The sequence below is a fragment of the Cryptomeria japonica genome, chromosome 9 (assembly GCF_030272615.1).
Source record: "Cryptomeria japonica chromosome 9, Sugi_1.0, whole genome shotgun sequence".
NCBI classification, from domain to species: domain Eukaryota; kingdom Viridiplantae; phylum Streptophyta; class Pinopsida; order Cupressales; family Cupressaceae; genus Cryptomeria; species Cryptomeria japonica.
Genome location: NC_081413.1, coordinates 725,621,233 through 725,765,411, shown reverse-complemented (window position 1 = coordinate 725,765,411; position 144,179 = coordinate 725,621,233). Strand labels below are relative to the sequence as shown.

Sequence of the window (144,179 nt, the reverse complement as noted above, 5' to 3'; positions counted from 1 at the left end):
TGTTCCCAAAACTGCTAAATCTTGGAAATCCCTTCCTCTTAGTGACCTTTTAGCTAGAAGTTTCCCTGTCTCTATTGCGGGCTCATCAGTGTTCAAGTCAATTTGGAGGGCGTGGGAGAGCATTAGGCACAATATAGCTAACAATTGGGCCAGTAGGGATGGTCTCATATGTGGGGAAAGGTCAGTTTGGTGGAATTTATTCAATGGAAAACCCCTAGCCCTTACTCAAGGTTGCTCGACCATAAATTGGGCTAATCGAAGCATTTGCTATTTCAAGGATTTTTTTTGAATAATGATCTCATCTCATGGGATGACCTCTCTGGTAAGTATCACCTCCCCGCATCCAATAAGAGAACTTATAAAATCATGTATAACACGTGTTGCTTTGCAACTTCCCAAAAGATGTGTAACTATTGATAACAAGTTTGTAAATTTCTCTTGGTTTGACGACACTAAGCTATGCAAATTGAAATCCATCTATGTTTATAACTCTCTTATGTACAATGATAGCATTCTTAAGCACATTAACTCTTACTGGTATTCTAATTTAACACCCATGCAATGGGGTAAGTTGTTTAAAATATTTTGGAGCATTCCATTGGCTCTCAAAAAGAAGATATTGAGATGGCTGCTAATGCTTGATAAGATTCCTATCAAACCTGATCATAATAGAGATGTTATTTGTACCATGGATATGTAAAGTTAATGAAACTACTAGACATATATTCTTTGATTGTATCATTGCTAAGGAAATCTAGTTAATGTTTGGATTTTCAATTCCATTGCATGTTAGCCCTCTTGATATTGTTACTGGTTACATTAAAGGCATTAAAAAAGACAACAATTTATTTTGGAATTTGTTATCTTGCGGAATTCTTTGGTATATATGGAAAATCAGAAATGAAGAAAAGTTTTAAAGTAAAGGGAGGCTCCTTATTGAGTCTTGTCATAGACTCACACACTACTTTGTCTCTTCACAAGTGGATTTAGTGATCAAGCTGAACAAGGAGAAATTTCAAAGGTTTTTGAATGACGGCCACACCAGGGTCTTCATCGATGAGCTCTCTCACGGATACACGTGGCATAGACTAAACGTTGAGGGTAATCCTTTTGTCAATGCCTTGGACGCCCTTCTCGAGGAAATCAGGGGCAATAGAGCCTTGATTCGTCAACAGATGATATACTAAGCCAGGATGAGGGATGATCAGAGGTTGGTCTAGATGGAAGGCCCCCGGGATGGGTCGCATGGATCTAAATGTATCTAGACAGTCATTGTACATGTTGTGCACAATTATGTATCTAGTCAGATATATATTATTAGTTAGTCCTTCTTAGTTAGGAGTCTAGTATGATTAGCATACAAAAGTCTGATATGTTAGCATGATTTTTTGAGGCCTTTCAGTCTGTGATGTACTCAGATATGTAATCTTGATTTTTGCTTATAATTAATATAAAAAAAAGTGTCCCAAAATTTAAACTTTGCATTATTGTCCTTTTCATATTACCCTAGATATGAAAACAATTAAATATTAAATACCATAAGACATCAAGGGAAACTACTTTATATGCATATCAATGATCTTGTGAAAACCCATTTCTCCGTTTGTGAGATTTAAACCACCCTCTATTATAAAAAAAGGGTCAAAATATTGTTCTCAAGTCTTCATCATACAAAAATACTTTTGAGTTCTCATTGTTGTATCCCTCTTTGCCACCAGTGAAAATTTCAGCCCAACTTTTTCATGAACTTTTCACTAACCTTAAATTCGTGCAATTTTTAATCCAAACTCTAAATTTTGCATTTCAAGAAACCCAAACCTTAACTTTTTGCACGGAATGTCCCCAAATCCCCACTTTTGCATTTGAAAGTTAAAATTTCTAACTTTCAAATCTCTATTTCAAGAACTTGTAACTGTTTTTAAAGAATCTTCGAAGGGTTGGAAAGTGAGCACAGTGTAGAGGCATCCATTGGGGTATACCGCCATAAACGAATGATACTGGGTTTGGAATTGTACATGCATAGCAATGCATGTATGAAAATCACAAGCTTTTGCAGTAGAAGTACCAGAGAGATATTATCTCACATAGTGCAGTGATATGAAAACACATGCAAATATACAGGGCACATGAACAGGTGTACAGAATGTCCAACAGAAATGTCCTCTCATGGAATGCATTAGCTGCGGGTTGCACAATATAGACGTGGAAAAATCTTAATAAACTTTCAAATAGATGCAATTCGCAAGTTCAAAGCGAAATTCCACAATTTTGCTGGCATCGGTTTCGCCTATGCGTAAACGAGATCTTTGGAATAGCGAACGGATATCCATCAAAGCATAATGGTAAGTGCGAATTGTGGAAATCATAGAGAAAGGCACATGAGCCGTCTACCAACATACCCCAAAGAGATATCATCACATAAAATGCGATGCTTATCAAGGCGTGGATAGATTTGTTGAAGAGCCTTTTGAAACCTTTAAGAAAATGCAATGGGAAGTTGAAGAATGAAACTTCACGACTTATGCCAGCGTATGGGCAGTTTGACAGAAGTCTTGAAACAAATGTGGAGTCCAATCAAGGCGTGAATTGTTTGGAAGGAGTATTTTCAAAATTCTTCTGAATGCAATGATTGTAGAAATGGCGTACTACATTGATACATCTATACAAACACTTAGACCAAGGGAAAATGGTTACAAACATTCTTCAAAGCATATTGGTATGGAGCTTTTTGCCACAAATTAAAGTTAGAAATTCTCTGGTTGGAATGCATACCAAATGTCAAGACATTATCAAGGCATGTGAAATATTTGACGGAATGCCTCTCGAAGTGACCGGAGGATATGAACACAATTTATTTGTTGAAAAAGCTTGAGAAACTTCCAAGCAAACGCAATCGGCAGGGTATAAATCTGAGTTCTAAATTGTTTAATAGACTGCCTCAATGAAGACGTCACGTTGTGGATGTGAATCACAACATGTTGGGGAAGAGAGGTTTTCGTCAGAAAATTTCGAGGAAGTGAAGTTAGCTAGTTTAAAGCCAAATTCCATCTTTTCTTGGCACGGCTCAAAATAAATCAACAGCATCAAAAGAAGAGTGGTCTCGCTGCAACATGCTATGATTACAGGATCTGCACAAAATGGATTATACATCAAGGCATATCGGTGAGGAAACTTTTGTCAGATATCATACTTGAAAATGCTCCAGTAGACATGACTGTGAAATGTGTGCAAGGAAAGAAATGAAATGACTAAGAATTCACAAAATGGATTTTTTAAGAAAGATATGCACGCGAAAGGTAGTATCACAGGCAGGGCGTGTCAATTGTTTGTCAGAATGTCTCAAAGAGACATCGTCCCATGAAATGTAATGATTGCAGGAATTGGGACCTTGAAATAAGTCAATTACGAAATGGAGATTTTGTGAAATGTTTGATGGTTTTCTCTGACTGACAAGCATTTAAAATGTGGAGTTATGGACAAAGCACTTGAATCGCTTGACATAATATCTCAAACAAGACGTCATTTATGAAAATGTAATCATGGTTTACAATGACAGGTTAGCGGATTTGTGGACTGCTTGATAGAATACGTATGTCACATAATGGAATACAATGATCGCAGAATCTGTGCAAATAGAATTATTAAGCTGGCTTTAGAAACTTCAAATCATATTGAATTTTGTAACTATAAAGCCGTCATTTTTGTTTTTGCACCAAAATGGCTACCTTGGTGGTCGTGTACGTGAATGTAGAAGCATAGATAAGACGCATGAATAGTCTGGAAAAAAAACCCTCAAAGCTCCGAAGATGCAAAACGTGGAATCATAGATTTAGTGCCTAAATCGTTTGTCAGAATGAATGTCTCACGGGCATAGCATCTCCAGAAATGCGTTTAGGAATTTTTCAAGCAAATGGGTTTGGCAAGGCAATGCAAAATTCTACAACATTTGTCGCTATAGTGCATGCTCTGCGCACAATGGGAGCTTATCAACAGGTTATAGATATCCGTCAGAGCAAAATGATGGAAAGATATTTAGCAAATATTATAGTTTGAGATGCTCCGGTGAATGGGAATGCAAAATGTGGAATTGTGAATTGTTTCGCAAAGTGCCTTCAAGCATATGTTATCTCACGGTATACCATTGTTGCAGGATTTACACATAATCCATTTGTTGAAAATGCTTTAGAAATTCCAAGCAAAGGTAATGTGGAAACAGAGACAAGGCATTTGATCTGTTTTGACCGAATGTCCCAAAGAAATGGCACCATTTTAGATGTAATGATTTGTTGAATACGCTGCAAAGTAATGGCGCCACGATAATCCATATCAAGGTGATAATTTTGGAGAGCTTGGTGAGGATGAAGAAGGAAATCGAGTTGATTGGTTGGTTTTCGATACTCAAAAACATGATCTACTTAAATGCATTGGAAAAAGAAGAGAAACTACATCATCGAACGAAATTGATGAAGACAGCGATCAAAATTTAGAGCTAGCTTAAGGAGAGGAAAAGCACCTAAGATGTATGTCCTTGAAGGCCAATTTATTATTCAATAATCTGTATGCCAATGATTGATGCCTCAATGTATGAGTAGAGTGCAACACTTGAAATCTTTCAGGATCATGGTTAGCCTCGTGAATTATCTATTTGATTCAAATAGAAAGATGTAAATTTTGTGTTGTTAAATAGTGAAATGGTGTAGAGATGCAGGTTCAAACTAAGCAAACAAAGACAGATAATGCTCACTATCAACAACATTTTTGAGAGGTGTCATAGATGAAGCAGATGGAGAGATGAATAGCTTAGCAAACCAAACTTGACATTTCTTTCAAGTTGCCTTTTGATAAAAGTGACTTAAATGTCACATATTTGTAATAAAGTTAGAAAATAAGTTTTATTTGTTCAAAAGTTGAGAAAAGTCGAACTAAAATAAAGCTTATTTTTTATTTTTTTCAAAATTCAAAGGTAAGTTACGAGGTGGTTAAGAGTTACTTATTTGTGAAGCCTAGAAATGCAAGACTTTTTGCAATGTAAAAGGGGAGACTTTTACAAAGGGGAAACTCTGCAGAATTTTGTAGAGGAACTATGTGATAACTTTTGATGTTTATACCTTTGTACTTAAGGGTTTTTGAACTCGTATATTTTCAAAAGAATGACGAAGAATACATTGAGTTCGTATATCTTGAATGTATTTGTGAGTTTTTGTTACTAATTTCTCGTATGTTGAATTAGTAATCCCTTTATGCATTGGTATAATCCATTGGTTTTCAATTCCATGATCTATGTAATCGATTTGATGAAACCCATCATTTCCAGGTAAGATTGACTTGCATGTGCTAGTGCAACCCATCTCTTTGTATGTTGAGGTTTATTGTACTTCTTTCATCATCATTGCATGTTTCAACCTATTTGGTAATAACCCCTTTTGTAATCGTTATTAGTTGTGGAATCTCAATTGGTTTTTGTATGTCTACTGTTGGGGTTTCTATTAGTTATCTTTCCTTAGTTTTATGTTTTCTCCTTTATGTACTTTCAGGTTAAAAGTACACAAAAATACCAAAAACCCCCATCATACAAGGGAGCTACCCCTCTCAAATGCAAATCACCACAATCTCTCCAACTATTGGAATGTTTGTCACTGCTCTTTAGGCAAACAAGGCCAGTTTCAGAGAAACAACTGTGGTGACAAGTCTATTTACCAACAAGCACAAAATCTACAATATTTTACCTTTATACTTTTCAATCCAATAACTTCTCACAATGTACAATTCAATCTTTAAAGATAGTATGATAGAAATGACATAAGCACACTCTCACATACTACAAAGTGCTTCCAAGGCAAAGATTGCAGAACAACTCCATTTCTTTATTGAAAGAATTTTTAGATTTTCACTACAAGTACAAAGTCTATGATAGTTCTCCAACCCGACAAAATTTTGATGCATTAGCCAAAAGAAAAATGATTATTTACAATGCGGTCTCTCCTTTATATAAAGAAGAGCCATGAGAAAAAATAGGAAATCTACAACTAACTCGACTTATTCAAAGTACAGTGTTATTTGACTTAGGACTTGTACTTTCTTTACATGGAAACTACATATATACAAGTAGGCCTGTAAATTGTCAAAAACAGAATGCAAACCGCAACACTAAAACTAATACAAAAGAAATGCTAAGTGTTGGGTGACACTTCTTCATCTTCATCAAAATTCTTCTTCAAGAACTACTCAAACTTGTTGAGGGCTTCTTACATTGGTGATTCATTAGATCCATTGATGCAATTAGCAATAGCATGGGATCTAGTGACTGAATCGTCAATGCTGACACACCCTTCTTGTGTTTCTTCAGAAGAGATTCCAAATTATCCAAGATTATTTGAAAGTCTATAAGTTTATCAATATAAATAACTAATTCTCCTTATCCATTTCAGTGCTAACCAAAAAATTGAATTCTTAGATAATGGTGTCAATAGGTAGAAGCTTTTGGTCTTCATCAACTAGCTTGCATGGAAAGTCAGAGACTTTATTAATAATATCAAGCCTTTTCTCTTTGCAATCTTTCTGAGATTTCCGAAGATCTTTGACCAATTGTTTAAATGAAAACAAAATGCAAATTGCAACACTAAAACTAATACAAAAGAAATGCTAAGTGTTGGGTGACACTTCTTCATCTTCATCAGAATTCTTCTTCAAGAACTGCTCAAACTTGCTGAGGGCTTCTTACATTGGTGATTAATAAAATCCATTGATGTGACTAGCAATAGCATGAGATCTAGTGACTGAATCGTCAATGATGACACACCCTTTCTTGTGTTTCTTCAGGAGAGATTCCAAATTATCCAAGATTATCTAAAAGTCTATTAGTTCATCAATATAAATAATTGAAAAATTCTCCTTATCCATTTCAGTGCTAACCAATAAACTGAATTCTTAGCTAATGGTGTCAATAGGTAGAAGCTTTTGGTCTTCATCAACTAGCTTGCATGGAAACTCAAAGAATTTATTAATAATTCTGTTTGCAATCAATCTGAGATTTCTGAAGATCTTTGACCAGTTGTTCAAATGAAAACAAAATGCAAATTGCAACACTAAAACTAATACAAAAGGAATGCTAAGTGTTGGGTGACACTTCTTCATCTTCATCAGAATTCTTCTTCAAGAAGTGCTCAAACTTGCTGAGGGCTTCTTACATTGGTGATTAATCAGATCCATTGATGCGACTAGCAATAGCAGGAGATCTAGTGACCGAATCGTCAATGATGACACACCCTTTCTTGTGTTTCTTCAGAAGAGATTCCAAATTATCCAAGATTATCTGAAAGTCTATTAGTTTATCAATATAAATAATTGGAAAATTCTCCTTATCCATTTCAATGCTAACCAATAAACAGAATTCTTAGGTAATGGTGTCAATAGGTAGAAGCTTTTGGTCTTCATCAACTAGCTTGCATGGAAACTCAAAGACTTTATTAATAATATCAAGCCTTTTCTCTTTACAATCTTTATGAGATTTCTGAAGATCTTTGACCAGTTGTTCAAATGCACCCATTTTTTATTCTAGAGATTTCCATTGTTCAATATACATTTTCCAAGTGGGAATGACTTTATTGTCAACAAGAACCTCTAGATCAAAATCCTCAAGCTTAAGCCGAGAATCAAGGTCCTTTTCTTGCACCTGTATTTCTTGTGACAAGTGATCAAGTGTTTGATCCAAATGAGATCTCACACTATCCAAGCTATTTAACAATTTGACTGTAGAACTCAAAACAAGAGTTCCTTTAGATAACATTATGCTTGCCAATTCAACCATAACTTTCTCATGTACCATAGTTTGCTTTGCCCTTTTCACAACTTCTTCATCAATGGAGGTTCCAACAGGCTCAACCACTTGGGTGGACTGAGTGATTTTGTATAACACAATAAGTAAGTTGTTCCACCTGTAGTTTGAGCTTATCTTTGATCTCCTAATCTCTATCATACCTCATGATAAAATGTTCAATTTTTGATTGGACATCCTCCTTGGCACTCCCATGGGTTTGCTTCTCAATATCAATCCTTCTTATCTCATAATTTGTATCTTGTATCCCATCTCTTGATTTTCCTTGAGGTGGAATTGCCACTTCTGCATATTTATTTCTTGATTCATCCACTCTAATTCTTCAAAGGATTTTTTTCTTTCTTGACACCTTTTAGCTTAGGAGGTGCCAATTGCCTAAAATAAAATTCATTAGGAGAGATAACTTGCTTCTTCCTTTTTGGGGCCATTGACTGTAACCAAGGAGGAAGGGTAGATATTGCTCTTGTGCAATCTACTTCAATTTGCATTGGCATAGTTTTTTGTGGGACATAGGAAGCTACAATGGGCTTTGTGTGGGTCATAAATGCGGGAGGAACTTCTGTAATTGAGATGCTTGGAAGGGCATCAGACATAAACTTATCAAAGTCAATGTAAGCCTCATCAAACATAGTGGTAGTAACTTCTAAAAGACATGGAAAAGAAGAGAGGTAGCCAAAAATATTTGTTACATTGTCTTGAGGTGTATCCAAGACTGACTCAATTGAAGTGGATGAATGAAAATGAGTAGAGCAACATTGGAAATAGTAGTGACCAAAGGTGTAGACACTATAGTAGAACTTTCAGGAGAGAGGAAACAACAAGAGTAGAAGCAGTATATTGCACTCTTGTAGTGGCCTAAGGAATTGAAGCCTCGACAACTATCTCAAAATTATATGCTTGTCATGTTTCCATAGCAGGTTCTGAATGATCTTCCTCATGTATATCCCACATGCTCTTGTTCTTCATCAAGTTCCACAACATCAACTTGTTTCTGCACCTAAGGAGGTATTTCATCTTTATCTTTCTTGTCTTTTCCCACCATGAACTTGAGCTCTGGACCCTTCTTGGGAGTAGAAGGATCTTCTCTATTTTTGGTCCTCAGCTTTGACCTTTTCCCAGGAGGCCCTACAATGTCTTCCTCATATCCTATTTTGAAAGGTTTCAATAGAATTTGTTTTGTTTGCAACCAAACATTTGTATTGGCAAGAACATACTGAAACCTTTCCTTGATGGAAGTGGATTCCTTTTGTGACCACTAGATCTTGGGGAGTGGATTTTTTACAATTTTATCTTGTACATATTTTGGATCCACTATATCATCAAAATATTTCATGGTATCAAGGATATCCGATAGGTTGAGATTCTCAATTTGCTCAAATGTGAGTTGACTATAATCCAACTTCCTTACATCTTTATCAGTTCTACATTTTGGCCAGATGTCTTCGATCCTGTGTACAGGATTGTAGTTCTTCTTAAGTTTGTCTTTCATGCCACAATAATCAAAGTCTTCTCTCCTATTGAATCTTTTCATTGTTACCCATTGCATCTCATTTTCCATCTATTTTGCTTTGTATGAGGTAACCTCTGAGTAACGACCTATTTCAAGAGGAAACTTGAAACCTACCTTGTGTGCTTCTGATTGCTAACCATGGACAATTATAATTTTCTTTCTCAACTCCATTAGAATGATCTTGTTGCTAGGGTATCTAGGCAATATGGAGGGTTCACCTCTATAGCATCCAATTCTAATGTATGTGAATCTCGGAAATTAGAGGAAAAGACAACCATACTTTCTCACTACATTCCAAGCCTCCTCAAAAACTCTTCTCTTTTCCAAAGTTGAATCAAGTGAGCACATTGGTGCTCCAAAGAAAGCATCATTGACCCTCCAGAAGTGATTGAAATTTTGTTTGTAGGTCAATTGTGGATAGTACTTGTATATAGGGACAATATTTCTATCTCCCTTTGTGGTAAGTCCTGGAAAGTGTTTCATTGATGTAGTTGCATACACTAGATATGATGTCATGTAGAATTTCAGAGTTGTGTTTACCTGTGACACTGCTCATAAATTGAGTCACTGCTTATCTCTCCCCAATAGATCACGTCTTTGCCTTTTCTGATTATCTAGATGAAGTGATACAATCATTCTTGAAATACATTAGATGTTGGCAAACCCTTTATCCTGCTTAGGAGAGTTATCATATCTCCTATTTCTTCCCTAAAATCAACATTGTTTAGAAACTTGGGCCATTTGGTTGTTGTAGCCTTGAATGCTTCCAACAACATGGTATTAATACCCTTTTTACACTTATCAATGTTTTTATCATAGTAATCCTAGGCCATCTCAAAGGACACATCTTCATACTCTTTTGCATCATGACACCTGAAAATCCTATCAAAGAATTCTATGTCCAACCTAATTACCACTTTTCCATCTAGACCTTTGATGGCTCTTGTTTCCTTTTCAAAGTGTGTTCTTTCAGCTAAGACAAACTCTGGGTCATGAGATGCTACAAGGAATGATGCCACCAAATTCAATCCTCTTGATGAGCACATGCATGTTGTAAGTTTGTGGCAGTCTCTCTATCTGTTGCAAGAATTCGACCATATCTACATGCCTGATTTTAGTATCCTTAATGTCCTTGACATTTGAGGAGATTGAATTGTCTAGAAACATGTTCAGGTACTTTTGGTATTTGTACAAGTTGGGTAAAAGTACAAAGTTGTGTCACACTTTTATAAAGGAAATGGTCAATGTTGATTCAACTTTTTAAATTAAATCAATAGAAAGTGAAATATATGTTTTGAATTTTGAAATGATGTAAACTAATAAAATTTATATTCTTCTGTCTATTTTATGTTTGTAATTTTAACAAAAAATTAAAAACTCATTTGAATGTAGTTTTTCATAAAGTAAACAATATAATTTAATTGCTGAAAAAATGCTGAAATTAAAGTTACGCAAGCCACCACACTTTATTTAGTAAATTTTACCCTTTTTCTTGAAGTTTTTTTGGTATATTGATAACTTGAAACTTTAGTGCATGGATATATTTTTTACTATTTTTTATAAATATATATTTTTCAATAAATTTGAAATGTTGTGTGTGCTGAAATATAACTCTTTCCAATTCCCACCACCTTTTTCTTAACTATTTATCAATATTAGAAAAGAATTATATCATCTTGACATAGATTCTTTTCTCTACTACATCATATTTTTTTCAAATTTTTTTAATAAATTTTAGTATTTTTCCTTGACAAGACAATCAACCTTATATTTTAATACTAATGACCTACTTTCAATAAAAAGATAATATAAAATATAAAATATAAAAACTAATTAAAATATTAAAAGATATTTATTTTGAAAAATTCACTTATAGATCTATAAAAGGGTATTTTTACATTTCAAAAAAATATTATTTATAAGAGTAGGAATTGTTGAAACATCGAGTTATATTTTTTTTTGTAATTAGACCAAAGCAGTATAAAATATACATTTAGTAGACACTTCCAATTGGAAAAGTTGTGGCCCATATATAACTTAGCTATAATGAATGTTTATAGACCATATGTTTGACTAAAATTAATTTTTAGTTAGAATTACTTAAATTCACATGTGTTGATAAGTTAGCCTGAAACGTGACATAGTTTTGTGCTTTTACCCACTTCATATTTTTGTTGGGTGATGGCTCTAACATTTGGTGCTGAGTATCTCCCTGGTGAAAACTGACATGCGTTAGAAAACTTAATTTTATGGAAAGGCTTGTAAGTCAGGTTTTAAAACCCCATTTACAACATGGTACTGCTGAGAACTTGCAAATCAAGTTTTAAAACTTGATTTACAAGTGCTAATATAGGTTAAAACACAAAAAAGGTTGCAAATTGGGTTTCAAAACCCGATTTGCAAGTGTGGGAGCTTGACCTACAAATTGGGTTTTGAAACCTAATTTGCAAGTTATTAAAAGACTTGTAAATCTTTTAGAAAGTGTTCATCGAGTTTTAAAACTTGATGAACAAACTACTTGAGAGGATCAAGTTGTTCATCGGGTTCTAAAACTTGATTAACAATTTCAATTTTGGGTAGTTCATGTTATTGCTAGTTGGGGTTTGAAACCTAACCAACATATTATACATGTTGGTTAGGTTTTAAACCATGACCAACATTTTCAATGCTTGGTTTCGATCAAGGAAAGAATTTTGTTGTTGGTCGAGGTTTGAAACATGACCAACAATGGTGAGTTCGTTTATTTGCTAATGTGGGGGAATGAGATTCAAACCTCATCCAACACACAATATGTGTTACTCGAGTTTTGAATCCTAGTCTACACGAAGCTTCAAGGGGAAAAATGTCTAGAAGGGATGTGTTGTCAAAAATTGTCTCTCGATCAACACATTCAATGTGTTGATCAAAAATCAATCTTCGTCAACACATCAAGGTCATGCAGGAAAGTAAACAATAAAAAACAATCAAGAAACATAGACTCGAAGTAAACACAAAGAGAAAACATACCTTGCAAGAGGACAGCTAAAACTCGGCGAATGGACCAAAAATATCCAAGGATCTTTAAAATAAAGTTGCAAATGAAGTCACAATTCAGGAAAAGAGGGCAGAAAATGAATAATGATAAAAGAGAATGAAAGGGGATGTAAATATAAATGCAAAAAAAAAAAAAAAAGTTTGAAAAGAACTCAAAAACCCAAACATTTAATGTGAATCATGCATCACTAATATGATGCACTTTGGGTCTTAAGACCTTATGTGCATCTAATTGCACATTGGGTCTTAAGACCTAATGTGCATCTAATTTCATGTTGGGTTTTAAAACCCAAAGTGCAATTTGTAATGCAACAAATAATAAACAGACTTGTAATTTGGGTTTTAAAACCCGAATTACATGTTTTGGCAAAAAGACCAGCTTGTAACCTTAAAACAACACAAATATCTAGAACTCGTATTCATGAATTACGAGGCAATACTCCAAGAGGCCAAAACTCACCTCAAAAAACACCTTAGAGGAATAAGTCGTGAATAGACAAAACAATTACAAAGGGGATCCTTACTTTTAAAGAAATTCAAAACTGAGGACAACAAAGTGAAAGAGGCCTTGATGTGAAAGGTTGTCTCAGTACTATGCATCATCCCCAAAATACAAGAAACAACACATAGAGGAATCCTAAAAAGAAGAGAAGAATGTAATGATTGATTGCTTCAAGGAAGAATGCACCCAAAAGATAATGAAGTAGCCAATTTTGAAGATATATTATGACACAAACACTAGCCTAATCTATCGCTAACAGTCATGCAAATGATAATGATTAAAAAGTTAGATCATAGTCTAACAAGTTGTGTTATGTCAGGTGATCACAAATTAGTAGCACCAACCTTGTTGTGAAGGAAAGCCACTATCGAATAAAAAGATAGATCACAATCTAGCAATTTGTGTTATGCTATGTGATCAAAGATTAGTAGCACCAACCTCATTGCGAAGGAAAGCCACTGCTAAATAAGATGCTCAATAGAACCAACTTTGCTATGGAATAGGGCCACTATCAATAGAGATAATAGATAGTAGGTAGGACTAACCTCTCTATGGAGGAAAATCACTACAGACAAGATTGATTTTGATAAGCACCACAAAGGGCAAAATAGATAATCGCCACATCAAGTGACAAATAGATAGTCACCGCAGTGGGTGAGAAGTAGACATGCACCACTGCAAGTGAAAATGAGATAGGCACCAACATGGGTGAATAATAGATATGGTAAGAATGAACAAATCAGTGGAATATGTATGCTAGTTATTAACATATTTACTATGTTGAAATATTAAGGAGAATAAGAGACGAAGAAAGAAATGAATCCTCAAGAGGTATGCACACCTCCCAAAACAAGTTGCCACTTTCCCCCAATATATAGTGGAGATAAAATATAGTTGTAATTATTATGTTGCTACCATAGAGAGTATGGTTGCACACAACATTATACCACCATGAATGGAAATGAAGCAAGGAAGCTAAAATTCCACATAGTGTGGAGCAACATAATAGAAGAAAGACGATGTAAGAACCCCACGAGAGAGTTCTTATCATGTAGAAAGAATAGAATGGAGGTGAATCTCAATATCACTTGTTATGCAAAGAACAAGAAGGCGACACATCAATAGATGAAGGATTGATGACAATTAATTGGTGAAGTTGTTGTATCTTGTCCTTCAAGGCCTTACACTCACTAGTGGAATGACTAAAGACTTGATGATATTCACAAAAAAAAAGCTTTTCTTTATCATTATTATCAAATTTATTATGTGTAGGAGGAAGAGTAACTAAGTGGGCTTTGAGAAGCCACAAAAAAATATGCTCTTGGTTAGATAAAGTATGAGGAGCACGAAACAACCCTTTCTCTTGTGGAGAAAAGTTTGACTACTCACAAGAAGAAGAAGACATAGAGACATTAGATAATGGAGGGGATGAAGATAGAGGAGAAGGTTCGCAACCTAAACCCATTGTAAAAGAGATCAATTTCGATTCCAAAGGGGCCTTAACTCCTTGTTGCATATGTCCAACACCATTTCCTTTATATCCATGCTTAAAAATAATATTGGACTCTAGATCATATCTTGATTGCAACTCCTCAAGGGGGGGAAGATCACCATTAATTGTATAGTCAATAGTGTTCACATGGTCCCGCAATATAGAAGAATAATCATCCTTTATAGTGGATGTTAATGATACTTTTGGAAGGTTAAGGTGGATAGGGTTGACTTTGTAGTCTACAATAAAGGAGATTGTAAAGTTTATGGAACCCCAATCATCACCAAGAAATGCATTTGAATGAAAACAAGAAGAATATGAAGAAGATGGAGTAGGAGTAGACTCCAAACTTTCTACTTTAGGAGGATCTTGTTTCTTGGTTGAATCTTCTTTAGGGAGAACCCTCTCATGGAATTCCATTTTAAGGGAAACCACATGAATAGATGTCAACAAATTATAAGATAACGATGGAATATAGTTCTAAAAGGTAGGTGTAACTGAGGCATGACTAGCTGCTACCTTTTGACATAAGTGGATAGCATCATGTTCAACCTTGATTGTAACTACTTCATTGTTAGCAACAAATATAATAAAACCATGGAGGGTAGGATAAATTATTACTAGAGAATGAATCCAAGGTCTACCCAAGAGAAGATTGTATGGTAAAGGCCCTGACATATAATAACTAACCCAATCTTTGTAGGCAAAATAACAATATCCAAAGTAGTTTTACCAGTATTATTCAAACCACAAATGAAAAAAGAAGATGCAACAAGAGAATTTGAATCCACTTCGATTTTGGGCAATACATCTAGACTACAAACATTGAGTGTTAAGATTGTATCAATGAGAGTCCATCTAATTCTGACACCATTAACATAGATTTGCTTGATTCCTTACTTCTAGAGGTGGGAGTTCATGTGGATAGAATGTAATATTTGGTGAAACTGCATGAATATGATCCATCAATGCATTCACCTTTAAAGGCCTAGCAGAAGAAGGTAATAAGATCTTCTAAAGAGATTCTTGAAACATACCCCAATAAATAGGAGCAGTCTGAAGCAAATCCCAAAGTGAGATCTTAGTGAGAGTAATACGAAGTTTATCTATAAGATCATAATCACTTGATTTCTTAACTAAGGTTTAGGTGCTTGAGGAAGGTTTGGTTGAGAAGGTGGTAAATAGGTATTAGATTGATCAAATTTTTGTTTATTTCTATGAGTGCTATAAGTATGAGATTGTTTTTATTTTGTGAAAAGATCTGATGAATGACTTTTAAAAGCAACACCATGGATAGAAATTACCTTATTTGGAGAAGGACTAGCTACAGTCATGAAAACGATTTGTCTCTTAGGCTTTCTAGGGGAAACAAGGACAACAATAACATTTATAGACAACTTATAAAAGAATTTGTTGAAGGAACTTGCTCAACATCGACCTGTGGGAGATTAGATGTGATATCAGATTCATCATTCATTAATGCATCAACTCTAGAAGAGAGTGCATAGGAATGAAGAGAAGGTGCAGTAATATTTTAAAAAGTATCAATGATTTCATGGTCTTGCAACAAAATATTCTTTGAGGTAGAAGAATATTTACAAGGGGGATCAAAGACATAGAGTGACATAGGCAAAGCCAAGTCACCATCACATGCATCAAAAGGAACATCGTTAGTATTTTGAATAAAATTAGACATTGAATTAATAAAAGAAGATAACAAATGCATTTTGAAAGAAACCAAATTAAAGAAACAATACATAAAGAATTATGTTGAAGGTTGACGCATCATTTAAAAATTGATGAAATGAAATGGGAAGTGTCCCTTTTTTAGGGGTATATTGAATTCTTGAAAGAATGATAAAGAATGCTTTGAAAATAATCCAAAAGTGTTCAGGTCAGGTTCATCAAAATGTAATGGTGTAAATTTGACCCTTCCAAAAGGATACTATGTTCCTTTGAGAGATAGTTTCACAACATACATTTGTATATCTCCAACTAGTTAAATTGGTGAAGATATCTAATTATTGGTAAATAAAATAAGGATTATGATTACAGAATCAGAAAGTGTAGACGACAAATTTTTTTTTATCCAAGTTTGAGTGTCTCGACCAAGGACGTCATTGTAGCATGCACATGTCTACACGACGCATTGTAATCTCGTACAGACCACAAATAGATAGCCCAACTCTATGTTTCAGAGAACTTGCAAAATCCATAATCGTAAATATACCAACAAATATTGTATAATAGAGATACAAAGAAGTAGAATAAAGATTTAAATAAAAGAAATGAATAACAAATAAATATAGCAAAGCTTTGTGCAGTTGAATTCCTTCAACAAACCTACACACGCACAAAAAGAGGGCAAGTGTTTGTGACTGTTTGGAGACGTGACTTAGTCAAGTCACTGTTTTGGTGTTCACACCTCCAGAGCAGTTAGATAGATAGATAAAAATGTAAATAGAAAAGATAAATAATTTGGAAGATAAGGAAAGTGATAAATCCCCAAGGTTCTCAAAGACACAATAAATAGATTGATATTACCAACAAGGCTTGAGAAAACCAAGAGAGATGCAAAAGAGTGTTGTAGCAAGCTAGATATTGTTGTAGAAAATGAGAGCAAGAGAGAGTTGAGAGAACCAAGAGAATACAAGAGATTTGTTGAGAGAACCAAGAGAGTTTGCATGAATGAAAGAGATAGATTTAAATGAGAGAATAGGAGGGAAAAGAGGGTTGTCAAACCGTTTCAAAAGATTACAAGTTGTTTTCACTGATCTGACTAGGTGATAAGTGTCAAAACGCACTGAGCTGGCATTTGAACTTTAATATGTTGTTGGACGTTTGCATACGTGGTGTGCTAGTGTCCAAACAAATCATGCTAAAAAATGGTGGGTGACAAGAGGAACATGTAGTTAATGCAAAACTCAAGCTGAAAGGTAGCTGCTAAAAAATATGTCTTGAACATCTTGAGAGGGAAAAGGCTGATGCAAGGGCTAAAATGAGCCTAGTTAGATGCTAGGGGAATCAACACTATAGTGGCTGCAAAAATGTAGGTCAACTTGCAAAGGGGCATGCAATTTTTCACTCTACAAAAATTAAAAAATCCTATGGCTCAATTTGGATGAGTGTGTCCCATTTTGGTTTCAACTGGGGAAGGTGTTAGATACATTCAAACACATAAGACACGCCAATAAGCCTACTCAAGTGGGCTAATCAATCCTTGTATGCACAATGCACCACAAGGAAAGATGGCTAAAATGTCTCAACTAGGCTTCACAAGCTCAAATAGGGGGTGTCCTCTAAATATGCAAGGTATATGAGGTCCAAATCCATAGATGAAAAAGAATAATTCCAAACAATCAGAAGGAGACAATAACCCAATCTCCACCTTCACTTTCCAAATATATAAAGTTCTTTGGGGCTTAGGCAAGATTGACAATATTCTGCATCCAAGAGGGGTGTCTTTTGATTCACCCCTCACTCTTTATACTCCGTCAAAACATGAGAGTTAAGGTCATCCCTTGGGGTGATCAAATCCTCAAGCAAGCCTCCTAAAAAAAAGGAAACAAGACCACTTATTTATGGTGCACTCAGTTCAACCTAAGGCATGAGAGGGTAGCATACAAAAGTGGGTCTTGGGTTAAAAGACAATTGTTCATTTTAGATCCAAATCCAAATGTGAGGGGTTAATTTTAAGCCCAATTTTCAAATGTGAGAAAAACATACCAAAAATATTGTATAAAGAAAAAACTAAGTGAAAAAATAGATTTCTTATGTCTTTCTAATATTTTTCTTAGAAAAGTACTAAAAAAATGATCTCATATGACAAAGGTATGTGCATTTTAAGATTGTCAAAAAAAGGGTTGAATTTGAATGCATTCACTTTATTTTTAAAGAAAGATATGGAAAAATGGTTTAAATCCATTGTAGATCTCTAAGACCTCTTTCCAACATATTTTTAATTTTGAAAATCTGATAATCAAGCGAAAAGTTATTTTTGTTTTCATAAAACTATTTTTTCAGGAAGCGCAAGTGCCAATCCATAGTCAATTGCCAAAATCTACAAGATAACTTGTTATTTTGATCAAATGTCAAGTTAGAAGCACAAAAATTAGGCAAACATTGAATAGGGTTATCCCTACAAGTTGATTAGATAATAAATATAAAAAAACCCTGCAACCAAAAATGTTGAAATTCAACTAAAGTGAAGGCGTTGATCCAGAAGCACATGTGCTGAAAAGATCATGCACTAAAATGTAGTCACCAAAAATTGTAGATGTCAATCCACTTCTGGAAAGTGAAGTCTTAAAAAAAACTCAAATTCAAGATTAGATTCGAAGGGACATGGGTCCCAACTAGTGTGTCAAAATGAAGATGATGAAAGTATGATGGATGAATGCATAAAAGAATAAGATATAAAGCACAATAACCATTTCACCACCTCTTCTTCCTTGATCCAAAATAAAGGCACCCTTCTCTACGTGATTTGATCTTTTAGATTGTTGTTGATGGGCGGAATATGGTTGCTCAAACCAGCAACATGATGGTATGATAAGGGTGATTGAGTGATGAAATGGGCAACATAAGGATAACATATGAAGAGATGGTTAAAATGAGAGAAGAGACCTCAATTAATAGATTTTTCATGAGGAAAACCAATAGCCAAGATTCAATGTCAAATGGAGGGTTAAGATTAAATGGGAGTGTGGTCCTAGATTGGAGGCTTATCCTTGTGACAAGTGTCACGAGAAGAAGTGATGTGTAAGGGCTAAGAGTGTTCACACATGGGAAAGCTCATGAAAGAGACATGTTTATGACATGCGTAGGAGGTAGGTTGACTTGTGAAACCGACATGTCTATGGTATGTGTAAGAGATAAGGGGCTTGTGAAAGTGATAAGAGGTAGGGTGGGTGGCTACAAAGTGAACTTTCATTCTCACACGTGTGAGCAAGAGGAGGGTAGGGAAACTTATCACATGATACAAAGTTTATCTTGATTCATGTGGGGATGGATTTAAGGGCTAGGACTAAGTGGGCAAGGATTTAGGGTTATGTGGAATTTAATAATAGGGAAAAAGGTAATGTGTTTATGTATTAATTAATTAGTTTAGTGGGATAAGGTTAAAGATAATTAAATAAATGTAAATTTATTTAATTGATGGTGAAGGATAAAAGATGAAGGTTAAACTTAATTAAATAAATATAAATTTATTTAATTAAAGGTTAAGAGGGTAAAGTTAAATGATTAATTAAATAAATAATAATTTTTTATTTAATTGGCTAGAATGGGATAAGGTAAAGTGTGGTCAAGCATGGACAAATTTATGTGTCTACCCTTCCAAGAAGTTGAACTTTGTCAAGTGGCCTAACACAACATCATCCAAGCCATTGAATGTGGCAAACAACTAGAATTGATATGTCAAATGATATTGAGTTCATAGAGTCATTGAAGACAATAGGGTCATAAATAAAGAGAAAATAGGAAATGCTCAATAATCACCACAATATGAAGAATTTGATTTTTCCTTTCCCATATTGGCATTTAATGTTTTTGATATTGATAAAAGTGGGATTGAAAGGGTGTGAACCCTTACACAATGAAGCAACCGAAAGGTGTATACATCAAGTAACATGAGATATGGGACAAGCTAAACAACCCAACAAAATGAATCAAAGTGATACACAACTACAACCAACAACCATACACAATAAAAATCAAAGAAAAAATAAAATGGGACCTCAAGGCACAAATTAAGAAATGTCGAACCCAACCATGTTCAATCTCACACCCTTCACTCTAGTATGAGATTGGGAGATAGATGAGGCTAAAGTTGAAGTGAATTCCAAGGCACAACAAACTGAGTGACCAAAGCATGACATGGTTGGGACTCTCTAATAGGAACCAATGGAGTAGTAAGGGTAGGATCTACCTAAGTTGTGTCATGCACTTGAGAACCAACACCTTGAGAAGACATGTCCCAAGTGGGTTCATTAACCAAAGAGTTGAAGCCATGAGTAGTGAAGTGATCCACATTATCATGCCCTTGCACCAAAAGAGTGGGAAATCAACAACTAGGTGACCAATGGCAAAGCATTTTATGCATCAAAAGAAGATACCATCATAGTTAAATGATTGTGTCCAAGGCTTATCCCCCACCATCAAAACCACATCCTCATGAAGAAGCTTGAAGATGTCAATGTCCACTAAAATATAAGCGAAGGTAGAGAGACTCATGCAAGAAGTGGTAGAGTCAACCTTCAAGAAACATCCAATAGAGTTGCCCATGGCCTCATGGTACGAATCTTCCCAAATCTGGAGAGGAAAATTCAACAAGTGAATCTAAGTGCTTTCCCCACAACCACAACTCACCATCAATCACAAAATCCTTATCCTTTGAAGAATCGGAAGATGCAATGGAGAAGCCACTACAAAAGGGAAGAGCTCAATTTTTCCTTGAACAATAAGCCTCCAAGAGCAAGACATAATTGTGAAGATTAAGAAATGAAGTTAAAAAATTCTCAAACACTTCAATCACAAGCCACCAAAGAGGATGACTATGCATAGAGAATGGACCCAATTTATCTCATTGGGGAGGAGGAACCTTAGAACCAATCATGTTAGCATATGAATGTTGGCAATTAGACCCTAAAGAAATATCCTTCTTACCAACAATGTTAGAATTTGTGAAATGTGAATCCCACAAGCTCAGTTATCTTCTGCAAGAATACCCACCACACATAAAGAGAGAACTGAACAACAAAATGGTTGAAGACAATAACAATGAAATTGATTGAATCGCTTTGAAATTGCTTGAGTTACAACGAATGATATGACATCCTTATAAATAAATATAACTCTAAAGATAGAAACTCTAAATGGTGGAATTTTCAAGATAGGTTGAGAGTTGAAACAGAATGCATGAATCAATCATGTAGGCACAAATAGCATAATAGACTAATTAAATGCATGGAACTCTCAAAACCTAAACATAGTTTGCTTTTCCTAGTTTGCATTATGTATGGAGATAAATATTAATTAATTATCCCTAATTAATTAATTAACTAAATAATAAATGTCAATAATTAATTACTAATTAAGGCATAGATTATTTAGTGAATTAATGCAATTAAGTGAATAATTAATGTATGAATTATTTACTCCAACAAACAACAATACGACAACTAGGAGAACCAACTCTCACCTAAGCTAAAAATTGTAAGGCCCTAGCTAAATCTATGAAATCCCAACATTAGCACCAAAAGATTTAGAAGGTAATTCATGAAAGGCCCCATCACATGGATAGAATCTAAATCCATTTGACTAGAGGTTGAAACGATAGACTTTGCAACACTAGTAGCTAACAAAATACCTGGTGAAATAGCAAGAGTACCATCACAACCAAATCTTAGGCCCATAACATTCGTAGGAGAAAGACCAAGAGCAAGACAACTAGCATCAACAAATATTGAAGAACTCCATGCAATCAAACAAGGTGACAAAAGAGATTTAGCATCCCAAGTCAAAACAAAAATGCATCTAGAGTAAACAAAGGAGGGCATGCTAGAGGAATGCCAATGCCCCCAAATGCATGGAGCAACACAAGGTGAATCCCCTTTTATATAAGGCATACAAAAGATGCCCTCACACACACTAATAGATGAAACAATGGGTGGTTGGAAGGAAAGATTTGAAAGAAATCCTAATGCACACAAAAAAACGAGTGCCATAATTAACATGGGAAAATTATTGATGTTAATGTGCATGTATGGCAAATTAATTAATGCCAAGAAAAAGAACTAAAAATCATTAATACTTCTAGGATAGTAAAATTAGCAAGGTTAGGAACCAAATATTGAACTATTGATGATAATATAGAAAGGAACCAAAAATTATTATTGCTTCCATTGGAGTGAAATTAACAAGATTGGGAATCAATGGTGAAATGTAGAGAACTCTTAGTTTATTTGATGCAAAATGGTTGGAGCTGATTTTCAAATTCCACTACTCAATGAAAGTAAGAGTTGGGGGCATCTAACTTCAAGATAACTAGGCAAGCGTACCACAAAAACCCAAAAGGGTAGGTCTCTAGAGGAAGATGGATGTTGATGAGTGCAATTGTAGGAAACTTGAGGAAGGTCAATAGATGGACATTTGATCACATTTGAGCATGTCCACAATTTTATTAAGTTATGTAACCTTCTATCCAAGTAGTAGAAACTAATGACTAGTATTCATTGCATTCAACTATCTACAAGAACCGGTAGGTGGTATGGTACCATGAGGGATTCCATAGTAAAGCTGTAATAATTGCCAAGGATAAATTCTAGGCATCTTTAGACCACTTGCAAATTTTGAGATCAAGTTGATTAATTAAGATATAGTTTCATTGGACTTAAGAATAAAAAGATCTTGAAATACTAAGTACATTGTCATGCTAATTTGTGTAATCAATCGAAAGTTTAATCGATGTTGGTTGAATCTATTTGAAGATATAGAGAACAAGTTTTCCATGAAATGAAAGGAAGCAAGGTACAAAGAAATGCTTCCTACACCAATCTGATGAGAGGAAATAGTGCAATTTTTTCTTAAAACCCTTAACAATTATAGTAGTGAGATGTATATACAATAATAAAATAAAATGCAATGAAGCAATTATACCATTACATAAGATGTATGTGGGGAAAACCATTTTGAGAGAAAAGCCCCTACTCCAAAGCATGTTGAATTTATTATGATAAACAAGTTTTCCAATCACTTGCAGAGGAAGTCTTCTTCATAGGATTTTACAATGTCACTATTTGGAGCTATTCCAACAACATAACATTACCTACAAAGTATAACATTCCAAATACTCTCCAAGACATTCAATATAGAGAAAACAAAAGAGGAAGTTTCTAGACCAAGCCAAAAGAGATGGGTGTCTAAATCCACGTGGCACATTTTTCAACCACCTGTAGGCACGCAAATGACACTTGTACAAGCTTCTTTGACCCTTCACACATACCTCCAAACTGGGCACCCAATTTTTTCCATAAATAGGTATGACAGATGCTCTTACACACCTTACAACTTTCATAGAATCTATCATTATTGACAACAAAACTGTAAGAGAAATCATCATAACTAACTATTAATAGCTGATTCTCTTACAGCCTATCATTACCCAACTTGGGTGCCCACCTTCTCCATGCAAAGATGACTCATGGTACTTGTCCAATCTGTCATAGAATTTGGTTCTTGTGCATCATAACTTCTCATAGGAATCTATCATTCATCAAAAACTCTTATACATTGCTCAAGATGCCGACACATGACAAAGAAACTCTACCACAAAGTGGGACGCCTACCTTCTCATGTGAGGGCAAAAACATTCTTGTCACCTCACTGTGTCATGTTACACGAAGAAAAAATAAGATGTGCAAGAAAATACAAAGTAGGCATTAAAAAAATGCATTAATTAATTAAATAAATGCTAAGGAATACTGAGGTTGAGACACCTTAATTCCCAACATGTAAGAGTTTAGCAACTCTCCATGACTGCTAATCAACTTTTCTGATAATACAACATTAATATGATGTGCCTTGTCTTCATTTGAGATTAAGACAATATTTAAGTTCAAATACTATAACAGTGTTTACAGTTTTGGCTTGGATTTTTTATTTTCAGTAGAAAATTTAGTAAGAATAATTCCCATTTTTTGTGCATTGATTGCCTAGGTAGTGATTCTAACATTGTGGTATCAATCAAACCCATAAGATTTCCACAATCCATTCAAATCTTGTATGCAGTTTCTGGATTTGATTGTGTTGAAAAGTTTTGACCATCATACAAGAAACTGTCATACAAGATTGTGGTATCATTCATCAGAATAAGAGAGACCAATTTTAATTCATACTGATTATAAATTACAAATCATCATGAATGTTGGAATTTTCAAAGAATGGCCAAGGGCTGTTCGCTAAAAATAATTGAAGAGAGTTATTACAAGATTACAAGAATAAAAGCTCTGAGGTATGCAAAATAGAAAAACTACCATTCCCTGATAGGTGAGTTTATTTGAATACAAGTTTCATACCAAAAACCTGTTTCCATGAATCTTTCTTACCCATAATCAGTTTACCCTCGATCCTGAATCCCTCCACAAATCATTCAGGATATCCAAAACCAAAATAAACACACTTTCCATGCATATCATTCACAGCATAATCAATCCGTATGGGTCCAGCTGCAGATTCTGCTTGAATACCGACTCCATACCCAAAACCAGTCCCTCTTCTTCCACGTATACCAGCAGGATCTCCTGCATATAAATATATGAATTCAAAATAGGATGTAAAGATTTAAGTCCATAAGTAACTTAAGCTTCTCAAATAAGAATTACACACAGCCTACCAAGGACTGAACGCCCAGAACCACAGTCTGTTCCAAGATCTGCAAATACAGTGCCTTGCAATCCACAAATCTGTAGAAATGATCAAAAAGTAGGTACCAACTTAAAACAAAACTAAAAAAAGGATGCACACACCATGTTTGTGCTTTCTTCCAAGTCCACATCCTAAATACCATAATGAGTGTTACTGTTAAAAGATAATACTTCATTTAGTCAAGTAGTTTCCTTGAATTCTGTGGTCTCTTCTAAAAATGATGTTCCATATGGTCTAAATTCATGATCAAATTTTGTGGTAAATTGCATACGCATATCAACTAGACTTCCTGATACTCCACTGCAAAGTATGGAAGTTGCCTTCTACCTTACATGAACAGAACCAGAAAAGACAACCTCATGCTCCTGCAAATACTTATATTCTCAACCCAATAACTGTTGAAAACTTATGGTATCATATCGATTTTGGTTTAGAGACTGTTGAAAACAAATCCTACGAAAAAAAGGGTACAGGGAGTAGACAAAGTAATAATATTTTAGATAATATGGTATGAGACACAAAAGAATGTGCCTCTCAACATGTCCGAACCCAAGAAAAGAGACTTCAATTTAGTTGTGTGTCTAACATGACTTGTGGATGGGAAAATTGGAGATCAATCATGTCACATGGAGAAGCAGCGATCTTCTGCACTAATATTAAAAACTTAAGGAAACAATATATAGCACTAAATTGCACATTATCTATCAATCTGAAGTTCATTTCAAGCAGGACAGTAAGTCATCTATAAATTTCCAACAAGAATAAGAAAGTTGAGAGATTACATATCAGAAGTGTGCTAACACATTTCTTTGAGCAGGAAAAAATCAAGATAGTTGAGGATAGCCAACAAGGTTGGCTCCATGGATCAGTTACGTTTGTTGCTTGAGAAAGGATGCAAATTCTCAAACGTCCTGAAACTTTGACATAGATGAAATATGCCCTACTTAACTTACAAAGGATAACGATATAGTATAATCAGGTAAAATTTCCATTTGCCAGCTTCTATAAAATTATTTCCATTAAATTAATGCATACATACATACTTGTTTAAACAGCATAATATTAACATTAAATATAAATATAATTATAAACAATTAATTTTTTAAATCTGTAAAATTAAAATGCCAAAAAAAATCCTACAGTTGTGTTGGAAGAAAACCTGTAAAAATGGGTTGCTGAAATAGAACATTTATTTGTCTTTCTCAATCAGTGGAGGCTTTGTTTATACAAAAAAATATTTGCATGATTAAAGTTTTTTTAAATCAACTTTAGGAAGATTCACATCAGATTTTTTTAAAAATCAAATCACAAATACCGATGCATATCCACAGCGTATTGACCTGTATTTGTAGCAATTACGGTAGTATGCATGCCTAGGGAGATGCATGGACATATTCAGCTATGCTGACATATAGAGATACATAGATTGGCATTACACTATGGAAAAACATAAAATCAGCTAAATTAGGCACTAAACTCCACTTTGATGAGCAACATGTACACACCTACCACTCACTATGTTCCCACATTTCACCCTTCCGTTGTTGTGTTTTTTAGACACTTCTAACATAGAATAAAATACCAAAGTATTTTAGCCTCTTGATCAAAATCCTCCCAGATGCTAAACTATGTGATCAAATGGGATGACTCCAAAGTTCCTAATGGTAACTCAATGGCTAATGTGATTTGATGTATGCGCAAAGGGACTTACACAATTGTTCTCAAACCTTCATGAATAGAGGTAGGTTTGCCACGGTTTTCAAACCAATTATGATTTTGCAAGATGGGCACTTGATCTATCTATAACAAAGATTTTTAAAAAAATGCAAAAGGAAAGAATTTAGGAGTTCTATCCTAATTCTATTCCAATCCTAGAATGCAAGAGATAGTGAATGACTCAATGAAATTCAACTAGGCTCAGTTTTGTCATACAATGAACAACTCTGCACAAGCTTAGTGTAATCTTCTATGGTAATCAATAGATATTCAAATTCATACTCACAACACTAACACCATCCATTCGATCAATATCAATGTGCAAGTAAAAATCGAAGTTAAGGGAAGATTAAATTCCAGTTGATCACACAAGGCAAATTTACAATCAGCAAATGGCTAGTGGTATGGATTAACGAATTTCATATAGATCCATTCAACAATTTCTTCATTCAACTAAAAATACATGAAACAAAATTCTAAAACTATGAGGATTGAAGAACCACACAATACTCCAAGATCTCATAAAAATCACCAAGTTAAATGATTCAATTCAATTTTGGCAACATCTAAGTGACAATTCTCAAAATCTCTCCCTTACAAATGAGAGGAGGAGTTTAAATAGAGTCTCAAAATGAAATGAAGGGCCAGGATTCATTTAGAATCAAGGGCCAAGATCATGCCAACACAACCCTAATTAGGTTTTAAATCAAAAAGTTGAATCTTATCCACATCACAAAACTCAAGGAATGAGGTCCAATGAGATGACGCCTAGTCATCAAGCAAGTTGTCTCCTAGAAGATTCCTTCCTCCATCCCTCTCTGGCTGCATATTCAACAAATCTAGACATAACTGAATTAAGCTCCTCCATTGTGACACTTGGCAAACTATCTTGCTGCAATTCGATCATATCCAAGGCATCCGAGCAAGCATTGAAGATGTTTTCCAATCTGATGTATGCTTTTGCAAGTTGCTGATGAAGATCATAAGGGAAACCAAGTTGCTCTTTGAAGTAAATGAACTTCATCTTTTCTTTCAATCTTTCCAAGTTCAAGGTGCTAGAAGTGTGGAAATCTTGTCCCAATAATTCTTCAATTGATGTGAGGATCTTAGATTGTATCTCTTGGATCAATCCTTCCATCTCCATGCACTCATCTTTTGCATGATCAAATACTGACTTCTTCATTGCTAAAGAATAATACCATCCATGGAAATCGTACACATTTCCCTCCTAAATTACTATGTAGACCAACAAAATGGACTGGCTTCAGCAGATAGGAAGGATAGACAATCACTATGTAGACATTAGCTTCCATATGAATAATCCACCTTTTCCTCCTCTTCAAGATATATATTCCATCTGTGTAAGATTCCAAGAGTATGTTCGGGCAGAGCGAGCTGCAGGCCGAGATATTTGGAAAAAGTAATTAAAAGGTGAAGATGAGTTTTTTTTGTAAAAAGGGAAAATATTTACTTTGGGATAACAAAAGTGCAGTCCCCAAATTTAGTTATTTCTCCCCAACTACCTGTTGATGTGTTTTTTATGCACATGCGAGCACAAAATAAAATACCTGTTGATGTATATATCTGCGGGAGTCTCATTGGGAGACCGATTCTGCCAAATATGCAATTGACCTTCGGCCTTGCATATTTTTATATTGTCGATAAATACCTAAAATATGTGATCCCTTGATTACGTGCAAATAATATAATAAATATGTTTATTAAGGGGGCCGACTTTTGGGAAAGTCCGCCACCCTTAATGAAAGGACACATTGCTTTAAATGGAGTTAATCCAAGAGAGCCGACTCTTCATGGAGAGTCACCTTGCACGGTTATAAAGGAAGATAGATTGACTTCTCCTTGGGCATCGAATTATTCTTATATATAGCAGATAGAAGAATACTTGCCCCAGCGATTTGTATATCAACCTTTAGCAGATCAAATAAACATATATCAGCAGTTCGTATTCATCTACAACAGATTGAGAATTTATCAAGGAAGATCGAGTTCATTGCAAATCATACATCCTATATAGCAGATCATATTTTTCTCTATAGCAAACTATTGTCATACATATATAGCTTCAAGTGTGAAGCAAATTCCTTGTAAAGTCTCTTGACATAACTGAGATAATAAAGACATATTTCATTGTTGGGTTTTTTGTTGAATATTGGCAGCATCGGTCATCACTTACAGCCTAAGGAAGACAAATATGTAAGTGGCCTAATCGACCTAGTCGACTACGATGGAGTGTTGATGCTATGGTCGGATTCCTTCAAGCTGACATAGACAACATTAAGGTTGTGATAATATAAAATTATACTATATTTATTGTGATAATATTATTATTGAGAGATAATAAAATTATATTATTATATGATAATATAATATAAATATAATTATTATATTATTATTATGAGATAATATAATTATATAATTATATTATAAATATATTGTATAATAATTATATTGCATAATAATATAATAATTATTGGAGACCAACTTGGAAGAGTGGTAACCCTTGGTGAAGGGGCACCATCGATATGTATAAAGGAAGAATAAATATTCCTCTCTAAAGCAATAGATAACAAAATAAAATATACATAATGCATATACATCAATTCAACATGGTATCAGAGCCAAGTCCAGGCTAGGAGCCCCAGGCACACAAGAGGTGTGGCTTAAGGGGGGGTGTTGGTGTTGGAAATAAGCCACACCCGGACCGACAATGGACTGGTCCAAGAGGGGCTAGTAGCTCAATGGTAGAGCACTCCAGCAGCGTATGGAAGGTCCTAGGTTCGAGTCCTAGCTGGTCCATGTCTCAACATTTTTCACCTTCAAGAGGAAGATTTTCTCAAGGTAAATTATGTGCATTTGTGTTTGATTTATTGTCTACCTAATCTAATCAAAAAAATTTAACATGGTATCAGAGCCATGGTGAAAGAAGATCGTGATCAGATTCTCTACAACTTCTAAGTATTCTCTCCTCTCTCTCCGTCGACCAGTATATCTAAGTCTCGAAAATGGTCAACGGTTTTAAAGTTGAAGATAGGCTTGAAGGCGCATCTAACTTCACCTCATGGAAGTTTAGAGTGCTCATTGCACTTGAAGAAAATGATATTTTTCAATTCGTGGAGGAAAAGGATTTATCCGAACCTGAAGATCATGAGGAGAAGCTTCAATTCAAGGAAAATGCCATCAAAGCAAAGAAGATATTAATCGACTCCGTGAGGGATGACTTGGTGCCTCTCATCTCCAAGATGACAACTGCGAGAGATATGTTCAAAACCTTGGAAGATTTATATGAGATTAACAACGTAAGTAGGGCTCTTGCCTTGAGCTAGCAACTCCACCAAGTGAAGATGGCAAAAGGAGATTTAGTCATCACCTACTTCATGAAAATTTCATAATTGAGAGATCAACTAAGCGCAATTGGGGATCAAGTGATTGATAAAGACCTTGTCATCCTAGCCTTGAATGGTCTGCCTCATTCATGGGAGCCATTTATCCAAAGCATAAGTGGAAGATCCAAATTAGCTAAATTTGATCGACTCCGTGCAGATTGTATTCAAGAAGAATCAAGATTGTCCGCTAGAGAAATTATCAAGAGTTCTCAAAATGAAGATACACATTTTCTTGCCACTCAATCTACCTAGAAACGTAAGTATTGGAAGAAGGGAAACTTCAAAAGGAATAGAGATTTCAAATCAGATTCTGCACCTGATTCTAGGAAGAGGAAGAAAGATCTCTCTCACATCCAGTGTTTTACGTGTGACAAGTTTGGTCACTTTGCAAAGGATTGTTTGACAAGACCTAATCATCAAGGAGCAAACATCAATGAAGTCTCATCTCAGAAGGAGGTTGAAGATAACTCCAATGGTTTTCTTTCATATCAGCATTATCAAGCAATGTTCCTATGGACAGTGATACCTAGTTAATTGATAGTGGAGCCTCTCGACATATCACTGGTTATCGAGAGCGCCTTTCTGATCTAGTGGAGAAAGAGTCACATCTCCAAGTTATTATTGGGGATGATGCACGCTATTCTATAAGAGAATTTGGTGCCACATATCTAAACCTTGAATCTGGAGTTTCTCTACACCTAAGTGATGTGTTCCAATATTAGATCTTGTACATTTAGATTTATGTGGTCCAATGTCAATTCCATCCCATGTCAATTCAGATTTATGTGGTCCAATGTCAATTCAATAATAACTTGGAGATGTGACTCTTTCTCCATCAATTCCAACGTCACTAACTAAAGGTTTAAAGAAATACTAGATCTTGTACATTCAGATTTATGTGGTCCAATGTCAATTCCATCCCTAAGTGGATGTTTGTATTATGTAACTTTTATAGATGACTACTCTAGGAAGACTTGGATTTATTTCTTAAGGTCTAAAGAGTCTGATGAAGTCCTAGGTAGGTTTAAAGAGTTTAAAGCTCTTGTAGAAAATTTATCTGGAAAGAAAATTAAAATTTTAAGGTCTGATAATGGAGGGGAGTACATCTCGAGTAGCTTTCGTGATTTTTGTATTGAGGCAGGGATCAAGAGGGAGTTCTGTGTTCCTTACAACCCTCAATAAAATGGGGTCGCTGAAAGGAAGAACAGATCTATTGTTGGAGCTGCAAAAGCTATGATTCATGATCAAGACCTTCAGATTTTTCTATGGGCAGAAGCCTCTAGAATAGCAGTGTATGTTCAAAATAGATGTCCTCATCGGATATTACAAAATATGACTCTTGAAGAAGCCTTTTCAGGTATCAACCACCTGAGAATATTTTGTTGTCCTGTGTATGTTCATATTCCCAAGGACAAGAGAACCAAGTTGGAACCTTCTGGCAAGAGAGGAATATTTGTGGGTTACAATGAAACCTCCAAAGCCTACCGTATTTACATTCCTGATCAGAAGCAAATAGAAGTTAGCATGGATGTCACATTTGAGGAAGATGTTGCATTCAAGAAATCAAAGGGCTCATGCATGGAGATAGATGATGAGACTCCTCAAGACATGGATGTTGATCATGCTCCTGAGATTCAGAGGGAGACTACAGAACCTAATATGAGTAATGATCCAATTGAACCTTTGGATCCCCCTAATGGGCCTAGAGATATTGTTGTGTCTCGAAAGAGGACTCTTTGGGCGAGAAACACTATGCAGAAAGTAGAACAGTTTGCTGCTCCTAGAGGCACATTCAGAGAAAGCAAAAGACCACAGATATTTTTTAGTTATGTTGCATTAATGTGTAATCTTATTGAGTCCGAACGTTCTAGTATAGAGGAAGCCTCAAAACAACAAGTTTGGAAAGATGCAATGGATGAGGAGTATCAATCCATTCTCAAGAATAATGTGTGGGATATTGTGCCTAGACCGAAAGGGAAGCCTGTTGTATCTTCCAAGTGGTTGTACAAGATAAAACATGCAACTGATGGTAGCATTGAAAAGTACAAGGCTATATTTGTGACTCGTGGCTTCTCTCAACAAGAGGGAATATACTACAAAGAAACATTTGCTCATGTTGCTCGCTATACTTCCATTATAACCATCATTGCCATTGCAGCAACTAAGGGATGGAAGTTGCATCAGATGGATGTGAAGACTGCTTTTCTAAATGGTGTGATTGAAGAAGAGGTCTACATCGAGCAACCTAAGGGGTTCGTGATTCATGGGAAAGAGTTGCATGTGTGTAGATTAAAGAAAGCCCTATATGGTCTTAAAAAGGCTCCTCGGGCTTGGTATGAAATAATTGACAGATACTTAGTAGGTTTGGGTTTTTGCAAGAATGATGCTGATCCAAACCTTTACTTCAAGGTATTCAATGGTGATATGTTGATCTTGGTACTTTATGTTGATGACCTATTTGTTACCGGAGAAGATCATCTCATTGATAGATGTAAGGAGTTGACTTCTGAATTCGAGATGGACTTAGGACTCATGCACTTCTTTCTAGGTTTGGAAGTTTGGCAGAGGCCCAATGAGATTATCCTAAGTCAAGGAAAATACACCATCGATATCTTGAAGAGATTTGGAATGACAGATTGTAAATCTGTCCACACCACTGAAAACTAACTTGAAGAAATTGAGGGAAGCTACATCTAGTTCAGATCTTGTGGACCCTACTATGTACAGGCAGTTGATTGGGTCCTTGATGTATCTAGTTAACACTAGACTAGATATTTGCTATGCGGTGAGTGCACTTAACCAATTCATGAGTGAACCTAGACAGATACATCTAGTTGCAGCCAAGCATATCTTGAGATACTTGCATGGCACAGTTGGATATGGTTTGAAATACTCTTCCAATGTGGACTTGATTCTTGAAGGTGTAGCGTCCTAAAATTGCAACACTTGCAATTTCGACTGCATTTCGGTCTTCACGATGGCGACGCAACACGCAACCTGAATGGAGACCCCAAAACTTGCTCACGACACTGAAAACTGCATTTTTCAAGCACCATTGGCTTGAACCTCTTTGCACCCCGCTGTCCCGAAGGTGGGACCAGAGCGCCCAGCGCCCTGGTCCCTCAGGACCAGGGCGCCCAGTGCCCTGGTCCCTGGGTCCTATTTTGGGCCCGGTTTCCTAAGTGATATCGGGTCTTTTTGATTGCAATTTGGAAATATACTTCCCTGGTCGGCCTAAGGTCGGGAAAATCAGTCTATCAGCCCTAATTGACAAGTATATAAACTACATTTTTCTCTCTCATTTGGTAAGGAGGATGATGAGAAGGACATATGTGAAAAGCGTGGAAACTATACTCAAGCATTCAAGCATTCAAGCAATTGATCATTCCAAGTCTCCATTCAAGGCTAAGTGTTGCATTCAAGTCAAGGATTCAACCATTGAAGAGGAGATCACTTATTACATGCTACATACTACAACATACAACATCTAAACCTTTGCACATAAGGATACAAACATCCTTAGAACAAAGTATTAGTACTTGTTTTACATTACAGTCATTTACATTTACAGCACTTGCTCATTTCTTGGTTAATTCCAAAACCGGGGTTTGACCTAAAGGCAAACCCCTAATCCCTAACCCCCCAATCATCTTCGCTTTTCTGTGTGTAGGTTGCAGGTACGCGGCTGAAATTGAAGATCTGGAATCCTTGTGCAGAGACGAACAGATCCCCCTTCGTTTCGCGGATTTTTCGGAGGACCGTGGCACCGGGCGCCATCGTCCCGACAACTTTTTCTCAAATTTGCAGGACAGCGCCGTATCGACATTCTACTGCTAATTCCAGGTCCGTAGCTTCATCCTATAACCTAAACTCAGTTTATAAGCGAATCTTTATGACTTTCTATGCATCCTTAGCTTAATTTCCTTAATCAACATTCTTTACAAAAGAGGGTAGCCTTGCTTTCCTAACCCTTGAAATTCATTTAGCATCCAACCTTACATTGTGTGGGATTGGATCTTATGAGTTTCAACCCCTCTTTTGAATGTAAAGTCTCTCCCCTAAGTGAAAAACCCATCGAATCCTAGCGAACCTCCCTTCTCTCTCCTCGGAGTTAGAAGAGGGGAGACCAACTAGGGTTCGACCGCGATTTTCCGCTTTACATTTTGGTGAACCCGACATGAACATCCTTTCTGATTATTCATGATTAGATCTGAAAATTGATTCCTTGATTACATTTCCATGTTTGATCTTTTGCAAAATTTTAGAGGTGATTGCATAAAAACCCTAAATTTTCTTTTTTTGAACATTGAACTTGCGAAATGTTTAATTATTAATGCTTGCTTCAGATCTGCTTATCTATTATAAATTATCAATTCATATCTGTACTTTAATTTTGAAAATTAAGTGGTTAAATGTCAAAACCCTAATTTTTGAAACCCTCTTAATTCAACCTTTGTTTGACAATTTGACCGATCAAAACATCTCCAAATCAGCTGTAACTTTGGATTCTGTAATAAAATCACAATATCTTGCATCCCTGAAAATTTGGGAAAAAGTTGAGAGGACCGTGTTGCACTCCGAGCGCCATCGTCCCCGACATTTTTTCCAAAATTTCGGGAGCAAGATCTTGCTGTATTTTCCTGCTAAAATCCAGAATTTTGGCTGATTTTGTCAATTATAACACTTTCAAAATTACAGTCAAAGTTGGTCTTGTGATTGCTTGGTTTAAGGCTCCTAATCATTCAAAAATTGTTGAAATTGAAATTTTGTGTCAAAATTGTGTTCTTACTGTCCTAAATCTGAAAATTGTGTTTGCATTCATTCAAAATTTCAGTGCTTTATTCAAATTCTTGCATTTTTGTGACTTTTGAAATTAAGTGCTTAATTACAACAACTTTGATTTCCGCTTTCAAAATTGAATTTTGCGTGAAATTGAATCAATTTTTAAATTTCAAAACTTGCACTGCTTTTGACATTCCCTCTAAAATCATAAAATTCAAAATTTCAGTTTCCCTCTCTTTTTCAAAATTCAAATTTTGCATTTTTCGACAATCTTGATAGGGTTCAATTTTGAGATTGCAACTTTAATTTGGCCTATCTACAGATCGTAAAATCCCTCAATTTTTTCAGATTAGCTCTAAAATCATCATACCTTTCATCCCTGCAAATTTCGAAAAAAGTTGCAAGGACCGTGTTGCACTCCGAGTGCCACGGTCCCGGACATTTTTTCCGAAATTTCGGGAGACTGTTGTGATTGCATTTAACAGCTTAAATCTGGAAGATTGGCTGTTTTTACTGAAAATTGCTACCTCTAAAATCAAAATCTTCTCTCTCTCTCTAGTGCATGAGTTTCACAACAAAAAGCCCTACTTACACTATTCCCGTTAGACGAAGCCGTAGAATTAAGTCTTTCCGAGGTTTAACTACTGAGGAGATGGAACCTAATTTGAGTAGCCTTTTTAACGAGGACATGGGTAATTCCTCTAATCCTCCGAATGATGAAGAAGCTCTCCATGAAGTTTCCGTTGAACAACTTTCCAAATTGGATAACCAATTTGACGATTTTCACCAATGGATGTCTCATGAATACCCCGATAGTCAAGCTCTTCCTTTAATTGAGGGTCTAAAACGCATGCTTCAAAGTGATAAGAATGGAATTGATGTTTTGCGTGGTATTTCACACATTGTGAATTCGAATGTGATGCCTATGAAGAGTTGTGCTGAATCTTTAGGTTATACACAACCTCCTACACAAGTCAATCATTCTATTCCTTTGACCACTCCTATTGCTAACATACCTACCTTTACATCAAACATCATGGCTACTTCGATACAAGACATTCCTCCTGTGATCACTAGTCATGGGGGCAATCCTCCTTCTTCAATTAACCCTATTCCTTCATTCAATCCGACTTCTTCATTCATTCCTTCAATAAGTGTTCCTATTACATCTTCACAAATGAACATGACGCAAGGGGGCAATTCATTTAACCATTCCATTCCTCCTTGTAATGTTCCTCCTATCCAATCATCCCCTATGGTTGACTATCATAGGGTCCCACCACCTTACTCTTTACCTTCTTTCAATAACATCACACCTCCATCTCAATCTAACACACCTAATATGAACTCTTCGACTGAAGCTACCATTAATAATCTTGCACAAACTGTCTCTTCTTTACAGCAACAAATTGCCTCTATGAATCAATCTAAGTTTAGTGTGCCCACATTTGATGTTGCGAGTCCACTTTCTCTTGATATTGTTCGAGCTATTCCTCCTAAACATGTTGAAATCCCGCATTTGGAGCTTTATAATGGTAAAGGAGATCCTCTAACACATGTTAAGACTTTTCAAACAATTTGTACTGATTTTGCTTATGACCAAAGGTTACTCGCAAAACTATTCACCAGAACATTAAGAGACAAAGCCCTACAATGGTATTGCTCGTTGCCTTCTTATTCTATTACTTCTTTCGAACAACTTGCAAATGCTTTCATTCAACAATTTCAAAACAATATAAGTCCTAAAGTTACTTTGATTGATTTAATGCATTGTAAACAAGGTGTTAAAGAAAAAGTGACTGATTTCATTGGTAGATATAAGCATTTGTATGCTCAAATTTCTTTTCCAGTGCCTGATAATGATATTCAAAGAATCTTTATTTCTAATTTGCAAAAAGATATTCGAGACAAACTTCTGTTTTCTGAGTTTACTTCTTTCCAACAGTTGTGTGCCACTCTTCACAATTATCAACTGACTGTGAGTCAAATGGAACAATCACATCCTATGGCTCTGAGTGATAAGGGTGATAGCAGTCAACAACCATTTGGGAAGTTTAAACCGAACAGAGATTCCATCAAATTCAATGAAAACATCATCAACAACAATGTGAATGCAGCATCAGGTGTGCCTCCTATTTCTAAATTTTTCAGGAAAGAAAGAAAGTATACTCCTTTGAATGAATCATTGCATGGTATTATGAATAAATTATTGGAACAAAATGTGCTTACTCTTCCTCCTATAAGACAAATTGATCCTGCAAAGATTACTTCACCTTATTTTGATCATAAAGCTTTTTGTCACTTTCATTGTCAGCCTGGTCATGATACTGAAAAATGTTTTTCTTTAAAGGGTAAAATTCAAGATTTGATTGATAATAATACTATTTCTGTTTCTGGAGTGAATGATAAAGGCAACACATCTGTAGCTCCTCCTAACCAAAATCTTTAGATTTTTACTGATCCATTACCTTCTCATACCTCTCATACCTCTAATGCGATTGAGGCTAATGATTCCTCTTTCTCATCTGATGGTCTTGTGTCTATGACTCCGAATGTGATTAACTTTGTAGAGCAGCAAGAAATCCCTAAAGAACCTTCCATCACATTTGATTCTAGTGAAACCATTAGAGCACCTGATGGTCCTTTATACGTAGTTGCAAAAGTCAAAAATACACCTTGCCGTGGAGTGCTTATTGATCCTTCGTGCATGGTTAATGTTATTACTGAAGAATTTCTTTTTACTTTGCAATTGAATCAAGTGATCTATGACAAAACAGATGTGATTGTGAAACTATTTGATGCATTTTCTTCTCCTGCAATTGGTTCTATTACATTGCCTATTGAGGTCCATAATAAATCTCTTGATGTGAACTTTGCTATTATTCCATCTTCCGAACAATTTCGTGTGAAGCTTGGCTATCCTTGGCTATCTTCCATGAAAGCTATTGCTTCTCCTATTCATAAGTGTTTGAAATTTCCCCATAATGGTGAAGTTGTTACTGTCAATCATAGTCTCTTTAAACCAGCTGAAAGAACTTCTAGTGTTCCTATAGACTACTTTTGGCCCAAACAATTCCAATCTCTTCCTCCGCGAAGTGATCATCTTTTTAAATCTTATCAAAAGTGGAAAACAGATATGATCCTATCTCTAAGTGAACCTAGAACACCTAAACTTGACATTCCTATCATTCTTGAGAAGGAAATTCTTCCTTTGAAAGACAAAACTAATGTCTTTCCTCAAGAAGATTCCCAACCCGTCCCCATGGATGTGACTATGTCTATGCCTAATAAATCTTCTAAAAGTAGACCTATACCTCCTCGTCATGATGGACTTGGTCTTCTTCCTAAACCAAAAATTCTTCCTTTATATGGAGCAGTTCCTCCTCCTGCCTTTTATAGAGAGAAGAGACCTTCTTCTTCTCCTATTATCCAGCCTAAGAGACCACAACCTAAACACCCAAGTGATAAGGATGAGAACATTCCTCCTCCTCTATCTTCTACACTTCCTACTAAGACTAGACGTAATCGTTCTGCACGGGAACGCCGACGAAAGCGTCGTCTTAGGGCTCAAGCAACTGCTTCTCAAACTTCACAATCTCCAAAAACACCTTCAACAAGCATTATTCCATTTTCTCCTCAGCCGGATATTGAGCCTAAATCTCCTAAACATAAGATGCATGATGGTCTTGATCCTGTGCGAGTTAAAGATCCTATTTTTATAAATCTTGATGATGATATAGATGAAAATGTTATGCATGATGAAAATGTTACTCCTCTTGCTTCTGATAACGAATATGAACTTGTTGATGTTGATAACCATTTATCTAATGAATTTTCTAAAGCACTTATCTTAGCTCCTAGACAAGAACAATGTGGCTTGGAACATGAACATAGCCCTTGTTTGGATCTTGTGATAGCTCCATCTGCTGTGTTGGATGTTCCTCCTCTAGCGTGTTCCCTGCCTTCCCGAAACATTGATCAGCAAGATCGGGGGGTAGATGACGTGCTAGACTAGTTACATTAGCATGGCAGATTCTCTCCTCCTCTCTTGTGTTACTTCTTCTATATGTTATTCTCATTCTTCTATTTGTTGTCCTTAGTGTTGTCTACTTGAGGACGATGCAAAGCATTGAGATCTCTTCGGTCTCTCTCATGTTGACTCAAAAGACACATGTGTTCCCTTCTTCTAGGTGACCTTCCTTGATTGGGGAATGAAGAACAATTATGCATACATACATATGATACATATACATGAATTATCATACAGCATACTGACCCCGAGGAAAGCGAAGTCACCTCGTGCTTTGTGTTTTGTGTCTATTATCCTTGGGTTTATCTCACACTTGGGGGCTAAATCTTTGCGATAACGTGCTCCTTTTCCTTTCTCATTTCTTATGTGTATCACTACGTTAAAACAATCACCCCCGTTGAGGCGTGTGCGATCGCTTTAACGTAGGGGGGCATACACCCTGTCTATCCTTTCAAAGATACTTGAAAATTTCTTGGCAAACTTAGCTTTGTCTTGAAGATTTTTGGTATTTCTTTTGCATGACTCATAGTGAGGGAACCTTACTACTGACAGTCATGGTTCTCCCTCGTGATCTTCCCTTTTACTTTGTCAATCGAAGTCGTAAGATCCTTAGTCCACTGGGGGCTTGGTGTATCTTGCCTCCTTGACGTGGTGAAAGTCTTTCAACGTTGTTTCCTTGTACTTTACCGGAAGTATGAGCATACATACTCCCGCTAAAGTGGGGGCTAAATGTAGCGTCCTAAAATTGCGACACTTGCAATTTCGACTGCATTTCGGTCTTCACGATGGCGACGCAACACGCAACCTGAATGGAGACCCCAAAACTTGCTCACGACACTGAAAACTGCATTTTTCAAGCACCATTGGCCTGAACCTCCTTGCACCCCGTTGTCCCGGAGGTGGGACCAGAGCGCCCAGCGCCCTGGTCCCTCAAGACCAGGGCGCCCAGCGCCCTGGTCCTCCAGGACCATGGCGCCCAGCGCCCTGGTCCCTGGGTCCTATTTTGGGCCCGGTTTCCTAAGTGATATCGGGTCTTTTTGATTGCAATTTGGAAATATACTTCCCTGGTCGGCCTAAGGTCGGGAAAATCAGTCTATCAACCCTAATTGACAAATATATAAACTACATTTTTCTCTCTCATTTGGTAAGGAGGATGATGAGAAGGACATATGTGAAAAGCGTGGAAACTATACTCAAGCATTCAAGCATTCAAGCAATTGATCATTCCAAGTCTCCATTCAAGGCTAAGTGTTGCATTCAAGTCAAGGATTCAACCATTGAAGAGGAGATCACTTATTACATGCTACATACTACAACATACAACATCTAAACCTTTGCACATAAGGATACAAACATCCTTAGAACAAGGTATTAGTACTTGTTTTACATTACAGTCATTTACATTTACAGCACTTGCTCATTTCTTGGTTAATTCCAAAACCGGGGTTTGACCTAAAGGCAAACCCCTAATCCCTAACCCCCCAATCGTCTTCGCTTTTCTGTGTGTAGGTTGTAGGTACGCGGCTGAAATTGAAGATCTGGAATCCTTGTGCAGAGACGAACAGATCCCCCTTCATTTCGCGGATTTTTCGGAGGACCGTGGCGCCGGGCGCCATCGTCCCGACAACTTTTTCTCAAATTTGCAGGACAGCGCCGTATCGACATTCTACTGCTAATTCCAGGTCCGCAGCTTCATCCTATAACCTAAACTCAGTTTATAAGCGAATCTTTATGACTTTCTATGCATCCTTAGCTTAATTTCCTTAATCAACATTCTTTACAAAAGAGGGTAGCCTTGCTTTCCTAACCCTTGAAATTCATTTAGCATCCAACCTTACATTGTGTGGGATTGGATCTTATGAGTTTCAACCCATCGAATCCTAGCGAACCTCCCTTCTCTCTCCTCAGAGTTAGAAGAGGGGAGACCAACTAGGGTTCGACCGCGATTTTCCGCTTTACAGAAGGATATTCTGATTCTGATTGGGCAGGGAGTGTTAATGATCAAAAGAGCACCTCTGGTTGTTGCTTTAGCTTGGGATCTGCTATGATTTCCTGGTGTAGCAGGAAGCAGTCTTCAATAGCTCTGGGCACTGCAGAGGTAGAATACATTGCAGCATGTGTGGCAACTCGCGAAGCAGTGTGGCTTCATAAGCTCCTTGCAGGATTGTTTGGACAATCATTGGAGCCTACTACCATTCATTGTGATAACCAAAGTTGTGTGAAGCTTTTAGTCAATCCAGTATTCCATGACAGAACAAAGCATGTTGAGATTCAGTACCACTATATCAAAGATATAGTACAAAAGAATGTTGTTCAATTGAGATACATTTGTACAAAGGAACAGATGGCTGACATTTTCACCAAGCCTCTTGCAAATGTGAAATTTGTGCATTTTCTAGACAAGCTTGGAATCAATGAAGCCCTTGCTGAGAGGAAGTCTCAACATCAGTGATTACTTGATATGTATTATAATGCATTCTTCTCCGTGAGAGAAGTTTGAGGTGCAAGCCCTTGTTATGCATTCTTCTCTGTGAGAGAAGTTTGAGGTATCAACCCTTGTTGTGCATTCTTCTCTGTGAGAGAAGTTTGAGGTATAAGCCCTTGTTCCACCCTCTACGAGTAGGTATGGTGGATGTCATGTGAGAGACTCCATGACTTGGCACTTGTGCTTATTCACCCTCTGGGAGTAGCCATGGTGAGTGTTAGTTCATATCTGCAAGGAGTCCTCCCTAGCTAAGAGGGAGTGTTGATGTATATATCTGCAAGAATCTCCTTGGGAGACCGATTCTGCCAGATATGCAATTGACCTTCGGCCTTGCATATTTTTATATTGCCGATAAATACCTAAAATATGCGATCCCTTGATTACGTGCAAATAATATAATAAATGTTATTAAGGGGGCCGACTTTTGGGAAAGTCTGCCACCCTTAATGAAAGGACACATTGCTTTGAATGGAGTTAATCCAAGAGAGCCGACTCTTCATGGAGAGTCACCTTGCACGGGTATAAAAGAAGATAGATTGACTTCTCCCTGGGCATCGAATTATTCTTACATACAGCAGATCGAAGAATACTTGCTCCAGCAATTTGTATATCAACTTTCAGTAGATAAAATAAACATATATCAGCAGTTTGTATTCATCTGCAACATATTGAGAATTTATCAAGGAAGATCAAGTTCATTGCAGATCATACATCCTATATAGCAGATCGGATTTTTCTCTATAGCAAACTATTGTCATACATATATAGCTTCAAGTGTGAAGCAAATTCCTTGTAAAGTCTCTTGACATAACTGAGATAATAAAGACATATTTCATTGTTGGGTTTTTCACCTTCAAGGGGAAGGTTTTCCCAGGGTAAATTTTGTGCATTTGTGTTTGATTTATTGTCTACCTAATCTGATCATTAAAATTTAACAATACCAAGGTATCTTATCCTCTCTTAAACAAAATCTCTCAAATTCTGAAGATTAGCTTAAGGATCACTTGAGAAGACTCCAAGGTTCATGAATGTAGGGTCATTACGTGTGGATAAGCACAGTTGGTTGATGTGATTGCTAGTATCACAAGGGGACTTACGTTGAATTGTTGAATGCTTGAATCGCTGGAACTTGATCATTTGATATTTCAATCTTGTGATGCTTTTGTCCTAAACTAACTTGAATTGAAAAAGAGGGCAAAAGGAAAGGGTTGAAAGAGTCTATTCTAAGACCTAGAATGTAAGAAGATAGTTGAATGATTAGCTGGAATCCTACTGAGCGAGGTCTCACCATCAACTTGAACAATTTGACGCAAGCTCAGTGCAATCTTCTAAGGATGTTTCAAAGATGTTCAAATCATTACCATCAAACATTGCTCACCATTCAAGTTAACGCATAAACAATGGATGCATAACAATTTGAATTTAAGCTCATATCACTCCAGTTGACCACACAAGGCACACTTACAATCACTAAGAGACTAGTGGTATGGACTAGATGGATTCCACATGCATACATTCAACAATTCCTCCATTCAATCTAATTTATTTATCATCTAACATGAAGATCCAACAAGAAACCATGCACATTGTAAAGAAACAACACACTTCAACATAACTTCAATGAAAATGGAGTTCATTTACAGCTTAGGCAACAATTTCTGCCTTCTCCTATTTTACTCTAATTGCTATTCTATTCCTCCCCTATTTCTCTGCTACTAACTATTCACTATTAGCTAACTATTAACCTTTACAAATGAAGAGCTTGAGCCTTTTATAATGCTCTCAATACAATTCAATGGCTTGGATCAATTTAAGATCAATGACCGAGATTTTACAATGAAAACCCTAATTAGGGTTTGTTACAACAAACTCAATGCTAGCCAATGAAATTATCATAACACTTTGGCATGACCAATAGATAGAAAGGGTAGGTGCCTCAAAGTTTGTGCCATCACTGGTGAGTCAGGTACATTGAATCAAGACGTGTTGATGTGGAACTTCTTTGATTGCCGAGTGGTGACTGGGACGATGCCTAGGATTCCACCTTTATCTTACACTTGTAGGCTTGATAGATCATCATGAAGGAATATTTCTTGATACTCAACATTATCCAGCTTCAACGATAATGACAATGATCTTCTAACTTTGATTAACTCTTCTGAAACTATCTTCTCGAATGCCTTGATCATGGAAGTGCAAGGTGTAGATCTTAGATTTGAAGTGTTGATGAACTTTTGATGTCACCATTGTCTCTCTCATTCGGAATTCCTTCTCTTGTGACTTCCTTCATGTCATTGATGTTGTAGATCATGTCTTTGTGTAAGTGAATACTTCTTGTGTGATCTCGCTATTTCTTTCTTCATCTCCTGCAAAACAAACAAGCAAGTATCAAATACGCTTGATATATAGGTTTAATCAAAGCCTATAAAGAGGATTTACCTTCATGAATGGACACTTGAAGTTGTTTTTCGCTCTTAGAGAGGAGCTCTTGAAGTTTACTTCACCCTTGATGTTCATTAAGTTGCCCTTGTCTTTTGAACTTGCTCTCCTCCATTTTCTTGAACTTCGCTCATACCCATGGATTCTTGAACTTGGTTGATGTATCTCATTTCTTGAAGTTGCCTATGTACATTGAATTTTGAAGTTGGCTCTTCATGCTCTAATCTTGAAGTCGCTCATATACCTTGACTTTTGAAGTCGCTCACCTTACTGAGATTATGAAGTTGCTAATGTAGATCAAATCATGATATTCGCTCTTGTGGGTGAGTTCATGAAGTTCACTCTTATACACCATTTTGTGAAGTTTATTCGTCCTCAAAATGTAAAACTCACTCATATACCTTGAGTTATGAAGTTGAAATTCGCTCTTGAAGTTCGCTCCAAATCTTGAACTCGTGAAGTTTGCTCTTGAGTGTTTGAACATGAAGGAAGGAAGTGCTCTCAAATTTCCTTCATTCCTCTACTTTCAACATGAAGAAGTTCACTCATGTGTGCACATTGATGAAGTTCGCTCCACTATCCCAACTAATGAAGTTCGCTTGAAATATCTCAAACATGAAGTTCGCTCCAAATTATGAAGTCATGAAGTTCACCTTTATATGAAATTCGCTCCATTTCCTTGACTCATGAAGTTCGCTCCAATTTTCAAACTCATGAAGTTCGCTTTCAACCTCTAACTCATGAAGTATACTTGTATGAATTTCGCTCCATTTTCTTGAATTGTGAAGTTCGCTCCAAATGTCTCAAACATGAAATTCGCTCCACTTTGTCAACTCATGAAGTCACTCCAAATGTTGAGTTCATGAAGTTCATTTCAAATTGAATCCATTCAAGGCAAGTGCTATCAAACATCCTTCGCTACTTTTTCAATTTCACTCATGCAGGCTTGCTCATGTGTGCTCATTGATGAAGTTCGCTCCAAATTGGGAAGTCGTGAAGTTCACTTCAAAAGTGCAACTCATGAACTAAGTGTTCAAATTTGCTTCATTCCTTTATTCCCAACTTCTCTCATGAAAGCTTGAAGGTGTAGTTCGCTCCAGTCTCCTTAAACATGAAGTTGAAGTTCATTCTCCTGACCTTGAAGATGAAGTCGCTCCTGAGATTGAGCTTATGAAGTGGATTTCAAATCAAGACTAAACTCTCCTTTGCTCACTTTCACTTACTCTCTCAACTTCAATACTTGATAACTTGCTCAACATGAGATCTTAGAGTGAGTCTTCGTTCTGTGGGAGAAGTTTTAGAAATTCGCTACACAAGGAATGTTCATGAAGTGAAGTGAAGTTCCTTTAAGAGGAGCACTTGAAGCGACCTTCAAATTAGCAACCCTTCCTCACTCGCGATTGAACTCATGATATCTAGACTTTGTAAACTTACTTCACACTCATGCAAGACCACCCATCTGACTCTTGACTTCTTGACGACCTATACCCCTCTAATGCAAAGGCTAATAGCTAAAGACATCAAGCACTACCTAGAAAGTAGGAAAAAAGTGGGGGTCCCCATTTGCGATGGGGCGATGTGTGAATACCTCACAACACTACCAAAGTACTTTTTTCAGTTTTTTAGCTCCGCGTTGTGTACCTTTTTGGGACAGCTTTATGGATGATGGTTGTTAAGTTAGTTGGGAGGTAAGCTCCATATTTACTAGGCATGGGTAGACATATTGTATGGATGAATCTAGGCCACTTGTTTAGTTAAATCTTGGCCATTCATCCAAATTTTGGAAGTCTATCTAAAGGGGACTAATTCTCTCCTGTTTTGTAAGAAGTTAAAGAATTGTTGCTGAAACTCTGCCAAAATTTATACAAAATTGAGGGAAAGCAAATCTATGTCTATTTTCTTGTGAGTGCATGGTTCCCCTTCTTCCAAATTTTAAATTTCTATTATGCATTTTATTTACAAACAGTTTATTTGGGTTGATATTTGATGGGAATTTTATGTTCATACCATTAAGGATTAGCTAATTGTTAATCCCCCTGCATGGTTAGTCTGAACATTTTAAAAAGCTTAGTTCGACTACTAAATGTTTAGCTCGATGTATGTTTTTAATTAAGCATATGCACGTAGTAGTTTGAAAATCATGTTATTCCTTGAAGTTTGCACCGGTTCTGCCTAGTTGTCTTAAACTAGCAAAGTAGAGCATGGTAATTTAAAATATGTCTATTTGCCCAAATAGGTTGTTTTAGTTAAAGTAGATTAATCTCTTTCCCCTACTCTTTTTCATTTATTTATAAATCTAGAGTTGATGTCCCAAGGCAGCATCATGTTTAATGGAAATTTGATGATTAGAAGATTGGTGAAAGACTTGTAGAACCATTGAAGCCTACCCTAGCCACAGGTGTAAGTCCCCTTTGTGTTTATCAGCAAAACACATTGCCATTGAGTTATCTCGCAGTCACGAACTGACAGTTTAAACCTTGAAGTCCTCTTCTTGTGATCGTCTTAGTAGCACTAGAAACCTCCTTATGCAAGAGACAATGGGATTATCTCGATATTCTATTATGTGTTTACCGAAAGAGTAGCAGTACATTTTCCTGCATCAACAGTCCCCAAGTAAAAATTAGCAGTTTTCATACATCTAATGGTGGAAACCCTAAGTTTTCACCAACATAGGTTTACTACTGTGTGTCTCTAAATTTGTATGATGTTGTTCATCTCAAAGTAAATTCTAAAAAAGAAAAAAAAAATCGGGTCAGCATTAAGTATTTTGTTGTTGCAAATTATAATTATTCTTGTTTCAATTGTTGTGTGGAAAATATAAATTGGTTCGGTTCTCTCAAATGCATGTATCTTCTTTTCTGAAACAAACAAACTGTTCAAACACGTTTCAAATCTATATCATTGCCATTTTAAACAAAAAATATTGCATTACAAAATGAAGCACTCTGTGAATCAACATAAGAAAAAAAACTGATCTAGAATTAGGGGGAGGACATTTCACATTGGGTAGCAGCCATGGACGAAGAACTTCATCAAATTTAGAAAAGTGGAACTTGGGAAGTTGTCCCAAGCCCTGAAGACAAGAATGTGATTGGTACAACGTGGGTTTACAGAAACAAATTGAATGAAGATAGTCAAGAGGTAAAAAAAACAAAGCAAGACCTGTGTACAAAGGTTATACACAGGTTGAAGGTATTGATTTCGAAGAAACTTTTGCTCTTGTTTCACGTTTAGAAGCTATTAGAATGTTCTTAGCCTTCGCTTCTTTCAAAAGTTTTAAAATTTTTCAAATGGATGTTAAATCTGCTTTTCTAAATGGTAATTTGAATGAAGAAGCCTATATAGAGCAACCCAATGGGTTTGTGTTGTCAAAAAAACAAAAGTATGTTGTTGTCGGGAATAATCATTATGTCATGTTGTCGTATTATGTTATGTTGTCGTCGGTAATTATGAGTTACGGCAATCAGTTAGTCGTCTTGAACTGCAATTGCACACGACAGTTGGTCGCACCCCTTCGAGTATTATAACATTACACCCAAAACCTCTCCATCCCCTCCACCATGGTGGCATCCTCCTGGAGTCTTGCAACTATCACAAGCCGCTGTGCTCCTAGGGTCATCTCGGCAATGAACTGCTCAAGCTCTCCGGCACCCTGTTGCACTCCCACAGGCACCCCCTCCTCTCTGTAAGAACTAGTTACTACATCTGCTGGGGGTGACGCAGCCCTCTGAAGCACCCTACTGCTCGGAGAACTCCCTTCCTTGAGATCAATGATATCCAAGGAATGCATCTCCCTGACTGGAGATAGAGTGGCCTCCCCTACAGGTGCCATGGGTGTGAGCTGGTAACGGCTCAACCAGGCGCTAAGGTCATCATGGAGAACGCCTGCTTCCATCATTACCTCCTGCATATAACCTAGCACACCCGACACATCCTACACCATGGAAGCCCCTGCACTCACCAAGATACCCGGCCCATCCTGTTGAACAGAGGCCACTCCAAAGTCGATCTCTGTTGTGGTCTCGACCCTCGGCGGTGTCATAGCTATCGTCACCTGAGGCTGCCCAAAGCTAGGTACTGGCACCATGGTGACTACGCTGACTGTCCTGAATGACTGTGGCACCGCCAACTGACAAGTCTCTGGTAAGCAAGTTGGTGTAAACTGGACCCAAGCCTAGTGCGATGCTAGAACGGACCCTTCCGTGCTTGTCGATTCCACTACCTCATCTTCAGGCAACTCGTCACCCCCTCTACCTGCCAACCGAAAACTCCCTCCGCTCACCTGGGAGGTGTTTGCGGATTCCTCCCTGCCGCTATCAGCATCCTCCTCTACATCAGACTCTTTTGTGTCGGACTCTGTTTCTGACATGGCGGACTTTTTCCTTTTAGTGCCTAGACGTGCCTCCGTGCCATGTGCCAAGACATCCAAGTGTGACCAGTAGAATATAGGCGGCTGGTCCGATGCAACACTACCTTGTGGCTCCAATGGCTGTGAGCTTAGGGTGATCTGCGTGCAGACTGCATCGAGAAATAACCCAATGGTGTGATGTGGCATGTAAAATTTCTTGTACTGTAGAGTCATGAACTTGTCCATCCTATTCGCCAACAATGATGCCCAATCATACACCACCCCATTGTGCAACCCATTCATCAACACTATTTGTGCGATAGCTATGTCAAACGCGCGGCTGACACCTGTAAGGCGACTCTTTACTACGGACAACAGGCATCGCCATACTCCCTTAGCCAAAAATGTTTTCTTGACCCCCCTACTCTTACCTCCACTTTTGAGGCTATCTTTTTCTCCTTGCGTGAGGTTATCCCACAACATCAACTGTAGCAAGGTGGCACGGTTTTCTGTAGTGATTTTCTGTTAAGTATAAATTTTTTTTCCTTTCAACCCTGGTATGCCAAACACCCTGCTGAACTCGCTTGCCGTGAAAGAAATAGTTATCCGCTGGTGCTGATAGTCAAATACAGACTGGTGGCGGTGTCTATCATAGCTGCCAATCATGGAACGCAAAACCACCTCAAAATCTTTTATGCAGAAAACTTGCATTTGGACAGCCCAATGTACCTGTGCCTGGCGAAAAATTTTCTTTATCGGGTCATCGTGAGGTGTCTTCGCCCACCAATTCCTACAGTCTATTCCATTAAGATCCTCGAACACAATATTGTCCATTGTTACCTCTTCCTTGTCCTTTATCGACTGGGTTTTTGGACGATGCTTCCTACTTTTCAGACTGTTGCTCATCCCGAGGCTGCCTGCAATACGCACACCAGATGGCAAAACTCGCTTGCCTATGTCTGCACTTGATTCTGAAGTACTTCGTCCTCCCTCTAACTTGTCTTCTAACGGCTGCAACCATTTTCTCCAATCCTCCTTATTCTTGTTTGTGTCCATTGATTCTTGATTAATTCTCTTAATCTGCTTTTATAGAGTTTTTAACCTTCTTGCACATGTTGCGCCCTTCCTTCCAAATGTCAACGTACTGTGTACGGCTATGCCATGCGGTGTACTGCCTTCCTTCCCCGATTCCTTTCAGCCTGCGATTTTTTTTTTGTTTAATTGCGCCGCGGGGTATATACCTCACCACACGGTGGGCACGCGGTGCCACCACAGTGGATGCGCGGCCCCACAACACGGTGGACGCATGATGGACACGCTTCCCCACCGTACAGCGAGTGCCACCATACGACGTGCTTTTTTCTGGGCCGTACAATCACCTGTCGTACGGACTCGTATGACCGTACGGATTATTTTTTTTTTTAAAAAAAAATTTAATGATTATTTCTTTGGGAGGGTTCGGGATCGGTCACCCGTCTCTGTTCGTGGTTCTGTTTTAATTTCGACCCATTGACAGCATCTGGTATCTCCTTCCCGTCGAACGTCCACAACTTCATCGCCCCGTTGGCATTGACCTCGTGTACCTTGAAGGGGCCTAGCCATCGTACTTTAAATTTTTTGGGTTTGATTTCGTTCCTCCCCTTGAATTTCAACACTAATTGCCCCGGAGTAAACTTCATTCGCCGAAGATGCTTCTCATGCCAGACTTTCCGTCTTTGCTGGGCTGCCCCTGGCCCATTGAGCCATCATTCGTTTTTCGTCCAGCTTGCTCAAGGCATACAACTGCTCTCGGAGACTCTCCATGTCGCCTAGTTTGTTGTCAATGACGATCCGAACACTCGGCACCATGAATTCCACTGGCACCACCGCTTCCTGCCTGAACATTAACTGGAAGTGGGTCTGTCCTGTGGTGACCTTATACATCGTCCGGTTCGCCCACAATATCGACAGTAAGTGTTCCTCCCAATCTTCCTTCTCCACTCCGCAAGACTTGTAAATTACAGAGACAATTATTTTGTTTGTCGCCTCGGCTTACCTGTTCGCTCGAGGATAGTAGGGGCTTGATAAGGAGTGGAATATCTTGACCTCCGTCATGAGCAACCGGATTATATGATTGACAAAATGTCCTCCCCGGTCACTCGTCAATTGGATTGGAATCTCGTACCGTGTAATGATTTGCTCGTAGATAAACCTTGCCTTACTAACGACCGAATTGTCTGGCAGAGCCCGTGCCTCGAACCACTTGGTCAAGTATTTTGAGGCCACCACAATGTATCTGCACCGTCGGGCTCGACTTGCCTTCAAAGGTCCGATGAAATCCAGCTCCCATCGTTCAAACAGTTCCTGGGCATTGGACGGGTTGAGGGGCATAAAATCCATCTTCAGCGGCCTCCCCGACCGTTGGCATGTGTCACAACTCGTCACCCACTCCGGGGCATCATTGTGCAGTGTCGGCCACCATAGCCTTGCCAATAGAACTTTCCTGGCTGTGGTGTCGGGCCCCACATGCCCTCCTGCCGGGCCTTCATGTGCTTCCCATAAAACACCTTGAATTTCTTCCTCCAGGACACATCGCAATAGGACCTGGTTAGGCCCCATTTTATACAAAAGGCCATTAATGAGTTGAAATGTCTTACTCCTTAGTACGAGCTTCCTTCACTCCCCTGGTTGCATCACTTTAGGGGATTGTGATGTCGACAGATATTCCCCGATGCTTGTGTACCAGGCAGGAAGAACAGCAATGTGGAATAAGTGGGCATCCGGGAAATCTTCATTTACTCCTTCTGCCGGTTCGCCTAACTTGATTCTAGATAGCTAGTCGGCTATCACATGGCTTTTCCCAGGTCGTACAATAATGTTGAATGTAAACTCCTACAACAGCAACAACCATCGGCTGATTCGCTCCTGAATGATTGGCTTATTCACCAAGTACATTAATGCCTAGTGGTCCACATAGAATGTGAACGACGTGCCCAGTAAGTAATGTCTAAACTTCTAGACGAAGTACACCATCCCCAGGGCTTCCCTCTCTGTCGTACTGTAGTTTTTTTCTGCCTTTAACAGGAGTCTGCTCGAGAAGTACATCGGGTGATCTAGCCCGTGATCGCCAACCTACGCCAGTGTGGCCGCTGTGGCAAAATTTGATGTGTCGACGTGTACATGGAACTCTCTGTCCCAATTCGGATCTGTCAGGATTGGCGCACCTACCAACCATGACTTTAGTTCTTGGAAGGCTTCTTCCCGAGCCGTCCCCCATGCCTACTGTTCACCTCTCCTCGTCAACTTGTCTAGAGGGCAGGATACTTGAGCAAAATTTTTGATAAACCGCCTGTAATACCCTGTGTCGTAGGAAGGATTTGACTCCCGTGACATCTGTCGGTGCCTCCATTTTCACTATCACCCGAATCTTGAACGGGTCAGTCTTGAGTCCAGCCTTATACACTATGTGTCCTAACGGCTTCCCTTGAGGCACCATGAATCTGCATTTTTTGGGATTGAGTGCTAGGCGGGCTCGCCTGCATCTCTCCATGCATTCGCCAAGTGCAGCTAGATGTGCATCGTGGTTACTATAGATGGACTAGTCGTCAAGGAACGCCCTGAAGTTCCATACTGACATCTTGTGAAATATGTGAAGGATTATCTGCTGGAATGTTGCTGGCGCGTTGCATAACCCGAACGGCATTCAGTCATACGCGTACATGCCATCTTCCACTACGAAGGTTGTTTTCAATTTGTCCTATTCAGCAATGGATATGTGGTTATAACCAAAAAATCCATCCATAAATGAATAAATTTCATGACTGACCACTTCCTCCAAGATGTTATCCGTAAATGGTATTGGAAACGGGTCCTCTATGGTGACCGCGATAAGGCATTTGAAATGCACGTAGATTCGGATCTGGTTTGCCTCCTTTTTAAGGGATATCACTATGGGCGACACCCACTCGTTGGTCTACACTTTAAAAATAATCTCGGCTTCGAGCATACATTCGATCTCATCATTCACTCTCGCAGCATAGTTTTTATTCATTCTTTACGGCCTCTTCTGTACAGGTACGGCCCCAGGTACGAGTGAAATTTGGTGTACGCACAGTTCTGGCGGCACCCCTTTGAGGTCCTTGTAGGTCCAGGCGAATACATCCCTATATTCCATGAATATTTTAAACGCGGTGGCTTTCAGGACTGGATTCCAGTTGTCGCCAACCAGGATGTTCCTTGACTCTGCTTCCATGCCGAGGTTTGTAAGTTTTATGGACTCTTCGTAGCGGATTGGTTTCGTCATGTCAAACCTATGTGCTGGTGTCTCATTGACAGGAGCATCCCCTTCCGTGTAATCCCCGTACGCTGGCGGAAATTCATTTTCGTCCGGCTCCTCGTCAACCTGCAACATGTTGCACCCATACAGCAGCTCATAGTCTTCCATTTGCCAATGGAAGAGCCCATTAAGGGAATCGGTCTCATCTTCCAAACATCCTTGGATTCCCACGATGCCTTCCTCATCCGGTTCCCTTTCGTACTTTCCTTCATCAACTCCGCCCTCGCCGTCCGATTCCAATTCTGATGCGAGTTCTTCACTCACGAGTTGTGTTTTCAGGTCGATAATAAATTTTTGCCTGGCTTTCTCCATGGATAGCGTGTTATGCTTCCAGTTGTGATTCCCTCTGGCCACCACCAGCCACCCTCTGCCAAGAATGGCGTTGTATCCTTTCTTCGCGAGCGGAATCACCACGAAGTTGAGGACAAATGGTTGTGTCCCGATGGTCACTTGTTGCACCATGAGCGTTCCAAGAGGTTTGATACCATGTTGATCCGCTCCCAGTAAGTTGAAGGTTGACGGCCATAGTGTCGGCTTGTCAAGCTTCTTCCAGGTTTCTTCCGGAACCACATGCACTCCCGACCCGCTGTCGACAATGGTGTCAGTCAACATGGTGCCAAGTATTCTCATTTCTACCACCGTCGAGTGCCGACCACTGTATAGTGTCAGGACCAATGGGTCTATTAGTGTTCCGCAAGGAACATCCGTATTCCGGGTCATCCGACTCTGTGGAGTTACTTGCACCATACGTAGGAGTGTCGCACGTAATTGCGGCATCGTTTCCAGGAGGTCCTTCATCTTCACAAGTACTTCAATCTGCAGCATTTGATTCAGGATATTTTCCTCAGCCTTATAGCGGGAAGTACTTGCCACTTCCTGAGTGTTCCCTTGTGCCAACATTTCCTTCGCTACTTCAGCCTTCGCCTCCAACACCCACTGCTTCTCTGTGTGAGGGTCCGGGTATGTGGCCTTCTTTGCCTGTGACCGTGCGATTGCCAATACCCATTCCTCTATCCTATGGCCACCTACATTCAATCTGCTGGGAGCAAATCAACATGGAATCAAACCCATCGGGACACTGATGGGCCAGCAAGTTACCATTGGAGCGCAACCCTTCATATTGCACTTCGTGGTAATCCCACTAAAGAAAAAAGGGTATGATGCGATCTGAGGGAGAGGGTGGCTGGTGGCAGCCAAGGCCACCCACAACTAGAAGAAGAACACTTTGTCAAGGAAGTTTATCATAGACCTTGGGACACAATTGGTTAGTGAGTAACTGGCATCATCTTCGAAATCGGAGGGTGAAGGCGACCTGAGGAACGAAGGATGGGGCTGCAGGGAGGCCAACGACAAAGGGATTCTCAAACTAGGAGAGTGCTCCGAGGATGAGACGGGGTCATTGAACGGGCTCTTCCACTGGCAGATGGAGGATTACAAAATGTTTCAGAGCTACAGGCTCGAAGTAGAGGAACCAAAGAAAGTAACAGAGGAGGTGTACCTGCCAGAATATTGGAAGGGAGACGCCCGTGTGAGTGACACCACTGCACACCAGTTCCCGAAGGAAGAACCCATCAAGTATCAAGAGGTAAAATTGAAGGAGACAAACCTCGGTGACGTAGATAATCCTAAGATCATTCGTGTCGACAACGATTGGAACCCTGTGTGGAAGGCCGCAGCCTTCAAAATCTTTATTCTTCTTCTTCTTGTTTTGTACAGGAAAGATTCCTATAGAATTTATGGTTCCAGGTCTTCGGATGGCCATTGAAAATAGACTTGCCATCAACGGGTCCAAATTGAAACGGGTTGCAGGTGTTCTGAAGGATTTGGACCCGTTTATGGCAAGTATTTTTTTAATGGCCATTCGAAGACCTGGAACCATAAATTCTACAGGAACCACGGTCTCCTTCCCGTACATAAGAAGAAGAAGAAGAAGAATAAAGATTTTGAAGGTTGCGGCCTTCCACACAGAGTTCCAATCGTTGTCGACACGAATGATCTTGGGATTATCTACGTCACCGAGGTTTGTCTCCTTCAATTTTACATCTTGATACCTGATGGGTTCTTCCTTCGGGAACTAGTCTGCGATGGTATCACTCACACGGGAATCTCCCTTACAATATTCTGGCAGGTACGCCTCCTTTGTTACTTGCTCTGGTTCCTCTACTTCGAGCCTGTAGCTCTGAAACATTTCGTAATCCTCCATCTGCCAGAGGAAGAGCCCATTCAATGACACCGTCTCATCCTCGAAGCACTCTCCTAGTTTGAGAATCCCTTCGTCGTTGGCCTCCCTACAGCCCCATCCTTCGTTCCTCAGGTCGCCTTCACCCTCCGATTCCAAAGATGCTGCCAATTCCTCACTAACCAACTGCGTCCCAAGCTCTATGATAAACTTCCTTGACAAAGTGTTCTTCTTCCAGTTGTGGGTGGCCTTAGCTGCCACCAACCACCCTCTCCCTAAGATCGCATCATACCCTTTTTTCTTTAGTGGGATTACCACGAAGTCCAATATGAAGGGTTGCGCTCCGATGGTAACTTGCTGGCCCATCAGTGTCCCGATGGGTTTGATTCCATGCTGATCTGCTCCCAGCAGATTGAATGTAGGTGGCCACAGGACGGAAGAACGGGTATTGGCAATCACACGGTCACAGGCAAAGAAGGCCACATACTCAGACCCTCGCATGAAAACGCAGCAGGCGCTGGACGCGAAGGCTGAAGTGGCAAAGGAAATGTTGGCACAAGGGAACACTCAGAAAGCGGCAAGTACTTCCCGCTCTGAGGCCGAGGAAAATATCCCGAATCAAATGTTGCAGATTGAAGTACCTATGAAAATGAAGGACCTCCTGGAAACAATGCCGCAATTACATACGACACTCCTACGTACAGTGCAAGTAACTCCACAGAGTCGGGTGACCCGAAATACGGATGTTCCTGGCAGAACACTAATAGACCCATTGGTCCTGACACTATACAGTGGTCGGCACCCGGCGGTGGTAGAAATGGGAATACTTGGAACCATTTTGACTGACACCATTGTCGACGGCGGGTCGGGAATGAATGTGCTTCTGGAAGAAACCTAGAAGAAGCTTGGCAAGCCAACACTGTGGCCGTCAACATTCAACTTACTAGGAGCGGATCAACATGGTATCAAACCTCTTGGAACGCTCATGGCACAACAAGTGACCATCGAGACATAACCATTTGTCCTCGACTTCGTGGTGATTCCGCTCGCGAAGAAAGGATACAACACCATTCTTGGCAGAGGTTGGTTGGTGGTGGCCAGAGCAAATCACAACTGGAAGCGTAACACGCTGCCCATGGAGAAAGTCGGGCGAAAATTTATTATCGACCTGAAAACACAACTCGTGAGTGAAGAACTCGCGTTAGAATCAGAATCGGACGGGGAGGGCGGAGTTGACGAAGGAAAGTATAGAAGGGAACCGGATGAGGAAGGCGTCTTAGGAATCCAAGGATGTTCGGAAGATGAGAACGATTCCCTTAATGGGCTCTTCCACTGGCAAATGGAAGACTACGAGCTGTTATATGGGTGCAACATGTTGCAGGTTGACGAGGAGCCGAACAAAAATGAATTTTCGCCAACGTACAGGGAATACATGGAACGGGATGCTCCTGTCAACAAGACACCAGCACATAGGTTTGAAATGACGAAACCAATCTGCTACGAAGAGTCAGTAAAACCTACAAACCTCAGCACAAAAGCAGAGTCAAGGAACATCCTGGTTGGCGACAACTAGAATCCAGTCCTGAAAGCCACCGCGTTTAAAATATTCATGGAATACAAGGATGTATTCGCCTGGACGTACAAGGACCTCAAAGGGGTGCCGCCAAAACTGTGCGTACACCAAATTTCACTCGTACTTGGGGCCGTACCTCTATGGAAGAGGCCGTAAAGAATGAATAAAAACTATGCTGCGAGAGTGAATGATGAGATCAAACGTATGCTCGAAGTCGGGATTATTTTTAAAGTGCAGACCAACGAGTGGGTGTCGCCTATAGTGATATCCCTTAAAAAGGAGGCAAACCAGATCCGAATCTACGTGCATTTCAAATGCCTTAACGCGGTCACCATAAAGGACCCATTTCCAATACCATTTACGAATAGCATCTTGGAGGAAGTGGTCGGTCATGAAATTTATTCATTTATGGATGGATTTTCTGGGTATAATCAGATATCCATTGCAGAACAGGACAAATTGAAAACGACCTTCGTAGTGGAAGATGGCATGTACACATATAACCGAATGTCATTCGGGTTATGCAATACGCCTGCGACATTCCAACGGATAATCCTTCACATATTTCACAAGATGTTAGTAGGGAACTTCAGGGCGTTGCTTGACGACTAGTCCATCTACAGTAACCACGATGCACATCTGGCCGCACTTGGCGAATGCATGGAGAGATGTAGGTGAGCCCACCTAGCACTCAATCCCAAAAAATGCAGATTCATGGTGCCTCAAGGGAAGCCGTTAGGACACATAGTGTATAAGGCTGGACTCAAGACTGACCCATTCAAGATTCGGGTGATAGTGAAAATGGAGGCACCGACAGATGTCACGGGAGTCAAATCCTTCCTACGACACAGGGTATTACACGCGGTTTATCAAAAAATTTGCTCAAGTATCCTGCCCTCTGGACAAGCTGACGAGGAGAGGTGAACGGTAGGCATGGAGGACGGCTCGGGAAGAAGCCTTCCAAGAACTAAAGTCATGGTTGGTAGGTGCGTCAATCCTGACATATCCGAATTGGGACAGAGAGTTCCATGTACACGTCGACGCATCAAATTTTGCCACAACGGCCACACTGGCGCAGGTTGATGATCACGGGCTAGATCACCCGATGTACTTCGCGAGTAGACTCCTGTCAAAGGTAGAAAAAAACTATAGTACGACAGAGAGGGAAGCCCTGGGGATGGTGTACTCTGTCTAGAAGTTTAGACATTACCTACTGGCCACGCCGTTCACATTCTATGTGGACCACCAAGCATTAATGTACCTAGTGAATAAGCCAATCATTCAGGAGCAAATCAGTCGATGGTTGTTGCTACTACAGGAGTTTACATTCAACATTATTGTACGACCTGGGAAAAGCCATGTGATAGTCATCTAGCTATCTAGAATCAAGTCAGGGGAACTGGCGGAAGGAGTAAATGAAGACTTCCCGGACGCCCACTTATTCCGCATTGTTGTTCTTCCTTCCTGGTACACAAGCATCGGGGAATATCTGTCGACATCACAATCCCCTAAAGTGATGCCACCAGGGGAGTGAAGGAAGCTCGTACTAAGGAGTAAGACGTTTCAACTCATTAATGGCCTTTTGTATAAAATGGGACCTAACCAGGTCCTATGGCAATGTGTCCTGGAGGAAGAAATTCAAGGTGTTTTACGGGAAGCACATGAAGGCCCGACAAGAGGGCACATGGGGCCTGACACCACGGCCAGGAAAGTTCTATTGGCAAGGCTATGGTGGCCGACACTGCACAATGACACCCGGGAGTGGGTGACGAGTTGTGACACATGCCAACGGGCGGGGAGGCCGCTGAAGAGGGATTTTATGCCCCTCAACCCGTCCAATGCCCAGGAACTGCTTGAACGATGGGAGCTGGATTTCATCGGACCTTTAAAGGCAAGTCGAGCCCGACGGTGCAGATACATCGTGGTGGCCTCAAAATACTTGACCAAGTGGTTCGAGGCACGGGCTTTGCCAGACAATTCAGCCGTTAGTAAGGCAAGGTTTATGTACGAGCAAATCATTACACGGTACCGGATTCCAATCCAATTGACGAGTGACCGGGGAGGACATTTTGTCAATCATATAATCCGGTTGCTCACGACGAAGGTCAACATATTCCACTCCTTATCAAGCCCCTACTATCCTCGGGCGAACAGGCAAGCCGAGGCGACAAACAAAATAATCGTCTCTGTGATTTACAAGTCTTGCGGAGTGGAGAAGGAAGATTGGGAGGAACGCTTACCATAGATATTGTGGGCGTACCGGACGACGTATAAGGTCACCACAGGACAGACCCCCTTCTAGTTAATGTTCAGGTAGGAAGCGGTGGTGCCAGTGGAATTCATGGTGCCGAGTGTTCGGATCGCCATTGACAACAATCTAGGCGACATGGAGAGTCTCCGAGAGCAATTGTATGCCTTGAGCAAACCGGACGAAAAATGAATGATGGCTCAATGGGCCACAGAGGCAACCTAGCAAAGACGGAAGGTCTGGCACAACAACCATCTTCGGCGAATGAAGTTTACTCCGGAGCAATTAGTGTTGAAATTCAAGGGGAGGAACGAAATCAAACCCAAAAAATTTAAAGCACGATGGCTAGGCCCCTTCAAGGTACACGAGGTCAATGCCAACGGGGTGATTAAGTTGTGGATGCTCAACGAGAAGGACATTCCAGACGCCATCAATGGGTTGAAATTAAAACAGCACCACGAACAGAGACAAGCGACCGATCCCGAACCCTCCCAAAGAAATAATCATTAAAAATAAAAATAAAAAAATCCATACGGTCGTTCGAGTTTGTACGACAGCAGCCCGTACAGCCCGAAAATTTATTTTTATTTTTTAAAAAGCGCGCCGTACTGTGGCAATTGCCGTACGGTGGGGTCGCGCATCCACCGTGTCGTGGAGCCGCGCGTCCATGGTGCAGTTGGGGCCGCGCCTCCACCTTTAGGTGGGCCGCGTGCCCACAGTGCGGTGAGGTATATACCCCGTAGAGCAAGTAAACAAATAAAAAAAGAAATCGCAGACAAAAAGGAATCGGGGAAGGAGGGCAATACACCGTACACCACACGCCACAGTCGTACACCGTACGTTGACATTTGGAAGGAAGGGTGTAGCACGTGCAAAAAAGTTAAAAACTCTATAAAAGCAGATTAAGAGAATTAATTAGGAATCAACGGACACAAATAGGAATAAGGCGGATTAGAGAAAACGGTTTTAACCGTTAGAAGACAAGTTAGAGGGAGGGTGAAGAACTTCAAAATCAAGTGTAGACACAGGCAAGCGAGTTTTGCCATCTAGTGTGCGTATTGCAGGCAGCCTCGGGATGAGCAGCAGTCAAAAAAGCAGGAAGCATCGTCCAAAAACCAAAAACCCAATCGACAAAGGACAAGGAAGAGGTAACAACAGACAATATTGTGTTCGAGGGTCTTAATGGAATAGACTGTAGGAATTGGTGGGCGAAGACACCTCACGATGACCCGATAAAGAAAAAATTTCGCCAGGCACAGGGACATTGGGCTGTCCAAATGCCAGTTTTCTGCATAAAAGATTTTGAAGTGGTTTTGCATTCCATGATTGGCAACTATGATATACACCACCACCAGTCTGTATTTGACTATCAGCACCAGCGGATAACTATTTCTTGCACGGCAAGCAAGTTCAATAGGGTGTTTGGCATACCAAGGTTGAAAGGGAAAAAAATTGATACTTCACAGAAAATCACTCCAGAAAACAATGCCACCTTGCTACAATTGATGTTGTCCGATAACCTCACGCAGGGAGAAAAAGATAGCCTCAAAAGTGGAGGTAAGAGTAGGGGGGTCAAGAAAACATTTTTTGCTAAGGGAGTATGGCGATGCCTGTTGTCCGTAGTAAAGAGTCGCCTTACAGATGTCAGTCGCGCGTCTGACACAGCTATCGCACAAATAGTGTTGATGAATGGGCTACACAATGGGGTGGTGTATGATTGGGCATCACTGCTGCAGGATAGGATGGACGAGTTCATGACTCTACAGTACAAGAAATTTTACATGCCACATCATGCCATTGGGTTATTTCTCGATGCAGTCCGCACGGAGATCACCCCAGGCTCACAGCCATTGGAGCCATAAGATCATGTTGCACCGGACCAATCACCTATATTCTACTGGTCGCACTTGGATGTCTTGGCACATGGCGCGGAGGCACGTCTAGGCACTAAAAGGAAAAAGTCCGCCATGTCAGAAACGGAGTTCGACAGAGAAGAGTTTGACGCAAAGGAGGATGCTGATAGCGACAGGGAGGAATCCGCAGACACCTCCCAGGTGAGCGGAGGGAGTTTTCGGTTGGCAGGTAGAGGGGCTAACCAGTTGCCTAAAGAGGAGGTAGTGGAATCGGCAGGCACAGAAGGGTCCGTTCTAGCATCGCACCAGGCTCTGGTCCAGTTTACACCAGCACGCCTACCGGAGACTTGTCAGTTGGCGGTGCCACAGTCATTCAGGACAGTCAGCGTAGTCACCATGGTGCCAGTACCTAGCTTTGGGCAACCTCGGGTGCCAATAGCTATGACACCGTAGAGGGTCGAGACCACAGCAGGGATCGACTTTGGAGTGGCCTCCGTTCAACAGGATGGGTCGGGTATCTTGGTGAGTGCAAAGGCTTCCATAGAGCAGGATGTGTCGGGTGTGCCAAGTTATATGTAGGATGTAATGATGGAAGCACGCGCTCTCCATGATGACCTCAGCGCCTGGTTGAGCCGTTACGAGCTCCCACCCGTGGCACCTATAGGGGAGGCCACTCTATTTCCAGGCAGGGAGATGCATTCCTTGGATATCATTGATCTCGAGGAAGGGAGTTCTCGGAGCAGTAAGGCGCTTCAGAAGGCTGCGTCACCCGCGGCGGATGTAGTAACCAGTCCTTACAGAGACGAGGGGGTGCCTGTGGGAGTGCAGCAGGGTGCCGGAGAGTTTGGCAGTTCATTGTCAATATGACCCTAGGAGCCCAGCGGCTTGTGACATCTACGAGACTCCAGGAGCATGCCGCCATGGTCGAGGGGATGGAGAGGTTGTTGACCTTTGCTCGCACTGGATTCAGAGAAGCATTTGGGAAGTGTTTTGAGTTTGTCGAGTGGCCTGAGACGGTGAACCTAGGGATGCTAGAGGCTTGGTGCCTCACTGAGGGGGTTGGCGAGACCCGAATACAGTCCTTGTCGAGAGAGGTGGAGCAGGCCTTCTGCGAAGACTATCTTGAGCTCCGAAGGACACAGCACATGGCATCCACAACTGAGGCCTTGCGCGTAGCAGCAGTGACAGCTCGAGAGGATCTAACTGCCAGGTTTCGAGAGGTTGAGGCTACCATGGCACAAACTCGGACAGCAATGGACATTCTGGTAGCAGATAAGTCTGCCTTGGTTATTCTGTTGGAAGAGGAAAGGGCATCCAGAGCTCGGTTAGAGACTTGATTGGTCAATGCACTGGAGAGCGTGGACAAGAAGGATAAGGAGGCGTTGGAGGCAGCCTATATGGTTAAGACTGCAATGGAGCGGCAGATGGTGGCAAAACGGGATCTGAAGAGGAGGATAGAGCAAGTGTACAAGCTGCATGGGCGATTGGCGTCCACAACTACACCAACACTGGCGCCTTCTTCTTCAAGGACAGCCTCTTGCCCTCCCCAGTGGTTTGTTGTTTTGGCTTTCAGTTTTGCTTGTACATCATTCCCATTTTGGTTGTTTGTCGTTCGGAGACGACATTTCTTTTTGGGGGGGATGATGTTGTCGAGTAATTAAGCATTAAGGTAAATTGTGTTAGCATCAGTAGTTAACCCGTCTGTTGTCGGCAGTTGGCACTGGGTAACTGACTAGACTCCTTTATATTGTATTTGTTTCCAGTCTTTGGACATGCTATTGTAGTCAAACATATTGCTATCATTGTATGTATTGGCTTATTATGAATCAATAAAACACTTGTGAGTTCCATATATTTTGTGTACTTCTGTCATTTATGCAATGTCTTAACCTGACACCCTATGGGGAAAACTTATGTTTGTAAGTTGAAAAAGGCTCTCTATGGTCTTAAACAAGCCCCACGCGTTGGGTATCATAGACTTGATAGTTACTTGCAGCAGCAAGCATTCAAAAGAGGGATAGCAGACAACAATCTGAATATTAAAGAATAAGGTAATCATATCCTGATTGTTGTAGTTTATGTTGATGATCTGATTTTTGGTAGTGATTGTGAAGAGATGTATCAAGTTTTTGCTACCAATATGAAGGAGTTTAAAATGTCTATGTTGGGTGAGTTGTCATTCTTCCTTAGTTTGCAAATTCATCAATCTGGTAAAGGCATTTTTATTTCTCAAACAAAGCATATTAGAGAGATGTTGAAAAGGTTTAGAATGGAGGATTGCAATCCTTTAAGAACTCCAATGGTGACAAGATGTAAGCTAAGTAAAGATGATGAGTCTCCAAATATTAACCAAACATTGTACAGGTCTATGATAAGAAGTTTATTATGTATCACAGCCACTAGACCTGATATTATGCAAGTTGTTGGTTATGTTGCTAGATTTTAGGCTACTCCTAAGGATATTCATGTTCATGCAGTTAAATGGATCTTCAAGTATCTTAAGGGTACTATGGATTATGGGCTATGATATCCTAAAGGAAATGAATTTACACTGACAACTTATACAGACGTAGATTGGGGTTGTTCGATTGATGATAGAAAGAGCACAACTAGAGGTGCATTCTTTCTAGGTGGCTATCTTGTTTCATGACCGCGTCTAACACAGAATAAAGTCACCAATAGTCACCTTATCCTCTCTTGATCAAGATTGGTCCGTATGCTAGGATTACTCAAAGTTGAAACAGCTAATTCCCAAGGTTCCTTCAGTGCGTGGATGTGACTCAGTTGTTTGATGGGTTTGCTGATAACCTAAGGGGGCTTACGTATGTTGAAGAAACTTATGCAAGCTCAAGGATTTTTTATACAGATGATCTGCAATTAAAGCTCTAGTTTTGGATCTTTTGGATTTTGAATCATGCGGAAAGTAAATAGGAATAGGGCAGAGGGAAAACTAGACTAAAAGTAATCTAACCCTATGAACAAGGAGACGGGGTAACTTGCACAAAATCCAACCACGCTTCGCTTTGCCAGCAATGCACAACTACACGAAGGCGGTGCAATCTTCAGAGGGTGTGTTAAAGATTGTCAAATCATCAAGAGAAACCATCAAATCGAACAATCTCTTCTGATAATCGAAGTTAAACATACACATATAACGGAGGCTCATGCTAACTTTGCATGGCATGCAACAATCAGCTGCACACCAAAAGTATGAGCACGAATTTTGCAACAAGCGATCCTATCAAATCCAGTTCGTCTAACAGCATGAAAGCAAATCTAATGTATGAAGAGAATGAGACCATGCAAGCTCCAAAACAACACAAGAACACACCAACAATTGAACAATGTATTAAGTGTTTGCTTCTAAAACTCTTAGCAACAATCTCTGACGATAGTCTCTCCTCCTTACAAATGAGGGGGTCACCCCCTTTTATAGGCCTCAAGCCATGATTACACGCAAAACCCTAATTTGGGTTTGCCCTAAAGATTCCCCACTCAAGGTGCAACAAAATGGGAATCGGCAATTAATAACTCATTATGCCCATTTACAATAAATTTAAAAGAGCCTAAAATAGCGCCCACTAGCACATTAAATGTGCCCCATGATGTTGATTATGCCAAGAATATAACCGACGCCATCATAAATGCCCATCATTTTCCAAGTGACGGCGACGTGCACGAAGAATCTATCATAAAACCACAATGAGAAGGCGACATGCAAGAAGATTCCCTATCCGGTGGTGGCATGCATTGACTGGTCCCACGCCTAGTCAATATTCCTTCAGCAATAAGTACGCCATCACTATTCAATCAAAAGACTTTCGTCCAAAAATGAACGACCATTATCTCGTTCATTTATGGCGTATGCAATGAATCTACCGACGACAACTTTTAGTTCTCTGATGGAGACACTTGGCACATTCTCAATATTGAACTCCATCAAGGCAATTTCTTCTTCGCTTCTGGAAAAGAAGCTTTCCCACTCTGCCATGACTTCCTGTGTTTTCTTCATCATACTGGAGAGTGAAGAAACATTTGCAAAATGTTCCTTAGGGAACGAGCCAACGAAGAAATCGCGCAACTGGGATTTCACGGAGTTCACCGTTATTCCTCTATCACTGAATTTCCTTGCAAACAAAGCTTCCATGGCACTAAGGATTTCTTCCTGTATCCCCCTTATAGATTCCTTCAAGGTGATAGAGTCAATGCTGAATTTGTCAAGGGTGTTCTTTCTGGAACAGATAGTGTAGAACCATCGGGGGAAATCATAAGCTTCATTCTCTTGGATCACTTTCCCGTCCACCAGAGTTTGCCTTGGAGTCTTCATCAGAGCCCTGAGTCGGGAAATGGTTAAGTCTTGGTAAACATCTACATCCTCCCATAGTCCTTCTGCTATCTCTAATCTGCTTAGGAGGGCCACGAACTTCGAATGAAGCTAAGCTAGATCCTCAACGAATTTTCCTGCCTCAGCATAAACATCCTCTATCCATTCCCGGGAATTTTGTGCCATTGCTCTAATAAGTTCTGCATCATCAACTACTTCCTTGGGAAGGAAGGGAGGAGTGGATGAAGGACCTGCTTCCCTGAGGGGTCTTTTGAAACTCCTGACGTATTCACATAGGAATCTATTTTCCTCCCTCAGCCGCTTACATTTTGCCTTTGATTTCAGCAACTTCTCCTTCATGGCTAAGGAGGAATCTTCAAAATCTCCCACAACTTGACCAATGGAAGCATGGCCAAGATCAACTTGTCTAATGACGTAATCCTCTTGTCTAATCTCACTCCTATCCTTATCCATTGCAGATTCAGCAATGTGCAAGGTCCGGGATCCAGATTCTTCCCTGACCACCTTGGAAAACTTCCAGGGGACCTTTCTTTCAGATGGCCGATCCATCCTCTTCAATAATTCTTCTAACTCCTGAGAAGGATTGGTTCCTCCTTCTGCTTCATTCCCCAATCTGCCTGTCAACCAATCTGGCGTGGGGATGGAATGGCTATGATCGTCTACATGCTCCTGTTCCTGAGATTCCTCCTCCATTTCACCAAGGATAGTCTCCACGAAGCTATCCTGGTGAACTTCTTCTTGGTGCGGGGACTTTCTTGCCTCTAACTTCTTGGTTGATGATGGCCTTGTGAAGCATTGATGCTGAGTATATCAGGCGCTGGAATGTTCCCTGGAAGTGGGCCTGTGGGATGTGGAAACATCTCCACGTCCCGTACGCTCGAGGAGCTAACTGGTGAATGCTCCCTTCCTGTCCTTGCTCTCTTTTGTGGAGGTTCCTCTTGTTGGGCTTCCTGTCGAACCTCGTGTGGGATTCCTGCTGGATATCCTTCATCTTTGTTGCCCTTGGCCTCTTTGGGGCATTTTTTCCTTTGTCCATCCGGGCTTCTCTTCCTGCCTGAACCTGTGAAGAGCTTTCAGTTGCCTCACTGTGGGAATCCAAATTTCCCATTAGCTGGTATGTCAGATGGACATTGTCTTCCACCAACTTTCTTGGCTGCCTGTCAATCCAGTGCTTAGTGAATTTTAGCATTGGTCTAGCTAAGATGTTCAAATCATCTACCTCAGGCTCTGACCAATCTGGCAACTGGATAGGTTGATCTTTTACTTTCTCAAATTCGGGTTGCATCAAATCTGAATCTTCCTTCACCTGATCTGGTACCTGATGAATTTCACTTATTCTGATGGTGTCAAGGGGCAGTCTGGAATGCATTCTTCTCCGGACCTCAAGGTCATCCTCGGCACTTGCCCAGTAATCCTCCAAGTGAAATTTGTGTATGACTTTGACACCGGCAACCTTCCTAATCTGGCTGTAAGGATCATATTGGGCCCTGGATGTGTAAAATGGTAGGCAATAGAATGCCAATTCCCCTACTGCACTTGCAGCGGCCTCCAAACCTGGGCATATCTCCATGAAATCCCCCAAAACAATTGGAAATTGAATAGATTGCTTCTTCTTCTTCTGCAGCTGATCATAGGCAATTAACTGCCTCATGAGCTCGAGCAATATAAGCTTGTCTGATGGATATCTGGGCAATTTGTAAGACTGGAAGGAGAACCCTTGCGCCCTGATGTAGGTGAATTTGGGGAATTGCAAGAATGCAGCGCCATACCTCTGGACCAAGGCACTTGCTTGTGGAGACAACCTCATGTGTAACTTATTTTGCAAAAGTCGTGTCAGGTACATGGTGAAGGTGTCATTCGCCAACCTGTAAGAGCTAACATTGGAGAGATGAAGCTAGGGATAACACTCATGCACTTTTAACTAAGCTGGTCCGCAACCCATGATTCCTCTTGCTGGCAGCCCATTGAATCCTCCCCTTCGTGCAATCATATAGAACAGGTAGGAGCTCATGAAAAAGCACTGGGACCTTTTCTCTTTTAGGTTCTTCAATTGTTCATGCAAGTAGTCACTGATCAATCTAGCCCAGTTGATCAACGTATTTGAATTCATGATCTCGCCTATGTAGAAGAACATCCAAGCCTCAAAGTTCACTGAATGTGGGCATCCCATTACTCTGCTTAGCATCTTTATCAGGTCCACATACTCTTGCTTGAACTCGAAGATTGTGAGAGTTTTGGGCATCTTGGAAGCGTGCACTCTAGGCTTTAGCAACCACTGCTTGTTGATCAAATCAGCGCACCTGGCAGGGCCTGCTTCATATACTGCCTGAGCTCCGCTGCTGGTCCTGTACGTCATGGAATAATGTGAAGGTATTCCGAAAGCTTCACCAATTGACTCTGGAGTCAATGTTGCCAATAGCTTTCCATCTGGCATTGAGATTGTTTTCCGCTCCAGATTGTAATGTGCTGCACATTCCAAGACCAGATTTGGGCATTGAATAGCGGGAGGAAAACCAGCTGCTGCAACTATTCCACTTCTGACAGCTGTCGGGGATGGATTGTGCCCTGCTGTTTCGAACATTCGGATCTTGAATGCAGCCAAGTTCAATGTGCCTAGATTAGTATCGCTGACTTCATCCCATCTTGAATTCAACCGAGAATGAGGAAGAAAACTCTTCATCTCCGCCTTGATCAATGTCTGCCTGGAGATAGTAGCTGCCTTGCTTGGTTCCTCCATCTTGGAAGCACCTCGAAATGATGAAAATAGAGACTAAGTATGAACATTCTTCATTTCTCCACTTCTTTCCTGAATCTTGCACATGAGAAATGAAATGCCTCTCCAAACTTATATAGATTTCTCAAGAGGCATTAATTTAGCAATTGCATTCATGATGTGTCATACTTTCCCCAATCACTGTGCCATGCAAAGGCAACTTCCCATGCGAATGAGTTCAAATTTAGAATTTTCCTTAAATGCTTCCAGTCATGCGTCATACTTGGAAGATTCCTTCTGCCAACTCGTTGATTTCATTCTTTCCAATTTTGGAGGGAAATCGAAGGATCTTCTTAGGATTTGCTCGATTCCATTCTAACTTGTCATCTCCTACTTTCGAAGGAATTTTCATGCCTCTTCTCCACATCCCTATTTTTTAGGGATCTTCCTAAAATTTAGGAATCAGGTTCATTGGATGGGGAATTTCATCCCGATTCCGAATCTATAAAATTTTCCACACTTGGTCGAGATTTAGTGTCTAAAAATAGCATATTCGAAAATTCGCCCGAGGGGAATTTTGCTTTTATTCCTCCTTGACTCCTTGGATTCCATGACTTAGGCGAAATTTCAATTTTTTAGTCTTGGGTGGAATTTTCACCATGTCCATGGATTCATGGATTTTTCCTCCTCTCCTTGGCATCTTCATTTTGGCGCCCCAGTCCAGACTTGGGCGCATTTTCACCATGTCCATGGATTCATGGATTTTCCACCTCTCCTTGGGATCTTCAATTTGGCGCCTGACTCCAGACTTGGGCGCATTTTCACCATGTCCATGGATTCATGGATTTTCCACCTCTCCTTGGGATCTTCAATTTGGCACCCCAGTCCAGACTCGGGCGCATTTTCACCATGTCCATGAATTCATGGATTTTTCCTCCATTCCTTGGCATCTTCATTTTGGCGCCCCAGTCCAGACTTGGGCGCATTTTCACCATGTCCATGGATTCATGGATTTTTCCTCCATTCCTTGGCATCTTCATTTTGGCACCCCAGTCCAAACTTGGGCGCATTTTCACCATGTCCATGGATTCATGGATTTTTCCTCCATTTAATCTCCCAGAGTTTATAATATTTTGACCTCCTTGAATTTTGAAGTGTTTTCCTGAGCTTTCCATTTTCGGCATGGATTTCCAGCACTTGACCCATTTCTGGCTATCTTTGTCTGATGTCTGACTTTCCGGAATTAGAAATGTCTGCGAACACCTGATCCTTGTCGCCTTGTCTGACTGACCCTACCAGTACTGACTTTCCAAAAATAGAAACATTCCAGGTGTCAGCGTTAGATCTCTAGACAGGGTGCAGTAATGACTTACTATAAATAGAAACTAAAAATAGTAAGTTTGATTTTTGGCAAAATGGCGACATTCTAGGACTTGGAAAAATCCCTAAAAAATAGGGGCTTTCTAAAAAATAGAAAGTTGCTCCGTTTGGGCTCAAATTTTACTGGGAGGTCCCTTGAAGGGTCCTGATTCCATTCATATGCTTAGTTTTCCCGAAACCCTAACAAGAACCCCTGAAATCTAGGACAAAAGGCAAAACCCTAGAAAAAGGACAAAACAGGCCTTAGACTTCATAGAATTCGCTTGACAGAGAAGCAGATTAACTCTAACTGACCCCCGAACATCCGCAACGCGGGAGATTGAAGAGATTGCTACCAACACACACAAAAAGCCAAGACCGAACGACCAAAAGGGCCTAAAAGCTAGGGGGTCCCTATCTGGGATGGGGTGATGTGTGATTAGGTCACAACAAGTACATTGCACCAGTTTCTTGTTGTACAAAAGTTTTATGGATGAAGCATACACTAGAAAAATATTAGAGTATGATCATCCTATATCAATCTATTGTGACAACATGAGTGCTATTAATATTTCTAAAAATCCAGTTATGCACTCTAGGACTAAACATATTCCTATTATCATGTCCTGAGAGAACAAGTTGGTAATCAGCAAATTAAATTGGAATATGTTTCTACTACAGAGTAGATTGCAAATTTGTTTACTAAGCCTTTGCCAAAGGAAACATTTGAATGCTTGACGAAGAAGTTGGGAGTGACTTCACTCCATCATTGAAGTGTTGTTTTACCTCAAGGGGAGTTTTCATTGTTATATTCTATCAACCACATTTCAATTTTGCAGATTCATATCAATCATTGATGTCAAAGGGGGAGTATTATTTCAGAGCTTCTTTGTTTCAGGTTGGTTGCAGATGGAGTTGCCACCAATGACAAATGGGGAGATTGTCGGATATTTTGTCATTGATGCAAAAGGATGTTGATCAAGGTTGTCTAGCAATTATTTGGTTGAGCTACTTGGTTGCTTGGTTGAGCTACCTAGTTGTCTAGTTGAACTACCTGGTTGTCTAGTTGAGTTACTTGGTTGTGTGTTCGAGCTACCTGGTTGTCAGCTTGAGCTGCTGCTTGTCCAAGTCATCTACTTGCTGTCAACTTCTCTTGCCTAGTCAAACTTTGTTACCACGTCATCCTAGGAGGAAGGCATGATTTTCTTTATGTGCTACAACTCTTTTAAACATGGTGGTTATATTCATCAATATTAAACATGGTGGTTTTAAACGAAATCAGATATTTATGATAGGCATTTTCTTTGGAGCCGACTCTTTAATTTTTTCATCCTATCTTGGTGCAATGACATGAGTTTTTCAGATATTTTGAAACATTTTTCCAGGGTGTAAGAGGAGCAAATTTTCTGCCAGTTTTGTAACGTTTTTTTCCTAACTTGGAGAACATGTCATATCACATGAGTTTTTTATTTTTGGTGTTGCAATGTTAATAAGATTTGGCTGGACTGTCAGTTTTCAGATATTTATTGGAGAATGTGGGTTGACTAGTCAAGCATTTATACTATTCTAAGTTCGCATGGTATTTCTAAAAAATATATGAAAACATGTCTCTATCTTTGCTAGTATTTTTTTGTTTTGTTTTGGTGAAATGCTTTTGTGGCGTGGTTATGGAATAAAATGACTATATCTTTTGTGTGATAAAGCTCTGAATGTTTTTTTATGAAGCTTTGGCAAATACATCTATCACATTTTTGACGTTAAGCAAGCAGGATGTGTGTTGACTAGTATGTATGATTCTGTGTTGAAGAAGTCATCATACAAGAGGGAATGGTGTGAGTTTTATTGAGCATACTACTTTGTTTGTGGTGTGGAATGATTTGCAGAAGATGAAAAAGATGTATCATTTTTTCTCTACATTGAGTTTATGGAGACAAGTATATAAGAAGTCGAAAATTATTTCAGCGAGATGTGTATGGTGATTGAAATGCTTAGTAAAGTGTTAATTAGTTTCAGTGCATTTGAGTTGGTGCTAAACTGAAGTTGAAGTAGCAGAATTGAATGTATTGATGAGACCAGTCATGACATATACACAAAAATTGATGGATCAACAAGTTAATAGGTTGAAAGAAATATATATCCCTTTAACCTACAACTTGATGGGAAACTTGGAATCACAATATTTTGAGGATGAAATGAATGAAGAACAACATGAAATCAGTATTGAGGAAGAGAGAAGTAGACAACAAAGAAAAAGTCACAAGAAAAGGAAAAATATGGCTGAAACTTTGCAAGCTAAGAAGACAAAGAGAAAGGGGATTTTTAGTTAAGAACCACCATAGAAAAGGCAAAAATCAGGAATGGCTCATTCGTCAACCAACACTTCTTCAGTACAAGGAATTGCCTCTTCCATGGATATAAATGTAACATCAGTTGCAAAGAATGAATCACAAAAGGAAGTTGGAATTAATCCAAGTGTGAATGAATCCTTCAAACCATTCAACAACAAAACCAGGAGAGAGATCCTACTCAAGATGCACTTCTTGATAATGATTCAATGGAACCATGCACAATACCAATTGAGGAAATCCTTCAAGATATAGACATGGGTTTCCCAAACGGAGATTTTAATGAAGGAACGATATTGACAATTCAAAAATTTCAAGAAAATGAAGTGAAGATGTTGAACAATGCATAGCTCCCGAATGGCTAAGGAATAGAATGAAGAAGAAGGTTGTAATAGAGAGCAATCCAGATAATAACTTGGAGGATTTTCTAAATAGGATTAGTAAGACTGTAGAAAAAAAGCAAGCCAAGAAATACTCCAAGGTTCCAAAAGAGAGTTTAGAATCATGTGCGGTGCAAGTTGCAATTTCGAAGGTTGACAAGACAAAAAAAGATTATCACTCCAAAAGAGTATGCAGTCATGACTATTGACTTGGGACCAACCACAAAAGAACAAGAGATCGAGGAATTTGATGAATCCGAGAAAGTAATCAAGGAAAGATTGAGAAAAGAAGAAGAAAAGAAGAATCATCTCCAACCACTTTCGAAGGAATCATTTGAAGATTTGGAGGGGATGAAATCAACAGCATAAGCAGCGAGAAAATGTATTGGAAGTGCATTTGATAAAGCAAATGCATTCATTGAGGAGCTGGTACAGGTATATGGGAAAGTTGTCTCGATTCAAGACAAGATTTAGGTCATACTCGCATTGTGTGATGAATTTTGAGTTGTTAAGGAAAAGACTATTCTACGTTTGCTTGTACTGATGGATATCCCTAAGAGAACTTTGGTAGATGAAAATATAATGGAGGCAAATCAAGCGTGTGACTTTCACCGATGGTATTAAGCATTGATGACGAGAATGGGAACCTTTGAGAAGGAAAAGAAAGATTCAAATTAACTAGGCGGCATGGTCAAGAGAATTCAGGATAGAATTCTCATTGCAATGGAGGAAATGCTTGGAGAAGAAGAGAATGCTGAGAGAGTGAAATATTCCCCAAATAGGGATAATTAAAAAAACAATAATATCTCCTTACAAAATTCCTTCAAATTTCACACTTATTGACATTCAATTCTGATTACTCTTAGATTTCATATGACTTCTATGCATATAAAGATAAATAGAGATATTGTGTACTGGATATTATGTACTAGAAATCAATTGTTTCAGGAACAATATGAAACTCCCTCTTATTTCAGCAACAACAGCTAACAGAATTTTACTTGCAGGAACTAAACTATAATAATGTTCATAAAACAATAATCTTATTTCCTCAACTCAGACCCAAATATTAGAATACCACCAAATATCTTTATTTATGAAACAAGCCCTTACAAATTTGCCTCCAAAGGAGACTTTACAAATTTGCACAAATGTGAACTCCATCGCAGATTCACTCTCCAGAAGAGCTAGGTTTTTCGTCCAGCCCTTCAACTAAACTTCTAAAGGTTTTCGTCTCCAAAAAGCATAAAACGTTTATCCAATTCCAGGCATATCCTATTTCACTCAGCCAGCTTCCTTATAAAGAACTCCAAGAAACATCTAGATTAGGAAATATCTAGAAGAATAGGAGGATTAGGAATCATTCCATTTTTTGTTGCATTCCATATTTTTGTCACAGTTGGATAAATTTAAATACTTTCCATTGTCACAGCTTAAGAAGTTTAGATACTTTCCATTTTGTCACAGCTGAAGAAATTTAGTTACATTCCATATTTGTCACAGCTGGAGAAACTCGAATAGTTTCCATTTTGTTGCAGCTGGAGAAATTCGAATACTTTCTATTTTGTTGCAGCTGGAGAAAAAGTGACTTATTTTATTATTTTCAATTAATTAATAAGTCATCCTTAAGTAACATTAATTTTTTTGGATAACTTAATTAATTTAAATAAGTTAATCAAAATTTGGGAACTGTTGTCATTTTTATGACAACCTTGGTCCATCAATGAGAACCGATCAGAGATATGTTCCATGGACCAGCGATGCCCCAGTTGATCAAGGATAAAGGCAGTGAAATCATGGTTTGAAGTGTTGCCTTGTCGGAGGTTCCTTGGCCCCTTCTTTCTTCTCTCCGGAACTCCGGAACCCCCAGGTTCTGAGGTTCTTTGCCTTAGCCGTTTTCTTTCCTGCTCGGGAACTACGGAACCCCAAGCTTCCAATTTTCCCTTCTTCCTCTTAGCCTTTCCTTAGTTCTCCAGAACTTCAGAACCCCAAGGTTCCGAAGTTCCCCTCCTTCCTCTTTTCCTCTCCCCGGAACTCCGAAACCCCAAGGTTTTGAAGTTCATTCCTTTTCCTTCTTTGGAACTCCGGAACCCCGAGGTTCCGAAATCCCTTTGCCCAATTCCCCGAAACTCCAGAACCCCGAGGTTTCGAAGTTCCCTTCCCTTCTTTTCTTCGAAACTCTGGAACCCCGAGGTTCCGAATTTCCTTCTCTTTTGCCTTCCCTTTCTAGTTCCCAAAACTCTGAAACCCCGAGGTTCCGAAGTTCCTTTCTTCTCTCCCTCTCTAGCTCGGAACTCTGAAACCCCGAGGTTCCGAAGTTCCTTCCTTAGCCTTTTGGAATTCTCCAGAACCCCGAGGTTCTGAAGTTCCTTGCTGCCCTTCTTTCTCCTATCCCGAAACCCCGAGGTTCCAAGATTCTTCCCCTCTCTTCCTCACTTTGGAACTCTAAACTTCCAAAGTTCCCGAGCTTCCTTCCGACTAGCGACACTTCTTGATGGCGTGATCGACACTCAAGGCCTTTAATGCTTCGACAATATGGTGAATTTTTGTGGAGCCACAAGGGTGTATTTAATGTTTTTGGCAGGATTTCCATCAAGGGAGGTACGGGGGCCATGCTAGGTGACTTATGTCATGTCTAACTTTGGAAGGTCAGTCAATCCACCTTCTTCAGAATTGCCTTTGGAGGTATGGCTAGGTTGCTTGCATGTACAAGCCAAGTGCATGCACTTCCCTGCAATTCCAAACTGACATGTAGGGGTCATGATCACCATTGTAACCCAATTTTCTATATAAAGGCTATTTAGCCTCATTGTAAAGGGTTCTCTCCCTGCTGCCTTGAGCTTTCTTATGCCCTTCTCTTCTCTTGAAGACTTGTAATCTTTTGCATTTCTGCAACTATAAGATTGGCTTTTGGCCTTGAATTAATTGAAGATCACCACTCTTGCCTTCTTTCAACTTATGTATGTTATGTATGCTTTCTTACCTTCATCATAGGTGCATGTCTTGTGGCTTTTCTCCCCATATGTGTTGTGTTAACATGCTTTCTGAGTGTGACTTGTGGGAATCCTTCTCCCCCCTTGACACTTAGCAAATTCTAACCTCCATACATGCTTTTGGGCCACTTATGCAATTGAAGTTGTGCATTTCCAGGGTGTTTCAGTTAATTCCTTGTGCCATTTCGGTAGGGAGAGGATCAATCTCTTCTTGGTGCATCACCTCCCTTTGTTTCAAGCAAATTCACTCTTCCCTTTACCTCTACAAATTGTTAGGATAAGCTTAGGAGTTAGTTTTGAAGTGTTGAGTTGGTTCAACACCTGCACCTAGATAGAAAGGAAGCCGGCCTTCTCTGGAGATCCAACCCCCTTGCACAAGGTCCCACACTTCAAGGTTGTTTCCATGTTTCACAAGGTTGCTAAGTTGATAGCTCAGCAAGGGTGCAAGCTTTTGTCAAAACAAGAACATTACAGAGAGACATGAGTGCTAGTGAATTGAAAGATAAAATGAAGGCTATCTTTTTCAAAGCCACATGTTCGATTAAGAGGGTCATTTGGAGGATGCTTCTTCATTCATGACTTTAATGAACGGTGTTCAAGACCAAGGACCAAAATGGGAGAGGATATTTGCCACGTGTACAACTGACTTGGCACTCATGGAGTATAAGGTAGAGGCCACACCAAGTGCACCAATGGAAGTTCTTGATATCATCAAGTCTAGATTCATTGAATTTTCTTTTAAGGAAAGAGATAAGGGGCACAAATTCCTAGATGATAGCTTGTTATAGTCCTAAGTGGCATCGAATTTTCTCTTTCTTCTTACAATTTGTGTCAAGGAGGATGCTTTATTATTGGTCTATATTTAATAAGAGTTAGTGGATTAGGTGGTACTTGTAACTAACTCCACTTAGGGTTCCTTTGACTTATTGCAACCGTTGATTTAGAATCAATTTGGGCCCTTTATTTGTAATTGAGAGCTCTATATAAGCCTTGCTCATTTCATTTGTAGCAAGAGACTTTTGTGAAATTGTTGTTGAAATACTGCCATAATAAATGCAAACTCATTGAAGCTTGGTGAGGACTTGTGTTGTTTTGGGATGTTAGCATGGTTTCCTATTTCTCAAATTAGTTTAAGATTTGTTTATATCAAGTTGCATAATTGAATGGAAGATATTGTTGTTGATTCATATTGAAACCTATATGTTCATACCATTTGTGATTTTTTGATTGCAAGTTACAGTGGATGGTTAGTTAGAACTCAATTGAAAGCTTAACTATTTCTTTATGCTCATTGATTCGCATTGTCTATGCCCTATGGTGTTGATGTGTATAAGTGATTTGAAAATTTTTTGCAAACCCCTTGAAGATTGCATCATCTTTGTGTAGTTGTTTCCTCATGGCGAAGCAAAGCTTGGTTTGGTTTCACTAAGTCATCAATAGTTTCTTGCATTGTTAGAAGTAGATTGGATTCCTAAACCTTATCTTTTTGCATTTTATTTCAAAAGATCTTTCATAGAATTAGTTGGAGAACCTTATTGCAAAATCATGCGTTATTCAAAGGAAAAGAGCTGACTTGAACAATTGTGTAAGTCCCTTTGTGATTACCAGCAAATCACATATTTTCACAAAGTCTATCCACCATAAAAGTCGCATCGTAAAAATAGCATTTGAGGTTTCCTTGTTCAAGAGAGGATAGAATACTTAGTATTTTATTCTAGAGGTGTCATAAAAATGCATCAAAGTATCCAAGCGTGTTCTTGATTTTATGCTAATGTGTGACATACCTAGCATCCAACAATACCCTTTGCGCCTATAGGATCAATAGACTCCTAAATATCATCAAACTCTAGCCTTATATTGGAATGCTGATGCCGAAGATGTTATACAAATTGATGAGGAGACATAGGAGGAATTGGTTGGGGTTGCAATGCCTGAGACAGCCCCTTACATTGGCAATGACTCCAAGCTCCAATTTTGATATAGACCTACTAGTGGCATCTTCTGATTAGGGACAGCTATATATTTTCTATGTTTTTGTCATTTTATAGTTGAACCTTGGAGCTTTTGGGCATTTTGTTATAATTCTTATATAATATGTATGCACATCAACAATGAAAGCTTTTAAATTTTGTTAATTCGTTTGTCAATTCTCATGTGAAATCCCAATTCTATGATGAATTCTTTATCAACATTATGTTATGAATATTTGAAATTTCTCTATACTTTAAATAGTTCCTCATTTTTTAATAGTTGCCCCCTACTATCTCTGTCCCCAAAACTTGGGGGAGCATAGGCATTCACCCCTCCTATATATTGGTGTCTTGATATGGTAGTAAGATCATGTTGTTTTGTAGTTCATTTGAGCATCATTATGCTACTGGATTTCAGAGAGATAGCTGATATATTGTAATGTCCCCTACTAGGAGTCTGCCTATTTCCCAATGAATTAACACACATCACTATACATTATTATGCTTCAATTCATATTTCTTAAACTATTACACAAACTAGTATTCATAACACATTCAACGTTCATTACATTAAGTCATATCTTAGCTTCTTTCCTAATCCTAATGAGGGATGGGGATTTACTGTTATAGGGTGCTGACACCAACTACAAAGAGGCTCCCTCAAGGCCCAAGACTACATCGTCAACCCATCTTGGGCGCACCATGACTCGTGATGGTTTTGCTCACCTTTCCCTACACACACCAACCTATCCCCTCATAGGACTTAGTAAATGAATTAAGACTAGGCCACTAATATAATAATCTTTCATATATTATGAATGCATATGAAATTAAGTATGACTGTCATACATATTGCAGTCTATATTAATATTACTATTAAATTCTGCATAAGAACATTATCAGACTTCATATATTAAGCATACATATTAAGCACATCCCCATGCATACCACCAAGAACAAAGATGTTACTGCTTGTATCTTAATAACAGTTCTGATCTGATCTGATTGATGGTGATATCAATGGATGTTTTCTATTCCTTTCCTTTATATCTGTCAATGTGAGGGAGAGGTCACACTTCTTCATCATGTATGCCCTTTGGCAAGAGACGCACCCTTTCACCATTAGCACCCTCTGCAAGAGTGCAACTCTTCATTATTTCTGCCCTTTGGAAGGGACACAGCCTTTCACAATCAGATCTGCACGTCTGATTCTCAAATTATCCCCCTTCTCAAATGAGGTTCTCTTCTCCCTTTTATATCTCATGTTAGAGGGAGTCCCAACTTTTCATTTTGTCTAATGACCATTCATTAACTTAATTAAAATTTTAATTATATTTATATTTTAAATTAAGTTTTTAATATTTTAATTTTATTATTATTTATTATTAAATTCTATTTCAAAGTGGGGACATACATATATTGTAACTTATTTTATTTTCAATACAAGCTTGCATCTCTTTAAATGAGTTTTATCTCAAAAGGGTTTCTCCACATAAATCTTCATGCTCTAGATCGTATCTACTTTATGGTCGATATTCATTTATGATCTAGCATTTGTTACCGAATTTAGTTGCATTAAGATCAACATATCTCATCGTACAGTTATACCATTTTTCAACACATGCCTATATTCCATCAAATATTATGACAAAGGTTGGTGAGGGCTCTAACTGCTAAGTTAAATAGTTGATCATTTACATGTGCAAACACCTAAAGGCACTATCACAAATCAATTATTATAATTAAACTTAATTAGATCCCATGACTTTTATAAATATAAAATACTTATGGCCATCTGGGCAGGTCTGTAATAAACATTTATATATTCTTTCACTCTACTATAGGGATCCTAGTACATAGAAGGCTCTTGTATAGGAAGAAAACTGAAAAGCATAGACATACCAAAGGGAACAACAATTCGCTGCTACTCAGTAAAAATGACCGTCCTGTGCCAACAGCTCCCTCACCATAACCTCGAACGCTGTTGGTTCCTCCAATAGGAAATGCATCATGAGGTGCCAAGTTTCCTATAACTGTGCCACCTGATAGGCTGCACTTTAAAAAAAATAAACAATGAATAATACATTATTTTCTACATAGATGAGTTAAAAATATTAAGAGGGGAAAAATTAAGGACTACCTTGACAAGGCAAAAGATGGCCCTAACTTAAACCCCTGCTTTACATGAGCCCTCAGTCGATAGAAAAAAAGCCATCCAGGAGAAATAGGTAACCCTTGCTCCAGTTGAATATTATACTACAAACATGATAAAAGTGTTTAACCAAAGTCAACGGGCATACAATATATTTATGGTATTATGATAAGATGAATTAAAAGCGATTTATATCCAAATTTCATCATGAGAGTCAAATTTATACGAACTTGAAACAAATTTTGATCATTGGATTTAGTGTATTCTGTCTTCAGCTTGGCAACGAGCATTTTGTCATATAAATTGCCACTGCACATGCAGAATTGAATATGTAGATTCTATAATTGTATTTCCATGTAAGAAAGCAATCAATTAAATTATTTCATGACATCTTTGATTACGTTGTTGGATCGTCTATACCTGAAAGTGATTGGACATCCATATCGATCTGTGAATATAGGACGGCCATGATCACCAAGGGGGACAATTTGCTGAAGCATTGTTTCCACACAATAGGATTAGTGCATAACTAAATCTTCTTTGTACTTCCCAAGGGGCAGGTATTGGCTTAAAAATTAAAACAATGTAGGTAAAAAAAGATACACAAGGTGGTCTGAAGTAAACAATAACAATTGCTCAGACTGAATTCAGGTACCAGAGATTAAAAGCGACTAGAGTATGTATACCATTGCACGATCAAGACATTTTAAAAGTCACAATTATGCAATCTAATTTCTACAACTTTTACATGGATTCAAATTGAGAATAACACTGTAGACATCTTCCTGCTATCGAAACATATATCTTTAGCAAATTTCCATTACTGGTACACAATACCTTATTATTCATGAAAAGAACCACATTTTTGTTTAAATTCTATGCTTCACTATCCTCAGGTTTCAACATTCTCTAACATGCATATTTACCTCAATCATTATGCCTGCTGTCTTGCTCAAATTCGAATTCAATTCCCATTTTTGGTCCATTTTTGCTGTAAATCTACACATTCTTACATCTCCATACGCAGAGCCTGATGAACTGGTAACAATACCATGGACAGAAGTGGCTGGTGTAACTGAATTCTGTAGGTGCAATCTCAATGTCAAAAATGCTACAAACACATTTACAGAAAGAAGAATATTATATTAACATTCACAAGTTGCAAAAGTAGGTTAATATGAAGACACATTACGGCTGGCAAGAAGAGCAAAAGATGGAGCATGTTGTACTACACCAAGTCACATGATCAGTATTCAGCAGGGAAAAGAAGTCAGATAAAGAGTAAGAAGCAAGCACACCCAGTCCTCAATAGCACTAGAGAGTATCTTCTAAGTTGTCAACAGATGAGTAATCAACAATGCAGAAACTACTGATGCTCTCTGGAGAGTGGCATGGTGCAGCTATGCTTAAAAGTTAAAAGAACAAAAATGGAATGTGCATTCCTAGCATCCAAGGCCACACTATCTCTTCGAGGAAGTGAAAAACATTGATGATGCAATCCTGATCGGAAGGTCAAACCAAAGAATCTGAAGGTGGCAATGTTGCCCTAAATATCAACTAGTGGCACCAGAATGGTTATTCTAGGCACAACTACTAAGTCTTGAGGTAAACTTATTGACAAAGGTTAAGTAGTTAACACATGTTCCACTAGCTATCTTGGATCAATTTAGCCACATGAAGAATCACTTAGGTGCAGTAATTTCTGCTCATACTAAAGTTCAGATCAAACATAGCCTTAATTATTGCCTGGACTACATATCAAAGACCTTGTGTGGCTCTGTGCGAATTCAAAATATAATGACAGCAAAGGTTCCACATTAAAGGTCATGCTTGATTGCAATACAACGTATTAATAACAATGTAAGAGTAGCTAAAAGTTTTCTTACCAGAATGGTAATGGATTGCTGACCAGCCCCATGAACACTTGGTTGCATCAGAGTCGCTTGATAATTTGAATCAGTGGTGCCTTTTTCCAAAAATACATTAAACTTTTCACCTCCTCCAAACAAATTTTCCCGTGTAAAAGACAGCCTGCAAAATAAAATCCCATGCCAGAATTGTCTTATCAGACTCACTAAACTTTTTAAAAACCAATTTCAACAATTGTGAAAAAATAGGTGGAATAGCAAAGGAATTTCAATAGTCAACCAGTACTGAATCAAACAACAGAAGATGTGAAAAAAATAAAAATATACCATCCTGCAATTCCTGATAGTGGGTTCCTTGTTCTCCTGAAAGACTTCACCAAAGCTTTCAGTTGTAGTCAAACAATCAATCCAGAAAAAATTTAACAAATTAGGAGTCATCAAATCAACAGGAAACACACACCGAACTGCGTAAATATCATGTGATGCTATTCCCCAGCACAATTGTTGTAATAAATCCAATTTTATGTCGATCCTATCTGCAATTTACAAATTTCTAAGATTATTGCATGGAAAAAGATGCAAGTTGTCATGGCTCTGAAACTCACAATGAAAAATGCTGTACAGTGCAAAGAATATTGGAAATACTGTTTGGCCCATTGTGTCTTTCAATGTTTTATATTTGCAAAGCATAAATCTTCACCAAACCAGCATCTAAAAATTCGGCAAACTTTTTGTATAGAAAATATGAAGTCTAAGGAAATTGGAAGATTAAGTTCATATTTTCCCCAAACATAAAAAATCATGAATTGGCTATCAAAAAATTTTACCAAAATTTATAGACTTCTAAATAAGGCAAAAGAAGTCTGAGACTGTGTGGAAAAGATCCTCCACAACCCAAGCTATTAAGCTGAATTTTGATGTAGCTTCCAAGGGCAACCATGTTCCCCATGGGGATGTTGTCCCTGGCCCTCAAACACCGATCCCCATCTCCAATGGAGTTCTGGGTTTGGTGGGAGGAAACAGCTATCCAGCCCTTATAATGCACGAACATATCATTATCTTTTATAAAATTATACATTATAATAGATATTTGGTGCATTTTGAGGGCTGGATAGACATTCCCGTTGTAATATCCCCACAATTTTTTTTGATAATTTCTAGTTCACAACACAACAAGAACCCATTAGGGATTAGCAAATGAAAATATAATAATCCTGAAAATGCAACCCTTCCACTTTCTGATCACCAAGTGCCCAATATGGGAAGGTGAGAGCATACGGTGTTGAGGGGGATCGTTAGCTTCAAATCACTGGAAATTATTACAATGCTTGGGTAGCAAGCCAGCCCCTTCTGCTTATTCAGTGGGATATTGAAAAACACTAAAAATCACTTGGCGATAAACCAACCAAGGACAAGCCAAGAACTGAAATAACAATCACTCAACCGCTTATCCAGCGGGAGGACTAGGAATGAAATTAACAATCAACTCTACCACTTATGCAATAGGAGGACAGTATTACAAAGATCAAATATAGGTGGCAAGCCAGCCTCTTCCACTTTTTCAGTGGGTCTTGCTTACAATCCAGAAATAGTTGTTAGTACTACTAACCAGCTTTACAATGAAGAGATATGAATCTTAGAATAGAGATGGCATTGTCCATTGCTGATAAGTAATACCAATCTCATCATACTCAACAAACTCACACACAACCATAGATAAATACCAAACTATTGACTCCCATTCTGAAAATGTAATTTCCAGCACGCATAACACACAAAAACAACCACCACAAAAAACACTGAAATGCTCATAACTCCATTGAAACACTACGGAATGACTCATGAACAGAAGCAAATGAAAACTATGAAGGAGGTGACTAAACTAGAACCTCAAACCTACAACCAAAATGTCCAAACATTTCGGCACACATCCAAAGGCAGCCATGACATGGTAGTGTAGACACCTAAAATTGTCTTGTCTAAATAAATAAATTTTTATTTATTTTATTTATTTTATTATTTTATCCTAAGTCTTCTATTAATTAAATAAATCTGTTTTTATTTAATTAATTCATTAATCTTCTTCTAAGCCTTTCCTCATTCCACTTCTTCTATTAATTAAATGAATCTTTATTTATTTAATTAATTCATTAGCCTTTTCTAATCCATGACACATGTCATTCATCTCTTAATTCTTCTCTTACCTACCCCCTTTATCATTTTATTATTTCTTCTACCTACCCTTTAATCTTAGCCGCCCATTTATCTTTACACCTCTTAATCTTATCCCTCAATTTCCTAAAGTGTTCTCTATAAAGAGGATACTCTCCTTCATTTTCAACCCTAATCAATCCAGCTAGCTAATCAATGCGTCTAAACACTCATATGCAATCAAGCCTTCTTGCGATCAAGCTATCAACCACATTTACGTTCTTTGTTAAGCTCTTGTGCACACATAAAATCTGAGAGCAAATATATCAAACAAGATCAATGGAGATAGGAAGAAATGGAGATTGAAACCCTATTAGACATGTGAATGGTATATCTTGTTTTGATTTTGTTTATTTGCATGATCTTAGGTATCTTCATTTGTGTATGGTGGATGCTTTTCATTGTTAGGTTAAGGTTTTGTGGTTGAATCTTTGTTAGTCTTTCAATATTATTGTTTTCATCATCCATTTTCACCATATACAGGTACGGCCCAACATGAGGGGTTGATTTGCTTTATAAAATTCAATGGGGCAAATTAAGATCTAGAAATTGGTAGGATTCATCACCTAGGGTGTAGGAAAAATCAGAGCGAATACCCAGAATGAATTGACGAATGCACAAAGACCAGCGACCAATAATCTACTTCAGCACACTTACACAACCAGCAACCTAAACACTCAAAAAACACTCTAAACATCAGAAATTAATATATAAATCTGCAACATTGTTTGTCAATCCACTCCTTTGAATGAAGAGCAGTCTTTGGCTCGACTAGATGTTGCATTGCAAGCAAGAAATCAAGCTATGGCTAGGAGATATGCATTCCTCGAAGCTTCATTCGAAATTTTGGCAACACTTCGTTATAATTTTTCATGGATACCAAATGATAAGCCCAACACTCATATTTATAGATTCTGGAGGCTCAAATTCAAATTCACATGGCACCCAAATTCCCCTCATTTCATTTGCATTTCATTTCATGACACCCTCAAGGCTTGGCATCCCCTCTTCAAGTCTTCTAATCGTACTTTCCCATGGTCAACATGTTATAACATAATAACATTATAAAACATAAAATACTTTTCATTCTTGGTGCCACCTAACTTGGGGAATAAAAATGAGACTTAGGATAAAAATATATTTTTTCCCTTCCTAAGTCGTCCCACCAAATAAACCAGATATTAAAACCTTAAGCTAAGGTATTAATATATAATAAATCACCTTTAATTCAAAAACTGATTAATGCCAAACTGAGTTGGGAACAAAAGTGCTAAAAACCATCAAAACTGAACTAGGTTGGAGCTTTGCACTGAACTGCTAAAAATAGCACTGCTTGAAATAGCACTTATCAAAAATAGTAAGTTATGAAAACAACTCCAAAAAGATTGCTCTTCGAACCCTGTGGATGAGCTCAGAAAACCCATAAAAACCTAGAAACCCTAACGGCTGCCATCAACTTACTAAAAATAGTAAGTTTTGAAAACTTCCCTGAACTGAATGCATGTCACAACTTTACGAAACTCTCAAAAAAACCCAAAAGGAATCCACAATCTGAATTGTAGAATTCCAACTAGTCAATCATCAAACAGCTCACACAGACCTCCACAAAAGTTGGAAACCCTAATTTATGCTTCCAGTTAGCGTACGGATCTCCGGAATAGGCTGATGTCCAACTAAAGTTCTCACCACTGAGAAGGGGACATCACACCCGTGGTGCGATGGCAAGGCCCAAAAATCTTCCAAACTTTGAAATAGTTCCAAAATATGTTGCAGTAATAGGAAATGCTGCAGGGACATTTGGGTGCCCCAAACATGGCTGTGGACATCTAAAACATCCCTCAACCATCCCGGGGCTAGCCAGATGTCTCCAATAGCAATGCAAATTTTTTATAAAGTTTTTTAAAAAAATTATTCATGACATTAAAAAAGAACTGTTAGCATATCTGATGCAGGAGCATCCCCGGTTCATAGCAATCTTGCATCAACCAAAACAATTTTATTTATGTTTTGTTTTTTGTTTGCAGTTTCAGCTTTTCTTTTTGTGTGTCCTAGTTTTGGCTCACCGGATCCTGTGGAGTTGGATTCTACTTGAAGACTTGATCATCTTTCTTAGTTCAAGACCGCATCGCATTTGGACCATTATCTAGCAAGATATCGCTGTCGGTTTCCTTGACAGTTTCTTGTTACCGGTTGATAGTTCTTGTTACCAGTTGCCTGGACCTATTTTGGTGATCTATCAGAACTCCTTCCGAAGCTTGCGGAGCCTTGGGCGTTGATTCCGATGTTCCTTGGCCTGTGGCCGATCTGTTCCCGCAATCTATGTTTCATCCTTTGGATTTTCTGGAGGAATCTCTTGGCGGAGGCCAACCTTGTTTATTTTACACGTTAGGTCTTGTTCTTCGAGTTTCGATCCCTTTTGGGATGACTAGATCCTTTGAATCATATATATAATTGTAATTGTACATTAGAATGTAACCAAACGAAGAATAAAGTAACTAGATTGTGCATAGAAGATAGATCTTAAGATTCAAGGTCTCGGTTGTAACCTATTATGTATGTCCTACCAGTCCTCTGAGCCAGTTATGTTGTAACCCGGTTGTTACCGGTTGGTTGTAATCAATTTTCATGAAATAAAACAATCTGTTCTGCATTGCCTCCATCATATCTTTGTGTTTCCGTTGTTTTACTCTTGCTGACCGGTCCGGATTGATCTCTTTGAGGTCCCTCCTCACTGGTGACTACTTCAAGTGATATCAGAGCAAAGTTTCGTTCTGGAGGTTGTGTGTCCTAAAATTTTTTGTTGTAGGGTGGTAGATTGCGGATCCAACCTATAGCTGTAGAGGAATAGCGTGAATGATGGCGCGAAGAGGAGCTAGGAATGGTGGAGCGTGTGGGAATGAAGACCCTGTTGTGATGGAAATGTTGCGAGGTATAGCAACCTGATTGGAAGTCGTGGAGATAGCCCAGAGAAGAGGCTGACATATCGAAGATGTAAGTGAAGATGAAGGAGAAGAAGCCCCAACAGAATAAGCAAACCCACCGGCAGTTGATCCGGATGAGGAAAGGTTTTTGAGGGTTTTGAGTAGGGCGAATACAAAACCTCATTTTACCCCACCGAAATATGATGGGAAGTTAGATTCGGATGAATTGATGGATTGGATCTCGAAAATGGAGAAGTATTTTGATTTTGAAAACACTGCAGAAGAGAGGAAGGTGAAATATGCCTATACCCGATTGAAAGGTAATGCATCTCTTTGGTGGGAGCATTTGCAAATTGATAGACAGAGAAGAGGTAAAGTTAAGATTAAGACATGGGATCGGATGATTGCTAAGTTGAAATCGAAGTTTATGCCAGCTGATTATCAAGTGAATCTGTTCCAGAAATTTCAGAATTTGAGGCAGAAGAGATCTAGTGTGAAGGAGTACACCGAAGTATTTTACAAGTTCAATATCAGATCCGGACATGTTGATGATGAATTTGAACAAGTTGCAAGATATTTGAATAGATTGCGGATGTCTATACAAGATGAACTCGGTTTGATCAAATTGGAGAGTGTTGAAGAGGCTTACCAGTATGCCCTAAAGGCAGAAGAGAAGCTAAACAAAAGACATGAGCAGAGGCAGAGGTGGAAGGTTTACCGGAGGAAGATTTCAAGGAGGAAGAGGATACACCGGAGGTAGAGGAACCTGTACAAATCAAAACAAGGACAAGGAAGTGAACAAAGAGGTTAATTCATACCGGAAGGATGATAGAAATTTCTATCGGAGGAGAGAACCAGATGACTTCTGAAATGAGAACCTTGGAAGACAAGACGAGAACATTCAGAGGAACTTGCTATAAGTGTGGAGAAGGACATCGTGTTTTTGTGTAAGAAGACAGAGAATACTAGAAGAGCAACAGTGGTGGAAGAAAACCCCACCGGATCAGACAATAAACCGGAAGATGTAGAACTGTTGATGATGAGGAGAGCTTTGTGTCATACCGAAGGAGATGAAGAGCCCTTGCAGAGGAAGAATCTGTTCAAGACTAGATGTAAGGTATCCGATAAGTATTGTAAAGTTGTTATTGATAGTGGTAGTTGAGATAACCTTGTTTCAGAAGAGATGGTGAATAAGTTGAATTTGAAAAGATTGAAACACCCTAAGCCTTCAGATAGCATGGATTCAGGATGAACATAAGTTGTTAGTAAGTGAACAATGTTTGGTGAAATTGAAAACTGGGAATTATCATGATGAAGTCTTGTGTGATATTATGCCTATGGATATTTGTCATCTTTTGTTGGGTAGACCTTGGCAGTTTGATAGACAGACAGTGCATGATGGGAGGAAGAATGCATACACTATTGTGGCCAATGGGACGAAGCAAACCTTGTTGCGTTTGGAGGAACCTTTGAAGAATGAAGTTTGTATGAATGCTAGAATATGTTTGGTAGATGGAAGGAAATTCCTGGATGGATTGAGACATGAGAATGGGTGTTTTGCCTTATTTCGTAAGAAGACTGAGAAACTGGAATCGGAAGGAGAACAACTGGAAGAGATAAAAGATTTGCTGACAGAATATGAAAACATCATTTCAAATAATGTACCTGATGGATTGCCACCTGTGAGAAGTATTAGTCATTGCATGGACTTGGTTCTCGAAGCTAGTTTGCCTAACAAAACTACACACGGGTTGACACTGACAGAGATTGAAGAGCTGAATAGACAAGTGCAGGAGCTGTTGAAGAAAGGTTTGATCAAGGAGAGTCTGAGCCCTTGTGCAGTACCAACAGTATTAGCACCTAAGAAGAATGGAGAGTGGAGAATGTGTATTGATTCCAAAGCAATAAACAAGATCACAGTGAAATACCGATTTCCTTTGCCTATGATGGATGAGATAATAGACAATTTGAGTGGAGCAAAATACTTTAAAAAGACAGATTTGAAGAGTGGATATCATTAGATCAGGATCAGAGAAGGAGATGAGTGTAAGATAGCATTTAAGAAAAATGAAGGACTGTATGAATGGTTGGTGATGCCTTTTGGGTTAACTAATGCACCGAGTACTTTCATGAGGCTGATGAATGAGGTATTGAAGAAATTCTTGGGTAAGTTTGTTATTGTGTATTTGGATGGCATTCTGATTTTCAGTAAGACAAAAGAGGAGCATTTGTTGCAGTTGAGACAAGTTTTGCAGAGGTTGAGAGAAGAAAAGTTGTTGATAAATATTAAGAAGTGTACTTTCATGAAGGATGAGTTACTCTATTTGGGATTTGTGATATCTGAGGATGGTTTGAAGATGGACCCTAAGAAAGTGAAAGCAATTGTTGAGTGGCCTACACCGGAAAGCATTGGAGAGGTAAGATCATTTCATGGATTGGCTAGTTTTTACCAGAAGTTCGTCAGAAATTTCAGTTCAATTTGTAAACCTATGACTAAGACCATGAGAGGAAATCAGAAGGAATTCAAGTGGACCACTCGAGAAAACAAAAGTTTTGAACAGTTGAAGCAAAAAGTGACTGAGCAGCCTATGTTAGCTTTACCGGATTTCAATAAAGTATTTCAAGTGGATTGTGATGCAACTGAAACAGCAATAGGAGCAATCTTGAGTCAGGAAGGGAGAGCAGTAGCTTATTTCAGTGAAAAATTGAATGACGCCCGGAGGAGATATTCAGTGTATGATCAGGAGTTTTATGCCATAGTTCAAGCCTTGAAGAAGTGGAGACATTACTTGTTGCCTAAGGAGTTTGTGTTGTATACAGATCATCAAGCTTTGCAGTATTTGAACAGTCAGAGTAAGTTGAATCAGAGACATATGAGATGGGTAGAATTCTTGCAGAATTACACCTTTGTGTTGAAGCATAGAAGTGGGAAATCTAGCAAAGTTGTTGATGCATTGAGTAGGAGAAGGAATTTGCTAACAAAGATGAGAGTGACAGTATTAGGATTTGAAGAGTTGAAGACCTTGTATGATGATAACCCAGATTTTGCAGAACCTTGACAAGCATGTAAAGAACCGGTTATGGTAGATAGAAGCAAGTGGTTGGATTACTTCATTCAGGATGGGATGTTATTCAAAGGAGTTCAATTGTGCATACCTAAGAGTTCTATGAGGGAGAATCCGATAAAGGAAAAACATAGTGGAGGTTTAGCTGGACATTTTGTTATTGACAAAACAGTAGCATTGGTGAGTGAGCAGTACTTCAGGCCCCAGATTCGTAAGGATGTTAAGAGATAAATGCAGAGTTGTAGAGTTTGTCAAGTTGCAAAGGGTAGAAGTCAGAATGTGGGATTGTATAAACCTTTGACAGTACCGATAAGACCTTGGGAGGATATAACCATGGATTTTCTACTTGGATTGCCTAAAACATTGAGAGGGAATGATTCTATATTTGTGGTAGTGGATAGATTCTCGAATATGGCTCATTTCATACCTTGTAAGAAGACATCATATCCATTACATGTAGCAGACCTATTTTTCAAAGAAGTGGTGAGATTGCATGGATTACCTAAGAGCATAGTTTCAAACTTTCAAATAGAGACACTAAGTTTGTTGGCAATTTTTTGAGAACACTTTGGAAGAAGATGAAGACAGATTTGAAGTTCAATTCTACTTTTCATCCACAGACTGATGGACAAACAGAAGTAGTTAACCGGATTTTTTTTTTTGTTTTTTAAGATTAATCAGAATCATCAACCAACATAGAACCTGTTAAGGTTAGAAAGCATAAACTCAAAGCTTGCTGAAAAAGCAACCCTTCTACTTTCTGATCACCAAGTGCCCAATGTGGGAAGGTGAGAGCCGATGAAGAGGGGATCGTTAGATAACAAATCTGCTTAAGTGATAAAGTAAATACAATATTGGGCAGCAAGCTAGCCCCTTCCACTTATCCAACTGGAAAGCAAGAAACTTGGCGGTGAACCAGCCAAGAGAAACATACTGCAGAAACAAATCACTCAACCGCAATATTTCAGCGGGAGGACTGAATTACAAAAAACTCAACTCGACCGCTTATGCAGCGGGAGGACTAAATTACAATTAACTAATGTAGGCGGCAAGCCAGCCTCTTCTACTTTTTTCAGCGGGATGAGAGTTTACAAGCCATAATGGTTTAGTAGTACTACTACTTAACCTTAAAATAACAGAGAGAGAGAGTAGAAGAATAATGTTGAACATCAAAGATAATAAACATGAAACTCTACTAACATCAAAACTGCAGGCTGGAAATGCATAACCTGAACCCACTAAAACACTCATGTCTCTCAATACTCATCCAATTCACCCCAAAACAGTTCTAAACCAACACTATACCAGCAACGATGAAAACAAACCCAAGGGGAGCTATCAAAACACTCTCATTTATATGGCACACATCCCAATGCACCTCCTAAACCAACGCCTAACTAGAGAATTTTGATTTGCAATATTAAATTCTATACTCAATGCAAGGTGCTAAAAACTTATAGGATGAATCGCCAGTAGCAAGAAAGATGAATGAGCCGGTACCCAGAATGATAGAATCGCCTGGCCAAGAGGTATGAGCAAAATATAATTTCAGCAACTCCGCGAAAACACTCCAATCCCACACAAAACACTCCACAATCAGCAAAACTCACTCACCAACAGCACTAGAAATACAAGGACACAGCTAGGTACTATCTTCCAAGTACGAAACTGAGATTTAGCTAGGAAGCCACACTTCGAAGCTCAAATTTTCAATCGCCAATCCGGCAGCATAACGATGCAATTTCATAAGATCACCAAAATGAGAGCCCAAGGCTCTTATTTATAACTTCTTACTCCACCAAATTCAAATGCAAATGCTCACAAATACACCCAAATTTATCTTTCCAATTTGCATTTCAATTACCCAAGTGGACCCAAAGATGGCGCCATACTTCAAGTCAAAAATCACGCCTAGCCAGCAAGGACCACGATTTATGACTTAGCAAATACTTTGTTGAATAAAATAACACCTCCCATTTTAATATTGGTGTCCCCCTTCCAGACATAAACAATTCGCCTAGCACTTAGGAGACATCATGTTATGCCCACTTTCCAAAGTTCATTAATCAGTAGTAAAAATAATAAAATTAATTAAATATTAAACCTTAGGATAAGTAAATAATATTTAATTAAATCACTTATGACTCCAATACTGATTATTAACAAAAACCAAGATGAAGCTGAGCAAGGAAGACCATTGAACTGCTGCTGGATCAGGACCCTGTCCACTGCCAAAAATAGAAACACTCCATACTGCCACTTACTAAAAATAGTAAGTCATGAACCACTGCTTCGAAAAGCATGATCTTCGCACCTAGTGACAGAGCATGGAAAGCTCAGTAGGACAGTATCACCAAAACACCCAACCCCTGACTTACTAAAAATAGTAAGTTCTTGCCTCATCAATGTTTGACCCTAATTCTTCATTCCACATAGCTTACGGGTCTCAGGAATAGGCCAATGGACCACTGAAAGTACATCAACGAGAAGGGGACATTACAGTCTGCCCTCCCCAAAATTGCTTGTCCTCAAGCAACTGTAAGGCTAGATGCAGTAAAATCTCCTCATTTTCCCATGTAGCATCCTTTGCTGGTAAATTTTTCCATTTGATCAAGTATTCCTTGATCACCCTTCTCCTCAAAGAAAGTTCCCTGAAATCAAGGATAGCTTCAAGAACCAAAACTAGCTCTCCCTCCTCATCAATCGGGGGTAACTCAGCTGAAGCATTAACGTTGTGTCCCAGAGCCTTCTTGAGGCGTGACACATGAAATACATTATGAATCCTGCTGCTTGCCGGTAATTTCAGCTCATACGCCACTTCTCCAATTCTCTTGCTGACTCTGAAGGCCCATAGAATCGTGGATTCGATTTCTCAACCCCACTCCTCTTGAGAGTAGATTGTCTGTAGGACTGGAGCCTCAAGTAAACCATGTCGCCCACCTCAAAGGTGCACTCTATTCGTTGTTGATCAATGTACAACTTCTACTGATTCTGTGCATGCTGGATATTGTCTCTCAGAATCCTCAAAATATCCTGACTCTGTTGCATCATATCCTTCGCCTGAGGGGTTCTGCTATCACCAAATACTAGGTCAGCGAAGCTAGGAGCTTCATAACCATATAGTGCCATGAATGGCGACATCCGGATGGACATGTGATAGGAGGAATTGTAGCAATACTCTCCCAGGTGAAGCCATCTCGCCCATGCATTCTGCTGCTCCGAGACATAGTTTCTAAGATATCCTTCCAACCACTTATTCACTATCTCGGTCTGCCCATCAGTTTGTGGGTGAAACTTGTGCTTGGAGTGAGCATAGTACCACATAATCTGAAAATCTCTTGCCAAAAAGCACTTAGGAACTTCTTGTCCCTATCACTCACAATGTTCTTTGGTAACCCATGTAATCTGAACAACTCTCGAAAGAACACTTCAGCAACCTGAGCTGCTGTAAAAGAGCTAGTGATGGCAAAAACTGAGCAAACTTTGTTAGTTTGTGATACTGTCCTTCCCTTGAGCTTGTGGCAACCTAGTGATGAAATCCATGGAAACACTTTCCCATTTTTGACTGGGAATAGGCAAGGGTTGTAACAAACCAGCTGGCAGAGTGTGCTCATCTTTGTTTCTCTGACATGTGTGACACTCCTTGATGTACTTCAAGACATCATTTTTAAGTCCCTTCCAAGAAAATCTCTCTCGGATCTGCCTGTATGTTTTGAATTAGCCTTGGTGACCAGCAAGGGGAATATCATGGAAAGTCCTCAAAATCTTCTCATTTAGCTTAGATTCAGCCACAATGAAGATCCTTCCTTTGTATAGTATCAACCTCTCAACCAATTTGTACCTTTCATCATGAAAAGTACCTTCTATAATGCTGGTTGCAAACTGATTTTTTGCATAATCAGCAAGCAACAACTCCCTCCAATCAGCAGTAAGCTCGCATAGTGAGCTCAAATGTGGCCTTCTGGACAAGGCATCAGCCACAACATTATTCTTTCCCTTAACATACTCGATATTGAAATCGTAACCCTGTAGCTTACTCACCCACTTCTGATGTCTTTCATTCAAATCCTTCCGATGCATGAAGTGTTTAAGACTATTATGATCAGTCTTAACAATGAACTTACTCCTCACCAGATACTGCCCAAACTTCGCAAGGGCATGCATTATGGCAAGCATTTCCTTGTCATATATCGAATACAGCCTTTCAAGTCCTCTCAACTTCCTACTCTCGAAGACTATAGGATGCTTATCCTGCATGAGGACTGCACCAAATGCATAACACTGTAGTTCAAAAGGTTTGGTGAAATCAGGCAAAGCCAAAACGGGGCAGGAACTCATTATCCCCTTAAACTGCTCAAAAACTGTCTGTGCTTTTTCGGACCATTCAAAAGCTCCTTTCCTTGTAAGATCTGTGAGGGAGGCAACCAATTGAGAGTATCCCTTCACAAACCTCCGATAAAAACCACACAAACCCAAGAATCCCTTCAAGTGTGTTATGTTTTCAAGAGGAGGCCAATCAATGATGGCTCTAATCTTTTTAGGGTCTACCTTCACACCACCTGCACTGATAATGTGACCAAGCTAGAGCAATTCTTCCATCCCAAACTCACATTTGGACTCCTTGGCAAACAGGGATTCGGATTCCAGTATGCTTAGCACTTCATCCAAGTGCTGTAAGTGCTCCTTCCAAGATTTGTTGAATATGAGTATGTCATCAAAGAATATCAGTACAAACTTCCTCAGATGTTTCTGGAAGATTTTGTTCATGCATGACTGAAATGTGGTAGGTGCACTCGTCAAGCCAAAGGGCATGACTAAGAACTCAAAATGCCCAAAGTGGCATCTGAAAGCGGTCTTCTCTACATCTGAAGCTCTCATCCTAATCTGATGATACCCTAACCTAAGATCAATCTTCGAGAAGAACACTGTACCATGTAGCTCGTCAATGAGCTCATCAATTCTTGGGATAGGATACCGATTCTTGGGATGGTCCCATCCTTCTTTCTCACCAAAACAACAGTCGAAGAAAAGGGGCTTTTGCTTGGCTGTATGTAACCCATATCAAGCAATTCCTGGATTGCTTTCTCAATCTCATCCTTCTACTTCTTAGGATATCGATAAGGAGTAGTCATAACTGGCTTAGCTCCTTCTTCAAGCTCAATGATGTGTTCTGCACCTCTCTCTGGGGGTCTACTAGGAGGTGGGTTCTCAAACACCTTACTTCTCTTGGTTATCAAGGCTTGAACATCTTCAGGATAGTTCCAATTCTCTTTCAGTGGTTCTAAGGGCATGACCATGACCTTACTTCTATCCGTGAACAATGCTTGTATGCCTGTGGAATACCTGTCCTTATCTACCAATGAATTTGAAGGCATTATCAAACACTCTGCTGCCCACTCCACTTGGTTATGGCGGATCAGCCTCTCCATCCTTTTCAAAGATACAACTCTAAGTCCACCATGTGACATTCCTCTCAATACTACCTTCTTCCCCTCAAACATGAATTTCAGCTCCATGGTTTGCAAGTTTAGTGTGATCTCACCAAGAGATCTTAGCCATTGAATCTCGAGGACTGCATCATCAGTCCCACCAATGCTAACAACAAAGAATCATCTCTGATTTCATGATTCCCCAACTTCAGAGACATGTTGGAAATCATTCGGTTGCGGGATATAGTGGAGCCATCTGCTACCATGACTTTGAAGCCCTCAGCTTCCTCTGCCACTAGTCCCCTCTTAGAAACAATCCTTTCATCAATGAAATTGTGAGTCGCTCCTGTGTCAATGAGAGCAATGACACGATGCTCTCCAATCACACCTCGAACTCTAAAGGACTCATTCTTGTGAATGCTCGCGAGTTGAGAAACCACTCCTCTGTCTTCTAACCCAATTTCGAGCCCTTTAGGAGCCTCTTCATACTCGTTGTCCTCAACTTCAGTTTGTTGTTCTAAAATTTCAGAATCTGATCCATCCGCAAAATAGCACTCCATCTGATGCAAATTGCCCTTTCCATGACACTTATGTCCTGGGGCCCAAGGTTCTTTGCAAGAATAACAAAGATTCTTCCTTCGAAGCTCTTGACGGAGCTCATCATCCATTCGCGAAGGGAACCTCTTGGTCTGATTTGTGAATTTCTTCTTATCCTTTCTGAAAGGAAAAGGCTTGGACTGAATCTTGTTCCTTGGGGCAGCCAACTCCATGCCTCAAGACTTCTTAATAGCTTCTGCCAAGGTGGGCGGATCAAATGCTTTAACCCAACCTTTCAAAGGTTCCTCAAGTCCTTCAGTGAAAAGGACAACTAACCGCTTCTCAGAAATGTTACTTACCATAACTGATAGATTTTGGAATTCAGTTACGTAAGTGTCTAATGAACCTTGCTGTTTGAGTTGAGCAAGTTCTCTAAATTTCACCTTTGGATCCTTGGTGTCAAATCTCTCAATCAGCATGTTGGTGAAATCAGCATAGGTGGTGATTAAGTTATGACCAAGGGTGACCAACCCATGGTACCACCATTCGTGGGCCACTCCATCCAGGTGCAAGGTAGCAAACTTGATGGCATCTTCTTCCGGCATCGGCCTCGAGGACAAGTAATTGTCCAACTTCTGCACCCATGCTCTAGTTGTGCTCTTAGTGCTTCCATCAAAGTGTGCTAAAGTCACTCTTCCAAGAGCTTGCTGATAATCTTGGGGCAGCAAACCTATTGTCATTCCTCCTTTCTCTCTTCATTATCTGATTCATTAACTGATCCAAAGTGAGGATATCTCGGATCTCACCAAGGAGAGAAGCATACTCCATGTAGCTGTTCCTTATTTCATCGGCTAAAGGTATCTCCATTTCGGTTTGTTGTGCTTCTCTTGGTAGGAATACAGGTTGTAGAGGTCTTGGGGCTGAACCTCCACTGTTGCTCCCGTTGTTACTCCCATTTCCATTACCTACAGGAGCATTGGAAGTGTTGGCTTCCGGTCCATTGTTGGGTTGGTTAGGGGTCCCAACAACATTCTGGTTAAGTTTGGCCAATAGTAGAGACATCATGTCCATCATGGCATTGAATTGTCTCTCAGCCTTCTTATCAGGTGCCTCATTCTATTTTGTAGCCTTGTCTGACATTGAATCCATTGAGTCTGAAGAATCCAAATCCTTCCCTCTGTTTCTCAGTGTAAAGCGGAAAAATCGCAATCGAACCCTAGTTGCTCTCCCCTCTTCCGACTCCGAGGAGAGAGAAGGGAGGTTCGCTAGGATTCGATGGTTTTTCACTTAGGGGAGAGACTTTACATTCAAAAGAGGGGTTGAAACTCATAAGATCCAATCCCACGCAATGCAAGATTGGATGCTAAATGAATTTCAAGGGTTAGGAAAGCAAGGCTACCCTCTTTTGTAAAGAATGTTGTTAAGGAAATGAAGCTAGGAATGCATAGAAAATCATAAAGATTCGCTTATAAACTGAGTTCGGGTTATAGGATGAAGCTGCGGACCTGGAATTAGCAGTAAAATGTCGATACGGCGCTGTCCTGCAAATTTGAGCAAAAGTTGTCAGGACGATGGCGCCCGGCGCCACGGTCCTCCGAAAAATCCGCGAAACGAAGGGGGATCTGTTCGTCTTTGCACAAGGATTCCAGATCTTCAATTTCAGCCGCGTACCTGCAACCTACACACAGAAAAGCGAAGACGATTGGGGGGTTAGGGATTAGGGGTTTGCCTTTAGGTCAAACCCCGGTTTTGGAATTAACCAAGAAATGAGCAAGAGCTGTAAATGTAAATGACTGTAAAACAAGTACTAATACCTTGTTCTAAGGATGTTTGTATCCTTATGTGCGAAGGTTTAGATGTTGTATGTTGTATGTTGTAGTAGTATGTAATATGTGATCTCCTCTTCAATGGTTGAATCCTTGTCTTGAATGCAACACTTAGCCTTGAATGGAGACTTGAAATGATCAATTGCTTGAAGGAATGCTTGAATGCTTGAATATAATTTCCACGCTTTTTACACATATCCTCTTCATCCCCAATGAGAGAGAAAAATGTAGTTTATATACTTGTCATTTAGGGCTGATAGACTGATTTTCCCGACCTTAGGCCGACCAGGAAAGTTAATTTCCAAATTGCAAACAAAAAGACCCGAGCCCCTTAGGAGACCGGGCCCGAAATAGGACCCAGGGACCAGGGCGCTGGGCGCTCTGGTCCCACCTCCCGGGACAGCAGGGTGCAAGGAGGTTCAGGCCAGGGTGCTTGAAAAATGCAGTTTTCAGTGTCGTGAGCAAGTTTCAGGGTCTCCATTCAGGTTGCGTGTTGCGTCGCCATCGTGAAGACCGAAATGCAGTCGAAATTGCAAGTGTCGCAATTTTAGGACGCTACATTTAGCCCCCACTTTAGCGGGAGTATGTATGCTCATACTTCCGGTAAAGTACAAGGAAACAACATTGAAAGACTTTCACCACGTCAAGGAGGCAAGATACACCGAGCCCCCAGTGGACTAATTATCTTACGACTTCGATTGACAAAGTAAAAGGGAAGATCGCGAGGAAGAACCATGACTGTCAGTAGTAAGGCTCCCTCACTGTGAGTCATGCAAGAAAAATATCAAAAATTTTCAAGGCAAGGCTAAATTTGCCAAGAAATTTTCAAGTATCTTGAAAAGATATGAATGGGATGTATGCCCCCCTACGTTAAAGCGATCGCACACGCCTCACCGGGGGTGATTGTTTTAACGTAGTGATACACATAAGAAATGAGAAAGGAAAGGAGCACGTTATCGCAAGGATTTAGCCCCCAAGTGTGAGATAAACCCAAGGATAATAGACACAAAACACAAAGCACAAGGTGACTTCGCTTTCCTCGGGGTCAGTATGCTGTATGATAAGTCACGTATATATATCATATGTATGTATGCATAATTGTTCTTCATTCCCCAATCAAGGAAGGTCACCTAGAAGAAGGGAACACGTGTCTTTTGAGTCAACATGAGAGAGATCGAGAGATCTCAATGCTTTGCATCGTCCTCAAGTAGACAACACTAAGGACGACAAATAGAAGAATGAGAATAACATATAGAAGAAGTAACAAAAGAGAGGGGGAGAGAATCTACTATGCTAATGTAACTAGTCTAGCATGTCATCTACCCCCCGATCTTGCTGATCAATGTTTCGGGAAGGCAGGGAACACGCTAGAGGAGGAACATCCAACACAGCAGATGGAGCTATCACAAGATCCAAACAAGGGCTATGTTCATGTTCCGAGCCACATTGTTCTTGTCTAGGAGCTAGGATAAGTGCTTTAGAAAATTCATTAGATAAATGGTTATCAACATCAACAAGTTCATATTCACTATCAGAAGCAAGAGGAGTAACATTTTCATCATGAATAACATTTTCATCTATATCATCATCAAGATTTATAAAAATAGGATCTTTAACTCGCACAGGATCAAGACCATCATGCATCTTATGTATAGGAGATTTCGGCTCAATTTCCGGCTGAGGAGAAAATGGAATAATGCTTGTTGAAGGTGTTTTTGGAGATTGCAAAGTTTGAGCTCTAAGACGACGCTTTCGCCGGCGTTCACGTGCAGAACGATTTCGTCTAGTCTTAGTAGGAAGTGGAGAAGACTGAGGAGGAGGAATGTTCTCATCCTTAGCACTTGGGTGTTTAGGTTGTGGTCTCTTAGGCTGGATAATAGGAGAAGAAGAAGGTCTCTTCTCTCTATAAAAAGAAGGAGGAGGAACTACTCCATATAAAGGAGGAATTTTTGGTTTAGGGAGAAGACCAAGTCCATCATGACGAGGAGGTATAGGTCTACTCTTAGGAAGTTTATTAGGTATAGACATAGTCACATCCATAGGGATGGGTTGAGAATCTTCTTGAGGAAAGACATTAGTTTTATCTTTCAAAGGACGAACTTCCTTCTCAAGAATGATAGGAATATCAAGTTTAGGTGCTCTAGGCTCACTTAGAGATAGGATCATATCTGTTTTCCACTTTTGATAAGATTTGAAAAGATGATCACTTCGCGGAGGAAGAGATTGGAATTGTTTAGGCCAAAAGTAATCAATAGGAACACTAGAGGTTCTTTCAGCTGGTTTAAAGAGACTATGATTGACAGTAACAACTTCACCATTATGGGGAAATTTCAAACACTTATGAATAGGAGAAGCAATAGCTTTCATGGAAGATAGCCAAGGATAGCCAAGCTTCACACGAAATTGTTCGGAAGATGGAATAATAGCAAAGTTCACATCAAGAGATTTGTTATGGACCTCAATAGGCAATGTAATAGAACCAATTGCAGGAGAAGAAAATGCATCAAATAATTTCACAATCACATCTGTTTTGTCATATATCACTTGATTCAATTGCAAAGTAAAAAGGAATTCTTTAGTAATAACATTAACCATGCACGAAGGATCAATAAGCACTCCACGGCAAGGTGTATTCTTGACTTTTGCAACTATGTATAAAGGACCATCAGGTGCCCTAATGGTTTCGCTAGAATCAAATGTGATGGAAGGTTCTTTAGGGATTTCTTGCTGCTCTACGAAGTTAATCACATTCGGAGTCATAGACACAAGACCATCAGATGAGAGAGAGGAATCACTAGCCTCAATTGCATTAGAGGTATGAGAAGGCAATGGATCAGTGAAAATCTGAAGATTTTGATTAGGAGGAGCTACAGATGTATTGCCTTTATCATTCACTCCAGAAACAGAGATAGTATTATTATCAATCAAATCTTGAATTTTACCCTTTAAAGAAAAACATTTTTCAGTATCATGCCCAGGCTGACGATGAAATTGACAAAAAGCTTTGTTATCAAAATAAGGTGAAGTAATCTTTGCAAGATCAATTTGTCTTATAGGAGGAAGAGTAAGCACATTTTGTTCCAATAACTTATTCATAATACTATGCAATGATTCATTCAAAGGAGTATACTTTCTTTCTTTCTTGAAAAATTTAGAAATAGGAGGCACACCTGATGTTGCATTCACATTGTTGTTGATGATGTTTTCATTGAATTTGATGGAATCTCTGTTCGGTTTAAACTTTCCAAATGGTTGTTGACTGCTATCACCCTTATCACTCGGAGCCATAGGATGTGATTGTTCCATTTGACTCACAGTCAGTTGATAATTGTGAAGAGTGGCGCACAACTGTTGGAAAGAAGTAAACTCAGAAAACAGAAGTTTGTCTCGAATATCTTTTTGTAAATTAGAAATAAAGATTCTTTGAATATCATTGTCAGGCACTGGAAAAGAAATTTGAGCATACAAATGCTTATATCTACCAATGAAATCAGTCACTTTTTCTTTAACACCTTGTTTACAATGCATTAAATCAATCAAAGTAACTTTAGGACTTATATTGTTTTGAAATTGTTGAATGAAAGCATTTGCAAGTTGTTCAAAAGAAGTAATAGAATAAGAAGGCAACGAGCAATACCATTGTAGGGCTTTGTCTCTTAATGTTCTAGTGAATAGTTTTGCAAGCAACCTTTGGTCATAAGCAAAATCAGTACAAATTGTTTGAAAAGTCTTAACATGTGTTAGAGGATCTCCTTTACCATTATAAAGTTCCAAATGCGGGATTTCAACATGTTTAGGAGGGATAGCTCGAACAATGTCAAGAGAAAGTGGGCTCGCAACATCAAATGTGGGCACACTAAACTTAGATTGATTCATAGAGGCAATTTGTTGCTGTAAAGAGGAGACAGTTTGTGCAAGATTGTTAATGGTCGCTTCAGTCGAAGAGTTCATATTAGATGTGTTAGATTGAGATGGAGGTGTTATGTTATTGAAAGAAGGTAAAGAGTAAGGTGGTGGGACCCTATGATAATTAGTCATAGGAGATGATTGGACAGGAGGAACACTACAAGGAGGAATGGAATGATTAAATGAATTGCCCCCTTGCGTCATGTTCATTTGCGGAGATGTAATAGGAACACTCATTGAAGGGACGAATGAAGAAATCGGATTGAATGAAGGAAGAGGGTTAATTGAAGAAGAAGGGTTGCCCCCATGACTAGTAATCACGGGAGGAATGTCTTGTATAGAAGTAGCCATGATGTTTGATGTAAAGGTAGGTATACTAGCAATAGGAGTTGTCAAAGGAATAGAATGATTGACTTGTGTAGGAGGTTGTGTATAACCTAAATTTTCAGCACAACTCTTCATAGGCATCACATTCGAATTCACAATGTGTGAAATACCACGCAAAATATTAATTCCATTCTTATCACTTTGAAGCATATGTTTTAGACCCTCAATTAAAGGAAGAGCTTGACTATCAGGGTATTCTTGAGACATCCATTGTCGAAAATCGTCAAATTGGTTATCCAATTTCGAAAGTTGTTCTTCAGAAACCTCATGGAGAGCTTCTTCATCATTAGGAGGATTAGAGGAATTACCCATGTCCTCGTTAAAAAGGCTATTCAAATTAGGTTCCATCTCCTCAGTAGTTAAACCTTGGAAAGACTTAATTCTACGGCTTCGTCTAATGGGAATAGTGTAAGTAGGGCTTATTGTTGTAAAACTCATGCACTAGAAAGAGAGAGAAAATTTTGAATTTAGAGGTAGCAATTTTCAGTAAAATCAGCCAATCTTCTGGATTTAAGCTGTTAAATGCAATCACAACAGTCTCCCGAAATTTCGGAAAAAATGCCCGGGACCGTGGCGCCCGGAGTGCAACACGGTCCTTGCAACTTTTTTCAAAATTTGCAGGGATGAAAGGTATGATGATTTTAGAGCTAATCTGAAAAAATTGAGTGATTTTACGATCTGTAGATAGGCCAAATTAAAGTTGTAATCTCAAAATTGAACCCTACCAAGATTGTCGAAAAATGCAAAATTTTGAATTTTGAAAAAGAGAGGGAAACTGAAATTTTGAATTTTATGATTTTAGAGGGAATGCCAAGAGCAATGCAAATTTTGAATTTTGAAAATTGATTCAATTTCACGCAAAATTCAATTTTGAAAGCGGAAATTAAAGTTGTTGTAATTAAGCACTTAATTTCAAAGGTCACAAAATGCAAGAATTTGAATAAAGCACTGAAATTTTTAATGAATGATAACACACTTTTCAGATTTAGGACAGTAAGAACACAATTTTGACACAAGATTTCAGTTTCAATGATTTTTGAATGATTAGAAGCGTTAATCCAAGCAATCCCTAGACCAACTTTGACTGTTATTTTGAAGGTGTTAAAATTGATAAAATCTGTCAAAATTCTGGATTTTAGCAGGAAAATACAGTAAGATCTCGCTCCCGAAATTTCGGAAAAAATGTCGGGGACGATGGCGCTCGGCGCCACGGTCCTCGCAACTTTTTTCCAAATTTTTAGGGATGAAAGATATTGTGATTTTATTGCGGAATCCAAAGTTACAGCTGATTTGGAGATGTTTTGATCAGTGAAATTGTCGGACAAAGGTTGAATCAAGAGGGTTTCAAAAATTAGGGTTTTGACACTTAACCACTTAATTTTCAGAATTAAAGCACAAATATGAATTGAAAATTTGTAATATTAACATTTAGACATTTCGCAGGTTCAATTACTAAAAAGAAAATTTAGGGTTTTTATGCAATCACCTCTAAAATTTTGCAAAAGATCAAACATGGAAATGTAATCAATTTTTTCAGATCTAAGCATGAAAAATCAGAAAGGATGCTCACGTCGGGTTCACCAAAATGTAAAGCGGAAAAATCGCGATCGAACCCTAGTTGCTCTCCCCTCTTCCGACTCCGAGGAGAGAGAAGGGAGGTTCGCTAGGATTCGATGGTTTTTCACTTAGGGGAGAGACTTTACATTCAAAAGAGGGGTTGAAACTCATAAGATCCAATCCCACGCAATGCAAGATTGGATGCTAAATGAATTTCAAGGGTTAGGAAAGCAAGGCTACCCTCTTTTGTAAAGAATGTTGTTAAGGAAATTAAGCTAGGAATGCATAGAAATTCATAAAGATTCGCTTATAAACTGAGTTTGGGTTATAGGATGAAGTTGCGGACCTGGAATTAGCAGTAAAATGTCGATACGGCGCTGTCCTGCAAATTTGAGCAAAAGTTGTCGGGACGATGGCGCCCGACGCCACGGTCCTCCGAAAAATCCGCGAAACGAAGGGGGATCTGTTCGTCTCTGCACAAGGATTCCAGATCTTCAATTTCAGCCGCGTACCTGCAACCTACACACAGAAAAGCGAAGACGATTGGGGGTTAGGGATTAGGGGTTTGCCTTTAGGTCAAACCCCGGTTTTGGAATTAACCAAGAAATGAGCAAGAGCTGTAAATGTAAATGACTGTAAAACAAGTACTAATACCTTGTTCTAAGGATGTTTGTATCCTTATGTGCGAAGGTTTAGATGTTGTATGTTGTATGTTGTAGTAGTATGTAATATGTGATCTCCTCTTCAATGGTTGAATCCTTGTCTTGAATGCAACACTTAGCCTTGAATGGAGACTTGAAATGATCAATTGCTTGAAGGAATGCTTGAATGCTTGAATATAATTTCCACGCTTTTTACACATATCCTCTTCATCCCCAATGAGAGAGAAAAATGTAGTTTATATACTTGTCATTTAGGGCTGATAGACTGATTTTCCCGACCTTAGGCCGACCAGGAAAGTTAATTTCCAAATTGCAAACAAAAAGACCCGAGCCCCTTAGGAGACCGGGCCCGAAATAGGACCCAGGGACCAGGGCGCTGGGCGCTCTGGTCCCACCTCCCGGGACAGCAGGGTGCAAGGAGGTTCAGGCCAGGGTGCTTGAAAAATGCAGTTTTCAGTGTCGTGAGCAAGTTTCAGGGTCTCCATTCAGGTTGCGTGTTGCGTCGCCATCGTGAAGACCGAAATGCAGTCGAAATTGCAAGTGTCGCAATTTTAGGACGCTACACTTAGTACTTCTGAAAATATATCCTCTTTCAGCACTACCGGAATCAGAAATTGTCATCTCTTTTGTTCTCGGTTGTAGTATCGGACGTCTCTATCACTCATAGAGAATTCTAAATCCTCTGAAACTCACAGGCTAGCAGGAAAACCAGCTCTGATACCACTGTGATATCCCAAATTTTTTTATTTTTTTTAAAGATTAATCAGAATCATCAACCAACATAGAACTCGTTAAGGTTAGAAAGCATAAACTCAAAGCTTGTTGAAAAAGCAACCCTTCCACTTTCTGATCACCAAGTGCCCGATGTGGGAAGGTGAGAGCATATGGTGAAGAGGGGATCGTTAGATCACATATCTACTGAAGTGATTAAGTAAATACAATATTGGGCAGCAAGCCAACCCATTCCTCTTATCCAGCGGGAAAGCAAGAAACTTGGCGATGAACCAGCCAAGAGAAACATACAGCAGACACAAATCACTCAACCGCAATATTTCAGCGGGAAGACTGAATTACAAAAAAATCAACTCGACCGCTTATGCAGTGGGAGGACCATTACAACCAATCATCACTCAACCGCTTATGCACCAGGAAGACTGAATTACAATTAACTGATGTAGGCGGCAAGCCATCCTCTTCTACTTTTTTCAGCGGGATGAGAGTTTACAAGCCAGAATGGGTTAGTAGTACTACTACTTAACCTTACAATAACATAGAGAGTAAGAGTAGAAGAATAATGTTGAACATCAAAGATAATAAACATGAAACTCTACTAACATCAAAACTACAAGCTGCAAATGCATAACCAGCAGCCTATGAACCCACTAAAACACTCATATCTCTCTAAATACTCACCCAATTCACCCCAAAACAATTCTAAACCAACACTATACCAGCAACGATGAAAACAAACCCAAGGGGAGCTATCAAAACACTCTCATTTATTTGGCATGCATCCCAATACACCTCCTAAACCCAACGCCTAACCAGAGAATTTCGATTTGCAATATTAAATTATATACTCAATGCAAAGTGCTAAAAACTTACAGGATGAATCACCAGTAGCAGGAAAGATGAATAAGTCGTTACGCAGAATGATAGAATCGCCTGGCCAAGAGGTATGAGCAAAATATAGTTTCAACAACTTCGCGACCAACAACCAGAAAACACTCCAATCCCACACAAAACACTCTACAATCTGCAAAACTCAGTCACCAGCAACATTGGAAATACAAGGACACAGCTAGGTACTATCTTCCAAGTACGAAACTGAGACTTAGCTAGGAAGCCACACTTCGAAGCTCAAATTTTCAATCGCCAATTCGGCAACATAACGATGCAATTTCATAAGATCACCAAAATGAGAGCCCAAGGCTCTTATTTATAACTTCTTACTCCACCAAATTCAAATGCAAATGCTCACAAATACACCCAAATTCATCTTTCCCATTTGCATTTCAATTACCCAAGTGGACCCAAAGATGGTGCCATACTTCAAGTCAAAAATCACGCCTAGCCAGCAAGGACCACGATTTATGACTTAGCAAATACTTTGTTGAATAAAATAACATCTCCCATTTTAATATTGGCATCCCCCTTCCAGACATAAACAATTCGCCTAGCACTTAGGAGACATCATGTTATGCCTACTTTCCAAAGTTCATTAATCAGTAGTAAAAATAATAAAATTAATTGAATATTAAACCTTAGGTTAAGGAAATAATATTTAATTAAATCACTTATGACTCCAATACTGATTATTAACAAAAACCAGGATGAAGCTGAGCAAGGAAGGCCACTGAACTGCTGCAGGATCAGGACCTGTTGTGACCATTTCACACATCGCTCCATTAAAATGGGGACCCCCTCTTTTTGCTTGGTTTTGCCTGTTCTTCTCTCTGCTTTTAGGGTTTTGGGTAAGTGAGCGAGTCGTCTGGACTAGGGTTAAGCCTTAGGGTTTCCATTTTAATGTTTTCAAGCCGGAGTCCAGTCCATTTTGAATGATTATTTAGCATCCTCGCGTAGGTTGCAATTTTGAAATAGGATGAGTCTGTCAGGATGTCAGGTGTGTCTGTCTAGGTCCAGTCGGAATTTTTGGAAGCAAGTTCAAATTTTGCCTAAGTGTTAGTGATGGAGTTGTGCAATCTTGTCCGGGTGAATTTTGACCAAATTTTGGAAAGTTTGATAATTGACCCCTGGCCTTGGAGATGACCTAATCACGCCTTGTGAAGTGACTGAAAGCCTAAATTCTTGATATTTTTGGCCTATAGAGGTAAAATCGCTCCTGTCCCCCTATCAGGGACCAGGGCGAAATTGGTATTTTTATGCATTTTGGTTATTAACTTGTTTCATTTGTCTTGTGCAGGGTCGCCAGGAGACACAGTTGAACATGGATTGAAGATTTTGAGGATTTTTGAACTCAAAAATGGCAAGTTTTTTTAAAGTTTAAGGCCAAATCGCTCCTGTCCCTCTCCCAGGGACCAGAGCGAAATAGCTTACTTAGGGCATTTTTGGCCTTACTTGATCAAATTGAAGTGTCAGGGACGCAATAAGGGATGAAATCAACATGATGGAGTACCTAGACTTAGTCGTCTGCAATGAGAAGTTGAGTTTTGACCTTAAGGACAAAAATCGCTCCTGTCCCTCACTGAAGGACCGGAGCTTGTTTTTCAAAATTGCACTGTCCTTGCAGGGCCAAGACAATTTTTGACTAGAAGAGATCAAGGCGGGCACGTTTTGTCTATTGAATATGATTTGAAGTAATTTGCAAGCAAGGAAATATGCTAAAATGAAAGTTCGCTCCTGTCCCTCTGTCAAGGACCAAGGCAAATTTTAAAGATAGCTCCTGTCCCTCTGTCAGGGACCAGAGCGATTTTCTCAAAGGATAAGTTTCGGACCAAGGAAAAGCGAATTTCAAGTTTGGGATGAAGGAAAGGCGACCCAACCAATCCGTTGAAGATAATCTTGAAGGTTGGCAAAACACAAATGAGCTTACAAATGAAAGTTCGCTCCTGTCCCTCAGTCAAGGACCAGGGCGAAATATGCATTATCTAGCATTCCCTTCCGAATTTGGTCGAGTCCAAGCCAAGATACGAAGTCAAAATGATGTTTGGAATGTCTCTAAGAGGAACGAAGTTGCAAAGGACCACAAAACTTGCTCAAATTGCCTAAATCGCTCCTGTCCCTCTCCCAGGGACCAGAGCGAACTCTTCAAGTATGCCTAATTTTGGAGTACTACTATCAGTTGCAAGACTTAAGAAGGAATAAGAAACAATGTTTTTTTTGCTTTGAAGACAATTTGAAGTTGATATGATCAAGGGTTCGCACAAAGAACAAAATGGCGCTCCTGTCCCTCAATCAAGGACCAAAGCGATTTCAATAGAATCAACCATTTCCTTCAAAAGCTACGTCAAGGCGAGGTCATGCGGGATCCCAAATGTCTTTAGGAAGATGATGAACAAGGAGTTAACGTCAAAAATCAACAATTTTGTGCCATAAATGCAAGTTCGCTCCTGTCCTTCAGTCAAGGACCAGAGCGATTTCTATGAAATCCAACATCTCCCTCCAGAATCACGCCAAGGCAAGAATTTTGCAAAGTAAGGAATGCCTTCCGATGATGATAAACAAGGAATTGACTCCAAAGCTCGACAATTTTGAGCTCAAATATAAAGTTCGCTCCTGTCCCTCAGTCAAGGACCAGGGCGAAAATCTCCAAAAATCAAGTTTTCTTTGCGAAGGACAAAATTGGCATGCGTAGAACAAACAAGGATGATCATTGCCTACCTCGCAAGTTGATTTGGCAATTTAAAAAAACAAGGACCAAGGAGGAAAAGCAAGAATCGCTCCTGTCCCTCACCAAGGGACCAGGGCGAAAATGGTCTAGAAGGCATTCATTTCAAAAAATTGAATCGATCAAGCTCCAAATTACGAATGAAGATCCCAGTTTGGACGAAAAGGAAGTGACTTTGAACGTGAAAATCAATCCAAAGTGGCTAAGGCACTCCTGTCCCTCTCCCAGGGACCAGAGCGATGTGGTTAGTATCCCTTACATCTCTCATGTTTTGGCGCCAATAAATTTTGAAATACATTAAATGCTAAAATTCGATAAAAACTTTGAATTATTTGATTAAAATGGCATTTGAAAAATAACGCATAAGGCATTTAATAATTGATTGGGCCTTTTAAAAAATCGAAATTATTAAATACAAAGGCACTTAAATTAATTAATTATTAAATTGAATAAAAAAGGGAGAGCGCTTGGGTTATATTTCCATATTTTTACAAAGTCGGCCTCCATTTTATTTAAAATTTATTTATTATTTGCCTTATTTCCAAAAGTCGGCCTATGTGCAATTAAGGAGGTGAGCGCCTATATAAGAGGGGTACTTTCAAACATTTTAAACCATCATTCAATCATTGTTGCATGCGAATTTGGAAGAGCAATAGAGGGAGCGAAATTTCCATCCAAGGAGGAGTGCAAACTTTGTTTTTGGTTAGAGGTGGAGCGAATTTTCCCTTCAAGGCGTTGAAGACCCCAAAGGTGGTGAAGTTGATAAAGGAGACGCATTTGCTAGGAGAAGCTCACGTTGAAGACTCCAATCTCCATTTTTTGCCTAGGCGAATTTCCTAATTTTGCATCTTTTTAGAGTTAGTTCTCAAGAAAGGTATGGCAAGATCTCCCTTGTCCAAATTTTGAGAATCGTCCTAGCCTCAATTTTGAATTTTGAATTTTGAATCTTGAATTCCAAATTGCATCGTTATATTTAGGAAATGATAATTCAAGGATTTATCATGAAGTTTCCTAAAATCAATCTTTAATCTAATCTATATTTCTATATTGTAAAATCTATTACTTATTATGAAATGTTGTGTAGGTGTTACGATGGCGACCCCGAAGGCGGGAGTATCCACCAGTCGTCCAGCCCTCATGAAGGAAGATCAAAAGAATGAAGAATTGGAGACCAAGATCGTGTCAAAGTGGAGCAACATTGGAGATACCAACTTGGGAAACTTCAGTACGAAGAAGTTTCAAGAGGTCCCTTACATTGGCAAGCCATCACCTGTTGCAAGAAGAATAATTGAAAGTGGCATCATTAAGGCGGCCGGCTTCCCTCCAGCAATCCAGTGCCATGAGCTGATGATCGAGTGTGCTCGCCATTATGATCCACAGTCAAGATCGATAGTGTCCAAGGAGGGAAACACTTTGGCTTATCTTTCAGAGGAGGCTATAAGTGAGGCTTTCCATCTTCCAGAGCACAGAGATATGATCTACAAAAGCATAGAAGGAGCCAGGTCCATGTACGAAGATGATCCAGACACTTGCCTAAGCATCATCAATAAGAACTGGTTACTCAAGAGTCGTCCTTGCCTGAGCAAGATTCCAAACACACCACATAGGATCGACTTCCAAGAGGAGTACAGAGATTTGATAACACTACTCAACCGAGTCACAGGAGCTCCTCAAGCCTTCTATTTTGAGAAGTGGATGTTCTACTTCATCCAAGTGATAGTTCAGGGAAAAGGAACAATTCATTGGGCTAGAATGATTAGCCATTGCTTGGACGTACAATTAAGGAGATTGAAGGCTACCAAGTCCTTCCACATGAGTTCGTACATCATATATGCCTTAATCAGGAGCTTTGAATATGCAGGATTACCTCACAGAGGAGTGATTGGAAGAGGACCCGGGGAGGTCAGAGTTTGTGATTCCTATGTTCACTTGCATCATCTGCCAAGAAGTAACTACAAGTTAGTCAATGATACCTTCACGATGAACATCACCGGGACATTGCAAGGCGGGATTCACAATCGGCTATCTCAAGATGCACAAGAGCTTGTAAAGAGGTACGGTGCTTGGTTTATCCAATTTCCGAAATTTACATATATTAGAGTTCATGGATGTCCTTCACCTCCATACATGTTGCCGAGATATCCGACAGACAGAATAGTGTTACTTGAAGTAACTAGACAGTTGGCAGCTTGTGCGAAGGCATTCAGACACAGACATGGAAATGGAGTTCCTATGCCTATCATATTAGGGAATTCAGTTGAGCTATGTCCTAATGCTCAAGCCATGGATGATGCAGAGAAGGAGTTAGCTTTATATTCATTTTCATTCTTTGCCTTGAGAGAAAGCTTTGATCCTTATGGGTATATAGAAGAGACAGTCGGTAGAAAATACAAGCATGAGTTTCAGATAGAAGACTTTGTGATGAATCTCTCAGACGATCTTGAAGTAAAAAGAAAGATGCATTCTAGATTGCCTTTAGACTTCATCAGGAAATGCAAAATTTACAGAGTGGCCGACCAAGCTCAGGACAGTGGCAGACATCTCCAATCATCTTATGACCGAGAAAGCAAAGCAGTGAGGCTAGATTGGAATGAACCCGAGATTGTGGATCTAGATGCTTTGATGGCTCCAGTTTTGTCTTGTACTCGCAGATGGGTTGATGTGCAGCATTAGAAGTTGAGAGAGCAAGGCATATCTATGACTTTTACTTTGGAAGAAAGACCAGCAGAAGGTGGAGCAAGTGTAAGTGAAGGTAATCCTAATCCCAGAAACACAAGCGAAGGTAACCTTCGAAGCGTAAGTGAGGGCAATCTCCATCTGAGAGGCTCAAAGAGAAAAGAGAGACCTGAGAAAAGAGAATCCTCCAAGAAGAAGCAAGAGGCCAATCGAGATCGTTCATCCGGCACATCTTCTCGACAAGAGAAGAGGACACTTGAAATGGAGGAGTCTATGGAATCAATGGTACAAAACGATAAACAGGAAGAAGGACAGGCACCTCAACGATCATCAAGTCAATCTCTCCAAGTTAATGAGCTACATGAAGACAAGAATGATAACGAAGTAACATCTCCTCTCAGAGAAGAAGAAACATTGCCTAAGGAGATACAGGTTAAAGAAACAAGGTCTGCCATCCCAGATTGGTTAAAGGAGAGACTAACAAGGGTGATTGTGATCGAGGACGAAGATAATGTGATTGATTTAGAGAGCCTTGTTGGAAGTTCTCAAGAAGTAACAGAAAAGAGGAAGGCTACTAAGATGTCCAAGATGATCAGAGATGAGACCAGATCCAGGAAATTGCAGATAGCTACACCGGCAGTGGACAAATATGAAGGTGAGATCCTTGCAGAGGAATATGATGTAGAGACATTTGAGCTCGGTCCACTCACTGCCGAGCAGACACTGGATGAGGCCACCGATTCATTTGAAGCACCAAAAGACAAGCTTAGAGAAGAAATGGAGAAAAATAGAAAGCTTGAGAGAGAGGTCGGTGCATGGAGAGGCTACTTTAGCCATCTCAATCAGCCTTTGGGACATCAGGATCCAGCAGTATCTCCTACGCAGGCACTTCCCCTTGAATTAGTTGGTGAGGCAGAGAGAGTCAGGAGTTTGGTCCAGCTTATGAGCTCTTGGATTGACAAATCTCATACAGTTGCTATGGAATTTGCAACAAGGATGATGCAGACCATTCACCGGGCTATCCAGGTTCTTGAGATCATCCACAACTTGATGATAACGGTAGCCGCCTTTGCTCATACTAAAGATGTTATCATTCCTGTCCTGCAAGTAATCAGACAAACATCAAGGAAGGTCCTAGTACAGGAAAAGATAATGGATAGAGGACCTCATAGTTTACTTCAGTGGTCAACCTTACTCCAGATGAAGGAAGTTCTCTTCGAGGACATCAATACCAAATGCAATCATGTTGAGGAGGTCATCCACCCAATCCAGGACAGAGTGTTTGAGGTATTATGTACTATTCTTGGCAGGAGGATCGAAGTTGAGACAGATGTCGATTTACAGGAATTGGAAGAAAGGGTCAAGGTCATTTTTTGCAAAGATGCGAATATTATCACAGATGAGCAACGAGACCAGATGTTTGCTACCATGCTCCTGATTGAGAAGACCAAAGAACTTGAACCTGAATGGGACACTGCTCTTCTCAAGGCTTTTGATCAGGTCATCCACTTGGAAGAACGAATGAGGAATCTTCCCGAGATTCCAATTGCTGAAATCGAAGGAATCGTGTCCAGATTCATTGCATATGCTAAAAAAGAGCATTGGAAAGGGAATAAGATTCTAGAAGAAAGGTTGTTATAGATGACATGGCACCTTAATTGTCATTGGTCTATGTCTCCTAGATTTTTGTGCCAAATTTAATATTTGGCTATGCATTTAATATTGTTCAATAAAAAGGGGACTATTTGTAATAAACCCTAATTAGGGTTTAGGTGTCATAATCTTGGCCATTGATCTTCTTTTGATCTGGACCATTCATTGTAATTGAGGATGCTATATATACCCTCATTTCTTTTCATTTTGTAACTAGAAATTAAGGAGATACTAGAGAGAATTAGAGAGATATTAGAGATTAGCAATTAGATAAGAGCAATTTACTTTGTAGCAAGATTGAGCTTTGAAGAAAGAATTTCAAGCAATTGTTGTTTATGATGACTTTGAGATCAATAAAATATTGAAGTTATGGTGTTTTATTGTAATTCTTGTGGTTATCTTCATGGTTGTTTACTTTCTTGAATCATTCTCAGTCAAGGTAGTATTTTAGTTTGAAGGACAAAGTGTTGGACTTGATCTTTGGTGAGATTCACTTTCCAAACCACTAGCTTCTTGCTAATTGTAGGAACGCCTTGCGTGGTCAACTGGAGAAACTTAAATCACTTAAACCTTCAATCGTCATTGAACTTTAGACATGTGCCTTTGTGGTAGTGTCTATGATCCTTGATGAATTGAAAGATCATTTGTTACCTTAGAAGATCGCATCAATTTCAGTTGAGTTGTTATTTTATGGCAATACTGAAGTTGGTAGAATCTTACCAAGTCCTGTCTGCATTAAGTCATTCTTAGGATTAGACTAGGATTAATCTCTTGCAAGCCCTTCTCTTTTGATCTTTTTTGAGAATTTGTTAGTATAGGAAATTCTATTTCGGAACGTAAGGCTCCTTGATGAAACAGCAATCACAACGATCGCTGGTGCTTATCCACACGTAGAGACCCTACATAAAAGAACATTGGAGTCACCCTGATTGATCCTTTCTTTGCGATATCTTCAGCAATCAGAGACTTTATTCAAGAGAGGATAAGGTACCTTTGGGTATTTTATTCTGTGTATGATTGTGTACAAAATACACGTCAACAGGACCCTATCCACTGCCAAAAATAGAAACACTCCATACTACCACTTACTAAAAATAGTAAGTCATGAACTACTGCTCCGAAAAGCATGATCTTCGCACCTAGTCACAAAGCATGGAAAGCTCAGTAGGACAGTATCACCAAAACAACCAACCCCTGACTTACTAAAAATAGTAAGTTCTCACCTCATCAATGTTTGACCCTAATTCTTCATTCCACATAACCTACGGGTCTCAGGAATAGGCCAATGGACCACTGGAAGTACATCAACGAGAAGGGGACATTACAGAACAGTCAGAGTAAGTTGAATCAGAGACATATGAGATGGGTAGAATTCTTGCAGAGTTACATCTTTGTGTTGAAGCATAGAAATGGGCAATCTAGCAAAGTTGTTGATGCATTGAGTAGGAGAAGGAATTTGCTGACAAAGATGAAAGTGACAGTATTAGAATTTGAAGAGTTGAAGACCTTGTATGATGATGACCCGGATTTTGCAGAACCTTGGAAAGCATGTAGAGAACCGGTTATGGTAGATAGAAGCAAGTGGTTGGATTACTTCATTCAGGATGGGTTGTTATTCAAAGGATTTCAGTTGTGCATACCTAAGAGTTCTATGAGGGAGAATCTGATAAAGGAAAAACACTGTGGAGGTTTGGCTGGACATTTTGGTATTGACAAAACAGTAGCATTGGTGAGTGAACAATACTTTTGGCCCCAGATTCGTAAGGATGTTAAGAGATATGTGCAGAGTTGTAGAGTTTGTCAAGTGCAAAGGGTAGTAGTCAGAATGTGGGATTGTATAAACCTTTGACAGTACCGGTAAGACCTTGGGAGGATATAAGCATGGAATTTGTACTTGGATTGCCTAAAACACCGAGAGGGAATGATTCTATATTTGTGGTAGTTGATAGATTCTCGAAGATGGCTCATTTCATACCTTGTAAGAAGACGTCAGATGCATTAAATGTAGCAGACCTATTTTTCAAAGAAGTGGTGAGATTGCATGGATTACCTAAGAGCATAGTTTCAAATAGAGACACTAAGTTTGTTGGCTATTTTTGGAGAACACTTTGGAAGAAGATGAAGACAGATTTGAAGTTCAGTTCTACTTTTCATCCACAGACTGATGGACAGACAGAAGTAGTTAACCGGAGTTTGGGAAACTTGTTGAGATGTTTAGTTGGAGATAAAACTGGAAGTTGGGATTTGATCCTTGCACAAACAGAGTTTGCCTACAACAATTCAGTGAATAGGAGTACCGAAATAACACCTTTTGAGATTGTTACCAAAATGCATCCTAGAGGTATATCAGAATTGAGAGATATTAACAGTCAAGACCGGAGAAGTTCAGAAGCAGAAGACTTTGCAGATCACATGGCAGCCTTGCATATTCAGGTAAAGCAGCATTTGGAAGACATGAACAAGTATAAGGAGAAGGCAGATGAGAAGAGGAGACATAAGGAATTTGAAGTTAGCAACGAAGTGATGGTATATCTGAGAAAAGAGAGATTCCCGGTTGGAACTTATAACAAATTGCAGGTGAAGAAGTTTGGACCTTGCAAGATTTTGAGGAAGTTCATTTCTAGAAATGCATATTTAGTGGAGTTACTCGATAGTCTGAGTATTTCACCTGTTTCTAACATTGCAGATCTTCACGAGTACCATGAACCAGAATTCAATGAGGACAGTATTGCAAACTTGGAGAAATAGTTGCCCTGGAAGGAACCGGATCAGATTGAAGAAATTTTGGACAGTAGGATTGGACGTAGTACCCGGAGCAATCAGTATAAGGAGTATCTTGTGAAGTGGAAGGATAGACCAGTTGAAGATTCATTTTGGATTTCTCAGGCAAAGGTAGACCGCCTTGGTTTTCCTTTGACCCCAGCAAAGTGAGAGGCTCACTTTTTCAATAACCCTAGATGTTTGATGTAGGAGCATCCCCGGTTCATTGCAATCTTGCATTAACCAAAAACATTTTCTTTCTGTTTTGCTTCCTGTTTGTAGTTTCAGCTTTTCTTTCTATGTCCCGATTTTGGCTCACCAGATCCCGTGGAGTTGGATTCTACTTGAAGACTTGATCATCTTTCTTAGTTCCAAACTGCATCGCATTTGGACCATTTTCCAGAAAGATATCGCTATCAGTTTCCTTGACAGTTTCCTGTTAGCGGTTGACAGTTCTTGTTACTGGTTGCCTGGACCTATTTTGGTGATCTATCGGAACCCCTTCCGAAACTTGCAGAGCCTTGGGCGTTCATTCTGATGTTCCTTGGTGTGTGGCCGACCTTTTCCCGCAATCTACGTTTTACCCTTTGGATTTTCCGAAGGAATCTCTTGGCGGAGGCCGACCTTGTTTATTTTACACGTTAGGTCTTGTTCCTCGAGTTTTTATCCCTTTTGGGCTGATTGGATCCTTTGGATCGTATATATTATTGTAATTGCGCATTAGAATGTAACCAATCGAAGAATAAAGTAACTAGACTGTGCATAGAAGTTAGATCTTAAGATTCAAGGTCCCGATTGTGACCTATTTTGTATGTTCTACTAGGCCTGTGAGCCGATTATGCTATAACCTGGTTGTTACTGGTTGGTTGTAATCAACTTTCATGAAATAAAACAATTTGTTCTGCATTGCCTCCATCATATCTTTGTGTTTCTGTTGTGTTACTCTTGCTGACCGGTCCGGATTGATCTCTTTGAGGTCCCTCCTCACCGGTGACTACTTCAATATCATGACAGCGCTATAACAGCAGCATGACATGACAACATTATAACAGCAGCATAACATGACAGATTTATATCAGCGGCAATAGATATATCATGACAGCAGTATAACAGCAATAAAATTAATTATGACAGCAGAGACAGTAGTATGTCAGCAATAAATATATCATTATTCAGATTTATAGATAACATTATAAGTTATTAACTATTAACACTAATAGCAATAATGTGAATTTATGATTTCATCATTCAAACTTTAACTCAAAGTCTCAAACTTCAAAAAATTTGAAAAGGAATTGGAGTCAGTTATTATTATTAGTTGCAAAAGAGATTAATGGTGCACTAGAATGATTTGGGAAAGTGACGCATTGTGTGAGAAATGCAGATAGACAATGTTTTTGGAATGTAGTTGGTGTGCAGGCTTTGGCAGACACCGTCCAGCATCTTTTTAACATTATCATGTTATACTGTGTGTGAGAAGTGCAGACAAACAATTTTTTTTGAAATGTGACTGAGGTGCAGGCTTCTGCAAACATCAACCAGCATCGTTTTAACATATATTGCTGCTGTTATACTGCTGTCCATTAACTTGTAGAATCTCTCTCTCTCTCTCTCTCTCTCTCTCTCTCCCAATCTAGATTTTCTTCTTTTTTCATATTTTTCTGATTTTGAAAACAAAAATGACAATGTAACCACAAACTAAAGTGAAAACAAATGCTGATAAAAATAACAATTGGTGAGAACAGAGAAGACTACAGATGAGTTTTTGCTCTGCTAGGTTTTTTGTCTTCACTTGAGGTTTTTTAGATGTCCTTATGTGACCCCAATGACGGAAGGGGTCGTCACCTTTCTCCCTCCCAGGCAGCTCCTTCATTTGGTAGATCATGGATGTGACCCCACCAACCAAGTGATTTGGAACCTCTTAAATATGAAAACCATTCCTTTGGTATTATCAATATTTACACTTCCAATTATGTTGTTGAGAGATATCTTTTGTGGCAATGGATCACTAATTCAATGCCTACTGCAAGTTGGTTTTTATGCAAAGACTTTAATATGGGTCCCTGCCTTTACTTTGGATAGCTGATTAAAGGGAGGCCTAATACTACATGTGCAATAAATTGAGTCTTTTGATCCTAATATGAGATGCTACCACAATCATATGCATTCGTTTATGGGAAAAAATTTCAGGCTGGCCCTAACAAAGAGTTCAAACACCTTGACCGTGCTCTGATTTTCACTCTGTCCTCCTCTTTAGCTAGCTATTTTCCTAATCCAATTGAATCTTTGCTAAAATTCACTCTTTCCGATCATTGTCCTATTACGCACAGCTTTGAGCAGCAAATTGCTTTTCCCAATGTTCCCAATTCACAATTTTATTTTAATACCTCTTTGCTGACTCACCAAGCCACACTGGCCATGGAAGTTAGAGGCTAGGCCTTCTCAACTAACTAGGTGGATTGCCTTGTGGAGTGGGGCCATCAAGCGTAATTCTCACTTCCTTCGTATTTATGGCCGCCAATTGGCTAAATTTCACCACATGCATACAAGTCTGCCACCATGAACCTCAATCAAGCCAGCACAGTGCTTGAAGCTGACCCCTTTGCTCCTGCATTACAATTGCAATGCACAAATTAGAAGAAACTTGTTGATAATCATACTACTAAATGTGCACAAATTAAGGCTAGGCTATGGGAGACCAAGCCTCTGAAGAGATTTTTCAAGCTCTTCATGCTCATCATACTTTCAAGGTATCAAACAAATTGAAGATGGCTAGAAGTTACTCAAGGAACTTCTGGATATCCTTTAGGCCTATGTTAAGCACTATGAGTATATTTTCAAGGATAATAAGGCTAAAGAGAATTATCCTAGCATGACCACACCTTGCAATAATGTCTTGAGGTTGTTCCTCGGCTTTCTTCTTCTCAACAAACCTTCTATGATCAATCGCTCTCCATTGCTGATCTTTGTGAAGCATTGTTTACTATGGCTAATGACAAAACCCTTAACTATAATGATTTTCCTTATGAATTCTACAATACCCTTTGGGATTGTGTTGGGACAAATGTTTTTAAAATCTATCTTCAAGCCTTCCATTCCCATTCCTTAAGAAAGACTACAACTAAATAATATATAAAATTCATACCTAAGTTGAGCAATATGGAAGATATATAAAATTGGAGACCAATAACTTTGCTCAATGTTTCCTACAAAATCATTGCCAAAGCCCTTATACTTAACTTAAACCATCTTCTTCCTTAGATTGTGTGACCCAAGCAAACTAGTATTATCAGACCCAAATTTACATTTAACACAATTGTGGTTTGGAAGTGTGGAATGGTTGAAGGAATCCCCATCAATGGGTTATTTTCATCAAATTTGATTTTTGCTAAACCTAAGTTGTCAAAATGGATACAGGTATAGGCACAGAATTGGGTGCACAGGTAAAACTATGTGTGTGTGTGCAGGTACAACTCTGTGTGTGTGTGTGTGTGTGTGTGTGTGCGCAAGTACTCATAAATCCATAATTACCAATGAATAAAAGTTTAAATACCTCATAACAAAAATGACAATATTCAAGTTTCAAAATGTCATTACACATTGAAAATTCAAATTATAATCCATATTTAATATCCGTATTCATCTTCATCAGAAGCATCAAGGTCAACATTTGATTCAACATCATTTGAACCACAATCCATTAGATTGCCACTCCCACTAGCCATGTCTATGGCAAATGCAAGAGCTGACTCATCTATAGAGACTTGAGCAAGTTGTGCAACTGTAACATCTAAATCAGTGCACTAAGGGGCTAGATCTTGATTCCTTGTCACACTCTCATTTTATTCAGGTTTCTTATGTGACAATAAAGGTTGGAGTGTATATAGACCAAATTTTTAGCTTTTTTTGCACCCAAATGATTGTGCTTGATCGAGTGGATGGAAGAGTATGTACTCCAATTGCTCTCAGTTGAAGAACAACTTTCAACCTATTGAGTTTGAATACAATATTTAACATTTAATTTTATAATTCAAGAATTAGAACTAAAACATAATTATTAAAAAAAAATGTTAAGATAATATATAGCATAACAACATTGAATGAAAAGTAAAAAGATACATTCTTGGGAGAAAATTTTAATTGCAAGAGTCTGCAAGAAAATGAAGCCTTGACCATGTACATACCACCCCTAATCAGTACTCATCCTATATTTGGCATGAAGAGCAGTAGTATCATGATTTTTTGAAGATACAAATTGGCCAAACTCGCTCAAGACAATACAGCCTTATAACCAGTAGCAACCTTTGCATCTCTACATGGTGCCACCCTCCTTGGCGATGCAAGTACATGTTTACTGTAATACTTTGGTGACAAAGAAAAAGCTAAGAGATGTAAGGGGGTGGTAATCTTGTTTGAACAATCAAATAATTTGTTGCACAATTTTGAAAAATGTTTTTGTTGGGTCATGTTCCTTGGCCTCTATTATTGTTCTTATTTTATCCACCATGGAGCCCATGACATCATAAATTTCACCCAAACATGGATGATTAGTATCAACATACCTAATCATGCTCATAATAGGCTTAGTGAAGCTCAAAACATATTCCACATGTACCCACCACTCATCATCAAGGATCATGCTCTTACTTTCTGGGCCCTTTCTATGTTTGACTGCCTCAATACACTCCAGAAGGTGTTGATGACCATAGAACTCAAGGCCTCTTGCATCCCCACTAGTTGTTTTAAGAAAATTGTGTGAGATGCAAATCATGTTATGGCAACCTAACATGGCATAAAATAATACACATCATATATCAACTAAAAAAAATTAAAACTAAAAACCTAAAAAATAAAATTTAAATTACCTTCAACAAATCCAACTTGGAGAAGGTCATAAATATGGCTTGTGACATGTGATGATTAGTCACAAACATTTGAATCTCCTTGGCTTTCGTGCCTTGTTTGACCCAGTCAATTTGTGTGCCAATCTTTTGCAAGATTAAATTGAGTGAGTTGACTACACATGGTGTCCAAAAAATGTAATTATATGTAGCCTCCACTATAGACCCAGCTGCCCTACAATTTTTAGCATTGTCTGTTACAACTTGCACAACATTATCAAGCCCCACCATCTCAATGTATTCTATGAGGATATTGGCAATGAAACCTACATCTTTTACTTGCTCCACTATAGACCTAGCTGCCCTATATTTTTAGCATTGTCCATTACAACTTTCACAACATTATCAAGCCCCACCATCTCAATGTATTCTATAACAATATTGGCAATGAAACCTGCATCTTTTACTTGCTCCTAACAATCAACATCACCTATAACATTGATTAATGGTCTATTTTTGCAGTCTTTCCATCCATTAGAAATGGACACACTTATTTTTGGCCATGTATCTTTAGTCACTCTCAATGATGTCTCTATTGAAGCTTTCTCCTTCACCAATAAGGTGGTTCAAATGTTCTCATACTTTAGACTAACACAATTAGGAAGTGTATTGCAAATGGTATTCACCATCTCCCACCAATAAAGTGATTTAACAAAATTTGAAAGGAAGCCCATTGCCATAAAAGCAACGAGAAGTGCTCTAATCTACAACCTCTTTGATTTCATTTTTGAAGGCCCTATCGAAAGGATGTGGGCCAACTAGCTGTGTCAAGCCACCAGGAGGTTTCTTCGAGCTTTTCTTGGCTAGAGTGTGATCAATCTTTGATTTGTTTCTTCTCATGTCGACTTCCTCTTGTTCTTTAATATAAGCCATTATTAGATCTTGCGGCAGCCCTTTTCCATTTGGCCCTGAACAAGCATTTATTTTGTATCCAAGAATGGCACATAAGTGACCTTACACTCAATAGTATGAACTTGTATGCTCTTTGTTGCAATGGTTACACTACCAAAGAAAACACCCACCACCAGACATTTGCTTAATTATTGTTGTATAACGCCAAAGTGATGAAGATGCATCAATTTTAAAAGGACTCTTCATTTTGGCCCTAAGCAACTAAACTCGAACTTCCAATTCCAACCATTATATATGAATAATGAACCTAAAATGGAAAACATTATTGAAAATAAAAAGTTTGCTATTATAACCCCTAATAATGCATAAATTGTTTTTCAAAATATTGAAAACTTGAAAACAAAAGAAGAAGATTTACTCACCTTTGATGGCTAAATCTTCCTTCTCCAACGATTCCTAAGCCTTTAGTGTGTGTCTTACTCCTTCATAGCCTTCACCTTTGAAAAAAAATGCAGCAACCTTCAAAACCAACTTGGAGGGAAAAAAAGGTGAGACTGCAAGTTGTGTTCAAGAAATGAGGTGAAATAACAAAAAGAAGGAAAGATAAGACAAAATTAGGGTTTGGGGGGGAGGGGGGGTGTGGGGAGTATTTTTTATTTTAAAATGGTTTTTCACTTTTGGATGTCCACGGCACAAGAAACGCCCAGGTTTGCCCAAGTTTAAACTTGGATTTGCCCAAGGTTTGACCTGGGTGCCTAGCCTGAATCCGAAGTAGACCCAAACCCGGATCGCACCTAGCCCTGTACGTAGACCCAAACCTACGAATCCAATAACATAGGCTAAGAAGTTGTGACCACATTAAGTGTCCTTTTATCATCGCAATGCTCTAGACATTTAATTTATTTGTCTCCTCTTTCTTGATGCTTTAACTTGTTTCACTATCAATGGCCATCAATCTAGTGTTGTTAGCCCATTCAAGTCTACTTGCCAAGTATGCTCCTTAGCTCCAACATTGTATGTGCTTGCTCCTAGAGGGTTTGAATGCCTCTTGGCTCATTTAGTTTCTCAAGGGCTGGTTAAAGGTATTTCTTCACCTAATTCCTCAGCTCAACTTGTTAATGGCCATTTTGTTGATGACTATTTTCTCACTCTTTTGAAAAAGGAAAATAATGTTAAACAAACTTTCCATTGATTGGACCTTTCCTATAAATTATTTGTTCAACAATTCAATGGAAAACGACTAAATGTTATAGACAATCATTAACCAAACCTCCCTAGCTCAATTATTGTGAGTGGAAGTGGGATGGCCATACTAAAATTTTCAGATTTTTGGGCATTCATTTTGCTTTTCAAACTTCTTTGACATGTTTGTGGCAAGTTGTGTTTGCTAGAATTGAGAAGCAACTAGCTTATTGAGTTACTAAACCTCTATCTTTGACAAAGAAATTTCAATTTTGTTTTAAGATTCCTACAATAACCCAGATTTATTATACTTCTTGTTAAGTGCCTTCTAAAACCTCATATTTGAAGCTAGAAAAGATTCTTAGAGGTTTTCATCAAGTGGTTTGGGAGTACAATTGTCTCCCTCACAATTCAAGTGGGTTGGGATTAGTTTCCTCCACTCAGCATCAAATTTGGCTCTATGCACCAAGGAGAACCCTTAAATATTAACGACACTTGGAAAATTTTGGTGCAACATTGTATTATTATAGTCATCTTGCTAGGAGACCAACCTAGAAGGAGATTGGACTTCACACCCTTCTTTTATGAATAGTTTGTTCAAGTTCAGTGGACTTTTGTGATGAAAAGTATTTGGTGGACTTGGGAAGCTATGAAGCCTTGGCTTCTCTCGAATAACATTAGTTTTCATAACAGTCTTTCTATCAATCAACAAGCTATTTGGCGATCCCCTATTATGCAATGTCAAAATTATCCTCTTGTTATGACCCCTTGGGTCCATGCTTTGAGGTTTTTTAAATAGTGAGTTAAAACCTTCCCTAGTCTCTTTTCTAAAGTTACCAAATATCTTTTATATTGGATTGAAGCCAAGGTTAAATTTCACTTTTTCAATCAAGATCATCAAACCTTAAATATTATAATTGAAGCCATCTCCGCTGATATGGTTCATTAAATTGGTGTTCAATCTTGGAAAGCTTGATGGAAAGATTGGAAGTGGTATCCTATAACATTTTGGAATTATATGCTTCACAAAGGTTATTCTTTGCTTGCCCATGGTGCCTACTTAGAATCAAAGATGGCATCCGCAATCCCCGTTATCAATTTGGCAACAGAAGTTTCACACCATTTGGTTAGCTATGCTTAAACCAAAGCTTGCTCACTTTGATTGGTGTATTCTTTTCCAAGGCATCCACACTTGTTCCAAGTTGGGATTTCAACTCCTCAATGTTCTCTCTATGTTCATCAAGATTCTTTTGAACATCTCTTCTGGTCCTATCCAAGAGCTCAAGATGCTTGTACCTAGATTCATGATTTCTTCAAGCCTTTTAGGGGATTAGCATCAAATCCCCTCCAAAAACAATCAAATTTTGCATGCTTTTAGGGTGGAGATTCTTTTTAGCATTTGGAATGATAGAAATCCTACTACTTTTTTGGTTGCTCTATTGATCACAATTTCTCACCTTACACAAAATCTATGATATGTTCTAATATGTTTATGCACATTAAAGTGCAAGCGAATAAATTTGCAATTCAAATTACTCACTTATAGGTTTTACTAAATCCCCCTTGTGTTGTTGCTAGGGTTCCTCCAACTCCCACCTTTTCTCAAGGTCGATCCTCACCTCATGGGTGTCATCAAGCATGCAATCAATCGGCCTATGGCAATTGGAATACTCATTCACAAGCCTCTCTACCTCCTATAACAAGATTGTGCTCAATGAGGTTGGTCACAATCTCTTAATTAATGATGGAGTGAATGCACATAGGGAGAAGATTCAAGCTATACTTGATTGGCCTCCACCGAAGAACGTGTCACAATTGAGAGGCTTCATTGGTCTATGCACATATTATAGACGGTTTGTGAAGGGCTTTTCTTCATTAACCGCTCCTTTGACAGATTTGACCAAGAAGGATGCTTTTGTTTGGATAGATGAGTCTCAAGGGATCATGGATCATCTTAAGAAGGTAATGAGTACTTGTCCTGGTTTGGCTTTACCAGATTTCTCTAAACCTTTTGTGCTTGAATGTGATACATCCAGAATTAGCATTGGGGTTGTTCTAATGCAAGACAAGCATCCCATTGCTTATGAAAGCCGAAAGTTGAATGAAGTGGAAAAGAGGTTTTCTACATATGATAAGGAGATGTTGGCAATCATGCTCGCACTTGAGAAGTTTCGCCAATATCTTGTGGGCAGCAAATTCACAGTGAGGACTGATCATAACAGCCTCAAGTATTTCATGGAGCAAAAAGGATTGAATGAAAGACAACAGCATTGGGTAAGTAAGCTACAAGGGTATAATTTTGATATTGAATTTGTCAAGGGGAAAAATAATGTTGTTGCTGATGCATTGTCTAGAAATCCTCCATTTTGTTAACTTTCAGAAATTACAGCCACTTGGAAGGATCACATTTTAGCAGAATATGCCAAAAATCAGCATGCTTGTGATATTTTAGATGGTAAAATTGATGATGAGAGGTATAAGGTGCTTAATGATATCATCCATTACAAAGATAGAATCTACCTAGTGCCCGAAAGTGAGTTTAAACATACAATTCTTGTTGTTGTTCATAACAATCAGCTTGTTGGTCACCCTTGTTATTTGAAGACATACAGATGCATTCGTGAAAGATTCTCATGGAAGGGAATGAAAGATGGTGTTCTTAAACATGTGAGAGAATGTCTAGAGTGCCAAAGAAACAAGGCTGAGGTTTCTTTTCCAGCAGGGCTGCTACAACCACTTCCAATTCCGAATAAAAAATGGGAGCAAATATCAATGGATTTTATTACTTGGCTGCCTAAAGTGAAGGGTAAGGATTGTAATTTTGTTGTAGTGGACAGACTTACAAAGTATGCTCATTTTATGCCTATACCTTTCGAATTTAAAGCACCACAAGTTGCTGGCCTGTTTTTTGAGCAAGTTTTCAGACTACATGGAGTGCCAAAGAGGATTGTAAGTGATAGAGACCGCATATTCATTAGTACTTTTTGGCAAGAATTGATGAAGCTGGCTGGAACGGAACTTGATCATAGCACTAGTTATCATCCTCAAACATATGATCAAACCGAAATTATAAATAAGTGGCTTGTGGGCTATTTGAGGAATTATGTTTCGGGTCAGCAAAAAGCATGGGCGAGATGGTTACATTTGGCAGAATTTTGTTACAATACTACATATCACATGAGCATTGGCATGACTCCTTCTAAAGCTCTGTATGGGTATGAAGCTTCTACATTTGTGGATTTGATCTTTTCAGATTCTAGAGCCCCGAAAGCTCTTGAGTGGGCTAAAGAAAATCAAGATATCCTCAAATCACTCAAGGAGAATATTCAGATTGCACAGGAGCAGCAGAAGAAATATATTGATCAGCACCGAGTTGAGAGGTCTTTTGAGGTGGGAGACTTGGTATTTGTGCGTCTTCAGCCTTATAGACAATCTTCATTGAAGATGAGTGGGGCAAATAAGCTTAAACCCAAATTTCATGGGCCTTTCAAGGTGAAGAAGCGAATTGGTGAAGTGGCTTATGAGCTGGAGTTGTCATCTACCAGCAAGATTCATAATGTATTCCATGTGTCATGCCTCAAAAAGGCACTTGGACAACATGTCACACCTTCTATGGAATTGCCTCCCATGGATGAAGAGGGTAAATTGATACTTATTCCAGAAACAATTTTACGAGGGAGAAAAGATTGAGGAATAAGGTAATTTCTGAATATCTTATCAAATAGAAAAACTTGCCCTTAGAGGATGCAACATGGGAAGGAGAGGAGATTCTTAAGCATCCTAGTCTTCAAATGCTTGAGGACAAGCATTCTTTGGGTGGGGAGGATTGTAATGTCCCCAACTCAAATCAAAATGCTTGACAACAGTTTGGCTGTCCTTTCCTTGGATTACCCAAGAGGAAGAGGACATAAAGCGTCATTGGGTAAAATATGGAGTCCTTGGTTTGTTCTAATTCCTAATTTTAAGTTGAGTGCGCATCTTTTGATGCAACTTAAGTGAGCTTAAGTTATTTTTAAGTGAATTTAAGTTATTTTAATGTGGGCACGTCTTTTTAGGCAATTTTAAGTGATACCTAGCCAAGGGACTTAAGTTGTCCCCTCTTTTATGTACTTAAGTGACTTAATTAAAACATGTGACAAAATCCAAGGTGGGTCCCAGCTTTAAGAGTTCTTATTGGTGCACATTTTAGGTTTTTATTTTGGAGCCTTGGATTAAGAGGTGGACTATCAAGGGTGAAGATTGATTCATCTTTTTAGAAGTTGTTATAAATCACCCTAAGGGCTCATTTTGAGGACATTATGTGATGAATTATTCTGAGTATTGCTACAGCAACTTGGCTTGAGGAGTTAAAACCTTGAGTATCCCTGTTTTTGGTGTGACACATGGGCTCGCCTTAGGCAGAAGAGTGTGTTACGACGGAATAACCTCAGGTTTGTGAAGCCCTAGCTCACTATCATTCAAAGATGCAAGTACAGATCAGGTTGGAGACCAAATTGGAGGACAAACTCAGTGTTGAAGACTCAGATCTGGAATCGTCTACAACTGCAAACCATCAACTTCTGAGTACCTTGTGGATAGCTACTAAGGAGCACATAAGACAGACCTAGCATTGACCATTTTGGGGAGCCTAGAGCCCAGAGTTACCGGAAACGACACCTCCTCCCCCCAAATACCCGTTTCGGCGTATTGGATACGAATACGGATACGATACGGCTGCCATACGTACTCAAAACGTGACTGGGCGTTTTTAAAACTTGCTATTTTTTTTTTTGCCGTGTCACAAAAAACTTGCCCGTTTTCCAAGCTTTTCAGAATCGTTTGGATAGGCATTCTAAAAAAAACTACAGTTACAGCTGATGTAATGCACAAATTATGATATTTTTCCTATAAATACATGATCGGGCAGCACTGTAATTCACCTAGTTTACACAATTAGTTTGAATTTTCTCATTTCCGTGGCTTTGGCTTGTAAATTTCATTTTCCAGATTTTGGTGATAGGAGTTTACACGGGCACTTGCGATGATAGGAGTTTACACGGGCACTTGCAGTGATAGGAGTTTACACAGGGGCACTTGCGGTGATAGGAGTTTCTCTGCAGCTTCACTCACCTCCTCCCCCGGCAGCTCCAACTCACGTGGCAGCAGCTTCAACTCACACGGCGGCAGCTTCAACTCGTGCAGCAGCAGCTTCAACTCACATGACAGCTTCAGCACCCAGCTCGCAGGTAGGGAAATCCGAAATATTTATGCCTAAGTTTAAAGTTATAAATTTATGATGTTTTGAAGTTTTCGTTTAAGTTTTATAAATTTATATTTTATATTTTAATGTATGACTTGCATAATGCATTTTATTTTTTTTAATTTAGTTTTAGTTTTATTTATATATTAATGTTTAGTTTTACTTTTTTTTTTTTAATTGATTCACATTTTGATTTAGTTTATTAATTTATTTAGTTTATTAAATATTTAGTTTGATTTATTAATATTTATTTAAATTTATTTAACATAATTTATATTTAGCTTTATAACTTTTTTAAATTTTAATAGTTGTAGATTTAATTTTATTTATTTAACAATACAATACTTTTATACTTGATTTTTTAAAATTTATTGTACACAGTATATAATTATAATATTATAATTTTTAGATTATATGTTTTGTAAAATTAATTTTTAAATAGTAAATAAGCATATAATATTATTTAAGTTACATTCTCAAATTTTTTATATTTAGTTTATTAAATATTTAGTGTGACTTGTTAATATTTACTTAAAATTTATTTAACATAATTTATATTTATTTTTATTTATTAATTAGTAATTTTATTTTAATAGTTGTAGATTTAGTTTTACATTCTTAAATTGATTTTTAAATTATCATTTGTGTTTTATATTAAAGTTAATGTATAATTATTTATATTTTGTAATTTTATTAAATTATGTTTTTTGTAGGACAATAATCATGGCGACATCATCATCATCATCAGCCGAAAACGACAAGTGGATCAAACCAAACCCTAGGTTTCCATTATGGAAATATGTCACCATCCTTGAAAAATTTCAAGGTGGTGAAGGTTTTAAATGGAAGTGTCACGAATGTTTAAAAGATTACAATGGTTCTTATACTAGGGTTCGTGGGCACCTTTGCCACATAAAAGGTACAGGATGTGAAGTATGTCCTGGCCCAAATATTGGTAATCATCCAGAGAATGGATTGTTAGCAGAGAAGATTGCAAAATATCAGAAAGAAGAGGATGAAGCTAATATTTGGGCTCAAACATCGAATCAAAGGCCAAGTCTAAGTCTCAATAGACCCCCTTTGCATCCAGCTTCAGGAACATCTATTGGTCACAAGAGGACCAATTTAGGACCTCTTGAAAAGGCATGTAATTTGCAGAGTCGAGAGGATACAGATCAGAATATTGCACATTGCCTATATGCGAATGGAATTTCATTCAATGTGGTTCGCTCTCCATTTTGGCAGGAGATGGTTAGGTCAATTAATGAAGCCCCAAAAGGATACAAAGGTCCAGGGTACGAGAAGGTTCGTACAACCCTTTTGTCTAAAGAAAAAGATATTATTGACAAAAAATTGCAAGTGATTCGAAATTCATGGAAAATCTCAGGGGTCTATCATTTTTGATGGATGGAAGGATGTTAGAAATAGGCCACTAATAAATGTGGTTGCAATGAGCCCAAATGGGGTTATGTTTTTGAAAGCAGTCGAATGCAATGCAGAAGAGAAAGATACCCAATTTATTGCCAACATTCTAATTGAGGCAATTGAGTTAGTGGGACCAGAAAATGTTGTTCAGGTAATCATCGATAATGCAAAAGTGTGTAGAGCAGCAGGGTTGGTCATTGAAGCAAGGTATCCAAACATTTGGTGGACCCCTTGTGTAGTTCATTCTTTGAACTTGATGCTCCAAAAAATTGGCAAAATTCAATGGATACATAAAATCTATGAAGAAGCCAAAGAAATTCAGATGTTCATTTGTAATCATCATATGTCACAGGCCATTTACAGACAGTTCACCAAGCTAGAGTTGCTAAAGGTATGTTTTATATTAAAATTATTTTTATTTTAACATTTTTTTTAAAAAAAATTTGAAATATTTGTAAGATTTATATGTTTCTAAATTTTTTTATTATTTAATTAAAGGTGGTTGAGACACGCTTTGCCACACACTACATTGTTCTCAAAAGGCTTGTGGATGTCAAACAAGCCTTGAAAAGTATGGTGATAAGTGATGTTTGGGCAATTTGGAGGCAATCTCAAACAAATAGAGCAACTAATATCAGAAGATTTATTCTTGATGATGATTGGTGGGTTCAAATAGATTATTTACTATCCTTCACTGAGCCAATATACACCCTCATTCGTCGTTGTGATACTGATCAACCAATATTGGGTGACATCTATGATTGCATAGATACAATGGTGGAACAAGTCAGAGATATCATTATAGCAAAAGAGCAAGATCCCTCTGAAATTTTTTATAGGCGAATATATGAGATCATCAAGAAGAGATGGGATAAAATGACGACTCCTTTGCAACTTTTGGCATATGCTTTGAATCCCAAGTACTACCATGCTGATATGTTGGCATTGCCAAATAGGACAGCACCATATATGGATGTTGAAGTTGTTGAAGGCTATAGAAAAGCTTTCAAAAAAATGTTTACAGATCCTAGAATTGCTAAGGAGATTCGAGATGAGTTTGGGACATTTGCATCCTCTGATGGAACTTATGCAGATGTTGATGCAATGGCTGATAAAAAAGAAATGGATCCTATAAAATGGTGGAACTTCCATGGTGCTACAAGTAGACATTTGCAAAAGTTGGCTATCAAACTTCTATCACAAGTTTGAGTTTATATGAATTATGTTGTAATTTAAATTATTTTTTATTTAAATTTTTATTTGATAAATTGATTGTTTTGTAACTTATACATTATAATATAAACTTTTTTACAGGTTTCAAGTTCTTCTGCATCTGAGAGGAACTGGAGTACATATGGCTTCATCCATTTTGTGAAACGAAATAGGTTGGCAGCCAGCAAAGCAGAAGACCTTGTATATGTGCATTCCAATCTTCACCTCCTGTCGCATTCCTCCGAAGACTACATGAAAGGACCTAGTAGACTGTGGGATGTACAACCTGAGATGAGCGACATTGATGTATCTGTAAATTCATTGACTCGTCTCAATCCCATTGTTGATAATTCTGACATAGTAGGAGGATCCTCTGGTGAATCTTCAGTGCGTTCTGAGAGTCTACTTGGTGGCCGCACACAATCCAACTATCCTAACTCTTCGGATAATTTTGATGATCTAGATCTCCAGTTTCAGGAGAATAGTGATGATATTTTTGATAGCATGTGATTCTACCAAACTATTAATGTATTTGAGTTTTGTTTTAATAATAAAACTATATATAAGCATAGTCTTTTAGAATGTTGCCAATTATGTGTCCATGTAGCTTTCACAATAATGAAAATCTTCTCTATTAACTTAGAAAATTATGTTAAATATATATATGCATGTGTTTTTATGAATGCCGTATCTTGTCGTTCCCAAATGAAAGGTCTCGAAAAATAGCCGTATCCGTATCCGATACCATATCCGTTTCCGTGCAACCTTGCTAGAGCCACTTTGAGGGTCGGCTAGGGTTTGGAAATCATTCTGAACCACTCTAAAGCATTTTTGGTATTGAAATCTGCATATTTATCTCTACTTTTTCCTCAGAAGTTGAAGGAAATTCAATGTATTTCATTTCTGAAAATTCTGGGCAGTAATGAGGGTTTTTATTGTATTTTCCTAAGCTCTGAAATAATCTAATATCTATATTTTTAGCTGCACAAATCAGATCTGAAATCTGATCAGAATTCTGGGTTTGAATTAAACATATTTACATGCAAATAAATTTCCAGATTTGTACCCTAGTTTGTAGAGGTGTTTTCTTTTGTCAGAATTGCCCTAGTTTGTAGAAATTTTTGTATTTTTTTTAGCACCCCTATTTGGGGGTATTACACTTTCATGGTTTTCGCACAAGTTCACCACAAACTTGGACATGAACAGGAACCCACTCATCTATTCACCTCATGTGGTTTTCTGGATCCTCCCACAAACCCTTTCAAAATCCATGAACTGCATTACAATATTTTACACTAGGCGATTGACATAAGAAAATAACTCACACAGCAATTTTCGATGATCGTGTCACTCGATCTCCAACAACAAAGGAAATTTTCACTGCAACTGCAGATGGAATATTGATGCTATATTCCACCCCCCATTATGAAATTTCTAATTATTAAAAAAACATAGAAAATAGAAGCACACATTATAATAGAAAATGAAATGCCACAAGAGTTGATAAGCGGCCCCGTCGTTGATAGCTGACGAGAGGACGCTGATTTTCCTCCTTTCTTCGTTGCCTCCTGCCTCCAATTTTGAATTTTAAAGCACATACTCCTCATCACTTAGACATGACAACTCTTCATCACTAGCATATTCTTTCCAATCTGTTTCTTCAAACTTTTTAGCACGATGATCTAGTTTATCATCTAGGAGATCTTGTGCCCTCTTCTTGCAATTCAAAATTACATGTCCTATTTTATTACAATAGAAACATTTCATTTCCTTTTGAAGGAATATTTATAGATTTGTACTTTCCTTTTCTTGCTTTGTTATGTACAAATAAGACCTCTTCAGATTCTAAATCTTCATTTTTACTCCTTCAAGACTAATGGTTACCTTGCTTAATGTGAACACTATTCCAGACATATTTTTAGGCAAAATATTCAGAAGTATTGCTTTGGCATCATCATCTTTTACTTTCTCATTAATCCCAACTAGCTGCTAGCTAATTTAGGAGAGAGTGAAAGTGATATGATCTACCATTTTTGTACCTTTTTCCATCTTCAATCCATGATTATGTGTTGCATTGATGTTTTGTCATTGATGTCAACACTGGCTATTTTAGATTCTTTACCGGCACCCTTCTGGTCTCGGTAGGTTATTTGGTTTATCTGCTATTTCGGTATTTGGTTTATGCATTCTGGCATTGATCTTTTGGGTGCCGGTATTAAACTCAAGGATCCTCAAGGAGATCACAAGATATCAAAAGAAGGATCTTATAAACATTTCAAGGCAAGATGAGCTACTAGAGAAGGTGACTTGACCATGACTTCCTATCACCATTATGCAAAATCAAGAGGAGGCTTCATCAAACACAAGAGACTCAAGGAAAGGTACACCATTCATCAGGTACATCAAGGACGAAGGAGGATCAACCAAGGTCAGTGCAAGGGTACGTTGAAGAAGCAAATAGTTTCAGAAGAGTCAATCAAAGTTAGCTTCTCATCATCATCACATTGAATATCAAGAAATACAAAGTTCCTTGACCAAGCACAAACACAAGACAAGGTGGCATCCCAGTCACTATTCCTCCAATCAGAAGGCTCCACATCAGCATGTCCAGATCCAGCGAACCACGCTTATACATGAAGGCACAAACTCCAATGTACCTACCCCAGTTTCCTATTGGTTCTCAAGCATTGAATGTAATTTTATCATTGGCTAAAGGAGTTTGTTATAACAAACCCTAATTAGGGTTTTCATCTTGTAATCCTAGGCATTGATTGTAAATCAATCAGAGCCATTGAAATGTAAAGAGCTCTCTATATAAAGCTCTAGCTCTTCATTTGTAAAGGTAAATAGTTGATCAATAGTTAGCAAATAGAGGTTAGAATAGCTAATGATCAATAGATAATAGATAGCAATTAGAGTAGATTAGGAGGAGAAGGCAAGAAATTGTTGCCTAAATTGTAAACGAACTCCCTTTTCATTGAAGTTATGGTGAAATGTGTTGTTTCTTTGCAATATGCATGGTCTCTTGTTGGATCTTCAAGCTTGATGGTAGATAGTTAGATTGAATGAAGGAAGTTACTGAATGCACTCGCGTGGAATCCGCCTAGTCCAAACCACTAGCCTCTTACTGATTGTAAGTGCGCCCTGCGTGGTCAACTGGCATTGAATGAACTTAATCTCGAATCGTTATGCGTCTATTGTTCATGCATTAACTTGAAAGGTGATCAGTGTCTGAAGGTGTAACGATTTGAACATATTCGAAATATCCCTTAGAAGATTGCACTGAGTTGGTGTCGGATTGTTCAACCTGATGGTGAGACCCAACCCAGTAGGACTCCACCTAGTCGTTCATCTATCTTCTTGCATTCTAGGTCTTAGATTAGACTCTCTCAACCCTGCACCTTTTGGTTATTTCTTTATTATCCCGGTTAATAGTTAGGACTTGAGTTCCAATAAATCAAACGCTCAGGCATTCAAACATAAGTCCCCTTGTGAATCCAGCAGAATCACATCACACCAACAGAGCTTATCCACACGTAGAGATCCTTACATATAAGAACCTTGGAGTTATTTCGATTGATCCTTAGGCAAATCTTCAGCATTCGGATAACTTTGTTAAGAGAGGATAAGATACCTTGGTATTTTATTCTGTGTTCGCATGTGCATAAAAAACACATCAACGCCACCACACACCAATATAATGGTTTCCAAACAAATCGGATCAAATATGCTTCTCTCTGCTCTCATTGTGCACTACCACTTGTCTTCTAATCTCTCCAACGGCCCAATATAGCCGATTCTAAAAAATCTCTAATCCCTCTAATCATGCCCGCTCTGATACCATAATGGATTTCAGAGAATTACATACAAACCAAATATTGTATTATCTTCCCTCACAAACCACTCGATACAAATCATTTAAATAGGAAGGTGTCTTCCACGAATTTCTCTATGTAGTTTTACCCAACTCTTGAATTAGTGAGTTGTTTAAAACAACTCATAACCATTATAAAAAAAATTCACACTAAATATATTTCCTAACAATAATTCATTCACGTTTCATCCATATATACATATATGACATATATCTTTCACACTTCCTTATTCTCACATATTTTTAGTTCATATTATTCCACACTCTTGTCTCCATCTTTTCTCTCTTTATATAGCCTCTTTATATCTTCCATAATGCCTTCCTATCATATCCTCTCCATCTTTTCTCTCTTTATATAGCCTCTTTATATCTTCCATAATGCCTTCCTATCATATCCTTTCATAATAAGTTAATAACTCTTATCTTATTCCCACGAATTTGTCTTTTATTCTATAATATTTCACACTTTAATAGCTTATTTTGGTATATTAGAGGTGTTTTGAGGCTATTTAAGTGGTATATAATGGATATATGGATCTAAAAATGACCCAAACGACATATGCGGTGCCTCAGAACCCTCTATATCGTGCCAACAGGGCTGGACAATACTACCTACAATTTTCCCATGCACTCTACTAGCAAAGATTCTTAGTGTTTCCACTCCAATTTAAGCTGCTCCTCTCTACTTCCAATCAAATTTATTTTCCAGAACAGAAGTATGGATGGTGTTTTTCATGGCGTTTGAAGAACCTCCTTAGTCTTTTTGATCTCTTTAATTTAAAGAAAAATTACACCCTTAGTTTTTAAGATTCTGGAATGCTTAAAAACGTGAGCAGTTTAGATGTTTGTATGGATTTTGGCAAGCTTGATTGGAGAGTTTATAGGAGCTGAAATTTGATAGGATGGGACCCTGTGTTGTCTCAAGGTTTATCTCTTGTGCCTTCACCTCTTTTACTTAATTTAGATGCTTTGTTTGTCAACTGTTGTGATTTATTAGTGACCCTATAGTTACCGTGTCTAGATATTGGCTGGAAAATTCCGTCGGTACCCTTCTCCTTTCTAAGTCTAGTTTCTAGCATGGATGATTCGGCAATCTGGAGGAAGAGTTTATGGTTGAAATTTGGTCTAGAGCAAGAGCTAGATCTCTGCCTCTAGCAGAGAAACAGGTCCATCCCTCTTCTTCAGTTCTCACTAATTCCTTCAATTTCCTTCCCTCTGTTATTGTGTAAAGGAAGGCTTTTAAATGCATGAAATTTGTTTTTCACTATCTTTCAATAAGGTTGAGGCAGCGTTTCATCTTTATTTCCACATGATCTCTCAGTATCTTATTGTTTCTACAAAATATCCAATTCGTGGCCTGGAAGAAGTAGTTGATAAAGGCTCTTAGACAAACCTTATAGCCACCCATATGTAAAAAATCAGAATTAGAAGGCATCCATCTTATCTATCAGTTTTGACATAGTCAATCAATTTAATCACAACTATTATAGACCAGTATTCTTTCTCTTTATTTAACTTATTTCATCTCTACCCCAGAATGATTTATTTATATTAGCAATATGCATTCTGTTTTCAGGTGTGGAGTTTCTGGCCCAACAGCCCATGGACTTGGGGTGAAGACTGTTCTCTAAATCTTTTTGAATGCAACCTTATCATGAGAGGAAAGAGGAGTTGTTGGGTTTTGATGATCCCTTGAGTCGGGTTGTCGGGCAGCAGGCTTGATGCAAACGGACTCCTAAAAATCGGGATGTTGATTGCCAATTAACTACACAGTCTGCTGCTATTTTATGAGTCTTCGTAGGAGCTAAATTAGGATTTGATTTCCAGTTTATTAGCTGTTCACATTTAGTCCACATAGGAAGGAAAACGGGAGTTAATTTTCTAGTTTAATTAGTTTTACTTTTAACTGAGGCTGCTTTACAATCTACGTAGAGGGGGAGTTTAGGTTTTTGGTTACTAAATAAAATGGGATGGCTGGTAATGTAGGAGTAGTCTTTTGGATGGATGTAATTTTCAGATTCAACAATAATGAATACGAAAATGTGTATTGAAGGGTAATGCAGCCCAATATCTTTGTTAATTTTTGTCCTATTATGCTTATTTCCTCTGTTATACAAAGCAGAGGTTGTTTATTTGCAGAATCTGAGAAAAATCTACATCAGTTTGGTATCAGAGCATTTTAAGATGCTGGAGATGGAGACTTTGTGAGAAGAATGGCAGAGCTAAAAAAAAAGACTTGGGATGGCCATGGTTGAATGTATTATGTCAATATTTTGCCACCTTCCTACTGATGTAACTATTCTGAGCATGTCAAGTCTATTTGTGCGATTAGTAAGAGGAGGGAATGACCGATTGTGATTGGTGATCGGAAAGAGGAGTTTTGTTCAGTGTTTCTCTTTGGTGGTAAAGATTGGCCTTTTGCAAAGCCAAGGTGTCATTATGACCAAAACATTGCTGGCTGTCCCTTATTTCTTCAAGGATTTGTTTTTGTTGTGGAATCTCTAAAGCTCAAAAGCCAGTTTCAGGTGTATTTCACTATTACTTTGCTGCTCTATGTAGAACTTCTGTTTAATTCAAGTCAAGCCTGTGGCTGCATTGGAAGTATTTGATGGTTGAGAATAGAAGATTTGTCATCCAATGGAAGTTATTGCTTATACAAAGAGTGGCATGGAGTTCCTAGAGCTGACTACAATTATTTGGTAAAGAACACTATTATCATGACTATCAATTGTCAGGGGTAAGACTACTATCGAGTCATAAGAGGTAAGGAGCTCACCATAATATGATATGTTGATGAATGATGAAAGAGATTCAATAGTTTAGAGTTGCAACTCTGTATTCAGTATTTTGATTGTACATGCAAATATGGAGTTATATTATGATGTGAAAAAGAGAATAATCAGGTTGGAAGAAAAGATAAAACAAAGGCAGAGGCAGAAGTTAACAAAGGACCAGCAAAAGAAGCTACACCAATTACAGTTTGAGGTGAAGGAGTTATGGTGCATGGTGGAAGATTATGAGGCGTACAATAAGAAGAAGCCAAAGAGAAAGAAATCTACATCAAGGACACTAAAGAGTTGTGAGAAGGTGAAAATAAATATCCACTTAGTGAGCAAGAGCCATTCTCAAAGAGGAAAGCCATTGATTCAAGGATTAGACAAGGAGTGGAATTGCTAGAGCAATGAAAGACAGAAACACTTGAAGATTTGGCAAAATTATTAATGGATAAAAGACCTTTGAATGAAATCTTCCAAGAGTCACCTAAAGCAGAAATAGTTGAATGGGATGAAGATAAAGAGCTAGTTGAGTTTGATGGAGTTGTTCAATTGTGTTAACCCGAAGAAGGGGAAGGAATTGAAGATTACAATGCAGAGAGACAAGAGTTGGAAGACTGCAATGACAAGGAATGCAGCCTATCACAAGAAGAGGCCCAAATTGTTGTAGCAGTGGAAGCAGCCCACATTGGAGAGGATACTGCAACAAAGATGGAGATCTTTGGAAGCCTCATATGTGATCAAGATTTATTGGTTTTAGACAACACAACTTGCCAAAAGCAACTAGAAGAATCTATAGGATTCCATTAGTGAGGAAAATGGAGTAAAAAATTATCACTTCCCTAAAGAAGGAACAAAGATGATTGAGGCAGAGAGTAAAGATATGTATAATTATGGTATAAAGTACAATGTCCAAAAGAATTTGTCTTCTAAACAATATCAAGTTGAGCTTTAAAAAGGCCACCTTACAAAATACGAAATGGAAAGCATGCCTAAATTGCAGAATGCAGAAGGGGAAAAAGCACCTATGGGAGACTTTCATTCCCTTAATTGTAGTCCATGTAGGAGGGAAATCAGGAGTTAATTTTCCAGTTTATTTAGTTTTAACTAAGGTTGCTTTGCAGTCTCCGTAGGGGTGAGTTTAGGTTTTTGGTTACTAAATAAAATGGGATGATTCCCTTAATTGTAGTCCATGTAGGAGGGAAATCAGGAGTTAATTTTCCAGTTTATTTAGTTTTAACTAAGGTTGCTTTGCAGTCTCCGTAGGGGTGAGTTTAGGTTTTTGGTTACTAAATAAAATGGGATGATTCCCTTAATTGTAGTCCATGTAGGAGGGAAATCAGGAGTTAATTTTCCAGTTTATTTAGTTTTAACTAAGGTTGCTTTGCAGTCTCCGTAGGGGTGAGTTTAGGTTTTTGGTTACTAAATAAAATGGGATGGCTGGTAATGTACGAGTAGTCATTTGGATGGATGTAATTTTCAGATTCAACAATAATGAATACAAAAATGTGTATTGAAGGGTAATGCAGCCCAATATCTTTATTAATTTTTGTCCTATTATGCTTATTTCCTCTGTTATACAGAGCAGAGGTTGTTTATTTGCAGAATCTGAGAAAAATCTGCATCAGGGCTTCGGCCTTATCGGAATCTAGAACTGATGGGTAGATGTTTTAGCCCGTAAGACCCTGCAGTGGGGGTCATATCATAATGAGAGCAGATGAAGGGACGACGAGATAAAAACTTTTTCTAGGAGTCGTCCGTACAGTACGAATATAGTGTTTTCCTCACCTTGGTTTTTGCCAAAGCAAGGCAGATGAGAGAATTTGCATTGCATTGCACAAGGCTTTGAACTCTCTTATGTGCTCTTATAGTTTGTTTGTGAAAGAAAAATTCATTGAAGAAGATTAGTGAACACAACTGACTGGTATCAGACATCGGATTTTCAACAAACATGTTGATTAGCTCTTTTCTGTTATTAAAGAACTACTAAACCCATGACATGAAATTCAAGGAAAAGTAATCCAAATCATGTCAAAGCTAATTTGACCATAAAAAACAAATATTCTATGTTTGGAAATGCAACACCGTATTGAGCAAGGCGTTTCAAATTTAATCCCTCGTGTAACTGATTGATTACTGAGGAATTCAGAAAAATTTAAACATAAATTAAAGCTTACCTCCGTGAGAACCAGGGTAGATGCTTGCTTGAATTCCCATCCTTTAAAAAAACACCAATAGAAAAAGCTGGGTTTTCTTTAGAGCCTATGAAAACCAATTGGGTCTCATCTGTAACCCATGAAACCAATTACAAATGCGCATATGGAAACGGTTTTTAATTGTGATATGTGCAAAGGGAAATTCCCTGACACCATTCATCCAAACTTCTATTGCTTTTTCTTTTTCTGCTTTTTGACAGAATGTTCTTCACCTTTTTAAATTTAAAACAATGGCTGTCGTTTCTGCAGTGAATGTATGTTTATTCTCTATCATTCTTCTGCTCAACAGAGAACACTGGTGTTCTAATTTAAGGGTTTGAAGAATTGAAATTCTTGAAACTTGTCTGAACACCTAGTGATACAAATATGCACCGGAATTAAAAAAAGGAACGTTTGAAAACTTTATTTATAGGTAAGAAACAGGCATTTCTGTTTTACCATCCTGGTACGTCAAGTCCGAATATTTAAACGACCTTTTTGTTACTGTTTTTAATTTAAAGTATTCTTTGGGATCTCACTCAGATTTAGTTTTGCTTTCCCTTTGTGTTCTGCTATATTTTGTTTTTTTGTTTCACACAATAACTGTCAATTAGTGGTATAGTAATTAGCTTTTAAGTTGTAACAGTCTATTTTATTTATAATTATAGGGAGAAGATTAGGAAAAGGTTATAGCTTTAGAAATTTAAAATATTATTAATAATTAAATTTTAATTTTATATTTAATCATAATATTTTTAATTAAATGTTATATATTTTGTTTATATATATATAAATACATCTTGTTAAGTATTTTATTTATTTGGGGATGATCCCATAATGCAGAAGCTAAAAAATACCGCTTTACCTATGACTTATCAAAAAAAAAGTATTTTATTTATTTAAATGTTATATTATTTTATTTTTAAATTATTTAAAAATTTATTTATTTATTTACTTTTGAAAAAAATTAATATTATTTATGGAATATTTTATTAAAAGCTCAAACAAATTACATAACAATTTTAACATTTTTTTCTTTTAATTATCTTTAAAAATATAATTAATATTATATGTTTCTATGTAACTTATTGTTTTATTTATAAAATACATAAAATATGGTTTCCTATATTTTACACTAAAATTATATACTTAAATTATTTAAAATTTTAAATATCATTTCATTTGTACTTAAATCTGAAGTTTAACTTGTTATTATTTTATTTAATACCTAAGTGAATAACAATATATATTTTATATTTTGTAAACTTAAAAATAAAATAAAAATTGTTGTAGATTAAAGGTTTTTTAGCCTAGTTCATTTCTAGGGAGGCCACAAACGAGGGACTTCATCCCAAGCTCATTAACACGCAAATTAAATAAATTATTTATTATTTCTTTAAACTTTTATTTATCTTAAAATTATTTGGTATATCTTACTATTTCATTTCTAAGGATAGCTATTTTATTTAACTATAGGTGTCAATTTTGTTTGTCAGTTGCCTAGATGGTATATTCTTGAGTCATTCTTGCAAAGTAAATGCTATTTTATTTTATCAACATGTTGACAATTATAGTGAACACTAGAGGAAAGTTGGGTCATAGACTTGAGGATTTACAATATTGTGCATTAATAAACAATAATAGTTATATGCAATCATCCACAATATCAGACATTTCTTAAGCTACCTACATTTCATTGACCACAATAAACTAGTGTGTGTTTTATCAATGTTTCCATGAGTTAAGATTATTTTTAGATAAAAAATAAATAAAAATTATAAATTAACCATGACTTGAGTACGAAAACCATAAAGATTTCCGAATGGTCATAACCACCGTAATGCATAATCGACATAGGATCCATACAAAACCAACTAACAAGAAACATAAAAGGGCAACATATCCAAATAGTTCTTTTTACCAACAAACTTGGTCATCCAAACTTAAAATGTCATATTCTCATGAAGCAATTTTGAATGATCCTAATCCAAATATTCCCAATTCTCTACATGTCAATCACTCACCTCCTTCATTGTTCATTTGGCTAAGTAATTAGCAACCCTATTTCATTTCCTCGAAACATGTGAGCCTCAGTTTAGGAATTAACCTTGAAATTGAAATGGAAATTACTATTAAATACTTTCCTTTTAAGGGAAAGGCCAGATCTGAAGTAAAAATGCTTGTAATTGAAATATACCTTGACAAATTTTTGTTTGGCCTTCATGTAAGGGTTCTAGGGTTGTCTTGTAGAATGTCTTCAAAGAAGGTTGATCATGGATGCCATCTTGGATGCATAAATTTGACTACACTTCTACTCCAATGCTTGATAAATGATTGGTTGCTTGCTCACTTGAATCTGCTAGAGTGTAAATGAGAACTTGATTATGGTTAGGTTTCAAATGAGAGGGGTAGACCTCCTTTTATACTTGATTGCCCGAAAATTAATTAAATTTCTAGAGTAGGCCAACATGGGATCAGATTTCCCACTCCTTTGAGATGACTATCATGGGGACACCAAGGTGGTGGGTGCCCCGGTCCTGTCAATTAGGACTCATGTTTGGAGAAAAGGTAGAGAAGGAGATGAAAATGCAAGATTATGGGTTGTGTGAGCAAAATAAAAACAGGCATTAGGCATCAAAAGTCGGAGCGCCAAGGTGAGGTCTAGGCAAGGACAAAAATGTATATGGATACAATTCACAATGCCACACTTTCAAATGTAGAAGATGAAATTATATGGTGTGGTTCATAGATAATAGGATACTTGGAGAGATTACCTAGGTATTTGGTGCAATGTGTTTGAAACAAGGATTTGGGGTGGCCCGCATTATTTTGTTGGCATAGTGTTGACACTCTAAAGGTCAAGGCTTTCCTTTAAATGACTCTTTATAAGAGCATTTTGACTAGTGATAAACTAATGTGTTTGGGGATAATGGGCCCCTGTCGATGCTCACTATGTTGCAACAAAGGTGAGTCAGTAAATCATTTACTTCTAAATTTCTCTTTTACTTCCCAATGTTGGGATGGGATCCAATAGTTGTTGGGGATGTCTTCATTGAGACATATGATCTTTTTTATTTCTTGCTTGTCTATCTCAACTATATTAGAATGCTCTTTAGGTAGAAGTTTGGTTTTCTATGCCTTCTATGCTAGTATGGAATGTCTAAAAAGAACAAAATAGGAAGATCTTTTGTAACCAAATCTCCATTTTGTGAAGTGCAAAATGCTAATTGTCTCCTGAAAGCTAACTCTTGCTTTAGTTAGTGGGATAATCAATGCTAAGTGTAAGGCATGAAATTTGTCATCTCAAGGATGATGAATCCTCAAGGAAAAACTAACCCTCTGTTACCTCCTCTAATTGGTGCTAAGATGAGCCAGGGGATAACAAAATTATGCAGGAAGTGTCAGACAACCGAAAGGCATCTCTGGACAGCTCTGCACAACCTTTGTCCTTGGGAAGAGCGCATGGAGCTGGGACACAAACATGGCATGTTGTCATCTTGTACAGACGAAGCGTAGAATGCAAACAGAGAGTCTATGATGTACTAACAGAATTTGCAAAACAACTAAACAATGCTAAAATGACGAAAAAACATGAATCATGAAATAGGATAAGAAAATACTAAAGGAGTAAGAAAATCTAACAACAGGTCCACGCTATGAAGCCTCTCGCAACTCGATGTCCTCCTCACGATGATATTCCTACACACATACAAGAGAGGAAAATGTTGGGGTTGTGTTTTGGAGTCTGCCTAAGTCAGACCCCCATTTTGGTGTTTCCACCTCCACGGACAACCCAAGAAGCCACGGGAAAAGAGAAATGATAAAGATAATAGATAATGCAATATGAGATTGAAAATAAAGATTAGAATTAAAGATTGTGAAGTTTGAGTAGAATCCCCTTTCATGAACAATCATTGGAGTGCTAGTGTGAAGTGTTTGAAATGCTTGAAGTGTTGCAACAATGGTGTTGTTCTCCAAAATAATCTCCAAGAGATCCACCTGCAAGAAGGAATTTACCAAAATGCCAAAAAGATTCCCCTCAAATTCCTCTAATATGAAAGATAAAGGCTTGAGAAGGAATTTGGACGTCAGTGGGCGCATGCAAAGGCGTTACGATTCCTTCTGAGCGCAAGCATAATGCTCAAACGGCCATCTACAGACTATCAAATTCGTGGGACGATAGTGCGTCGTGCAGATGTCTTCGTGTTGTGCCTTAGTCCCTAGAGGTGATAGGTTGGCGGAGCTGGTAATACTTCGGCTAGAGCTAACAAGGATGGTCTAAATGGACAAAAGGACAAGATGGTGGAGTCCAACCTCCAACGGCATGGGGAAGGTACCATTTATCACATTTATCACAAAGGGGTGAGATTTTTGACACTACATTTTTCCCCCACTTTAGCGAGCATGTCTCCGCCAAGGGATGCAAAGCTAAAATAGAGAAAGGGATGAAAGCAAAGAAAGTATTGATATGGAAGCAGATTTTCGTTGATCGAATGAGGTTGCCCCCAGCAAGATGATGCTAAGATTTGGAATGGATATTGGTACTTGGTACATCGCAAACACGCTAGCTGTAGACTAGCTTGATGGATGTGTAAAGCGGAAAATCGCGATCGAACCCTAGTTGCTCTCCCCTCTTCCAACTCCAAGGAGAGAGAAGGGAGGTTGCTAGGGTTGATGGTTTTCACTTAGGGGAGAGACTTTACATTCAAAAGAGGGGTTGAAACCCACAAGATCCAATCCCACACAAGGCAAGATTGGATGCTAAATGTGTTTCAAGGGTTAAGAAAGCAAGGCTACCCTCTTTTGTAAAGAATGTTGATAGAAAGAATTAAGCTAGGAATGCATAGAAAGTGACAAAGATTCGCATATAAACTGAGATAGGGATATAGTATGAAGCTGCGGACCTGGAATTAGTAGTAAAATGTCGATACGGCGCTGTCCTGCAAATTTGAGCAAAAGTTGTCGGGACGATGGCGCCCGACGCCACGGTCCTCCAAAAAATCCGCGAAACGAAGGGGGATCTGTTCGTCTCTGCACAAGGATGCCAGATCTTCAATTTCAGCCGCGTACCTGCAACCTACACACAGAAAAGCGAAGACGATTGGGGGGTTAGGGATTAGGGGTTTGCCTTTAGGTCAAACCCCGGTTTTGGAACTAACCAAGAAATGAGAAATGATGTAAATGTAAATGTATGTAATGTAAAACAAGTACTAATACCTTCTTGTAAGGATGTTTGTATCCTTATGTGCGAAGGTATAGATGTTGTTGTTTGTTGTATGTTGTAGCATGTAGTAAGTGATCTCCTCTTCAATGGTTGAATCCTTGTCTTGAATGCAACACTTAGCCTTGAATGGAGACTTAGAAGGAATACTTGAATGCTTGAATGCTTGAATGCTTGAATGTTTGAGTATAGTTTCCACGCTTTTACATATCTTCTCTTCATGCCAAATGAGAGAGAAAAATGTAGTTTATATACTTGTCAATTAGGGCTGATTAAACTGATTTTTCCCGACCTTAGGCCGACCAAGAAAGTTAATTTCCAAATTGCAAACAAAAAGACCCGAGACCCCATAGGAGACCGGGCCCAAAATAGGCCCAGGGACCAGGGCGCTGGGCGCTATGGTCCTGGGGGACCAGGGCGCTGGGCGCCCTGGTCCCACCTCCCGGGACAGCAGGGTGCAAAGGAGGTTCAGGCCAGGGTGCTAGAAAATGCAGTTTTCAGTGTCAAAAACAGGTTTCGGGGTCTCCATTCAGGTTGCGTGTTGCGTTGCCATCATGAAGACCGAAATGCAGTCGAAATTGCAAGTGTCGCAATTTTAGGACGCTACATTTAGCCCCCACTTTAGCGGGAGTATGTATGCTCATACTTCCGGTAAAGTACAAGGAAACAACATTGAAAGACTTTCACCACGTCAAGGAGGCAAGATACACCAAGCCCCCAGTGGACTAAGGATCTTACGACTTCGATTGACAAAGTAAAAGGGAAGATCACGAGGGAGAACCATGACTGTCAGTAGTAAGGTTCCCTCACTATGAGTCATGCAAAAGAAATACCAAAAATTTTCAAGGCAAAGCTAAGTTCGCCAAGAAATTTTCAAGTATCTTTAAGAGATAGACAGGGTGTATGCCCCCCTACGTTAAAGCGATCGCACACGCCTCAACGGGGGTGATTGTTTTAACGTAGTGATACACATAAGAAATGAGAAGGGAAAGGAGCACGTTATCACAAAGATTTAGCCCCCAAGTGTGAGATAAACCCAAGGATAATAGACACAAAACACAAAGCACAAGGTG

The 144,179-nt window shown here is 38.7% G+C and overlaps 1 protein-coding gene across 4 annotated transcripts; it reads right to left on the bottom strand.

The window, feature by feature from the left end:
* Window positions 1–24,235: 24,235 nt before the first annotated feature.
* Window positions 24,236–138,363, bottom strand: LOC131067419 (outer envelope protein 39, chloroplastic). 4 transcript variants are annotated; one of them, XM_058002412.2, is made up of 11 exons: window positions 137,868–138,355; window positions 80,759–80,829; window positions 80,621–80,664; window positions 80,312–80,456; window positions 79,352–79,507; window positions 78,846–78,916; window positions 78,656–78,734; window positions 78,414–78,529; window positions 78,176–78,323; window positions 24,765–24,834; window positions 24,236–24,672 (listed from the first exon to the last, which is right to left on the bottom strand). In XM_058002412.2, the coding sequence occupies exons 1-11, from the start codon at window positions 137,905–137,907 to the stop codon at window positions 24,518–24,520; spliced, it is 1,095 nt and encodes a 364-aa protein (XP_057858395.2). In that variant the 5' UTR covers window positions 137,908–138,355; the 3' UTR covers window positions 24,236–24,517. The 4 variants fall into 4 exon arrangements, with proteins under 4 accessions (XP_057858395.2, XP_057858396.2, XP_057858398.2 ...); XM_058002413.2 differs by having other exon boundaries at window positions 80,621–80,656; window positions 80,754–80,829; window positions 137,868–138,354; XM_058002415.2 differs by lacking the exon at window positions 24,765–24,834 and having other exon boundaries at window positions 137,868–138,363.
* Between the last annotated feature and the right edge of the window lie 5,816 nt (window positions 138,364–144,179).

Bases quoted from the DNA above. Each gene is read 5' to 3' on its own strand.
- LOC131067419 (XM_058002412.2), bottom strand. From the start codon at position 137,907: ATGGGAATTCAAGCAAGCATCTACCCTGGTTCTCACGGAG. The intron at 24,835-78,175 runs GTATGTCTATGC...TCATTTCTACAG, and splicing joins GCGAATTGTTGTTCCCTTTG to ATTTGTGGATTGCAAGGCAC. The intron at 24,673-24,764 runs GTAGGCTGTGTG...ATTTATATGCAG, and splicing joins TTCTGGGCGTTCAGTCCTTG to GAGATCCTGCTGGTATACGT.